The following is a 144179-nucleotide window of genomic DNA, read 5'->3' on the forward strand; positions in this document are numbered from 1 at the left end:
GAGCAGTGTTTGTTGATTCATGTTATTTTCTTGTTGCTGTTGTTGTGGTGTGATGGTGTGTGTGTGATGGTGTGTGTGTGTGTGTGTGTGTGTGTGTGTGTGTGTGATGTTTTTCCTATTTGGCTTTGCTGGTCTGATATTTCTAATTCCCTGCATTTTCTTAGTGTGGTTAACTTCTTTTGGCTGAATTTTTACTTTCTATCATCTTCTTTAGGGCTGGATTTGTGGGTAGATATTGCTTACATTTATTTTGTTTTTGTTTTTGTTTTTTGAGACAGGGTTTCCCTGTGTAGTCTTGGCTGTCCTGGCTTTACTTTGTAGATTAGACCGGCCTTGAACTCACAGAAATCAGCCTGCCTCTGTTTCCCCCAATGCTGGGATTAAAAGCATGAGCCACCATGCCTGCCTGCTTAAATTTAGTTTTAATTTTATTTGGTTTTAGTCTCATTTTCTCCATCTATGATGATTGAAACTTTTATTGGGTATAGTCGTCTGGGATGGCATCTGGGGTCTCCTTGAGTCTGCTACACATCTGTCTAGACCCTTTTGGCTTTTAAAGTCAGTATTGAGAAGTCTGGTGTTATTCTAATAGGTCTGCCAGTATATGTCACTTTGTCTTTTTCCCTTGCAGCTTTTAATACTTTAATATTCTTTTGTTGTGGCTGTTCTGTACATTTAGTGTTTTGGATATTATGTGCTAAGGGAACTTTCATTTATGTTCCAATCTGTTTGTTCTGTATGCTTCTTGTATCTTTTTAAGTTTAGGAAAATTTTCTTCTTTGATAGTGTTAAAAACGTCTTTGAAGCCAGGCATGCCTTTAATCCCAGCACTCAAGAGGCAGAGACAGGCAGATCTCTGTGAGTTTGAGGCTAGCCTGGTCTACAGAGTGAGTTCCAGGACAGGCAGGATTACACAGAAAAAAACTTGTTTTGAAAAAAAAATCTGGAAAGAAAGAAAGAAAGAAAGAATGTTTTTGATCTGGGGTTTCTTCTCCTCCCTCTATTTCTATTATTCTTAAGTTTGGATTTTTCATGGTGTCCCAAAATTAACTGGATATTTTGTGCCAAGAGTTTTTAAAATTTAACATTTTCTTTGACCAAGTTATTCATCTCTTTCATCTATTTTCTTGGTAAACCTTGCCTCTCTAAGGTTCCTGTTCAAATTACTAAATTGTTTATCTCCAGATTTTTTGCCATTGGCTTTCCTTCATTGAATCAATTTCCACTTTCATTTCCTTCCACTGTTTGTTTGTATTTTTCATAGATTTTTGTATGAGATTTATTCATTCCATTTTTTGAGCACCTCTATTGTATTCATATAGGCTATTTTAAAGTCTTTGCCCTGTGCTTCAACTATCTTAGAATATTCAAGGCCTGTTGTGGTAGAGTCGGTGAACTCAAGTAGAGACACATGGTCCTGGATGTTATTGATGGTATTTTTACGCTGGAGTCTAGACATCTGGGTTTGGAAAGATTGTAAATTTAGGAGCTGACATCTGGCTTTGTCTTTTTTGGGTGGGTGGTTTTGTTTGTTTGTTTGTTTGTTTTTGTTTTTTTTCCTTCTTGGTTTCTATTGCCCTGTCCAGTTCTTAGAAGAGTATGTTGGCTGTTATTGCCTGGTAGGAACTTCTTCTGAGACCCTGATAGGTGTGGCCACTGAGAGTGCTAGGTAAAATGTGCTTCTGTGTATTGGGAGTTGGCACTTAGGTATGGGGATGGGATAGGAGAGGGAGGCTGAGGGTGTCCAGGAGTCCTGCTGCAGAGCTGCGGATGAGACTTAGGGGTTTGACTTGGAAGAGAAGAAGGAGCCATGCAGTTTTGCAGTTAGCCTACCTGGTTCGCCAGTTAGTGTGGCCCGTAGATTCCCAGATGGTGCCTGCTGGCTGTGGAATACAAAAATTAGAGAGGGATATTAGGAGGGGTAAGTCCTGTGTGGTCCACTGGAGATGGAGGCAGGGAGAAATGGGATGCTCCAGAGCTGGGGATAAGACTGGTGGATAGGACTTGAAGGATCTGAGGAAAAGTTGAAGATCTTCGGTCATCCCACCTGCTTCCTTGCATACCACGTTTTCCTCATGTGTTCATCAGCTTGAGATTGTTGGCATTTCCTAGCTATTGTGACTAGAATGCCAATGAACATTGCTGAAGAGAATGCTGTATCCTTTGAGCATATACAGAAGGATGATACAGCTGGCTTATATGGTGTGGGGAGCCAAGACCATAGCCGGCAAGCATCTCGGACCTTGGCATAATCCATTGAGTGGACCTGGGGCAGGATGCCTTGTGACCTCTTTCCCTCCTTGCCTCAGGGTACATTCCAGAAGGCTGCCTTGCGACCTCTTCCCCTCCCTCAAGGTACTCTCCAGCTAGTCTCAGGATTCCTGGAATTACAGAGGCCTTCAGAGGATGAGCAAAACAAAGTTTGTAGATAACACCTTGTGGTTCCAGATGCCTAACAATTCCACCCAACCCTAGAACCATGGGGCCCTCACCCTGCCAAACTTTCTGACTTCCTGATATCTTGCAAAAACAGCCCACCCGGATTACCCCACTCAGCCTCCTGCTTCAGTGGTATATAATTGCCTGTGAGAAAATATAATTTTGTCATCTTGATCAGACTCCTTGACTTGCTGTCCGTTCTTCGCATCTCTTGTCCCCCATTCTCTCCTTAGGGGTCCGAGGGTCCCAGTTGATTGTCTGGCGAGTCCGGACAATACGGTACAACTAGTTTTAGTTTATCATTATTGTCTTAGATTTACTTATCTTATTTTATATGTATAGATGTTTTCCTGCGGGTATGTATGAACACCACATTCATGCCTTACACCTGAGGAGGCCCTAAGGGGGCATAATCTCCCCCGGAACTGGAGTTATGGATGGTTTTGAGGTACTGTATAGGTCTGGGAATCCAACCTGAGTCTTCTGCAAGAGTAAGAAGTGCTCTAAACCGTTGGACAATCTTTCGAGTCCTACTTGTTGCTTTTGAGAATTCTCTACCCTGATTTCCAGAGTGACTACACCAGTTTCTGTTGCCAGTAACAGTTCCCAGTATTTGCTGTCTGTCATTTTGTTGATGTTAGCCGTAGGGGCTGGGGTACGATGAAACCTCAAAACTGTTTTTATTTGTAACTCTCTAATTGTTTCAGATGGTGAACACTTTCTGAGACATTTCGGAGTCATTTTTGTTTCTTTTTTTAGAACATTCTGTTCAGACCTATAGCTCGTTTTTAAATTGTGTTGTTTGTTTTCTTGATTTTGAGTTCTTTATTCATTCTGGATATTAGGCCTCTGTAAGATGCACAGCTGGCAAAGATGCTCTCTCACTCTGTGGATTTCCTCTTTCCTTGAATGATCATTCCCTTAGCTGTACAGAAGATTTTAAGTTTAAGTTCCATTTTTCAGTGATTGACCTTAGTTCCTGGGCAACTGGAGTCCTATTCAGAAATTCCTTTTCTATACCTATATCATGTATGATACTGACTATGTTTTCTTCTAGCAGTATCAGTGTTTCAGGTTTCACATTTATATCTTTGATCCATTTGGAGTTAACTTTTGTGAAGGGTGACAGATACAGGTCTGATGTTATTCTTCTACATATGAACATCCAATTTTCTTAGCACCATTTATTAAAGATGCTGTCTTTTCTCTGATGTGTACTTTTGGAATCTTTGTTAAATGCTATAGTTGAAAGCACTCATCTTTGGTGGATTTAGGGAGATCTCTTTTATATCATACTTTCTGTTAATGGAGATCTTTTATATATCATATTTTCTGTAAATAGAGATAATTTGACTTTTTTTTTCCTATTTGAATCTCCTTAATTTTCTTTTCTTGCCTTATTCCTTCAGCTAGCACTTGCAGCAATATAATGGAAATAGGGAGGAAAGTGGATAGCCCTGTTTGTTCCTGACGTTAATAGGATTTGAGTTTTTTTCTATTTAAGATGATGCTGGCTGTGTGCTTGTCATGTATAACTTTTATTATGTTGAGGAATACTCTTCTTAATCCCATCCCACTTTCTTTTTATTATGAAGGTGTATTGAATTTTCTGTATCTATTGAGATTAGTGGTGCCCACTTATATAATTTATTATATTTGTTGGCTTATTTGTAGAATCATCCTTGCATCTTCTGAGTAAAGCCAACTCTTGGATTTTTTAAATATACACTTGTACTCAGTTCACAAATATTGTATTGAGAATTTTTCCATTTATTCCCATCAGGGATATTGGTCTATAGGTTTTTGCTGTTGTTGTTGTTGTGTCATTGCGTGGCTTGAATATAAGTTTTTATTAGCAAATGAGTAGACTGCTGATATTGTGATTCCCCCAAATGGCCCTGTTTGATTGAGATATACCCTCATAAGCCCATGTGTTTGGACACTGTCTCCACTTGTTGGTGTTTGGGAAGGTTATGGAACCTTGGAAGTGGGTCACTGGGCTTTATAGGCCCATCCCTGCTTTCTGACTCTGTGTATGATGCAATGAAGCACCTCCTACTCCAGCCTTCATACCTTCCCCAGCATTGTTTACTATGTATTACCTCAAGCTGTAGCCAATACAAAAAGGTTTTCTCTATATCTGTCACTTTTCTTTTGCTGTAATAGAATATTCTGACAAAAAGCAACTTAAGGTGAGAGAGTTTATTTTGGCTTGTGATTACAGAAGGATAGAATCCTGGTGGGAAGGGCAAAAGTCAAGGAAAGCACATTAGCAGGAGCAGGAAATGGGCTGATCACACTCTCATCTGTACACAGGAAGTAAATAAAGGGACCCGGAAGTGAGGTGAGCTTACAAACCTTCAAAAGCATCCCACAATGTGGTACTTCCTCCATCAAGGCTATGCTGGCTAATGGTAATCATGGTCATCCCCAGTAGGTTCACCAACTGGGAATCAACTGTTCAAGTACACGAAACTGGGGGACATTTTACACGTAAGTCACTATAGTTCTTTAAGTTACTTGTCACATGTTAGGTCACAGAGACAAGAGAAGTAACTAATAAAATTTTCATCATCAACATATGACTTTAAAGAAAGTAGCTCACAACTACACCCTTAAAGGCTTGGGTTGGTCTTCAAGGAAGGTACTTTTGAATGGCTGCATTGAGGTTGTCTTTCAGCTGCCTGAAAAGCTATAAAGAAATGGTCACCATTAGGGAAATAGGGCACACATATATGAAATTACTTCACAATCTCTCCTTTCATGCATTGATCTAACACTGTATGAATGGCAATGTACTTCGTAAATACTAAATAAAGTGCTGCGTTCCAACTGGCCGTCACTAAATTTTATCTGGCCCTCTCAGAGCTCTTTGTGCTGTTCTGGAAGCTGCTTTGGAAGGGCAGGAAGCCAGGAGCAGGCGGAAGTAGGAATGCAGCCTGTAGCAGCTCCTGGCTCCTTGCCCTTTTATGTCCCATAGCCTCTATGAGTCATTTAATTTGGAAGAAAAAAACTCCTTCTCTAGAGCAATCAACTCTTTCAGCATTAAGGGTAAAATAATGAGCCAAAAAAGAAATTAAGGTTTTAAGGAGGCTTATTCTTAGTGCCATTTTGATGTTTATTAAAGAAACAAGGAGACTTTATTTCATATATATATGATTTAAATTTTTAATTAATTAATTTCTGTACTTACTTCATACCCTGACTGCAGTTTACCCTTCCTCCTCTCCTCTCAATTTTCCCCCCAATCCACTGCTCTTCTCGTTCTCTTCAGAAAAAGGGATGCCTCCCGCAGATATCAAACAGGCTTGGCACATCATGTTGCAGGAAGACTAGGTACATCTTCTCCTATTGAAGTTAGACAAGGCATCCCAGTAGGTGAAAGGGTCCCAAAGGCAGATAACAGAGTCAGAGACAAACCCTGCTCCTGCTTTTAGGTATCTCACATGCAGACCTACACAACTGTTACATATGTGCAGAGGGCCTGGATCTGTCCCGGGCTTGCTCCCTGGTTGGTGGTTCAGTCGCTGTGAGCCTGTGTGGGGTCAGGTTAGTTAATTTGGTAGATTAACTACCAAATTATAGTATCGCAAGATACTTTAAAAAAAAATTCTGGTAATCTTCTGCCAATTTTTAACCAGGGGGGTAAAACAAAAGCCTATTTAGAAATAATTTTCAGTATTTTTTCTTATTTTTGAAATAGAGATTTTTTGTTTTCAAAAAGATACCAAAGAACTTAAAAAAGAAGGTCTGAGGTGGATGTGGTTGCATAGGCTGTAAGTCCCAGCAATTCTGAAATTGTGGTTTGAGGCTAAAGCTGGACATAGTAGCATAGGCTGGTAAGCCCTAGCACTTTCCACGTCCCCTGGATGGGGAGACCAGGTGGCAGTCAGAGGAAGGACAGCAGGCTACCAAGAAGAGACTTGAAACCCTATGAGCATATACAGGGGGAGGAAGTCCCCCTCATTCACAGTCATAGGGGAGGGGAGTAAAGGGAAAATGGGAGAGAGGGAGGAATGGGAGGATACAAGGGATGGGATAACCATTGAGATGTAATATGAATAAATTAATAAAATAAAAATTAAAAAAAGAAATAGAAAAAAAGAATTTTTTAGATGTAACTAATGTATTTTATTTTATTCACCTCACTCCCTGCACTTCTCCCCTCTAACTTTTCTACTTCTTCCTCCTTCTTGAGGCAGTTTTTCCTCCCATCCACCATCTCCCAGAATAATGACACATGAAACTCAAAGTATTATTTTACGAACACCTAGGCCATATAGCTAGACTCTTCCCTGACTAGCTCATAATGTAAAATAACCCATCTTACTAAGCTACATTTTGCCGTGTGGCTGGTTGCCTGTACTCAGGTATGATGCGTCTGTCCTCCTCAAATCTTGTCTCTGACTCCCATGCACCTGGCTCTGTCCCAGAATCCTTTCTGCTTGCCAGATATCCCACCTCCTATTTCCTTCTATAGGCCATCAGACTTATTACTGACAGGTGAAGTTTCCATACAGACACAAGATGTTCTCTCAACACCATCTTTCAAATTCATGCTTCCCTTTTAAACCTACTGAGTCCATTCATTGGCGCCACAACACCCCTTTTAAACCTACTGAGTCCATTCATGGGCGCCACAACATATGCACAGGAGTGGGGCTATCTGCTGTAACATGCTCAATCTACCAGCAACTACACTCTTAAGAAAGAGTGACTTTCCTTTCTCCAATAGCTATCAACTGCTGTAGCTCCCAAGCTAGGGACCTTCCCTACCAACATTGATTGGGTGTTCACTGTTTTGATCTTATACAAGTCTTATATGCATATAACCACAGTTACTGTGGGTTCATGAGTGCAATGGCCCTGTGATATCCAGGAGATAGTGAGTTGCAGCATTCTTCCATGAACTCTGACTCTTGTTTTCCGCCACCTCTTCACAAAAATCTCTGAACCTTGGGGGAATGGGATTATGTAGATGTCCACTTATGTCTGAGCACTCCACCCCCACTTATTCTCTAAGAGGTCAGGACCAGATTGAGCTACACAGCAGGACTTTGTCTAACCAAAAGGAAAGAAACTCTAAGCAGCAACTGTACCACAAAAGATGATATTTGAAGGTTTTCCTCCATCTGTAAAAACTTACTTTATGAATATGAATGGTCTGCCTCAATGCACATATGTGTAACACATACATGCTTGGTGTCCATGGAGGTCAGAAGATGGTGTCATGTCTTCTGGAACTGGAGTTATAGTCTATTATGAGCTGTTAGGTGGGTGCTGAACTTAGGTCATCTTTGCAAGAGCAACAAGCGTTTTTAACTACTGATCCATCTCCTGCCCCTAAGAAAGCATATTTAGAGGAACTTCTTGGGAGATCATCTTTTTTTTTTTTCCAAGAGACACCAAAGGCAAGCATTTATGATAAAGACTGTGTTGTCAAAGGGTACTGGGCTTAGGAGAAACCTTATCATAAAAGTTTACCAGCTACTGTAATAATTAATTTTAAGTTACATGTATATTATTTTTAATCATTTATGTTATGGATATAAATTGTATTACTTATTTTAAGAATACAAAGAAATATTTAAGGATAACAAAAACAGGATATACATCTTTATGTATCAAGGGAGATGAGTAACCCAGAAAATCATGTTCTTCGGATATTTTTATTTAAATGCATAGGTTGTGTTAACATGGGGAAGGGGTATTAAAAGTTGAACAGGGGTCCAAATAAATAGGTGAATATTGAAAGTTTATCAGAATATTCAGCTTTCTTCAAGTCTTCTACTGAAAGTCTAGGTAAGGCACTTGTTAATCATGTGTGGGGCCTTGGGTGTGATCCTCAGTGATGAAAAGGATCTTCTAATGAGGACAGAACAGTTGTGAGATGCTGAAGCCCTTGGTCTACACTGAAACTGCCCACATGTCTCCGCTGCTTTAAAGGAATGGCAAGTCTCTGTTTTTCTATTGATTGACTTGTCATTCTGAATAGATGATGTAATTGATGCAGATACAATGCTTTCAAAAGTGTCACCACATAAAGAAAAGAGAAAGTCGGAGAGAGGACTGTAGCCTGGATACTCGAGTTTCTGGCTTGAATTTCCTGGCCTTGGGTTGCGCCCATCCTAGAACTACAAAAGTGAACTTAGTTGCCTTAGAAAAGGACCTAGGGGCCGGGTGGTGGAGGTGCCCACCTTTAATCCCAGCACTTGGGAAGCAGAGGCTGGTGGATTACTATGAGCTTGAGGCTAACCTGATTTACAAATCAAGTCCAAGACAGCTAAGGCTACACACACAGAGAAACCCTGTCTCAACAAACCAATAAACAAACAAACAAACAAACAAACAAATAAATAAATAATATAAAAAAAATAAAAAAAAAAGAAAGGAAAGAAAGAAAGAAAAGGACCTAGGATGTCTCATCACTTCTCTCATAATATTCCCAAGCACTGGCAACCTTTATTACTGCTAAAGTTTTAAGTAAATGGAGAAATTAACAGAAAAAGAATGGCAGAAATGAAAACTGTGCAATCAGAATAGGGTTTTTTAAAAAATACATTTTAAAGATATTTCTTTTAGGCCTCTAATAATTTGGTTTATAGCTTTATCACATTGTTTTAATCCACCTTAGTTTGTGTTCACATATTAAATATATTTGAATTCTTCACCGGAAGGTACAAAGAAGCCTGCATTCAGAACTCAGTTTTTATAAGCCACTTGCCTTGAATCTAAATCCAGGTAAATCACTGAGTTGCTTTCAGCTTTTCTCCTGGCTGATAACAATTTCAAAAGTTAAACTAGAGAGATCCTGAAGGCTCTGCACTGACATTTTGCATTGGAGGGTCTCAATTACTGATCTTCAACACATTTTAATAAATATTAATAATATTCATTCATTTGCATACTATCTTATCACCCACAAAGCATTTTCATTTATATGATCTCTTTTAAATTTCTCTAGTGTCTGTGAGTTAGGTACACTTCACAGACGTGCCAACAAGCTCAGAGAAGTTATAACTTATCTAAGATCACAGGTTACTGAACATGGCAGAGCTGGACAGACAGGTCTTCCTGCTCCCAAGTTCATTTCATTTTTCTAGCTATTGCATACAGTTACTTCAAGGTTATGGTAATATGGAAACGGGGTTAGTTGTTATTGAATTGTAAAGTAATTCATTACCATTTTCAGAGAGCCTTTTTGATTTAGAGGTGGAGAGCCAGGTATCATTGACAGCTCTGATACTATGATGTGGGCAATTTTAAAATTTCAGAGCCTGCTTCCAGGTCTGTAAGAAGGCGGTTTGGACTATAAGGGCTTGGAATGTTTTCTTGATGGCCTTTTTCTTGTTTAAAATTCTAATTTTCTCATTAATTACTAAACTATTTTTAGGTTAATATCATGAAAGATAAATATTAACAAGAAAACATTTTATGATCTGTATGATACCGAAAACAGAGTAAAAGATTTCTATTAGTGGCTATTATTCATACTCCTTGGCCACTAACATATTAAAAATCATGAACTATGATTAGTGCCTGAATTTTGCTTTTCACCAAGTTAGTTCATTTAAGATTTCACAGGGCCAAACTGGTGGTGGTGCATGCATGTTATTCAAACTACCTAGGAGTATGAAGGTGAAGTAGGAAGGTTGGAAACCCAAGTCCTGAGTAGGGTATAGAGTGAGTTCAAGGGTAGTTTGGGAAAATATATCTCAAAATAAAAAAAATAAAGAGAAGACTGGGTTTCTTAGTTTTAGTGGACTTGTCTAGTGTGTATGATGACATGGATTCAGCGCTTCAATCTCGGCAACACACTACACACACAGGCATACTCACACAGAGTCATATACACGCACATAGGCGCACACGCAAGCACACTCACACATAAGACACACACACAGAGGCACACACATACACACACACACACACAGAGACAGAGAGAAAGAGACAGAGAGAGAGACAGAGAGAGACAGAGAGGGAGCTAGCTCACAGATTACTTTGGCTGAGTTATGTGGAAAGTCTGTGGAGCTGCATTTTCTAAAAGATCCTGAATAGAGAGAACAACTTCTTGTAACTAATGAAAGAAAATTAAGAGGCACTCACTGTGAGGACATTTTCATTTTGAATGATTTTTACCTTTCTGGTATAGGATATATGGTCACGCATGCTCATGATCCCAAAAGGTATCTCACTGATAGATATTTTATTAAGATGAAGAAAGTCACTTGAGAATAGTGGAAAGGAGGGTGGTGCTTCAAGAGGTCAGGACAAAGAGGAGTTTTGAACCTGCTGCTTCTGTGCCCGCCTCCCCACTCCCTCAGAACATTGCAACTTTTGAAACTAACATAGATGCATCATAACCAACTTGCTGAGCTGGTGACTTTTTGCACAATTAAGCCTTGTTGTGACTTTATTTTTAATAGTGCTGTTACAGTGTGGGATGCTTGTCAGCTCTGAAAAACATTCCATTTAATAACGAGGCATTAGTTCACCCACTAAATCAGGCCACCACTAACTGATAAGCATCACTCTTTTCTTTGGCTTCACTTGTGTCCCTTTCCAGAAAACAAAGCATGGACCTTGGGAAGAGAAGGTTGTGGGGAGGTCTGCCTGAGCAATGACAATTCCATTTAGTGAAGAAACAAAACTTTGCTCTGAGATTTTTCTTTCCTTAAATATGACTGTCTATTTTGCAATCAGTACTTTAAGGGACATTTAAAACAAAATTATAGGGTTCCTGATTTCAATCCCTATCACCCTACCCCAATATATACTCCAAAAGAAAAATAAACAAACAATATCACTAACTACATCTTTAAGACAGAGTAGAAATTAAAACGTATATTAGGACATGCCAAGGACATGCACCGAAAGACACAAACATGAATGTTAAAAGCAGCCATTTGCAACAAACAAATAAACAAACAAACAAACAAATAGATGGACAAAACTGCTAGCTGTCTATGAAGCACAGGTGTAACAGTACTTTATTTGCATAAGAGTAACTCAAGAAATGACTACGCTCCACAACATATTCTCACCAACCTGATGCCAAAAGAAACCATATTGAATAAAACAGATAATGGACATGATACCATCCCCTCAAGGTCAAATGATGGTAATATTGATCTCCTTGGTTAGAAGTTAGGACAGTGTTGGAAGGTGGCTTGGCAGTTTAAGGACAGCTGCTGTTCTTTTGGAGGACCCAGGTTTAATTCCTAGCATTTACATAGTGACTGACAACCATCTATGACTCCAGTTCTAGCATGCCTGATAGCTTCTCCTGACTTCCCCTGGTACCAGGAATGCATGTGCTGCAAACACATCCGTACAGGCAAATCTCTTTTAAAAAACTGAAGAAGAAAACAAAAAAGAGTCAGAATAATGGCCGGTGCTGAGTACAATGCTTCCTACATGTAATTGTGATGGATTCTTAACCATCTGGAACTCCAAGCCCAAAGAACTCTTACTCGTGTAAGTTGTTTTGGTCTTAATGTTTTATCACAGCAACAGAAAATTAAGTAATATATTTTGCGTATAAAACTAACAAGTGAACACCCTTGAAAGCACACTGAACAGTGGTAACCTACACCCAAAACCCTGTGCTCCATTTCCAACCCCACAGCTCTGTCTGAGGCCTGCTAGCACAAGGAACAAGGTAAGTTTCTGCCCTCCATATTCCCCTATAACCAAATAGTGTTAAACTGCATCCCACTCCCTTGGATTCCATTTTTCAGCCCACAACTCTACTTGCTTTCCAGGAGACCTTCTATCAGTAGATCACAATCCATGACTCTGCTGCATATAAGAAACACACCTCAGCAACAAAGATAGACATTATCTCTGAATAAAGCAAACAAACAAGCAATATGGAGGAGCTTTCCAAAATAATCAAAAGAGATGGAGAAGGACACTTCATACTCATCAAAGAAAAAAATCCACCAAGATGTTGTCTCAATTCTGAGTATTTATGTCCTAAATACAAGGGCACACATTAAAGCTTAAGTCACACGACAAACCCCACACATTAAGCGTGGGAGACTTCAACAGCCTACACTCACCAATGGACAGGTTATCTAAGCAGATAATAAACAGAGAATTAATGAAACTAACAGACATCATGAGCCAAATGGACCTAACACAGTTATACCTTCTTCTCAGCACCTCATGGAACCTTTTCTAAAACTGACCATTGACTTGGTTACAATTAAAATAAATCCCTGTATCTTATCAGACCACCATGGATTAAAGCTGGACTTCAACAACAATAGAAACAACAGAAACCCTAAAAACTCATGGAAACTGAACAACTCCCTACTCATTGACTACTGGGTCAAGGAGGAAATAAAGAAATTAAAGGTTTTCTAGAATTCAATGAAGGCACAACATACCAAACCCTCCTACATATAAACAGTAAATGGGCTGAGAAAGAAATTAGTGAACTAACATCCTTCACAATAACCACAAACAATATAACATATCTTGATGTAATTCTGATTAAGAAAGTGAATGGCCTGTATGTCAAGAACTTCAAATCTTTGAAGAAAAATATTGAGAAAGATATCAGAAGATGGAAACATCTCCCATGCTCATGGATTGTTAGGATTAACATAGTAAAAATGGCCATCTTACCATTCTACAGATTCAATGCATCATTATTCCAACACAATTCTTTACAGACCTTGAAAGAAAAGTACTCACCTTCATATGGAAAAATGAAAAGCCCACAATACCTAAAACAGGACATTCACTCAACTATGTTCATAGCAGCTTTATTCATAATAGCTAGAAACTGGAAACAATCTAGATACCTCTCAGCTGAAGAATGGATAAAGAAAATGTAGTACATTTACACAATGGAATACTACTCAGCTATTAAAAAAAAACAAAGACATTATGAAACTTGCAGGCAAATGGATGAAACTAAAAAAGATGATGCTGAGTGAAGTAACCCAGACCCAGAAAGACATGCATGGTATATACTCACTTATAAGTGGATATTAGTCATAAAGTACAGGACAAATGTGCTACAATCAACAGGCTCAAAGAATCTAAGTAACAGGAAGGTCTACATAGGGGGATACATGATTTCACTGAGTAGGGGAAATAGGTACTGGGGATAGATGGATAGATTGAAGTGGGTGGGGATGGGTGAGTAGGGGAGCATGAGGGATCTCCTGGAGGGAAGAAGAGGGAGAGAGACTGGGAGAGATGATTTCAATGGGCAGTGGGGGGTGGTGCAAGGAACCTAGGACAATGGAAACTCCCAGGAATCTATAAGGGTGACCCTAGCTATTACTCTCAGCAGCAGGGTATACAGATCCTGAAACAAGCATCTCCAGTTACCAGAAAAGACTTAACCTGGCCCAGTAGGGGCCCACAGAGACCAAATTACCAAACAGAGAGCATGAACACTACATATGCCGTCTGCACATATGTAACAACTGTGTAGCTAACACACAGGGGACTCCTAACAAACAGCAGGGTCAGGAGCTGTGTCTGATTCTGCTGCCTGCCTTTGGATCGATCCCTTTCCCCCAACTGGGCTGCCTTGCCTAGTCACAATAAGTTCCCACTGCAACTTGATATGCCAAGGCTAGTTGATATCCAAGGGAGGCCTTCCCTTTTCTGAGAAAGAAGGGAGGATTGGAAGGTGGGGGATGGGGTGAGAGGGAGAGGAAGCTGTGACTGGGATGGCCAGTAAATAAGTAAATCAATTAATTAAAAAAATTAAGAAGCATCCTTTCTATTTTGCTTCTTCCAGGGGAATCTGGAAATGAGTAATTGAACATATTGAAAGTTTCGTGTTAATAGGGCTGGAGATGTGGCTTTTTCAGGGAACCTGTTCATTTCCCAGTACCCACATCTGATAGTTCACAACTGCCTGTAAATTCAGCTCCAGGGTATCTCACCTCCTCTGATCTCCATGACACCTGAACACATGTGTGCACACATGGGACACACACACACACACACACACACACACACACACACACACAAAGAAAGAGAGAGGGAGAGGGGGGGGAAGAGATTAAAAATTAAAATCAACCTTTAAAATAAGTTTTTCATTAATCGAAACGTGTGAAAACACAAATATAATGACAACAACAGAAAGGCTCATCTGAAAAGAAATGAAATGACTAAAGCTAAGGGAGTCCCTTGACAGCATCTTCGTCAGAGGTAGCAGTCTAGGAATTGTGGATATTTAGGCGAATATGCGCCTGCAGGGAAGGTTCGTTTCTGGGGCTGAAGAATTTGTTAATTAGTTGGTGGAATGTGCCTGTAGAGAACTTAAAACATATTCCACTGCACCGGCGTAGAAACGCCTTTTGTATAATACCCGAGTTGAGTCACCAAGTCCGAAGAAATCCCAGCAGAACTACATTTCATGGAGGGCTGTCCTTGCAGGCATGAGTATCGTGAAGGTTCTGCAACCACCGCCAGGCCAGAGCAAATTAGCCATTTATAAAACCAGCACTGCTTTCCTAAGCGGCTCAAACTGCAGTTCAGCAGCTGCCACCAACACCACCACCACCGTCGCCCCACCCCCTGGCCCCGCCCTTCTCAAGGCCCCGCCCCTCCCCGCGGCCTCGGTCTTCCTTCCGGGTCGCGCTGGGCCGGTCTCTCCGCCGCGACAGCAGCGCGGGATCCTAGGAGCGGCCCCCTGCTGCCCACGCCGCGGGCTGGAGGCGAAGCCCTGCTCGCCCGGTCCCGGACCCCGCAGGGTACAGCGCTTTCTTCTTTCCTCCCTTCTCAAGGTCTTGACGCCCTCTCGGCCGTGGGCGGGGCCGGGCGCGCGCAGCTCTAGGGAGCGCGGGGCGGAGGCCCTCAGCCCACGCGTGCCCGTGGTGCTGTCCGGCTCTGCTGGCCGCAAGACGTGGGTGTTGCGACCTCTTCTCGCTGCTCTCTTGGGCCTAGCATGCTCGCGGCGAGCTGCAGACACGGGGCCTGCGGGCCGCGTAGCCTTGACTTCTTCCCTTGCTCTTGTCCACGCAAGCCAGTGCCATGAGATGCTAGGCTGCAGCCTTCTTTGCACCGCCTAGGATGGGCCTAGCCGCTTGTCACTGTTTTACTGTGGGCCTGGCTCTTCATTCCCTTGGTTTCCCAAGTGCTCTGGGACTCAGAGCTTCCAGGAATCCATCCTACCTGCAATCCACAAAGGATTAGGAAGTTAGGTGGTAGAAGCCTGGGGTCACGTGCTTGTCGCAGGCAGTAGCTCACTGGTCTGGCCTTGTTGGGAGCCACCTGCTCCCTCGGCTTCCCGTGCACACTCGGGTCTAAGTTCTGAAGACAGGCACATTGCTAATCTTGCACACACTCATCCTACACGATATTGAGTAGAGGGCACTCCCTTTTCTGGAGTAAGTTATTTGGGTCTTAACCAGTGGCGCTGAATATTAGACAAGTCTGAGTATTCTTTGAATTGCATTGTTTCCAGACTTGAATACCACTTTTTAAAACTCCCGTCTTTGATGTGAAAGTCAGATAGGTTGGCGCATAAGATGCTTCATTCTTGTACTTGGACCCTGATGCACTGTGGTCCTCTGTCCACTGCTATCTTATGCTGATGTTTTGCTTCCAAATATGCTCTTCAAGTAGACGCTTCCTGGTCTTTCGTTAACACGTCAGTCTTACTACTTAGTCCTCTCAGTGTTGGTGGAATTAATATTTGCCCTCCTCACTGATCTAACTTCGGAATCCTCTTTGGCCTTACGTAATGTGAATTGTGAAAGAAGCCACCCCTCTCTTCCTATTGGTTCGTTGACTTAATTAATTTTGATGTGAGATAAATAATACTGTATGTTTTGGATTTTTACTAGCTAAAGAATTCGTCATAATTTTTGGATTCTGGTTTTGTTTTGTTTTGTTTCTGGACAATCCTTGCATACGGTGGACACTTGTGCCTGTGTATTCTTGAGACTTTCCGAACTGTTGGCAGTGGCCAACTTCCCCTGTTAATGCCACGCTGCTCCTGTGACTCCAGCTTTACGGTGTGTGGCGATTTGAACCTTGTCTGGCATAGTAACCATTTAGTTGGGGGCAAGTTGGATTCCCTTCTCGTGTGTGTGTGTGTGTGTGTGTGTGTGTGTGTGTGTGTGTGTTGAGTTGGCGCTCACTTTGTAGCCTTATCTTGTTCTATCAGAGGTCTGGTCGCCCCTGGCTCCCGGGTGCTGGGGTTGAACGTGTGTAGCATGGTACCCAGCTGAATTCCTTTGCCTCTTGCTTCTCCCTCTAAAATGCCTTGCCAGGGTTTGAAAACAAGATTTTGTTTGCCTTGCTCTTAGTCAGTTGAATTAATGGCCGTCGTTAATCAAACCTTCTGTTGTTCACTCGGTTCACTCTGTAGAGTTAGAGTTGCTCCTCATAGAAGCTGATTCACCATCGGCACGTGTATTGACTTGGGACTTTGTCTTCCTATGTGTAGTGTGTCTGCCTTAACGGTGTGAACGTACAGCATGGAATGCCTGCTTTCAGCGCTGGCAAGCTCAGCACTCCTCTCAGGTATCCCCTTGATATTCCAACAGGGCATCCCAAATGGAATCAGTTTCCTGTGTTATATATAGTAGACATGTAAGTAATAACCACTGCTTAGTTTTCTGCTCTTGACAGATAGAAAAAGTGTGTATAAATGTGTTTCTTATAGTCTGTGGTATAGCTCTCTACGGCTCCTACTTAGTAATAATCACCGATGAGCATGTCTTTATATAGATAGACATGACATCTTACCTTTTAAAGGTCTTTTTGGTTCATTATTGTAGGAGCAACCTAACATTTAACCAATCCTCTCTTGATATTTAGGACACTACAGATTTATTTCTGTTACAAGTGAAATTACAGGGTCATTTCCTAGTGTGACTAGCCCTTTCTTGTCTCCTAGTTCTTTTTGCTTGGTTTCAGTTAGTCTTAGTTTGAAAATATTAAGTGGAAAATTCCAAGGGTAAACAGTTTGTAAGTCTTAAATCATGCACTATTCTGAGTAGTGTGATGAAACTGCATGCCTTCCTGACCTGTGAACTGTATCTTTCTAGCCCATCTACACACGATGTGCCCATTACTTATTAAGTAACAGACTTGGCCATCAGATCGTCTGTATCCAAGTAACCTTTTTAAATTTAATGTTGCCAAATTTGGAAACCCAAGTATGTCAAAGAGAAGCCAGCTGTGAAGTGCGTTCCTTATGATTATGTATGTATGGGAAGTATGTTATGTGTAGAATGAAGCATACTCTACCTAGGATTCCCTACTGTCCATGGTCCAAGGGGGGGAGGGGATCTTAAAACATCTCTTGGTGACCTAGAGAAATTACTGCATGTGTTTGCATATTTGTTTATTTTCTTGGTGCAAATGATTAAATTGCTGGGCGAAAAGGTATTTATAACTTTTCAATTTGCCAAGATTCTACCATAGTGCCCTGTAAAGCGACTGTTGATAAGGAGATGGGTCAGTGCTTGTTGTTTTTGCAGGAAACTGGGGTTTGGTTCCTAGTACCCACAAGCACCTGCGGTTTCAATTCTAGGAGATCCAATGCCTTCTGACCTCTGCAGACACCAGACATGAACATGGTGCACATATATACATGGGGTCAAAATACTTACCCACATAAAATTAAATATATAAATCTGAAAGAATAAATTGTTAAAAAGATTACTAAGACCAAACATATATAATTTATTAATGCTGCTGCATTTGTCAAGTTGTTGTCAAGAGTGGTTACGAGTCTGCTATTACGTCCTGCTTGGAAACCAAGGGCCTGTGGATAATTTTCAAGGACATGGTGCTCCTGGATCCCAGACAGAGCACTGTCAGACACTGTCAGACACTGTCGTTGTGTGCTGTCCACAGGGCGATATGACGAGGGCCACCGTGACACTAGCACTTGTAGTCAACTGTGTTAAATGGGGGAAATCCTGAGCCTTTCATAGTGAGCTGCAAGTAGACCTGCCTGTCTTTTGGCTGAAGATGGGGACATACATGAAGGTTATTTCCTGGATAGGAATAAGCCTACCTGCCCTAACTTCCTAGGGAGATTTCTTTATCAACAGGACCGTTTGCTGTAAAAACAGCACAGCCGTGTTTGAGGCATGCAGAAGCACACCTGAACCGTTAGCTCCTGCTGAGATAATAGGGTCATTTTTTAAATTTGTAGTTTAAGAATGAAAACTAGTATCTATTATTGTTTTACTATTGCATTTCTTTGCTTATGAAGAAGATTGGATATCTGAATTTGTTTACTGGTCATTTCAGTTTTTGTTATGTACCATACCCTTTGTTTATATTTTTTAGCTGCTTCTTTTACTGACCTGTTATACTATACCTCTTTATATATTGGGCCATTAAGATTTGATAAACCATTCATTAATAATTTTCCCAGTCTTGTTTCCTTCAATTTTCACTTGTCTTTATGTGCATGTCTGGGGCAAGAAGAGGATGTCCTATTCTTTCTCTGGAGCTGCAGCTATAGGCAGTTGAGAGCTACCTGGGTGGGTACTGGGAACTGGAGTCAGGTCCTTTGGATGGGCACTAAGCATCTTTACCACTGAGCCATCTCCTCTGTTCTTACTGCTTCTTTTAATGTTGGTTCTGAGAACTTTTGTTGTATTAATAGCTTGATTGTGTTTCTCTCAAAATTCATATTGTACTTTAATATAAGTTCTTATATATTTTCTTGGGATATATATTTTCTTAGAATGCAAATTATGACTCAAAGTTAATTTAAAAGAATTTCCTCATTTTAGTTAGTAGAGACATATGATATTGAACATGAATTTTTGCTAGCCAGGATATCTGTATATCTTCCAAGTTTTTTTTTTTAATGAAGTAAATGCACTCTATTTTGCTATATGAAAGTGGATAGCTAGTATTTGGTTATAGTTAGTATGGTTTTAACAATTAGGGATGCTGGGTTTTTTTTTTTCTTGTTCTTCAACCTCACATGCCTAGGATTTACTGTTTTAGTTAAACGTGTGTGTCTCTCTGTGTGTGTATGTTAAAAATTCAGGGTTCTTCTAAATCCACTGTCTTTCCAATCTACTCTTTCTTGTCTATCATGAGACAGTGAAGAAGAAGGTTAAGTGTAGATACTTAGTATCTACTTAGATACTTAGTAGTATGTGTAAGATACTTTGTGTTATGGCCGGTGGCTACAAACACCTACACTGTGCCAGACAGCATTGTGGGCAGGAAGAGGCTTTCAGTATCCATTCCTCAGAAAATCATCATTCAGTGCATCTGTCATCTCTGCTTAAAAAAACAAAACAAAACAAAACCCTGTTTTCTCTGCTTTAACTAAACTAAACAAAAGTTTGATGGTGAAATGTAGGTTAGATATGCTTGTTAAAGAAACCTAGAGAAACAGGAATGAGAGCAAATGCTGCAGAACTAACCATTATTAATTCTTCATTTTAGTTAAGTTCGAGTTCAAACTCATACATGATTCACTCCCTTCCCAAGACACTTGTTGTCGTATGGACAGCAGGCTTCTGAGGAGCATACTGTAGCCCAGACTCTTTGTATTACAACCTTACTTTTTTAAAGCTATATTTTGCAGACTGGAAGAGAGTTCCCCCATTTCTTTTAAGTTTTAATCATGTGTGTCCTCTGCCATCAGAACTGACCAGGAGTCCTTTTCTCTGTAAGTCCATTTAAAAACTCCTCCTATATATTCTATATTGGAGCCTGTGTTTATCAGGCTTTGCACTCTAACAGAATACCTGACCATCAATTTAAGAAGAGGATGGGTTTGTTTGGCATCAGAATGTTAGAGGTTCTATTCATGCTCATGTGTCCCTGTTGCTCTAGGCCATTGGTGGCACAGAACGTGATGACAGAGCATGTGGTGGAGGAGGCCTGTTGACCTCATGAAAGTTGGGAAGCCTAGGAGGAGCCACGGTCCCCATATCCTCTTTAAGACCTTATCTCCGATGACCTCTTTTCAGTAGACCTCGCCTCTTAAAGGATCAAATATCTCCTGTGGTACTTAGAGGATGACAACTAAGCCTTTGTTTAACAAATCAGCCTTGCTTGGGCAAGGGCAGGGGCCACTGAGCCAAATCATAGCAGGCCTTAGTGAAATGCTTAAAGAATATCTTTTTTCAAAACATTTGAAAAGTATTTATTCTGCGTGTGTGTGTATGTGTGTGTGTGTGTGTGTGTGTGTGTGTGTGTGTGTGTGTGTGTTTGTGTACAAAAGGGCAGTGTTCTTGGAGGCCCTAAGAGGGCGTTAGAGTCCCTGGAGCTGAGGTTTATAGGTAACTGTGAACCATCTGAGATGCTGGGTGCTGGGAACTTAATTCCAGTCCAGTGCAAAAGTGGTTTGCACTCCTAATGACTGAGTCGTCTTCACACCACTGCCCTGTACAAATAAACAAGTAACTTAATAAAATGCTTAATTTGAGCATTTACTTAAAGGAAGAGAGGCACTGAAAGGTTTAAGATACCATCTTCCTATCATTTTACTGTGCTGTTTGTTTCCATATGTTTTAAGCATGTAGGATTGGAGTGTGAATAATTGTGAGGAAAGAAGAGAGGCTTTTGCTAATTCTTGAGCTTTGGTATTGAATAGCATATCTGATTCCAGAACAGCATTAGCTGTACTTTATGATCTGACCCCTGTATTTTGCCTCTTCTCTTAGCTTAGGTCCCCTCTCTCTCCTCTGTCTCTGTCTCTGTCTCTCTCTGTCTCTCCTCTGTCTCTGTCTCTCTGTCTGTGTCTCTGTGTCTCTGTCTGTCTGTCTCTTTCTCCCATCCCTGCCCCTCTTTCTCTCTGCGAACTTTTACAGTTGTATTTTTCTAGTTCTCCATAATCAGTCCATGGCCTTAGCACAGATTTGGAGTGCTAAAGCTGTTTCCTATTTGAGAAAATAGCTGTCTTTTACTTCTCCAATCATATCTTTCATGACTCTTTCTTTAATTTCAATCAGAGTTCCTTTGTGGCCAGAGTCAAGTCTCTTTTATGTATTCAGAGCTGCTTTTGTACTAACAGAAGTTGCCTCTTTTTACATTCTCTTTGAACAGTAAAATTTCAATATGTATACTATTCCTTCTTGGACGGCTTCAGGGAAGTTCACGCGTTTGATTCTTTCCTATTGTATTTCCATTTTTATTATCCATTTTCCTCCTTTTTCTTCATATCGAGATATGGACTTTTTCCCCATATGAACCCTATCTTTAGGAAGTACTGACTTCATTTCTGTGTTTATTTTCAAGTTGTTTATTATTCTTTTGCGGTAAATCTATATAAAACAGGAAATGTTTATTGAGCTCATATCAGGCATAGTTAAAAGTAGAATACATTCTCTAAATTTGAGAAACTCATAGTCTGTTGGGAAAGAACCATGTCTTTACAGGTGAGAGATGGTGAAGGAAACATGAGTGATAGGTGCATTCTCAACCTCACCCTGGGTGAGAGGAAGGAGGCATGCCCTGCCTCACCTCACCTAAAGACTTGAAGATATCAGGCATGGATGGTTTGTTCTCTTGTGGGTGGGGCCATGGATCTGCAGGAAGACTAGAGAGTGCAGGGCTGGGGAGACTGTGGAAGAGAAAGAGAGGGGAAGACAAATGCTAAGGGGGTTGAACTTTGTTGTACCTCATACCACAAATCCTGCTAGGAACATTTTTTCCCTATATAATTGAGAAGGAGGAAGAGGAAGAACACCTAGGATGGAGGCTGCAGAGAGGAAATAGGATGTGTGTTACTGTAGAGGAGGCGGGGATGAATACTGAAAACTAAATCATAGGCAGCTAGTTGAGTAAGTGCTGTATGAACCACATTCAATTCTAATTCTACTCTCATGACCTTTTGTTTGTGTCTGGATTTCTAGATTGAACCCCAAAGTCTTTTCCTTGAATAGCATTTCTTGATAAGTTTCAGTGAGAATGGAGCAGAAGGAACTTTGAGAAGTAATGTCTAACGGTTATGATGACTGTCTGCTCGACTAAAGCTCTGCCTGGTGGCACCTGCCCTTCCTTCCCTGAAGGCCTCGCTGCCTTTGCCCACAAGGTCTTACTCTGGATATTCTAAATTTCCCAGTCTTAGAGGGTGCAAATTCCTCTCTGTTGTCTTCACTAGCTGATCTCATTATTATTCATTTTGTAGTGACTGATTTTTCCCTGGCATGCTTCTTCAGTAAGGGTTTGGTTCTTTCCTGTGTGGAAACAATCTTACAAAGATACTTCATAGTTGAGCCTACCATGTCCAAAATGCTGGCAGTTTGAAACTAGTTTTGCTTCTCCAGTTTTTTCACAGTGGTGGATGGAATTACAAACTATGAAGGTGGTGCAAATTTAGGCCGTGTGCATGGCACGTGCCTGGTTGAGCTGACAGTGTGCCTATCTGTGGGCTTCTGGAGAGTGAGCCAGTTTGATTTCCTGGTTTCATGGGCAGGATTCTTCCTGATCTGAGCTTCATTAAGATCCTTCCATACATGATCTGTCTTTGTAGACGTTAGACATTTCCTCTCTGCTTGTCTATGTGGCTGTGGTAACCATATGGCCAGTAAAGTAATCTGTGAGTCAGGTTAGTGCTGGTGCCTGTCCTCTGCTTTGGACCTTCCTGTCTCTCACAAGTGTGCATTCTCTACACTTGTTTTACACTTGACCCTTTATTATTGCATTAGTTAGAAGTTTGTACAGCAGCTCATTGTGTTTAGAGCATAATGGCATAGAGAGGCAGAAGATGCTGTTGTGTATTTTTAGTTTTTTCTGTGCTCTTTTGGTTTTGTTCCACATTACCTTTCTGTCCATATGCTGAAGCACAGAGTATGCATCAGGCCCCGTATAAGGAAATGAGCACCATTGCCTTAGTTCCCTACTTTAGAAAGAAAACTAAGTTAGAAATAAAAATGTTTCTTTAAACTCTGTCTCACCTCTCTCATTTTAATGTCTGTAGGTGAAAGCAGCATGCGTGTTTCAGATAGGTGGCTGGGTGCCAGCTCCTGCGCTCTTCATGTGTGTCACGTGACCATTCTAACTGGGGTAAGTGACTCCTAAGAATGTCTGTCAACAAATCAGATGCCAGGCAGCTGAGAACTGCCCTAAGAGATAACACAGAGGGTATAAATTAAGTACCAGCTGTTGATCTGTGTTATGTAAGGCAGTTAATTTAGTGGGTCTGAATTAACCACCATCTCAAAACTGTATTCCCTTGATGTGGAATCTGTGCATGGCAGGTTTGGGAGAGAAAATTAACTAGCAACAGGGAATCAGGACCAGGGTGTTGGCTCACCAGGTGAAGGTGTTTGCTGGGCCTAAAAATAGGGGATATTTGTTAAAATGTGAAGTTATGTCAGTGCCTAAGATGACTTGAGGTAAAAGTGGCGCTTTAGCACGTCACCCTATTTATTACATAACTTTACTTTTAAATGTGTAAGAATCTGATATTTCTTGAGTGGTGGTTATTTTATATAAAATATGGATGGCTTCAGGATTCATAGTCTTCCATTGCCTTATATCAGAAGTTTACATATGTAAATTTCTTACAAATTGCATTAAATAGATTGTTTATCCAGAGATCATATTTATAGTTGAAAAAACCTACATTTTCAGCTGTCATTTTAGGAGATGACACTGGGAATAAGGCCTCTTTCTTGCTGTACCCATGTTTTTTTTTTTATTTGCTTATTTAAATTATTTCACTTCACCACGCCATTCATTTTGTAGACCATCCTTCAGAGTTCATGCATCTCACTGAGGACTCCTGACCTTTTGAAGCTTCATAACTCAGGACTAGATGTCACCAGTCTTTCCCATGTTAACCGTTCTGACCATGTTTTATTATATGTGCCTTCGGCGCCGAGCCAGGACAGCTACAAGAGGAGATATGATGAACAGCCATAGGACTGTAGTACCCAGCAGCCGGACTTCCCCTCTCAATGCAGAGGAGGTCCAGTACGCCAAAGAAGTGGTGGACTTCAGTTCCCATTACGGCAGTGAGAACAGCATGTCCTATACCATGTGGAATTTGGCAGGTGTGCCAAATGTGTTCCCGAGTTCTGGTGACTTTACACAGACAGCTGTGTTTCGAACTTACGGAACATGGTGGGATCGGTGTCCCAGTGCTTCCCGGCCATTCAGAAGAACACCACCTAATTTTCAGAGCCAGGACTATGTGGAACTTACTTTTGAGCAGCAAGTATATCCTACAGCTGTTCACGTGCTGGAGACCTACCATCCTGGAGCAGTCATCAGAATTCTGGCTTGTTCGGCAAATCCCTACTCTCCAAACCCCCCAGCTGAAGTAAGGTAAGACGCATGATGTCCCAAGTCATAAGGATTGAAGGTTGGGTAGTGTCAGCACCAGAGCTGGTTTTTCTTTTTTCTTACTGACAGCATCCTCCTAAATCAGTGAGGTACCTTTGATTTTGAGAGCTCTTAATGTACTGATGAAGAAGAGAGGTCACTCACATGAAAATTGAATGCATGTTTTCTACATAAAATGCCACACATTATAATCATAGATTGTGTTATTTGCTTGTCAGAGAATTTACCCTAAATGAAAAGGCATAGTTTACAGTCATGGTGCAATCTGTGGTGTCTGTAGGTATCAGGACTTCTAAACTTATTTTCAGGCCAGCATCATGCTCATTGTTTTAAAATACTTTTAAGTACAAGTCAAGATAGGCCTATAGAGTGAAGCTGTAGAGAGGTCCTTAGGAGATTAGCCTTGATGTTAGGTGAATGCTTTCACAGTCAGCATGTTCATTTAAAGATGCATGCTAAGTTGTTGTTGTTACTGATTTATTAACACATTACTATATCAGACAGAATGTATCTGTTTCCAGGATGGTATTTCTGCCTATTGTTAACATATTAAGAATCTGGTCATATCTCCATTTTATAGCATCCTACATTTTTATTAAATACTTAAAAATTTTTTTACATATACATTTATATTATTACACATATATACAATAAACTACCTACATGCTGAGTTTTAAGGAGTTGCTGTGTTCCCCCTGCAAAACAGCCTCATGACTCTTGTTTCGTACATTTCCCTGCGGGTGTATGTGATATAGTTGCCTAGGCCACTTGTTTAAATGTAAAAAATGCAGCCATGCATGCATGTCCTTTCCATGTACCTGTGACCCATTCTGTCCCCCAAAGAAACCTCTTGTAAAATTTTCTTGGTAGTTTCCCTTTCTCTGTGTGGCTATAAGTGAACCAAATGTATTTTGTATTCTTCTTTGTCCGTACAATAATTAGTGCTCAAGTTGTTTTGAATCTGATTTGGTTCAGTACATTGCAGTGAAGCAGACTGCTCATTTGTTTCTTTCCTGTGCGTAATATGCTCCACTTGTGTGCCTTGCTTTTTACTACTCCTTAATTAATAGGCACTTGGCTTTAGCCAGTCTTCTTCTATTAAAAACATTAAGGCAAAGAATATAGTTGCCATATATCACTTCACTCTTTGGTAAGTCCTGCAGGATAAGCTCCCCAGAAGAATTACTTGACCAAGGACATACATATTTGTAATTTTAATGCACGGTGCCAAATTCCATATAAAGAGTCTATACCTGTTTATATTTCTACAAGAAATGTAAATATGGGCACACTTTGCCAAAAGACTCACCATGTTAATAAGTTTCATAGTTCTATAATTTATTGGGTGAAAATACTATGTTTTTATATCTTTATTAAAATTATTTCATTGTCTCTGAGGTTGAATACCTTTTTCTATATCTAAGAACCATTTATAAATCCTTTTCCTTTGCTTATCTGATCATTTTGTGTGTTATTTTACTTGCTGCTATCTTTGTTTTAGATCTTTATGTCAGTCTGAAGTTACTCATTCACCAAGCATTTTAGTGTCTGTCATGTGCTCCTTGCTATTATAAGTGTTGAGGATACATCAACAACAATGCACATAATAAAAACTTTTGCCCTTTGAGCTTATTCTAGCTGACAGTGGTTCTGGGCACTTTTCACAGGTATCAGTCAACTGTGAGAGCCCAGATGCTAGTGTAGGAGAAGTGAAGCAGAGAGCAGCTCCTAACACACACTGCTGGCTTGCATCTCTGTCCTTAGTTCCAAGGAACATGTTCCCATCCTGCCAAGAAACAAATACAGAGGTCAGCTCAATTATTTCTGGAAACATCTTTGATAATTTATCGTGTACAGTGTTGTTAATGAATTGCTAAAAACACGAACCGGGATCTTAGATACAGACTTCTTTCCTGAAAGGAAAAAAAAAAAAAAAAAAAAAAGCAGGAGTTTGGAAAAGATCTTTTCTCATGTGAAAATTATTCATAATATTCTGTCATTCTTTCTCTTTCTTATGAAGTTATGCACATTTTAAAAACTGAACAGACTTGAGATCTTCACAGCCTTTGCGTCAGTCCCAGATATTGCTGTATAGCTGATTTGATTGTGTAATTTAAAAATTTAATTTGTAGATGCCTCTGATTTGCTTTACTTAATTTTAGCTTTATTCCTCAGAAAACATCAACAAATTGTAAGAGAAAAGGACTAATATCAATATATATTCTTGCAATATAAGAAATTTTATTCTGGTTTGATCTTGGAAACAGAGTTTCATTCAAGCCCCAAGCTGGCCTGGCACTCACAGCAGTCCCCCTTCCACGGGCACTCAAGTGCTGGGATTACTTAGCTCACAAAGGCAATTTACTGATTGTGAGTGTAACAGATGCTTCATTGTCTATAAAGAAAGTGAAAAGGTACCTATAGTTCTCCTGGTCAGATTCAGTAACTTAATATTTTGGTGAGTTTCCTTAGACAGTGGGAAACATTCACTGAACATCTTTCTCTGCTGGGAACAAAAGAGAGAGCCACACAAAGATGACTTATTTTGAGTTACAGGCCATCTTGAAAGAGGGCTATGTCATTTTAGGGGACATGTACTGCCTAGGGCGAAGCTAATGTGTGTGTATGGCTCTGGGAACGGTGATCTAGTTGTTTCCTCAGGAATGAGGGTGGCTCCAGCAGGGCTAAGAACCGTGGAGAAGGATAGCACCTTCAGTGGTTAGATCCATGTCTGAAGCAGTGAAAAAAGCCCAGCTATTGGTGGTGAAGTAAGCGCTAAACTAGAGTTTTCTGGAATTTGAGGTCTTAGAGCTGTCTTGGCAGTGGCTTTCTAGAAGCTACAGGAAGACTCCTATTTTTCTACAGAAGTTCTCTGAGAGATACCAACAAGGAGAGGGGACACTCATAAGAGAAGGGTACAATTCTCTGTGATTTCCGTCTCTTATACCAGCCTGAAAGTACCTGCCAGCCTCTAGCATGCTCTGCAGGGATGGAAGGGGACAGACAAACACTGGCTGTATGCTACTCAGGAGCCCCTGATAGTTTTGTGAACAGGGCTGCAGATGAACATCCCAAGGAGCAAAGCAAGACTGTCTGGTGGATGGATACAAGAAGAGACCAGTGGCTCTGAGTGGGAGAAAAGAGTCAGCTACTGCTAACTAGACTATGTAATAACAGTCAGATCACTTATGTTGCTTAATATGCAGATATTAGAAGACAAATGAAAGAGCAATACCATTTATCATCAAATCACTACTACTTATGTCAACTTATCATGAATCTTGAATAAAGAACAGTTTTACAATAATGTGTGTATCTTTGTATGTGTATAACAAGGTCATTCCCTTTCTCTTACAATCAGGAAAGCTCTGTCTTATACTTGATGGTTGTCTCTTGTTTTAATCGAACAGTTTCGTGACATTTAGAATTTGAAATGAACTTGGTTGGAGTGTATTGGAGTAGTTCAGGAGTTGCATGTAGAAAATGAGCTTCCTGTAGTCTCAAACATTCAAAAATGTAAAAGCCCTGCTTTTCTATTTCTTGTGATTTTGTTAGCCAACAGCATAGGAAATTACAGGCAGTTCTTGAGTTTTGTATCTTTTTGACATTTTGACTACTGCCTTCTTGAGAGGAGAAGAAAAAAGGTCATACAGAGTGACCCATGGCTGAGGATCAGAAGATAGGCTAGCTCAGGGTTACAATTTGAGGAGAGAGAAAGAAGGTAGGGAACATCCCATGCAGAGTTTGCTGCCAAAGGAAGTTGCTTAAGCAGCAGTTTCATGAATTGCCAAATCCTGCTTCCCTTGTCCTTGTGGTCTAAGGACTGTGATTTTATCACTCAGTCATAATTGGCCATGCCTTTCACACAGAATGGTAGCTTGTTACTTTCCAGTTGGCCATAGACTGAACTGTTGTCTCTAAGTACATATATAAGCTCTTTTATTTTGTGGGTTTTATTTCTAATTTCAGAAGAGAATCTTCAAAAGATAACAGACAAGGGGGTGATTATTATGGTTCTAGAAACTATAAAAGTTCCTGTTCCCATTCCTTGTTTTGTGGTGTATGATCCCTTTGGGGATGAGTTAACTAGAATTCTCATGAAGTGTGCTACTTCTGAGCATATCCAATGGAAACAAAATCATCTTACCAAAAGCAGCTGTACACCTATGTCTACTGCAGCACTGTCTATTATAGCTCAGAGATAGATTCAGCCTAAATGCAATTCAACAGATGAATTTATAAAGTAAGTGTGGCATACATGCTCAGTGTATATCAGTCAACAATAAAGAAGAATACAGTTTTGTCATTTGCAGGAAAAAAGGTGGAATTGGAGGACATTATGTGTTCTTCACTTAAGTGGAGTAAGCCTGACACAGTGCCCCATGTTCTTTCTAATATATGGAAGCCAAAATAAAGTCAACCTAAAAGAAAAGTGGCTGTTAGAGATTGAGAGTACTGTTACAAAGGCCAGGGGTGGATTAGGGAGCCTAGGTTTGATCATTGTATATTGCATACATGTTTGAAATATTGCATACACATTTGAAAGAGTCCATAAATACATGCTACAGAAAAAAAAATTTAAAAAGAATTCTCATTGAACTTATGCTTTGATTCTTGAAGGTGGAAATGACCATGTTTTCCTCCTCCTCTGCTCACTCAGGGTTGGGCCGTATGTTCTTAGTTCCACTTTGGCTGACCTGGACTATCAGGGTACTTACTTATCAGTGCTTTCCTTCTCTATATTTCTTCTTGAGTCTTTTAGAGGCTTGTCTATCTCAGCTTCTATGTGCCTTACTCTAGTTCATTATATAAATAAATAGTTTATTATATAATATGGACAGTTATAATAGATTAGATAGATATATATTAAACATTTAAATATTATTAACAATCAGTGAATACACATTCTATCATAAGGATACATGGCTCACTATGACAGTAGAGATTATTATAAACAATTTGTTATCTTTCAGTGGTTATTCTTTTATACTGCCTGCCATAAGCTCTTTGGAAAGCAATTTTTAAAATGCTATATATTAAGAGTTAAAATATGCTTTTCCCTTTTATTGAAAAAGATTATTTTCTCATATATCCTGGTTTCCCCTCACTTTATGCCTCCTAGTTCCTCCCCACCTCCACTCTCATCTGAATCTACCCCCTTTCTGTCTCTCATTTGAAAAGAACAGGTTTCTAAGAGATATTAATAAACATATAACAAAATAAACTATAATAAGATATAACAAAAACTATCTCATCAAAGTTGGACAAGACAAACCAAGAGAAAGAAAAGCCCTCAATAGAAACTCCCTTGCTAGGACCCTCAAGAATCCTATAAAAACACTACACTGAAAGGCATAATATACATGCCAAGAACCTGGTGCAGACCTGTGCATGTCCTGTGTGTGCTGCCTCAGTCTCTGTGAGTTCGTATGAGCTTTGCTCATGTAAATTCGGAGAGCCTTATTTTCTTGTTATCCTACACCGCCTCTGGCTCTTGTACTCTTTCTACCTCCTCTTCCTCAGGGTCCTGAGCTCTGAAGGGAAATGTATGATAGAGAAATCCCATTTATGGATGAGTGTTCCAAGGGCAGTTGGTTGGTCAGTCTGTCTGTCTTGTCTGCCTGTCTACCTGCCTGCCGTCTCCCCCACCTGACTCCCGGGGTTTGAATAGGTATGGCCCGCATAGATTCATGCATTTGAATGCTTGGCCATAGGCAGTGACACTATCAGGAGGTGTGACTTGATTGGAGGAGGTGTTTCCTTGCTAGAAGAAGTGTGCCACTGTTGAGGTGGGGCTTTGAGGTCTTAAATGCTCAAGTTTCACCCAGTGTGAAGCACATCCTCTTCTGCTCCTTGTGTCTCAAGATGTAGAACTCTAGCTCCTTCTCCAGCACCATGTCTGCCATGCTGCCATGCTTTGCACCATGGTGACATAGACAAATCCTCTGAAACTGTAAGCCAGCCCCAGTTAAATGTTTTCCTTTATAAGAGTTGCAGTGGTCATGGTGTCTTTTTTTTTCTTTTTTTATATTTTATTAATTTATTCATATTACATCTCAATGGTTATCCCATCTCTTGTATCCTCCCATTCCTCCCTCCCATTTTCCCCTTACTCCCCTCCCCTATGACTGTGACTGAGGGGGACCTCCTCCCCCTGTATATGCTCATAGGGTATCAAGTCTCTTCTTGGTAGACTGCTATCCTTCCTCTGAGTGCCACCAGGTCTCCCCATCCAGGGTATGTGGTCAAATATGGGTCATGGTTTCTTATTACAGCAATGCAACCTAGCTCCCTCTGTAGCACGTGTCTGCCTGTAGGCCACCATGCTTCCTGCCATTCACAATGGACCAAATCTCTGAAACTGAAGGCCAGCACCAATTAAATGCTTTCCTTTGCTAAGAGTTGCCATGGGCATGGTGTCCTTTCATAGCATTAGAGAATTAACTAAGACACCACTCTTCAGTGAATACATACCCTATTTCTCTTTCTGGGTCTGGGATAACTCATTCAGGATGATTTTTTTTTCTAGTTGCATCCACTCAGTATTTCATTTCTTTTGTCTTTTTTTAAATTTCATTTTTTAATAATTGAATTTTATTACACTATGCAAATGGATCACTATTCTCGATAATTTCTTCTGCTCAGGAACATCTATGTTTCTAATTTCTAAGTATTATGAACACAGCAGCAGTGAACATGGTTGAGCAAGTGTCTCTGTAGGTAAGAGGAAACATTCTTTGGCTATATGCCCAAGAGTCATACAGCTGGGTTCTGAGGTAGATAGATTCTCATCTTCCTGAGGAACCACCACACCAATTTCCATAGCGGCTGTACAAGTTTGCATTCCCATAACCAATGGATGAGAGTTCTCCTTACTCCACATCCTTGCCAGTATGAGCTGTCACTTGGTTAATTGATGTTAGCCATTCTAACAGGTGTAGGATGATGTCTCAAAATACTTTTAACTTGCATTTCTCTGATGACTCAGGATGTTGGACATTTCTTTAAGTGTTTATCAGCTATTTGAGTTTCCTCTATTGAGCATTCTCTGTTTAGAACTGTACTTCATTTTAAAATTGGTTTCTTGATACCTAGCTTATTTTGAACTCCTTATATATTTTGGGTTTTAGTCCTCTATTGTATGTGTAGTTGGTAAATTCTCTTCCCACTTAGTAGGCTGCTACTTTGTTCAAATGATGGCATGTTTTGCCATGCAGAAGCTTCTCAAGTTTCATGACATCTCATTTATTAATTGTTAATCTTAGTGCCTGCAGTATTAGGAAGTCTTCTCCTGTGCCAGTGAGTTCAAGACTATTCCTCACTCTCTCTTTTTTCAGTTTCAGTGTATCTGGTTTTATGTTGAGGTCTGTGATCCATTTGTTGTTGATTTTTGTACATGTGATGAGTATGGATTCATTTGGATTCTTGTATATGTGACCATCCAGTTTGACCAGCACCATTTGTTGAAGATGCTAACTTTTTTTTCCAGTGTGTGTTTCTGTTTTCTTTACCTAAAATCAGGTTTCTATAAGTGTGTGGATTTATGTTTGGGACTTTAATTCAATACCATTGATTGATGTAAGTCTCTCTCTCTCTCTCTCTCTCTCTCTCTCTCTCTCTCTCTCTCTCTCTGTGTGTGTGTGTGTGTGTGTGTGTGTGTGTATGTGTGTGTGTGTGTGTTTCCTTCTTTTGACATTGCTGGCCTGGGGTTATTTATTTGATTTTGTTTTTAATGTAGTTAATCTCTTTTGCTTAGAAATTTTCTTCCAGGACGGCTTTATTTGTATTTTGATGCTGCTTAAATTTGGTTTCATCATGTAATGTTTTATTTTTTTCTGTCTATGGTGATTGAAAATTTTGCTGAGTCTGTGCTGTAAATCTTAGAGTCTGCAGGACATCTGCCCACACCCATTTTGGCTTTTCGAGTCTCCATCGGGAATTCTGGTGTGATTATGCTTTTTCCCCTGGGTATTGGGAGCTAAGACTTCAGAATGGGAATGGGCTAAGGGGAGTGGGTGATGGGTCCACATGAGGGAGAAGCAGGGTGCTCCACCAGGATCTGCTTAGTTCTTTGGGAATGGGGGCATGCAGGGAAGGGAGGCCGCAGCAAATGTTGGGTTGTAGAGCTAGGATGAGACTTGTGGGTTGGACTTGGAGGAAAGGAGGGAGATATAAAGATCTGCTGTTATCCTAATCACCTCCCTGGTCAGAATGGCCTGTGGGTTCCTAGGGAGTGGCAGCTGGGTGTGGAGGTAAGATAGGATGAGAAGGATGGAGGTCAGGTAGGATGAGATGATCTGTGTGGTCCACTGAAGATGGGGGCAGAGGGAAGGGATGTTATGGCAGGAACTCTTCTACAGAGCTGGGGCTAAGACTGGCAGATAGGACTTGGAGGATCTGAGGAAGAGGTGAAGATCTGCAGTCAGCCCACCTGCTTTCCTGGCAGGAGCCAGAGACAAAGAATATTTTTTTAATTAAATTGATATTTCTGTTAGCCAAAGGAAATGATTATATGCTTCTTATTTTCTCTGTTATATTAGATAATAATATTTAAGTATTTAATTATAACCTCTATGAAATTATTAACTATGTGGTATCATCACTGTTTATGAAGAATCTTCATGTAATTTTAGGGAATAGTTTTATAAGAAGATTTACATGGACATGCTAGAGTAATAGAAGTACATTGTACATTTCTCTGGAAAAGACATCATGAGTATAGACTCAAATTAGTTGTAAATTTACTGTGGAAAAAGGAAGGATACTTTGGCTGGAAAGTGGAAGTCCTATTGTAAGGATAGGAGAGAATGTTACTCTTTTGTTCAATGTTAGATACTTGTTAAGTATTAGGTATATAGGTGCGACTAAAATAATAAAAAAAATGGCAGTTCAGGATAAGGATATTTAAGACAATTTCCTGAATATCTGGACAAATTTCGTGACTGTATTTAAAAAAACGGGAAAGTATTGCCTGTAGGCTGGGAAGATGGCTCAGTCGGTAAGTGCTTAAGGACAGGAGTTTCATCTCCAGATCCCATGTGAAAACATCTGGGCATGTTGTGTACACTTATAAGTTCAGTGTGGGCAGAGGTGGGGCCAGTCATCAAAACCAAAACCGACAACACACCCCCCCCCCCGCCACACACACACACACAAAGAACATGGAGCTTTGAGCTTGTATGAGGCCAGTAACAAAAACAGAAATGCTAGAGAAGACACCTCAGTGAGGTGAGAGGGCCAACTTTATTCTGTGTGCATATTTTTTCTCAGGGTTATTATTCTGTATAACTGAATTTGATTCTTAAGATAGCTTAACTATTGACTCTAGTCTGTAACCAATGTGAAATCTTGGGGAAAATGCAAAGAATTTTTGGATGGCTTTTAGAATATTTTAAGTAACAATATCTTTTGGGGAGGGGTGGTGTTTTGAATTTTGTTGTTATTTGTTTTTGTCTTTTTTTTTAAATAACATTCTGGAAGTGACTTGTGTTTGATTCTGTTCCCCCTGTTCGATCCCTTTGTTTAACACTGTACTAGTTGGGTGGGGGTGGGGGCTGTACCCTAAGAGTAGCAGGTAGATTTCATTCTAAACTGTAGAGACATTTCTTTCTTTGGCAGATGGGAGATTCTTTGGTCAGAGAGACCTACGAAGGTGAATGCTTCCCAGGCTCGCCAGTTTAAACCTTGTATTAAGCAGATAAATTTTCCCACGAACCTTATACGTCTGGAAGTAAATAGTTCTCTTCTGGATTATTACACCGAATTAGATGCAGTTGTGCTACATGGTACAAAGGACAAGCCACTGCTCTCTCTCAAGACTTCACTTGTTGACATGAATGATCTAGAAGATGATGACTATGAAGAAAAGGATGGCTATGGAATGGATGATCTTAACAAAAAGTTTAGCAGTGCTGCCCTTGGGGATGGGCCAAATAATGGGTATTTTGATAAACTGCCATATGAGGTAAGTCGAAAATAGTTGCAATAGTGGATGTAGCACTACTACAGAGTTTTGGTGGTTTTTTGTTTGTTTGTTTTTGTTTTTGTTTTTAACATGAACTGAGTTTTAGTATATAAATGGTATTGTTATTTTACAATGCCAGCATCTCTAGGGTTTTTGTGTGTGTGTGTGTGTGTGTGTGTGTTAAAAAAAAAAAAGAACTCTTCTAATGAAAATATCAAACCTGTAATAGTTAGGGGAAAATGGTCAATATAAACTAGACAATCCTAACTGACAACCTTAAATAAACAATTCTAGTTTTTTGGTTGCATTTATCTGTTATGAATAATAAAGTAATATGACCCACTTTAAATTCCAAAATACAAGAGCATTTTAAATTTATAATCACATATGTTTATTCTTTAAATTTATTATAATTTATTCATATTACTTCCCTATTATTATCCCCTCGCTTGTATCTTTCCATTCCTACTCTTCCACCCTAATCCCCTCCCCTAGACCTCTGACAGAAGGAGCCCTCCTCCCCCACCATATGACCATAGCCTATCAGGTCTCATCTGGGTGGCCTGCATCCCCTTCCTCTGTGTGCCCACACACAGGCCTCCCCACCAAGGGGAAGTGATCAAATCAGGGACACCAGAGTTCATCTCAGAGTCAGTGCCTGTTCCCCCCACCATGAAGTATGAGCTGTCCAATGGCTGTATCTGAATAGGGGTCTAGGTTCAGTGTATGCATTGTCCTTGTTTGGTGCAACAGTTAGCATTGCAGAGTTCTAATGTCAGAGCTAATGCTTGCTTTGCTCTGCATCAGAAGAATAGCAGCATTGGTGAGGCATACAACATCTGATGTTTTAAAGATTTGGCATTTGGAAAAGGAAAATCTAAAGAAACATTTTAAATAATTTTGCTTTTGTTTTGCATTGACTTCAGAGACTCTGGGTAAGCTATTAGATTGTGGTCTATCAGTACTTACTAACAACCCAGTAATACAATACACCGACAATGAACTGTACCTCACGGTTCTTAATTGTTTAGTATAGTAGTATGGTAGTATGTACTTGATTTTATATCTGTTAGATTGAAGATTAATAGGTCATTTAACAGCCACAGCTTCCCTGAGGGTCAGCTTTACCAACTGGAGTCTATATTCTAACTATCAGTTTTGGTCTAGGCTGGCCCAGTGTTCCTTTTGTTAGAAATGACTGTTTGATATATAGTTTGAAACCTTGTTTTCAGTGTTTCTGTATTCTCTTGGAGTCTTCCTGTGATTATTTAGCTTACTTAGCTCCAGGCTTCAAATGCCAGGAGTATTTTGTAGTGTCCTGGAATCAGGTAGAACAGGCATTTATACCTTCCTTTGTGGTACTAGAAAACATTATGGATATTTTATCTTTCAATTAGTGCTATAAGTAGCTAAACCTGTATGGAATGATTAGACAGCCTTCAGAATGCCAAAGAGTAGTAACTATATCTGCTGGACAGTTCACAAGTAAGATGCTGTAGCACATCTATAAAGTAGCTAAAGTTGTTAAGACTAGAAGAATTTAAGGGTCCAAAGTATTCAGTCAGTATACGCAGAGCCAGGGTTTCACCCAGGCCTTTATGGACAAAGAACATCACAGATTGTGCAAGATCTTCCATACCTTAAAGGGGAAAGGGATGCTATGTGCAAAGATTAGCGTTGGGAGAGAGGGGAATGAGATGATGATAATGTCATCCCTTGGGGCTCTGAGATCTGTGTGGCAACAGTTCACCTCTAGAAAATGAGTCACCTTTCACCACTTCTGAAAACTATTAACAAAGAAATTCAGATTTAATATATTTTAAATTATTTTGAATTTTATCCAAACCTGACAAAATATCCAGCTTATAGCATTAAGTGGAGTGATGGTAGCAGAAGGAAGAGAATATCCAGAGATGAGAAGAACAGCTGTGGGATGCTGGGGGCACCAGCACTTCTGCGTGCCTGCAGCATGAGATCTGACGAGCAAAGTGCAGGCCGTGGAGATGCCACATGCCCGGCTGCAGTCACAGAGAAAACAGCTGCAGTACCACCCTTGCTTTGCTGAACAGCCTGCTCTGCTGCCCCAAAGAGCATTCTTAAGGTTTACCAAGAGCTTTGCATTTTTTGTAGTCCAGCCAGGGGTCTTCAGGGTGCAGTATTTTTTTCAAGGCTTAGTAAAATTGGTTGAGATAGGGTTAGAGATACTTCAGAATTAATAAATAATTTGCTGAAAACCTAGAGCTGATACACGATTATTACTCATGCTTTATTTTTTTATAACATTTGAATGGGAAAGAATGGTATGGAATAATAGCTAATATTCCAGAAATTGTCCATAATTTTCAGTCAGTTTTATATATGTGCCTTATTCCATAACAAAGAGCATATAAATGAGAGTCTGTGAAGGTTTATTGTAGGCGTGAGCTGCCCCAGCCATAGAGAGCAGTGGGTAGATTCTTCCTTCAGTAGAGTAGGAAGGTCTCTGTGGTATGGATTGTGAACTGTTGGCTTGTTTATATGGTGAAAGGAAAGAGCATGTAAAGAGTTTCAAATACACACAAAAGGTTTAGTCAGTTCAACACTCTAGAGAAGCCAGGATGTAGAGCAAGTGTTCTTGGAAGGATTAGGTATGATGAAAGAGGGTTTCATGTAAAGAATCAGTGCTGCAAAACAGGCTGAACAGTCTTACAGAGTAGATTGAGGTGTGAGAGCTGGTAGACCTGCTGTGGGTGGGGTCCTTCTGAACCCATCTCATCTGCTGCTCACTGTGGTCTTGTAAAGGTGTTTCATGCCAAGATGCCCCTATAAACTCTGATAGACACTAGATACTCTATTAGTAATGACTGAGAGCTGTGTCTGTTTGGTCTAAAATCTGTCATCTTTTATTCAACCAAACTCCAAAAGAGTTCTTTTTACATGTTAATGTCATAGTTTTGGTGACTTTTCACTCTTTTTATATTTCAATATTTTCTCAAAAGATTATGTTACTTATCAGAATGTCATTATATCAATATTATATGTCTTCATATAATATAAAGCTTTTATTTTTATTTATTTTTATTATGTATACAGTGTTCTGCCTGCATGTACACCTGCAGGCCAGAAGAGAGCGTCAGATCACATTATAGATGGCTGTGAGCCTCCTTGTGGTTGCTGGGAATTGAAGTCAGGACCTCTGGAAGAGCAGTCAGTGCTCTTAACCTCTGAGCCATCTCTCTAGTCCAATATTTAACTTTTAAACTGGAGACTGTAGTTTGGATTATGTCAGAAGCTGCTAGTGGTTATTTAAGTAATAAGTTAAGAAATAAGTTATTCATCTTCTGATTCACAATTATCTTTTTGCACTTACTGTTTATAAACGTTCCATGGAGCTAGCGTGGTAGTGCATACTCTAATCTCAGCACTCAGGAGATGGAGACAAGTGGATCTCTGTGAGTTCTAGGCCAGCCAGTAAGATTCTTTCTCAAAAAAAGGAAGAAAGAAAAGTAAAAGAATTCTATGAAAATAAAATTGAACATTATTACTAAAATATACTTTATGAATTCTGTAAACTTTAAGGTAACTCAGATTCCAAGGTCAAATAATTAATAGTTTCTTTCAAATATTTCACAGTCCATTCTGATTAAACTTTTATGTAGTAAAGAAAAGCTTAACTTTTATGAACTAGTATATTACTATTTAAAACTAAATAACAACAATTTCAGGCCATTTTTCTTAGTATGTATTTATTTCTATATAGATAATATGACAAATAAAATTAGCTTAAAGCAATACAAAGATCTTCAAGGATTTATTCCTGGTATTAAGCATATCTTAATGTTAGAGAGTCAAGATAACACCATAGTACTAAGTCAAAGGGGAAAAAAAACTAGCTGGCAGAGTGAGAGCTAGAGAAGTCTCTGTATTTTTACCCAGTTTTAAAAAAGTAAGTAGTTTGTTATATGCTAGTCTAGCCAATAGCTCATATAAGTATGAATGTTAGAAACACCAGGTTCTAGGTGGTAGGTAGCCTCTAGGCATAATGTACACTTGAGACACTTGAAAAATGTAGCTGAATTCAGATGTCTCCAAAGTAGTTTCCAGGCTAGCTAGGCCTACAGAATGAGACTGTGGTTTTTAAAAAACATGTTTATTAAAGTTTTGAAAGTATATATGTGCCTTATCTTCATATCTCATATTAGATAAGTTGAATTAAATTGAAGATAAAACCAACAACAAAACATTACTTAATACCACTCTGAAAGCTCTAGTTAACACTGTAGATATGAGAGAGTCATAAAAAGTGTAATTTTTGAAAAACAGGCTATAAAATCATTTGCAGACAAAATGATTACATATTAGAATATTCAGGAGAATTGGGAAGTAAAAGTTGACAGATTCCATAGTTATAGCTAAATATCTATAGCTTTAGAAACTCCTGGGACATGAAAGATTGTTCAATGTTAAGTCATACATGTTCTTGAGTAGAAAGACACAATAAGTCAAAAATGTCATGCATGTATCATACACACCTGGATCCCACAAACACAATGTCTTCTTAAAGTCACAAAGTGTAAAATGAAATCCCAATTGAAATAAAAATAAGGTTTTGTTTTGTTTTGTTTGTTTGTTTGTTTTAATTTTAAAAGTCCACCTAAGAAAAAAAGAATATAATCAAGAAAGTTCTGGAAAAATGGTCATGATTATCACTTGCATTCTAACATAAACATTTAAACTGTAGACAAGACTTGGTTCACATTGAAGGTACTGAAATGAAGGAAATAATGCATAGGTGAATGCAGCTGAGAGGAGTCCTTGGAAAGAAGAAAACATTGACAGCACCTTTTGGGTTAAAGTTTTGTAATTAACAGTACAAAATTTTAAAAAGAATATGAAGAGGGAATGGTGGAGGATGAGGAAGAAGGCTGAAGGAATAAAGACTGTTCAGTATGTTTCCTGCTTTTGTGCCTTTTAGAATGATAAAGTTTTAATATCAGTATTGTCAAGTATGTAGGTGGATGAATACTTGTATATACCATGAATATATGAATTGATGTAAACATTTAGATGGGAAACTTTTAAATGCATGTAACTTACTCTGATATATTGCCAGTTTACCAATATGAAAATGCATACATAATACATACACACAATGGTATTGTAGTATTATTTGCAATAAGAAAGAAAACAGAAGGAAATAAATCAATAAACAACATTATTGTTATTGTTTCATGTGTGTGAAATGCAATGAGGTGGGTCTGTTTGTACAGAGATAGATCTACAGGATATATCGTTAAATAGGAAAAGCAAGATGCTGAACCGTGAATATTTTCTCCTTCTTTTCGTGCATACCCAAGGAAAAAACAAAATAGAACAAAACAAAACTGTTAGTAGTGTTTATCTCTGGTGTGTGGAGGTGGTGTGTGTGTGTGGGGGGGGGAATGGGGGCTTATATTTAGAGGTTACCTCGTTTTCCATCTTTCTTCTGTATTTGCTTTTATAATTTTTACCTGCATATTTTTGCTTGTATAATATACATGTCAACAAGGTTATATGAATAATGAAAATTTGTTAATATATTTGCTTATGGTAGGGACTCTTTAATGGTACTTTTCACTTGAGGAGAGTGATTGGGCTCTTACTGAGTATGTCATGGACCTTGAGGCCAGTGAGCAGGTAGAGGAATAGGGGATGGGGGCCATTTAAGCTGACCTGAAATAATGGGGTTTGTACTTAGAGACAGGGCATCAACTGTACCTACACCGTGGAGGATGATGAGGATTCTTGCTGAATTAGTGATATAGTATTTTGTTTGTTTTGGTAAATCAACATAAGATGGGTCCAGGAGAAAGTCTAGAAAAAAAAAAATTAAGTTTTGGTCAAACAGAATCTTTTCAGCTTTTAACTAATAATTTTTTCTATATCCTTGTTTCTCTGCTTAGTACATACACATGTATATAATCATCCTCAAGTCATTTTACAGCATAGTTCAAATGCTAAAAAGAAACAGCAAGTCTACCCCAAGCCTCATTAGATACAATATGTTAATCAGCAACTGTTCATGTTTATATAAACATTTAAACTTATCTTAAAGATTATATTATTGTTCATTTAAATGTTAAGACCATTTGGTTCAAAGCAGTGAAAATCTGATCTGATGTTAATGTGGAATTTACATAAATTGGAGATCATTTATGTTAAAGGGTATAATTACTTACAAAGCAGAAAATTCAGGTAAATACTTTATGTTAAGAAACTTAATTCCTAATAAGATTGTTACCATTGAGCAAACATGCAAATTTTCATTCTGATTCTTGATTCAGTGTAGGCCACTTAAGGCATTGTTCTTTGAAAACTCACTGGAAAGCCCCAACTGGAAAGCAAATCTTAGACTAGTTCAAAGGATAATTGTAACTACAATTATCTTTTTGTTTCCACTTTGCTGCCCCATGGTTGCTGCTAGCTGCCTTTCTGTGAGATCCCTCCTTTCCCTGGAATTCTGTATTAGCTCTCTGTATACTCTTCTGTTTTGTGGAGAACCTCTGTGTTCTTTTAAGACACAAAGCTTACTGCACCACTCTAGTTTGAATCCTTTCACAGCCCTCATTCCATTGGGGATAAATCCAAGTGAAGCTCTGTGTAACCCCATCCTCACCACTAGACTCTCAGCACCTGCTTAGCCCCTCACCTATATGTGATATACTTGTATTCCTCCAATGAAACTATGTGCTTCACTTTGTCAGTATTATTAAAACATATCCTATTTACTGATTGCCCCAGAATTCAGAGATGCAAGTTCCTTTTTTAAAATCACCAGTATATGGAATGAAAAAAATGTTGTCTATAAAAACTTTTATTATTCAACAATTGCCAGTGTGTATATCTTTATAGTGTATAAAAATGAGTCGTCGACATGAGTTAAAAATTTGATCAGTTTTTTTAAATTAAAAAAAATTAAAAAAAATTTTTTGTCCTCATTTCTTTTTAAAATATATTTTATTAATTTATTCATATTACATCTCAATTGTTATCCCATCCCCTGTATCCTCCCATTCCTCCCTCACTCCCACAGTACTGTCTAACGTATGTGTACTTTGTTCCTACTTGGATAATTTTGTGAATGTTGATTCATATACTTTGTGAAGATAATTGTTCAAAGTTGTGACACTGCTCTTTATTAGACCACATTCTGTGTTTTTAAAAAGAGGCACTGCCCTTCGCTCTTGATGATGTTGGCTTTCTGTTTTATATAGCTCATTCAACTGATTTTGAATCATCTTTCACTACCAGACCTGTGTAGATTAGCACAGACTTGCAGACTGCTACACCAGCATTGCTGTGATCCTCTACAGTATATCCACCTTAATCTACAGCCGTACTGGGCAAAGCTCGACGACTCTTCTCTGGAGTTCCTACAGGCTCGCTGTGCTCTTGTCCAGTGGCTTAATCTGTCTTGGACTGGCAACAGGGGCTTCATCTCTGTGTCAGGATTTAGCAGGTTGGTACAAAACCTTGTTGCAGCTTTTTATCAAGAGACTAGACTTGTATGTAAGAACTTTCACAAAACAATTTTTAAACTATATATTTTATAAGAATAAGAAGAAATAGAGTTTGTGTTTAGAATGCTGATGTTTGTAAAAATGAATGAGTGTTAACCATCTTCAGCTAAACTTCATTAATGATGTAAGGGCCAACTGTATCCTTTACTTCTTATTTAAATCCCAAGTGACTTTCAAACGAACTGCTTTTTTTCCTTTCTCATATTTTCAGCACAGATGATTAACACATTTAAAAAACTATTTCCAAATCAAAATCTAGCTCTCTAATGTGATTTGTCAGAAATGGAAAACAATTTATTACAGAACATTTTTAATTAAATCTTAATTACATGTGCAATACATCACCCAAATTTAGAAGCTCATTTAAGCTAATTATGTTGAAAATGAAATTGCATGCTAAATAGAGGACGGCGCTTGCAGACCTGCCCAGGTGTTTCTGCTCCTTCCTATTTAAGCATTTAGTTTCCTTACTATTAAATGTCACCTGTTAAACATTTGAAAGCTTGCAAAGTGCATATTCATTTAGTAATGCCATAGTAATTTTCTTAGGATACAAACAGGTGCTTTTCTCTTAACTTTGATGATTGTTCTTGTATGTGCTATATGACCCCATCATTTTCATAAAGTCAAACAGGGAGTAGAAACTTTGGAGAAATGCTTCTTCGTCAGGTTACTGGGACTGAACCTGGGGCCTCACACATGCAAAGAAACTCCTCTTGCACTGCTATGTATCCCTGCTCTTTATGTTATCGTTGGTTACTTTGTATCTTGAGACTAGATCTTTTAAGTTACTCAGGTGGCTTTGAACTTGTTTTGTAGCTCAAGTAGATACCTGTTTCGGAATCTTCCTGCTTCCTGCTCTTAAGCAGCTGAAGCTGCAGGGCTGTGCTGCAAGGGCCAGCCACAGAGCCTCTTTATGGATTTGGGGAAGGAAAAGTTAGAATAATAGGTTTAGGCTTTGTGATTTGAATTGGGGGGAGTGGTAAATTTCTGTAACCTGACTTGGGCAAGTGGAGTGTTGCTTTCTGTGACTCAGTCTAAGTGAGAAGAGGGGAAGAGACAAGCGGGCAGGAGAAAGCCAGATAGACTTTGCTTCTGAGGCCACGTCTAAGACCTTTCATTGACCTTCCAAAGTACTTTGCAGGCCAGATTTCTGCTTTGAGGTCCTTGAATTTCAGTGGGGTCTTAGTTCAATGCTAGTTCTCTCTGCTTCAAACACATTCCACCTGCAAATATTCCTCACTACTAATAAGACCAGTAAGAACTGAAACTGAGTGTGGCTGGTTTTGAGCGTACATTGTTGATCACGATCTAAGACAAGCAACATGAGACAGAGCAAGTGCTGTCAGTAAACACTGGGGTATGTTATAATGGCCCAGTCCTTGCCTTAGTGATTTGCAATAGACAAATTAATTTCCCAATTTTAAAATTAGTTTAGGGACTGCCAAAATGGCTTAGTGGATAAGGGCTCTTGCTGCCTGTGCTGACAATTTGTGTTGGATCCCTGGGATCCGCAAGATAGAAGGGGAAAATTGTCTCCTGATCTTCACAGGCATCAGTGTGTGCATGCATCCACACGTATTGACACTTATGATATATAAGTGAAATAAAACTACTTGGAAAATAGAGACTTACTGTTTTCATCCTATGTGTGAAGGCAGATATTGTTGACCATGTAAAAAGATACTCACAACATCTAATACAGCCCTTCCTTCTACAGAGAAGAAAAAATGTGAAGATAAATATGTAAAAACATGTTCTTTGCATACTTTCATAAAAATGACAGGGTGACAGCAAGTGACTGTAAAAATTAAGGAATCTGGTGGTAAGGTACAGCCTTGGCACAGTGATGTGGATGATCATGACAACAGCGAGTGCACTGTAAAAGCTACATTAAACGAGCTTTTAAACCTCTATAGCTTAAATAAGTAAGAGGAGAAGCATCAGTTGTGAGGAGAAATCTCAGCAGCCTTGTTTATTTAGACTGGCAGTGAATAGGTCTTGTTTCGCTGCTAGAACTCCAGTCTGCTTTCTCACCAGCAGCTCAGCTTCTGGTTTTCAGTTTACCTAAATTCCTTTCTATGGGGCTGTCTGCATGACCACAGAAATACACATGTCCATTGAAGAGACCCATAGTCTTAGCCAGTCAAACCACACACTTTGCTAGCATTCCTTTCAGCGCAGCTACTGTTCACATTTAGAATTGTGTTTAATACAAAGAGAGAGCATTCTTGGTGGGGCGTGCTGGAGCCTTGTCTGCTGATTGCTTATGGCTCTTTGACTTAACTGAAGTGACAGTCATTATGACTTACAGGCAGCCTTCTCAGAATAAACAATAAATATGCATGCTTGATTATTAATGAATCATCTATGAATAAATGGTGGTCTATTTATATGCATTTCTCTGAAGATTTATTTATATAATGCTTCAAAGAAAAAAAAGCACATTTTACAGTAGAGACCGCCGGTGAGCTGTTCTGGATGAGTATTTGGGAAGAAGCTTGCTGTCAATTTTGTGGCCTAAAAAATTGATCTGCAAAAGTTAGAACTGGGTAAACTTTAAAGAACATTTTAGGAACTTTTATCATCAGGAGGACAGAAAAATTGGTTAAATTGGAATAAAGAAAATTTTTAATCAGTTATTAAAACAATTTCTAGCCCCATATTTACGAATACTCCCCATGCATATTATTACTTGTTAAAAACAATTCTATCTAATTCTCTTTTGCTTATACATTCCTGTCTCTTACGATCATGTGTATTATTCACTTGCTTCTCTGCCTGTTTGTGTTTTAAGGCCTAATCATAATATTCTGCTTAAAAGCCTGGGGTCCATTTTAGCAGTGCCGTTTTTCTTTCAGTGGGTCTCTCTGATACCCCTCCCTCCATGTAGAATTTTACCTCTGACCTCCAGATCGGTTGTAAGTCATTCATATTCATTTCGGCAGGAAACATTCTTTGGATGCTTTTAAGATTCAAGAACTTTATCAGTTATTGTCTTGATTGACTTCTTGTTGCTAAGATAAAATTCCCTTTTGGGGATGGGGTTATTTTGTTTCACAGTTCCAGAGGGGAACAACCTATCATGGTGTGAAAGGTATGACATTAGATGGGGAAGGCATTGTATCAGGAGGAGGCTGACTGTACACCCAAATCGAGGAAGCAGAGATACAAAGCCACATCCCCTTATCCCCACCCCCACCCCCACACACCAAAGGCCTGTGGCCCACTACCGCTAGGAAAACTCCATGTCCTAATGGCTCTACAACCTTCCAAAACAGTGCTACCAGCCTTTTTCATAGCAGTACACACAGTTCAGGATTATTTTTTACCTAAATGTAGATTCATAAAACCCTTAAAGAGAGAAACCTTGGAACACACAGAGAGGATATCTCCATCAAATCCCATCCCTCAGAACTCAGGGAACCCCATGGAAGAGGAGTGTAAGCCCCAGAGGGTGTTAAGGACACCAAGCAAACACAGCCCTCTAAATCAACACGAGCAAAGCTCATATAACACAGAGACTGAAGCAGCATGCACAGGGCCTGCATGGGTCTGCACCAGGTCCTCTGCACATATATTATAGCTTGCTGCTTAGTATTTTTATGGCATTCCTGCATGTGTGGATAAGTGGGTCTCTGATTTTTATGCCTTCTCTTGGGCTCATTTCCTTTTGTTGATTTGTCCAACTTCAATGTGATGGTTTTGTTTTATCTTAATATATTGTATTTTGTTATGTTTGGTTGTTACCTCTTAAGAGCCTGTTTTTTGTTTGTTTGTTTGTTTGTTTGTTTCTAGTAAGAGATAGAAATAGAGTGGATCTGGATGGGAGGGAAGGTGGAGAAGAACTTGGAGGAGTAGAGAGGGGAAACTGTGATGAGGATATATTGTATGAGAAAAGAATCTATTGTTAATAAATTTTAAAAAGAAGTTATAAAAATATAAACATAAATAAAACCCTTAATATGAAGGAATAGTAGATGAGAATTCATAATATAAGACAAACAGGCTGGAGGAAATAAGGCATTTTCCTTCCAAGGACCCATGTCATAATTGAAATTATTAACTAGTTGGTCAGTGTAAGAATAGCCACATAACTGCATTAAAATAAAACTTCTATGAAACACATTAAGAAATTGTTTATATATGGTCAGTTGAGTTTGCTACTGTTGCCTTTGTGAGATCAGTATAGTTATGTAAAGTTGGAAAGAGAGAATGTGAGCATATTGATTAGATAACCTGCTCAGAGTAAAAATATGCGTATCTGAATCTTGGAGGGAGAAATAGGAAAAGAAAAAGGACAGTATAAGAGTGGCCACTGTCTTTAGTGTGCTTTCTGATTCTATCATCCAAGTTAGCTTGAAGTTTCCTGTCTGTTAATGAGGCTTGGGTGACTATTTTGACATTCCATAAATGCTTTGGAACAAAAGTTTTTCATAATAAAAGCAAGGAAACAAAAGAAATGTTAAGCCATTCTAAGTCGAATATGAAAATAAGTAAATATACGTAGACAAACAGGGGTAAACAGATTATGCGAGAGAGCTGCATCTGGTCACCATTTAGCGTTGCTGCCTTTGAAGTGGATCCAGAACCTGACTAATACCATGTTTGTCACTACATTGTGGATTCAGGGGCCTGTCCTCTCTTCCTTAAGATTGGCTACTGTCCTGATGGTGCCCTGCTCTTACCCCTGCTCCTCTCAGTTAAATTATATAGAAACCAGTGCAGTGTTGGTTGAACAGGCATGACATCACTCCTCTGCTCAAAGCTTCTGACAATAGGGACTCCTTCTCTCCCAGAATGAACACCAGAGCCATTGTAGTGACAGGAAAATGCTGCATGTCCTCTGAAGTACTCGTTGCCCCTCGCGCTGTGCGTCCTGCATCAGTTTCTGCTCAGCCAGTACCCCTGCCCTTCTTGTAGACTGGTTTGTTTCTTCCTTGGATGCCTGCTTTGGTTACCTCCTCTTGCTTCAAGCCTTGCTCACCCGCTTGCTGAGACTTGTCTTTATGCCTCTGTTGCCTTCTTTGCCTTTATTTTCCCCTCGGCATTTTTTCACTCATTAATATAATGTTTACTTATTTCTTTGTTTCTAGTCTCATCTCACTAAAATGTAAGTTAGTTTTATGAAAGTGGGAATTATGTTTTATCCATGATGACTCCCAGTGTCCCCTGCATGTCATAGTGGAAGTTCAGGAAGTATTTACTGAGTGAATGAATGTGCTGGATGAAGATTGCAGTTAAGCAATGTAATTAGCAGAGGAAGTAGAACTGTAGGAGATCCAGGTCAGGGAGTCGCAGCAGAAGCATCAGAGTGTTAAAGAAGGGGTGAGCCGTTGGGAAACATCACAGACAATCACACTAATAAGATAGGCAGTTCGAATTTGTAGCTTAAAAGGAAAGAGTGAATAGGAAGAGCCGGAAATGATTACAGAAGATTAGCAAGTAATGGGTATTTCCTGTGTAAGTATGTGGGCTACTAGGACTTTTTTGGTATTAAAGCAAATCAGGAACAACCAAATTTTGTTGTTTAAAAGTGAGGTACAGAGACTTGTGAAGGAATAAACTTGATTACCTGTGTATGCCGGTAGTGCAGGTTAGGAGCTTTCCAAATGGTAAGATGACGGAGACACTTTTCTGGAGTTGAAGACCAGGTAGCTTAGTTTTACAATGAAGTGTAGTTGTTTAGGGGTTAAAATGTCTTTAGGTTTAGATAGATGTTTTAAGTTGATAATGACAAGACGTGATGGAGATTGATTTACATTCAGAATTTTAGACGCACCAAGATAAAAAAAAGATGTTTTCTTCAAGGCTGTCAAATACAAATAGCCAAAACACTAAGAATGTAACATTTATATAATTCCTGACTGTGTCACAGTTCTTCTTGCTATAGGTAGTTTATTGCGTATATGTGAATGTCTATGTAAAATTTTTCTTTAAATTAAAAAAAAAATAGTTTAAAAAGTGCGGTACAGACTGGTAAGATGGCTCAGTCGGATAAAAGTTCCTGGTGCACTAGCTTGATGACTGGAGGTCCGTCCTCAGAACCAGCAAAAAGGTAGAACGAGAATTGACTCACAAAGTTGCCTTCTGACTACACACACACACACACACACACACACACACACACACACACACACACACACACATTTTTCAAAGATTAAAACTTTGCTAGCCAAGGTTTACCTTATGTTTTTAATGTTTGTGAGGTGCTTTGATCTTTCCAAACTGTTTTCATATACTATTTAATGTTCAAAACCATGAGGCAATATGGTAAGTACTGTTCAAGTCTGTCTTTGGTAGTAGAGGAAATGCTGAAACACAGGTTTAAATAAAAATGCCCCCCCCCACACACACACCCAGAGACAAACATTTGAATGTTTGGTCATCAGGGAGTGGCACTACTTGACAGGGATTAGATGATGTGACCTTATTGGAGAAAGTGTGTCACTGGGAAGTGGGCTTGCTGCCTACTGATCCAGGCGAAGGATGGAACTACTTCTTTCAGCATTGTGTCTGCCTGCGTGGCCCCATGCTTCTGCCATGACAATGATGGGCTGGACTAACCCTCTGAAACTCTAAGCCAGCCCCAACTAAATGTTTTCTTTTATGAGTCACTGTAGTTGTGGTCTCTTCACAGCAACCAAGCACGGCTAAGACAATGGGTGAATGCTTTTCCCTCACCAGGTCATTGATAGAAAAGAGTAGAAAAGGACAAAAGAAAAACAATCCATATTTGATGTCTAGCCCCATGTCCTTTTAAATTTTGAGTTATCTGATTTAGTTCAATTTTATTTTCAGTGTATATTCGGTAGGTTCTTAGATGGCCTAGAAAAAAGTTATGATGGAAGAGTGCTAATTTTGTTTGAAGGATAAGCACACATATAGTTGGTGCGTTGTATGAGGGTACAGCTTACTCAGTTGATAAAGTTTCATAAAATTACATACTTTCAAATCATGCTGACTCGCAGATTATTTTCTCTGACAGCTATGAACAAACAGTTCAACCCCAATTATTATGCAGCTAAGATAAAGAATTCGATTTCTATTCTGATGAAACATTTTCTATGTTATCTTTTCTTATTTCTTAGTATTTATGGGCAACTCCTGGATATTTTATATTAATTCTTATATCAAGCAGTCCTGTTACTAAATGGCAACAGCTACAGAGAAGATAACACAACAGTACAGTTACACCAACCTAGATATTTTCTGAATTAAGAAAACAATCTGAATTGTTTCAGGGTCACTTAATTAAACCTATCATTTTGTATGCTGTACTCAAAATATATTACCCAACTCTGAATGGGCACTGCTAAGAAAGTGATATATTCTGAGAGGGTTTTATGTTTTCATTTTATAACTCAGATGCGAATTACAGGTAAGCAGAGCTATCTACTCTGCCATCTTAATTTCCACTTACTATTAGCTGAATTTGTACCATGCGATGCCATGCAAATTCATTTTTCTTCTCAGATTGATTAATTTTAGTTAGCCATAAACATTTCAGCATTCAGGAAGAACTTAGGTGACTCAAGTTATGTGTTTTCCTTAGTAGAAATGTTTTCTCCTAAGTGTATCTGTTAAGAGGTAATGTAATTTCAAAGTTTTTGCAAAAATATCATTTAATTTTGTGAAGTTTTCATGGAATATTGTTTTCACAGGTTTCTAAAAGTGTGTGGATCTGAATTACTACGCCTCGAGTTATCTTGCAGCCACTTTCTTAATGAAACTTGCTTGGAGGTTATTTCTGAAATGTGCCCAAATCTACAAGACTTAAATCTCTCGTCCTGTGATAAACTGCCACCTCAGGCTTTTGGCCATATTGCCAAGTTATGCAGCCTTAAGCGCCTCGTTCTCTATAGGACAAAAGTAGAGGTAAGAATTATGCATTTGTGTTTTTCTTAATGAGACATCCAGCTGAATATTTAGTTGCTTTCAAATAGTCATGTGACTTTTTCATTTTTAAGCAAAGATTGTCGTTACATTATATTGTATCGATTCGGCCTAAGAAGCAAATAACTAACACAGGGAGACTGAAGTGGTATACCAGTGATTTTCCCATTATAATGGACCTTTATGTGTCTTGAATGTTATGGGTCCAAGATAATCAGCCTCTTAATATTTCAGTTTCCCTCTATAAGACAAAAGTACAGATCTCATTGGGTCATTATGAGGACTAAATTTTATGTAATGTATCTAGGCACTTTGTAGAATGACATAAGCAACTAACAAAGGCTGTAGAAATATTATCACAACAGTTTTGTAGTTTAATGGCTCACTATGAAGGGAAAGGCTTCCTTTACTATACTATTAAAATACTTTTTTGGTGAATGTGTGTACTAATTTTTCCTGATCTATCATCTTTCATCAGGAGTTTAATTTAGATATTACTACATTCCATTTTACACTCTGATAAAGCTTCCCATCTGCTCATGTAAATCTTGCTTTACATCTAGAGGCACATTATAGTTTTCTTTACGTATATCCTATGTAATTCTGACTACATTTATATATTGCATTTTAAAAGTAACACTTTCAGGTGCTATTTTCCCCTTTCATTTAATTTTTATGGTTATTATTAATATATAGGGAAATTTGGGTTTTTAAATATATTCATCTCATATTTGTTCCCCTTACTGAATGCTTATAGATGTTCTAGACAGTTTTTATTTACATCTTTGGGATTTTCTTACACTTACATAATGTGGAGATTAATACATTTTAATTTTTTCTAGTGTTTGAAGTATTATTAGAATTTGGTAAATGATGCAGAATCATAGAATTTTAACAGATTTGTCAGTGTTTTTTCTAATGCAGTGGGTACAAACTAATATTTCTTTTCTTAAGTCACACATCAAATACTTGACTACCTATTCCAGGTGCTTGCAATTTGTAGTGAATTAAACAGATAACACCTCATATAGCTTATTGTTTTTATATTTTGGGGCATTACTTTTTAATAAGTTTTTAATTATCCTTATTTAATTCAAAATATTATATAAAACATATGTTAAAATTTTGGACCTCAGTTAACAGAGTTCTTCCATTGCTGGGTAATTCTTTGTGGTTTGTTGTTTATGTTTGGGAACTGAGAATTGAACCCAGGGTCTTGAATACAAAGCACACTCTCTCCCACAAAGCTGATCTCCCCACCACCTCTCTGTATTTTAAAGTTAGTGCGTAGCCAGGTTGGTTTTCTAGAATTTTGGAGGCGTATTGCTAATGATCACTTCCTAATTGTGTGCCTTGCGGTCATTGTCTCCCTGTACTTCCCTTGTATAAACTAGAGACACGCATCATTTTTGAAAGGCTGTAAGGATTAAATGATTTAGTGCCTTTACTACAGTGCCTGATTCACAGAAAATGCTACAAAATTTTATGCTTATAGTTTGTCACAAGGGTCATCTTCAGTGAGATTAGATATGACTTTTCACTCTTAGTCAGGCTTGGATTGTAGCAATTTAGTAAAGTATTCAGGAAACTATTTCTTCAATCTGAAGTAACTTGAATAAATGTGACTAATCAGAATGCACTTAAAAACATTTTTAGTAGTAGATCAAAGCAGAACCTTGGTTTTATGGGGGTTGCTGATTACAGCTTTTCCCCATAATTTATGGGAGCTTGAAGGTGTAAATAGGAGCTTTGATCAACTGCAGTTGGGAGCAGTTTGGTGCTGATTGTTGAGTTGGAAGTTAAGAAGTGATCTGGGATTATAGGAAGAAGACTTCCAGTTATGATCCGGCCAGCCACTACCTCTGTAATCTAGATTAAGTTGCTTTCCCATTCTGAGACTTTTTTTATTTGTAAGACGAAAAGACTGTCGTGAGTACCACTTTAAAGACAGCCTATGTTTCAGTACTCTGTAGAAAAGTGAGTCATCATTTGTGTGGGTGTAAAACTGTCAACATGTTTTCTTGAATAGGCTTATCCATTCTGAAATGTCACGTTTTTATTCTTACACTTACTATATATAATATGTACACACAGCTTGTTGATGTATATGTTTTATGCTGTTGTGCTTGGTAGTTATATTTCATGTGACTTTGTATAATTTGATTAATGAACTATAATTATATTAAAGAGACAAGCAAAACTATGCTATATAGTACTATATAGTCTGAGAACTTCTGAATGAGATAATGCCCCAGTTTAAAATTTTCTGATTATTTGACTTTAAGAACAAATGAAATATACTTACCTATTCAAATGTGCTTGAAAGGAAAATAAGGTAAAACCAAACTTGCATGGCATCTTATATTTTGATGATTTGTGAAAATAAATATTTGAAGTGGTATATATTCACATGGCCTGATTGTCAATGAATCATTAGTCTATCATTTTCTTAAACTCACCTAAAGAGACCGATGGATTATGACTGCATGTTTTTTAAAGTGTAACTTAAGGGATTGAGATTTCCTATCTTAAAGATAGAATAAAGACTGAGAGAATGTCCAGCCAATGCTTGGCCCAACCTGAGACCTTCTGCATGGGAGGGAGCAAATCCCTGACACCATTAAGGACACTCTGCTATGTTTACAGACAGGAACCTAACTAAACATTCTCTGAGCGGCCCCACCCATCAGCTGATCAAATCAGATGCTAAGTCTCACAGCCAAGCTTTAGGCAGAGCTCAGAGAGCCCTGTGGAAGAGTGGGAGGGAAGGATAGAAGGCCCCCCAAGGGGATAAGAATGCTGCAAGAAGACCAACAAAGTCAATTAACAAAGGCCCATGGGGGCTTACAGAGACAGAAGCACCAACCAAAGAGCATGCATGGACTGGATACAGGCCCCTACACATATGTAACTGATGAGCATATATATACATGTACTGAAGTCTAGATAGTGCCAATTCTAGCTTCCCCCACTTAAACATGGATGTAAGCCCATTCATTGTGTAGATATATTATGTAAAATTTAGATATTATCTCCTCTTCTCTCTCTCTCTCTCTCTCTCTCTCTCTCTCTCTCTCTCTGTGTGTGTGTGTGTGTGTGTGTGTGTATCATCAAAACTAAGAACAACATCCCCAGGCAGTGTTTACATGTTTCTCACATACATTTAAGCTTTATCAATGCTTTCCTCACTTGTTACCTCCTCATTTGGGATCTCCACCATTGTCCTCATGGATGCCTTGTGAAGAAGAAGAGTAGGAGTTTTGTCAGCTGGTTTCCTTTCAGTCAGTCAGCAAACAGATTCCTTCTTTCTCCTTTTTTAAATCTTTTCTCAAGTCTAATTGATATACACCCAAAGGTGTAAAAATGTAAACTCAAAATCATCTCAGCAAATAGTTATACATCTTACCAACCACCCTACTGTCATCTCTCAGATACCCTCGCCTGGTTCATTGTAATGGCCATCGAATAAATCCTTCTCCTTCTTTCCCTACCCCCATTTCATTCTCCAAACACAGAGCAGGGTGATCCATTTCACATATATAGCTGGTCATGACAGGTCATGTTGCTCCTTTGCTCAAAACTCTATAGCTCATTCTTAGTCTTTGCAAATCAGGTTCTGACTTCATCTGGTACTCCTTGCCTTTTTTTTTTTTCACCCCAACATACTGATTATTTGGGAATTTCACACAGTGTACCCCAATCCTTCTCATTTCCCAGTCCTCCCAGGTCCCTCCCCTAAGCAAAGCATTTATCCCTTCCTCCCTTCTTACCCCCACATCCTTTGAGTGGCTTAATGATGTTGGTGAATGGAAATGAACAGAGATAAAAAAAGGTGGTTAAGGTACTGGCCTCTCATAACCCTTCTACATAACCATCAGCAATATGTTTACATGCTAGGATCTGACTTCTAATGCACTTCATTACCCTGAAGCTGTGTATGAGGAAAGAAAGATTACATTGAGCTTTCTCTGAGAGGTTACTTTATTTTTAAAGGGCCATAAATAATACATGTTTAATTGCTTAAGGTAACATTTGCACTATGATGTCCAGGCTCTTCTTGAACTCCTGAGCTATTGCAGCCTTTTTGTCCCCATCTCCTGAATGCCTAGGATTGCAGATATGCCTCACTGTGCCACCTTAACCTTTACCCTAAAAAATAAAAAAATAAAAATCATTATAGAGTATTGACTCTGTTATGGAATATTGATGCTAGAGGTCAAATTAGGATTTGATAGTGATATTTTAAGTTCCAATATAATTCATATTACTAAGGATAGTATGTCTGTATAATTTTGTAAGACCTAAGTCTATGTGTATAACAAAGACTTAGAGGGATGTGATAAATTTTGTTATGTGTTCTGTTTGCTTTGACAGACACTCTGTATTGATATTTAACTCTCTGACTATTCCAGTGAGAGTAGGAGGTGTCTCCATGTCATGGATGTTGAAATTGAAGTCTTAGAAGATACAGCCCTGAATAATATTTACATATAGAATTGGGCCCAAGTCTGATAGCCATGGTGGTGTAGTTAAATTTGTAAAAGTACATAATATCTTAGAAAAAATTACTCTAAAAGCTTGGCTGCTTCTATTAAAAACAATGAAATCTCTTTACCACTTACTTACTCCTGTCCTGGTCTATGCATTAATCTTGCAGATAAGTCCTGTGCATTTCCTAGAGCAGTCTGGGTGACTCTTAACAGTTTGAGTCTGTTTACCTTTTTTTCTTTTTTTTTTAATATCTGGAGTGGGAAATGAGAATGGAATGACAGATATCTCAGTAAAGATGCCATCCTGTTGCTTAGCAGCAGGCAAGAAAACCAAGAGTGTTTTTTAAAAGTTGGACTTATAAATGGAACACCTGCATCCAGTTTTGATTGCCTCACTTCAAGAATGATAGAGCATAAATTGAAAGAATCTGAAGAAGTGAAAACACTGATTGTAGGTTTTGTGGGGGACTAGTATATGTCAGTAATCCACAAGTACAGCTCAGCAGCTGCTTACTGGCATAGTCGGCTGTGTCAACAGTTTCCAGGACACCTTTGCCTGCATCTTGATGAACTAGCATGCAATGAAAGTAGTTGATCTTCACTTCTGTTGGAGAGTAGCATGCCTATTTTCTTTTTTCATGTGCCACTTTAATCTGCAAAGTAAAACCTCACACCAGCCGATTGGTGATAGTGCCTTGATTTTTTTTTTTCCACAAAAGATAGATGAATTGTCTTCAAAGCAGTATGATTTGATTTGGTGCTATAAGTTTTCTTTCTAACATACAGACATGGTGGTCTCCTTACTGCTTTATTTTACCTGATTTAAAACATATTGTTTGCTGGCAGATACAGTACAGCTAGCAAATAGCCACACACTATAAAGCCATCTAAGGGACTGGCCTCTCACTTAGCAGAGCCAAAGCTCATGGCCAAAAATCAAGAGTTGAAATTAGTAGGGAGAAAATTTGGGCTGCCTATGTTGACAAATGCAGGCTGCCATTAGCTCTCATTTAAAATGCTGTCTTTCAGATAGGCTAATTTAGCTAGTGAAGATGAAGCAGAGGGATATTAGTAATTAGTTTGTTTTTATAAAGGATCAAGTTTAATTTATTAGCTATAACATTAGTGTAACAGTTTAAATGAGGAAACAGACCCCATAAGGTCTAGTATTTGAACGTTTGACCCCATTTGGTAGCATTCTTTGGGGAGGTTTAAGTGGTATAGCCTTGCTGGAGGAAGTAAGTCACTAGGGTTAGGGTTTGAGAACTTAAATCCTAGTCCCACCTCCAGCTTGCTCTCTATTGCTGTGATAAAAGACCATGACCAAAAGCAACCTAGGTAGGATAGGGTTTGTTTGGCATACACATGCCATTCAAAGAGGAAAGAGCTGCTTTTGGAAGAAGATAGGTTTTAGACCACAGTATCTTAGCTGAACATCATTTAGATCAGTGGTTCTCAACTAATAGGTCACAAACCCTGTGAGTTGGGGGCAGGGTCTAACAACCCTCTCACAGTCACATATCAGATATCCGTCATACCACATATTTACATTGCAATTCATAACAGTAGCAACATTACAGTTATGAAGTAACGATGAAAGAATTCTATGGTTGGGGTCACCACAACATGAGCAAGGGTTGCAGCATTAGGAAGGTTGAGAGCTACTGCTTTAGATGGATGTCAGACAACATGCATTTCAGATTCCTCTTTCAAGCTTCTGCAGTAGCCTAACCCCTTATCTGTTGGCAGAAAGGTGACTTATGTTTTTATTTTTAGTAAGGCTATTGACAAACCTAACATTGTGTAAATAGCATGTCTTTTTTTATATATATATACTGCAACTCTTTGATTTCATTCATGTGAATAGTAAAAGAAATTCATCAGTTTATTTGTCTATAAGGAAAGGTGAATTCAAGGTTTTATGGTGGGCAAGATTTACCATGGTGGAGTAAGTTCTGATTGGAGATAGTTAAGCAAGTTAGATGTGTAAGTCTGTAGTCATAGAGTGTGTTTCTTTATGCATACCGTTATTGGAATGTGGCAAGCATCTGAACTTTGTACTGAAATTGGTACTTTAGTGCTAGCATTCTAAGTGTCTGATTTAGAGTACCTATGCATGTCTGAGGTTAGGTTTAGAAAGCATTTCTTTTCCCCTCAAAGGCCTGGGTAAGCTTTATTTAAATCATTTATAAGCTTTAACTCTTTTAAGCAGAAGTCTAACTTTTCCACCACAGTATTGATTGATCTTAAAATCCAATCTGTAAAAGATAATATTTCAGGTTGTCATTATGTTACATATTTGAAGTCCATAGAGAGAATAATTTGTAGCAGATAGCGTATAGAAATTCTATCAAAAAATTTAAATATTTACTGAGCTTTGTACTCAAAGATAAAAAAGTTCAGGGAAATTCACATGGATGTGCTTTTTTAAAACTGAGTAATGGTGATCATAGGATTCCATCAAATATATCTGCATGTAAAATTATAAATTTTCATTTGCTGAATATACTTTAATAAAACTCTAAATTTATTACTAGGAGACTTTGTCCTGAAATGCTTGGAATATGTTATTATCAGTGAGATGACACATGTTTGTGATCACAGAGTATGATTAGTCCATATTTTAGGTAGTCTCTGTCTGTAATACATAAACTTATTAATACCCCTTTATCAGTATGATTTCTAGGAATCATGGTTTAGAGTAGAAAATACTGATTTGAATCCTGTCTTCCAATATTGAATCTGTAATTTGAGGTTACATTTTATTTTATTACAGATAAGTAATAATTTTTAACACTAAGATAAAACAAAGGGGGGATGCCAAGTAGTTACAACAATTATAAGCCTGTATTACCATACAAAAGGAAACTAAATGCACTGAGTACATTGGTTGTGAAATGTGCATGATATTCTTAGGTAACTCTACTAAGCCATAAATCTGGATTTTCTGAATGTAATATAAGTATAAATGTCATCACGTTATGTGTTTGTGTGTAGCACTTTAGAAGCCTAGAGAATGAGAAGTGATAAAGCTTATAGGTGGCATTTCTTTAAAAACTATCAGTGAAGATTTAAATTTATGCCTTCTTTTCCCTGTTAATAAATTTCCTTGTAACAGAAACACATTAGTAATAATTCTTTGTAACCACATGAGGCTTCGTGTCCGCTTACACCAAAATTTCAAATATACTGTCTGTTCTTTGTGCCATCAACACTTTACTTGAAGTTGTATGTTTTATAAGTAGCCATTACATCATCTGAATATTTGGGAGCCTCACTGAAAGCACTCAGTAAAACTGCTGAGGAAACAAAGAGGAGGGCAGTTGTGAACTGCGGCTGGAGAAAGAGCCTTCATACTATTGTGGTAACGGGAATATAGTATTTTGGCTTGATTCCTTCACAGTCAGGTACCTTGCTTCTATGAGCATGCGTGCTGAGGTTTCTGCCTAATTGCTTTTTGCCTTTCTCTATTCACAACCTTTTACACTGCATTACCGTTTACTCTATTACTTTGTATCTTACCAATAGTCATGTGATCTATGTGAATATTTAATTACCTATTTATTCTTATAATTTGGTAGTGGGTTACAAAGCTATGGCCGACTTGTTAATTCATTGCCAATAATAGCCATTGGGATCTGAAGCTGGTGAATAGGTTAGGTAGATTTTAAGTAGAGTGTACAAGATTTCATTTCTAAACTTAAATTCTACTAGATGACATCATTTTCATAAAGTATTTTTTTATCATTATGCACAAAACAAGGTTCCAATCACTCCGTAATGTATTCCTTCCCACACCAACTTGACTAAGGCTTAAAAAGTATGAGCTCATTTCAAAGTGAACATCCTTCACTTTCATTCTTAAAGCTACTATTTAAATTATTTTATGTTATATGCATATTTATCTACTAAGTTTTACAGAAACAACCAGTAGAATTTGTGCACATATATAAAATAAACTACCTATAGCAAGAAGAACCATGACCCAATCAGGAATTACATAAATGTTACATTCTTAGTGTTTTGACTATTTGTAGATGGCAGCCTTGAAGAAAACATCGCTCCTATCTTGGTGTGTCTAAAATTCTGAATGTAAATCAATATCTATCATACGTTATCTCTATCAACTTAAAACATCTATCTATACCTAGAAACGTATTTGATTCAATTCCATTGATCAACCAGCCTATTTCTATGCCAGGACCATGCTGTTTTTATTACTATTGCTCTACAGTATAGCTTGAGATCTGGGATGGAGATTCCTCCAGAAAATCTTTTGTATAGTATTGTTTTAGCTATTCTGTGTTTTTTGTTTTTCCATATGAAGTTGAGAATTAATCTTTCATGGTCAAGAAAGAATTGTGTGGTTATTTTGATGGGAATTACATTGACTCTGTAGATTATCTTTAGTAAGACGGCCATTTTTACTGTTGATTCTCTCAATCCACAAGCATGGGAGATCTTTCCATCTTCTGAAATCTTCAAATTCTTTCTTCAGAGATTTGAAGTTTTTTTTTTTTTCATACAAATGTTTTACTTTCTTGGTTAGAGTTACACCAAGATACTTTATATTATTTGTGGCTATTATGAAGGGTGTAGTTTCCCTAACTTCTTTCTCAGCTTGATTGTCATTTATATACAAGAGGGCTACTCCTTTTTTTAGTTGATTTTGTATGTAGCCATTTTGCTGAAGGTGTTTATCAGCTGTAGGAGTTCCTTGATCGCCAGAGCCTGCTCTGGACAATATCAACCAGTACATGGATATGGGGCATGAGGCTGAAAAAATAAAAAAGATAGAAAAGATATAGCAAATAAAATAAGAAAAAAAGACAAGTATTCAGGAGGACTATTCTCTCAGAGCTTTTATACAGTATAAACATGTGTAAACCAGAGGATTCTTGGAACAGAAACAAATGCTACCAATTACTTTAGTTATCTATATGCTTAGACTTCTTTCAAATTTTAGGTCAAAGAGTTACATCAAGTTCCATGTCCTGATCTGTAATTAATAATAAACCTTCTTAACCAACACAAGTATCTTGCCAGGTCCTCAAGGCTGTGTGAGAGTTTGCAAGCCAAGGTCGTAAGTTCTCTGGCCTGCTTCTGTTAAACACTCCAAAAAATGGCTCCTGACACTTGATAGAATTTTGGGGGTCACTTATGTATTCTATCATATCATGTGCAAAGCAATAGTTTGACTTTTTTCTTTCTGATTTGCATTCCCTTGTTCTCCTTTAGTTGTATTATTGCTTTGGCTAGGACTTAGAGTTTTATATTGAAGAGATACAGAGAGAGTAGATAGCCTTGTCTTTCTTGTCCCTGATTTCAGTGGAATTGATTTAAGTTTCTCTTCATTTAGTTCGATGTTGGCTATTGCCTTTATTATGTTAAGGTATGTGCCTGTATCCCTGCTCTCTCCAAGACTTTTAGCATGAATGGTTGTTGGATTTTGTAAAATGCTTTTTCAGCATCTAAAGAGATGGTCACGTGGTTTTTTTCTTTCAGTTTGTTGATATGATGAATTACATTGGTGGATTTCCATATACTGAACCACCCCTGCATACCTGGTATGGAGCCTACTTGGTCATGGTGAATGGTAGTTTTGATGTGTTCTTGAATTCGGTTTGCAAGTATTTTATTGAGTAATTTTGCTTCAATGTTCATACGGGAAATTGGTCTGAAATTCTCTTTTGCTGAGTGTTTCTGTGGTTTAGGTATCAAGGTGACTGTGGCCTCATAGAATGAGTTTTGTAATGTTTCTACTGGCTCTGTTTTGCAGAATAGTTTGAAGAGAATTGGGTATTAGCTCTTCTCTGAAGGTCTGGTATAATTCTGTGCTGAATCCATTTGGTCCTGGGCTTTTGTTGTTGTTGTTGTTGTTGTTGTTGTTGTTGTTGTTGTTGTTGGGAGACTTTTGATGACTGCCTCTCCTTCCTTAGGTGTTACAGAACTATCTAATGTGTTTATCTGATCTTGATTCAATTTTGGTAGTTGGTAGCCATTTCATTTAGGTTTTCAAATTTTGTGGCTTTTGAAGAAAGACCTGATGATCCTTTGGATTTCCTCTGTGTCTGTCATTTTGTCTCCCTTTTCATTTCTGATTTTGTTGATTTGAATGATCTCCTCTGCCTTTTAGTTAGTTTGGCTAAAGGCTTGCCAATCTTCTTGATTTTCTCAAAGAACCAGCTGTTGGTTTCACTTATTCTTTGGATTGTTTTCTTTGTTTCCAAGTTATTGTTTTCAGCTCTGAGTTTGATGATTTCCAGGCATCTACTCCTCTTGGGTGTGTCTGCTTCTTTTTGTTCTAGAGCTTTCAGGTATCCTGTTAACTTGCTAGTATGGGATCTCCCCAGTTTCTTTATAAAGGTACTTAGTGCTATGAACTTTCCTCTTAGCACTGCTTTCATTGTGTCCCATAAGTTTGGGTATGTTGTGCCTTCAGCTTCATTGAATTCTAGGAAATTTTAATTTCTCTTTTTATTTTGTCCCTTACCTAGATGTCACTGAGTAGGGAGTTGTTCAGTATCTATGAGTTTGTAGGCTTTCAGTTGTTTCTTTTGTTGTTGAGTTCTAGCTTTAATCCATGGTGGTCAGATAAGATGCAAGGGATTATTTCAATTTTCTTTTTTTTTTTTTTTTTTTTTTTTTTTTTTTTTTTTTTTTGAGGTTTGGTTTGTAACCAAGTATATGGTCAATTTTGGAGAAGGTTCCATGAGGTGCTGAAAAGAAGATATATTCTTTTTGTGTTTGGGTGAAATGTTCTGTAGATATCAGTTAGGTCCACTTGTTTTATGATGTCTATCAGTTTACTTGTTTCTCCATTTAGTTTCTGTCTTGATGATCTGTCTACTGTGGAGAGAAGGGTGTTGAAGTCTCCAACTATTACTGTGTGGGATTCAATGTGTGATTTAAGCTTTAGTAACATTTCTTTTGTGAATATGGATGCTCCTGCATTTGGGGCATAGATGTTCAGAATCCAGACATCATCTTGGTGTATTTTTCCTTTGAAAAGGATGAAATGATCTTCCCCATCTCTTTTGATTAGTTTTGGTTGAAAGTCTAGTTTACTAGATACTAGAACGGCTACTGTAGCTTGCTTCTTGAGTTCATTGGTTTGGAATACAGTTTTCCAACACTTCACTCTGAGGTAATGTCTATCTTTATTGCTGAGGTGTGTTTCTTGTATGCAGCAGAATGATGGATCCTTTTTGAATGACTTTTTAAAAATAGTACATTTTATGCAGTTTGATTCACCTGCTGGTATGTTGTAATTATATAGAAATGTTTCAAGAACGTACTGTTGTAGAGTGATTCTCAACCTTCCTAACGCTGAGACCCTTTTATATAGTTCCTCATGTTGTGGTGACCCCTCAAGTATAAAATTATTTTTGTTGCTACTATATAACTGTAATTTTGTGAGTTACGAATCATAATGTAAAAATATCTGTTTTCTGATGGTCTCAGGTGATTCCTGTGAAATGAGCATTTGCCCCACCCCACCCCCAATGCAAGCGCTGAGGACCCAGAAGTTGAGAACCACTGTTTTAGATCACAGTGGTTAATTGCATCACAGGCATTTAACTGCATTGCTGAAGTGGGATAACATCTATAGACAATGCTGAAATTGTTCCTGTATAACTTATTTACAAAAACAGGTAGCAAGGTTTAGTTTGCCTGTGAGTTATAGCTTGCCAACTCTTATGCTAAATTATTGAGTCTCCCAAAGTCTGACCATCTTTTATATGAAGGGTTAGTTTTTTTCTCTTTGCTTTGACATTAGCAGCAGTTCCTTCATTCTAAATGTGAGTGCATAGACAAAGACTCTCCTGTAATTATTCTGAGGAAACATGTTTACTACCTGTAGAGAGATTGGAAACTGATACCATAGATAGTCTCTTAACCTAGGTCTGGCCTATCACCACTTTGCCGTGCTAGAGAGAACCTTGAAAGTAGGGCCATTTATATTTTCTCACTTAACTGTTACATCCCAGCCTTTGTTTTATCTTGCTTTAGCTCCTTGTTAAGTCCCTTATAGCATCTCTTTCTTTGTCATTGTTCTTATCCTTCTACATTGCAGTCTCCTTTGGCCTCACATCTCTTTTTTAGCAAAGATGAAATAGGTCCTTAAACATGAAGCTTCTTTTGTTCTATGGTAGTTCCTTTTTGAAGAGAGAATAAAAATGATAGTTTTCTTTATTATTCATAACTTTTGTAATTTCTGATTTAGTGTGAAGACTGGTTAAGTTTTTATAAAATATGAAATATAAAATAAATATATTCAGACACAATTTCCTTTTCTATATTTTAAAGTTAGTTCAGACACTCAGCCCTAAAATGGAATGTCTCCATCAAATCCCATCCTTCAGAGTTGTATGATGAGGAGGTGAAACAGTGTAAGGACAGACGGAGTGGAGGACACCAAGAAAACAAGGCCCTCTAAGTCAACATGAGCAAAGCTCATATAAACCCATAGAAACTGAAGCAGCAAGCACAGGTCTGCACCAGGTCCTGTGCACTTACATCATGGTCTCCAGTTACTGTGTTTATGGGATTTCTGAGTGTGTGAATCAATGGATCTCTGATTCTTGGGCCTTCTCTTGGGTTCTTTTTCTTTTCTTGATTTGTCTTGTCTATCTTTAATATGACAGCTTTTGTTTTGTCTTATTATATTTTATTTTTTTAAATGAATGAATGCATTAAAACCTAGCCACTAGGATAAAGATTAACATCTGAACTGTCATTTATACTTGCTCTGAGAGGAAAAATTTGTTTGTTTGTTTGTTTTTCATTAAACAAACAAGCTTTTCTCTAACTCCTCTGTGAGCACAGTTCTATCTGGGCCAGTGAACTGGGGTTCAAATGCAGCCTCTCTGATTCCTAGCTCCCTCTACAGTGCCTACCCCTCCTCTATGGCCCTCCAGCTGCTGAGTATGTCAGTCAGCCAAGGACAGGCCTCATGTTCAGGAATAGGTGGCCAACATAAAGCGGATACCATAGATTTTTTTATGTGTGGTTTTATTTGGTTGCAGTTTGGTGGGGGGGGTTGGTTGGTTGGTTGGTTGTTGACTGATTTGGGTTTGTTTGTGTGTTTGTTTGTTTGATGTGGTTTTATTTTGTTTTCTTGCTATCTTTCTTGGTTTGGGGAGCTTAGTTTTGGGTTTTGTTTGTTTTTGAGAAAGAGGGAAGTGATCTGGAAGGACTTAAGGGAGGAGAAGAATATTCTCAAAATATATTTAAACTTAAAAATTGTTTTATATAATAAAAATATAATTTAAAAGGAGGGGAGTTTGTTCAGAGAAGGAATGCATCAAGATGTTTTCTAGATTGCACTCTTTTTCAGAAATTAGCTGGGCAGGATGAAGAGCTGTCATGTGGCTAAGAGCACTTACCACTCGAGCAGAGGGCATGGGATGTGATGGCTCACAAATCTCTGTAAATCTAGTTTTAGGAGATCCATTGCCTCCACAAACATCAGGCATGCTTGTAGTATTAATATGTATATACAAGTAAATACTCATACACATAAAATAAATAATAAATTGCTTTTAAATGAGTTGGGAAGATGTGCTGTTAGGCTTGTTCCCTAAAGGTACAACTTCTTTATGGAACATCACCACTAAACAAAAGGTGGGAAGATGTGAGGGTGAGAGGTTGTGAAGATGACTGTGAAGCAGCATCTTCTGGTGATGCATAACCTCTGTCTTCATTCACTCACAGTGAAGACAGTTCCTGCACAGAACCTGTACAAGAGCGAGAAAACAGTTAATCAGTACAGATGGGGAAAGGACTCAAAAGTTTGACTCCTAGCTGAGATGTTGATGGCAACTAATGGCTGCTGGGCGAGGGCCAGCTTTCTTTGAAAATTTGGCCTTGGTAGGTGGCCCATGTCCCAGTGGATGGCCTGGACACATGCAGATCATATAGGCAGCTAATATGCTTTAATGGATTAAAAGAGATAACCTAAAGTTAGGAATGAGGATGAGGTGGAGGGGGCTGAGAGAAGTAGGAAAGGAGAGTGGGGTGAGTGTGACGGAGATATACTGTGTACGGACATTAAATCTCCATAGAATAAAACATACATTTAAAAAAATATAGTCTTTAAAGTAGATGCCAAGTTATAGATAAGTCCTCTCTAAAGCACAGCCCAGACAAGTTAAAAATGGTTTTCCTTACTCTTCTTTTTAATTAGGAGCACTGGTTCATCAGGGCGTTTATCTCAAACTATGCCAAGAGAACATTACTGTCCCAGCCCGAGTTTGGGTACTCAGATCTGAGCGATGGTGGATTTCCAGCATGTTGAATGAGAGTCTTAGAGAAAGGAAGAATTTGCACCTGTGCAAAGGACCTTGCATATTCCATGCATTATGTTCAGAAGTAAACAAAGCATCCTGCTGGCTCTGCACTGTCCCCAGGACTCCTACAGACTGGAACCACTACACCTTTATTAGAAGTTCTGGTCTTAGAAAGGAGCTGTGCAAGAGACACTAAGAAATAAAGAGTAGGGGGTGGGAGTGAAGATCCAAGAAGTAAATGAAAATACCTACTACAAACAAACTAGAGCTGGGTGTGGTGGTATGCAGTCCCAGCACTCTGGAGGCAGAGACAGTCAGATCTCTTTGAGGGCAGCCAGGTCAGCAAGTTCCAGAATAGCCAGTGCTACACAGTAAAATCCTGTCTCAAACAAAACCTAGAAATTAACAGAATATAAGCAACAAAAACATGTACTTGTACAAAGGAGCTGATTTGAAGTTGAAGAGATAAATGATACATTTAGGAATTTTAAGTCAATAAGTGATGTAAATTCCGAATTGGATACAAAGAATAAATTGCTGAATTAGCACAGTTGAGGAGTTTGTTCATTTATTGACACTATAGCAGTTAGGCGCTGCTATAAATTTATTTGTTTTTAATCCTCAAAGGGTACTCTGTTCATTTAATGTTATACTCACTCTATCAATCACTGTATTATTTATCTCATTATATTTCAGTTATTCCAAAACAACCTACATTTATCAACTCATACAGTTCTATGACTGGGAAAACTGGAGTGTTCTCGGTGTTAGTTTTGGCTCTGTGGAAACCCACAGAAGGCCTCAAGGGAGATTGCAGCCTAGCTGTCAGTTGGGGTTACGTGCATCTTAAAGCTGCCTGTGACTGTCTCACTCCCTGGAAACTGGAAGAACTCTTTTTCAGACCTTGGCTGTCTCCTTTACTTGGTGGAGATGTCAGTTCTTTTGTTCTGTTCAGGTCTTAAACTGATTAGATGACATGTTAGAGAGGGCAGTCTGCTTTATTCAGTCCACCGATTTAAATGTTAATCTTGTCTAGAAACTGCCTGGTAGAGATACTTAGTGTAATATTTGATCAAATATCGAACACTGTGGTTCAGTCATATCCAGTCACCAGTCATGTCTACTGCACAGTGTGTGCTAAAAGTCAGTTTCTCTGAAGAGGAACTCCGTCCCTGGAAGGTGGGAATCTGTGATAATATGTGAGCATATTTTTAAAACCACTACAAATTCTAGTATTTGGGAGAGTCTAGTGTTCGTTGAGCAGAAGTTCCAGAAGAAAGAAAGCAGGGGTGTCAGAGAAGTAATATTGGGAGTGAAAATTATTATAGATAGTACAAGCTTGTTAAAAAGACACAGCACACTGATGAAGGCAAATGTGACATCATCGCACTCCGTTAGTTGGGTGATACAGTGAAATAATTCAGAGACCCTTAAAGTTAACTGGTTTCCATGGCCTGTCTAGTGTGCACATTCTACAAATTATATAGGATTGTCTTACAGATATTATGTTATGTCAGAAATAAGGCAAAAAAACAAGATAAACTTTTGCTTATTTTTAAAAAATATTCAACAGGTAGACTGAGGTCTAGTATTTTCTAATGCCTTTTGTAATTAGTATTTTATTTTTGCCTTAAGTGTAGGAGGTATTTCATCACCACATTCCTATTGAGAATTATCTGGGGTTTAGTCAAGCCTTCACCCCTCCTTCACTGATCTTTTTTACTTTCTGAATACATGTAAGATTTAAAAATTTGTGGGCTGGGTGTGGTGGCGCACACCTTTAATCCCAGCACGCAAGAGGCAAGGAGGCAGAGACTAGCCTGGTCTACAAAGGACAGCCAAGGCTACACAGAGAAACCCTGTCTGGAAAAAAACAAAAAAGCAAAAACAAATTGTTAATAGCTTAAATTTGTTACAAAAACAATTTAGTGTAAATGTTACAAAGAAAGGTTGTCATTCACATTTGAGTGCTTTTCTTCAATAAAAGAGAAACTAAAAAGTCTGTTTCCTTTTTTTCTTTTCTTTTTCATTTTCTTTTTCTTTTCTTTTTTTTTTTTTTTTAATAGTTCTTCATGGTAGACATGTGAGGAGATAAATTGGCACCTTAAATTTATTTTTAGGGCTGGCAATATGGCTCAGTGGCTAAGAGCACTCAATGCACAAGTATGAGGATTTAAGCTCAAACCTCTGTACCTAAGTAAAAAGCAGAGCCTGGCTGCATGTGCCAGGAAGCCCAGCACTGTGGCAGGAAAAGGAGAAGGCAGGCAGCTCCCAGGGGCTCCGTGGCCAGCCAGTCTAGCTGAAATCCTGAGCTGCCATTCAGTGACAAACCCTGTCTCAGAGAATATGGTGGAGAACAGGGACAGAGGGAGGAAGTAGACATCCTTCTGTGGCCTCAGCATGTACATTTGTAGGCACACGTGCTCACAATACACACACACACACACACACACACACACACACACATGCACACACACATGATTGGAACTATATTTTAGTTATTGTGACTATACAGCATGCTGGCATATCTTTGGATGTTTAGTGGGCAGACATTTTCATTGCAGAGGATAGATGGGATTAAATGGCAGAAACATGACTAGAAAGTGCATGTTAGATACGTTTCCGTCAGCATCTGCTACTGACAGGTGCTCAATGGTTGTTGGTATCTTTGTCAGCAAAGAGGATCCTTTGACATTAAAGTCACCAGCTCAGTCCTGATTTGGGGTGACTCTATTGGCAGTTCCATCAGACTGCAGCTGATCAGTGAATGTCAGAGCTGCTGCTGCTCTTCAGAAGTGTCACCAGCCCCCTGTGGAGTCCCCCCTCCTCGCTCTCCATCTCTCTCTCCCATTGCTCTTAATCAGACTCCAAATGCTTACCTGAGAAGTAAACTGATAGGCCATGGGGAATATAGATGTCTTTAGCCTATGTAAAACCGTACTAAGTGATGACTTACGTGGAGACTGCTAATGATTACCTTGAAACCAAGCCAGTCAATGGCGGGAGCACCTGGGGACTCATTAAATGGCATTTGTGGACTCTGTAACCTAGGTTTTCAGCTGTGTTTCAGGAAAAGCAGTGACAGCCTTTAATGTCTAATTGACCCCTTCTCTTTGTTTCACGTTCATTCCCTTTCTGCCTTTGCCTCTGATGTGGTCCCTGATGGCAGCAAACGGCACTGCTGAGCATTTTGAACTTCTGTGCAGAGCTTCAGCACCTCAGCTTGGGCAGCTGTGTGATGGTAAGCACTGGAAAATTCTTCACACTCAGTGGCTTGGTCTCTGTTCCCAAGGGTGAGGTTTGCCTGACCCAGCCCACCACATGCATACCTGCCTACTTTTTACCCCACATGCAAATGTTTTTTTTTCTTCTTAAATTAGAGAGTATGCCTTTGAAGCACTTACCTTTACCACAAAAACAGGGGAGTATAATGTGGTGGAAGGCGCACTGTCTCAGGCTGCTTACCTGTCTGTATGCTTTAGAGGAAGTATTGAGCAGTTACCACACCCAGATGTCAGTGGTTTAGAGAGATTTTCACAAAAGTTCAGTTTCAGACCCGAGATCAATTCTTAGAAATATGATAGATGATAGGTGCCTTGTTACCGTGGGGCTTTTTTTTTTTAACTCCTCATCAAGCAAAATAAAAGCACTGATGTCCTGTGTTAAGACTCAGATGTATTTTGTCTGTTCTTTTTAAAATTTTACTCATCTGAAATCCAGATGCCTGATTCTTAGATTAGAAAACTTCTCAAGGCCATTACAGTTTAAACTATATATATATATATATATATATATATATATATATATATATATATATATATACATCAGTTAAAGTATTGAGATATGTGTGTGCACACCTACATATAGAGAGAAGTGAGTCTTCCTGTATAGGTCTCCATATTATGCTCCCCAGTGCCTACAGTCAAAGTAGATGTAAGAGATTTCCAAATTTGTCCAGCTTGCAACCACTAGTAGTAAGCCCTAAATAAGTATACAGTTGGAGAAATCTGGCATCCTAGGTTTGGATCCTAATTGGACATCTTTGTAGTTTAGCAGTTACATCAAACATATCCAAAAATTTGACAATATAGCCTAGACAAACCTCTTGTGGGGATGTATGTAAAGGTAATTTCACATCACATGTTCTGTAAACCCAGTGCCTAGGTCCGATAAAGTACAAGTGTAGACCCAAACAGTCCTGGTTTCCTGGGACGATCTTGGGAACCCACTGCATTCTCCTACTTCAAGTCAAATTCTTCCCTTTGTAAGCTACTTCACAGTGTTTCTAGAGGAGCCCACTGGCCCTGGATGACAGTTTCTATGACTACAGACCAGCTGCTTGGCTCTTTACATATTGTTAGCCTGCCCCACTAAAATTGATAAGGCTCTATCTAATTTTACTCAAAATACTCTATTCTGATTGTTATTCCAGCCCCTCTCCTAAATTGGAGCATCATTCTCCGGAAAAGCAGGCCTCTAGCCACAGCTTGAATTGAACATGTGTGTGTGTGTGTGTGTGTGTGTGTGTGTGTGTGTGTGTATAAATATTTATGGCTAAAATTACATGTATTTTAATTCAGTGTTTCCCAAAATTGATCTGCGGAAAATTAGCCCTGAAGAATATTCAATTATAAAAGAATGTGCATGTGAGAGTAGAGCTGGGGATTCCTAATCAAAATTAGGAAGTAGCACTGGTGTGTTCTCCCTTTGGGGTATTACTGCACTATTATTCCTTACAAAGAAATGGTTTGCTGATGCTTAACCCTTGCTTCCCAACCTTCCAGAATACCAAACTCACTTTCCTATAAGTGTAAACCCATTACACTTATTATGCCTTTTAACACAGGGTGGGGAGTGGGGCTGTCTGTAAAGAGGCTGTTTTTAATATGGAGCATGTGATTAGCAGTGAGATGCTGCTGCACTAGTCTATCTCGCTGTCATGCCTAGGCCCTCTTCTAGTTACTAGCACTCTCTGGAACCTCGGATTTTCCCCTCTAATTGGTGAAGAGACTGAAACAATTATTTTGAATAGATGAGTGGTTCTTCAATTTAAATTTTTAGGGGCTTGTTTTGTTTTTAGAGCACAAGTCTACTTTTGTTTACTTATTTTCCAATAGTTTACATTACCAAGAAATACAGTACCACACGAACTCATGTCCAGCAGTCTTAGCAGGGAGGTTGTTTCAGAATTTGGCAGCAACTGTGCCCACTTCCAGATTACTCTGGTTTTGCTTGGTTTACCGCCATGCTTTTCTGCTCTCTTTGCTTGATATACATAAGCACACCTCTTTCCCAAGGAGAGCTCAGCTCCGCCTCAAGCACAAGCAGCATCAGCTCTAAGAAGAGTTGTATGCCACCTTTCCCTTTGGAATTGTGCTTCAGCCAGAGCCCCAGGCGAATCAGCCTTGTAGAGCCGTATTCCCAGCACACATCCAGAGGCTCTGGGACACCATCCATATTCTGCCAACTTAAAGTGTTATTATCTGTTGTAGTAGAAAACAGTGGTCATGTAGGTAATAAAGCCCTATAGTAATCTGACGCTTGCTTTAATAACTCATTTCAGTCTTTCATCTTTAAAACATTTTATCAATTTTAAAACATTTATAAGCAAGCCTGCTGATGAAAATTAAGTAAAACCTACCAATGTAAACAGTTACTACAAGATTATTTCTCTTACCTGAAAATGGAGTGTAGAGGTAAACAATCCAGGCTGATTTTCCAGCTTGACTCCTCGTTCCTCTGAGAGGTCCAGAATCTTCTCTTAAAAACTGTACATTCACTCCTTTGACCTCAAGGTTAGGACTGGAACTCCGGCCATCTCCTTCCCATGTCAAACTGTAGGGAAGAGGCACAGTACTGTCCCATAAGGAATCTTTCGAGAAGTATGATGCCTCCTCAGATTTACTTCCTACTATCCAGAACTTACTAATATGGCACACTTCATAGCATGGGGAGCTAAGGAATATAGTCTGGATTCTGAGTAGTTGTGGGAGCAAGCAAAGCTGAGAGTAAAAGCAAAAACTTCAATGAGTGGGGTTCTGACTTCACTTTCTAGCCAGTCAGTCCCGGGAAGAGGAACAGATGTGTAGGAAGAGAACATATGTGATGCCCTGAGTACTCTACTTTCATAACTAGCTTCTACTGCTGTGATGTGCGGTCTGGTGGCTGATGGCCAGTTGGAAATATACTAGTTTCAATTTTTGTATTATTTAAATACCAAATTTTGAAGACTTAGTACCAAAAGACATAAAACATTGTGATAGCTTAATATTGCTAACATGTTGAAATAGTAGTGTTATAGTAGAGAAAATATATTATTGAAGTTAATTTTGTTTCTTTTGCTATTTAAAGAGTAACTAAAACCAGTCCATGTGTTCTTTGCATTTTTTGGTGTTTCCTGAAGTAATTTAAAGTTTCCTGGAACCTGCTTACACTTCCTTAGGCTTCCTGTTAACTGTTTGCCACTAGTGAAGTTAGCTGTCTTTCTAGGTCCTTGGTTCCTAGATGCTTATCCTCTATCAGGAAGTAAGTACTGGAGATTTTAGTCCCTGACAGTGGTTAGCATATTAGAGGTTAAAGTCCTTTTTTATTGTATGTTTAGTATGTAAATACTTACTTAACTTCAAACTACTGTCCTAATTAGTACTTTCAGCATTTCCACAGAGCTTTAGAGACTACCCAGGCACACACTTTTGTCAAGGAAAGGAAAAATACCTAGCTAAATACGTTAATCATATATAAGGTAGAAGAACCTAGGCCCTGTCAACAGGTAGCTGCGACAGTGTTAAAAATGGTAAGCACAAAAGGATAACACACAGCCTTCAGCTTGCTCACGAGAGACCGAGAACTGCTTTGTATTTTAATTCAGTAACATTCTGTCCACTTCTGTTAAATGGATTTTATGTGACTTTTTTTTTCTTTGTATATGTGAGTGTGCACTTATGTGAAGATGTGCATGCCCATACATGTGTAGACCAGAGGGTCATGGTTAACCAAAGGTTAATGTGGGCATCTTCCTCAGTAGTGCTTCACTTTATTTTTTGAGACAGCGTCTCTCAGTGAAACTAGAATTCACCCACCAAGCCCCAGTTACCAGCGTGTTTCTTCTTTCTCCAATGCTGTAATTACAGCGGCATCCTACCACAACTTAGGTTTTACATGGGCTCCAGGGATCACACTCATGTTCACATGACAAGCAGTTTATCTAATGAGTCATCTGCTTGGCTCAATACTCTTGCTTTTTATGAAATCACTGGGAGATGTAGGATGGATAAGCAAATGTGTATTAACAAGGAAACGGGTGTGTTTAATTTCTGAAAGCAATAATAAGAGATGATTTAAGATGTCCCAAACAGCTTATATGTCTGCATGTGACATGTAAAAGATTGGAATTGTCTGATTTCCAGATTGAAGACTATGATGTGATAGCCAGCGTGATAGGAGCCAAGTGTAAAAGCCTCCGGACTTTGGACCTGTGGAGATGCAAGAATATTACGGAAAATGGGATAGCAGAGTTGGCTTCTGGGTGTGCTCTTCTCGAGGAACTTGACCTTGGCTGGTGCCCCAGCCTTCAGAGCAGTACTGGGTGCTTCGCCAGGCTGGCACGTCAGCTCCCAAATTTGCAGAAACTCTTTCTTACCGCTAACAGGTCTGTGTGTGACACAGACATAGAGGAACTAGCATCTAATTGTACCAGATTACAGCAACTGGACATATTAGGTAAGGGTAAAATATATAAATATTTTAAACTTGCATACAAAATGATGGTTTTTAATGGAATTTTCATACCTATATATCATTTTACTTTATTCTTACTTCTTCCTTTCTCCCCAAAGTCCTTCTATTACACCATAGCTGTACTTGGCTCTTCTGGCTTCCTGGCTCTACTTTCCCTCAGACAGTACCTGCTTTTGCTTTCATGTCAAATGTATTGCGTTATTCTCCTCAGCTCCCCCCCCCCCCCCCACGCCCTGTGCTCCCTTAATGTCTCTTCTACTCCTGTCACAGGCTCCTTTCTACTAGCATCTGAACTCCTACTTAAACATGCACACATATGTATGAATGTAAGTCAAGAGTACATATATGAGAGGGAACCTGTGGTATTTGTCTATTATAATCTGGCTTATTTTACTTAGCATATTTCATTAGAGGCATCCATTTTCATACAAATCACATACATGTGATTATTTCATTTTTCTTCATAGCTGCATAAAATTACATTGCATATACTTACCAGAATATCTTCCTGCCTTGATCCACTGCTGGACACCTAGGCCAGTTCCTGTCACTGCTGTGAATAAGGCAGAATAAACATGGAGACGATGGTTTGAGTAGTGTAGCTGGGTCATATGGCAGTTCTACTTCAGCTTCTTGAGGAGGCTCAGTGGCTGGACCAGTTCACATTCTCAGGCAAAGAGCATAAGGGTCCCTCTTTCCTCACATCCGCATTGGCTGTCATGTGTTGTCATTTGTTTTCTTGATGATAGCTCTTCTTTTGGAGTGAGGGTGGGGTTAGATAGAAGCTCAAAGCAGTTGCCATCTGCATTTCCCTGATGGTTAAAGATTTTGAACACTTTTCTCAGATGTTTAGTGGATAATTCTTCTTTTGAGACTATCTGCTTAATGCATTAGCCCACTGATTAGATGGCTTCCTCTTTTGGTGCTTTTTGTGTGTTTCTGTATATGGGTTCTAAGCTCCTTTCCAATGTACAGTTGGAAATGATTTCCCTCATTTTGTTTTCTTTGTTTTTGTGTTTTTCTCCATATTAATTTTTATTATCATTGTAATTTATTCAGATTACATCCCTATTGTTATCCTCTCACTTGTGTCTTCCCTTTCCCACCTTCCCTCCCTCATTTGCTCTTTTCCCCTCCCCTAGACCTCTGTCAGAAGGGGCCCTCTTCCTTTCAGGTCCCATCTAGATAGCCTGCTTCCCCTTCCTCTGTGTGACTCCTGGGCTCCCTAGTAGTCGAGTGGGAAGTGATCATATTGGGGGCACCAGAGTTCATGGCAGAGGCAGTCCCCACTCTCCTCACAACCATGGAGAATGAGCTGTCCATTGGCTAGATCTGACCAGGGGGTCTAGGTTTACTGCATGCATTGTGCTTGGTTGGTAAAACACTTTGTGCAGGCCCCCATGGGTCCAGATCCACCAGCCTTGATGGTCTCCTTATGGGGCTCCTAAGCCCTCTGGGTCCTTCCATCCCCCGATTCTTTCATACCACTCTCACCGGGAGTCCAGCAGCAAGTCCCAGCATATGTGCTGATTCCTTGCTGAGTGGAGACTCTCAGAGGACATCTATTTTGAGCTAATATCCACTTATAAATGAGTATAGACCATGGGTGTCTTTCTGGGTCTGGGTTACCTCATTCAGGATGATCATTTCTAGCTCCATCCATTTGCCTGCAAATTTCAAGATTTCCTTTTTTTTTTTTTTAAATAGCTGAATAGTATTCAATTGTGTAAATGTAACACAGTTTCTTTATCCATTCTTCATTTGAGGGACATATAGGTTGTTCCAATTTTGGCTATTACGAATAAGGCTACTATTCTAGTCTACTTTCATTTTCTTCAGATACATAGCTGGTCTTCCCAGAATCATTTATTGAATAGGGTTCTTTCTAATGTATATTTTTGGTATGTGTTGCAAAAAATTATGTGGATTTATTTAATAGATATTCTACCCCATTGGTTAGTGTCCTGCTTGCTTTGTGTTGTTGTGATTAAAAACTATGCCCAGAAACAACTTGGGAGGAAAGGTTTATTTCATGTTATAACTCTTAGTTTACAGTCCATTACTGAGGGAAGTCAGGACAGTAACTCAAGCAGCAACCTGCAGGCCTAAACCGGAGCAGAGACTATTGAGAGCAGAAACCACTCTTTCTTGTGGTTTTCTTTAAAACCCAGATCATCTTCCCAGAGGTACCAGAACCCACAGTGAGCTAGGCCTATCCACATCAGTCATTTTTTAATACAGAAAAAATGTCTCCATAGATTTGCCTCCATGTCAGTCTGACTGAGGCAATCCCTCAATTGACATTTCTGCCTTCCACATTTGTCTATGTTTGTGTCAAGTTGACAAAACCCAACAAGCACAGTGTGTGTGTGTGTGTGTGTGTGTGTGTGTGTGTGTGTGTGTGTGTGTGTGTACTAGTACCATGCCAATTTGCTACTGTGGTTCTGTAATGTAGCTTGAGACTAGGTATTATATCCAAAACATTGCTCTTTTCCTCAGGATTGGCTTTTTTTCCCCTTTGGTCTTTTAAAATTCTATATAAACTTTAGGATATTGTTTCTATTTATTTAAAGAATGTGACTGGAATTTGGATGAAAATTGCATTATGTTGTATTTTTGTAATATTTAGCACCTCTGATCTTAAATACAATTGTGTATTCTGCTACTTTGCAGAAAGTATTTATCAGATATAGCTAATGGAATTCTTGTGGAATCATTTGGGTCTTTTAAGGATAGGACCATGTCTGCTGTAAAAAGGTTATTTTGACTTCTTTCCTATTTGTATCCTCTTTTTTGTCTAGCTAACACTTTAAATCCTTTAGTAGCTAAGCAATGCTATATTGAATAAAGGTAGTGAGAGTGAACACCTTTGTTTCATTTCTGGTTTTGAAGAAATTCTTTTGAGTTTTTCCTCATTTACTATATTTTTGGCCTTAGGTTTGTTGTATATAGCCTTTATTATGGTGATATGTTTCTTCTGTTTATAGTTTATTTAGGACTTTGATCATGAAGGGATATTGAACTTTATCAAAGATCTATTTTATGTTTATTGTGGTGATCATGTTATTTTCTTTTCCTTTAGTCTATTTGTGTTTCAAATTTGTTGATTTGCAGAATTTGAACTAGCCTTGAATTCCTGAGATGAAACCACCCGAGACATGGTGTATAATTTTAAAAATATGTTCTTTAATATAATTTGGAAGAATTTGGGGTTGTATGTAAGGATGGATTTGTTTTGGAGGTATATGTTCTTGCATGTAGAAAACAGAAGCCATTATTAAGTAGCTTCCCCCAAGCACTTCTCTGTCTTACTTTTTGAGGCAGGATGTCAACACCTGGAGCTCAGTTGGTTTGGCTAAGCTGACTGGCCATTGAGCTCTAGGGATTTGCCTATCTCCACCCCAAAACTCAACTACCATCACTTTCCCTATTTCCTCAATCCACCTCCATCCCTGGTGTTGGAGTGACAGATAGGTACTGTTATGCCAGGCTTTGTGTGGTTATGGGAGGTCCCTTTCTGGGAAGACTTTTTCTTATTAATATTTCAATCTTCTTGTTATATATCTAAATTGCTTATATATTCTTGATTTAATTTTGATACATCATGTATGTCTAGGAATTTGTCAGTTTCTTCTGGATCTTCCTTTTCTTAAAAATTTCCTAAGCATTCTCTAGTGTTCTTGGTTTTAACTGGAATCTACTTCAACTTCCATTTTCATTGTTGATTCTAAGTATTGTTATTTTAGTTTCCATTCATTTCTATCTTGATCTCTACTATTCTTGGTACCTACCACTTTTGAGTGTATCTACTAAGGAAGGCATCAGTGTATCAATACATTATTTGCTTAAGGGATCTGTTTTAATGTGAAATATGGGATATTTAAACTTTCCTCTTAGAACTACCTGATCTGTTTTTCAAGGTCCTGGTATTTTGTGCTTTAAATTTCATTTGATGATAGAAAATATAAAAATTGTTTTCCTTGATTTATTCAGTGACTTATTTATCACTCAAAAGTCCACAAGAATTTGTATAGTTTCTCTTGCTGTTGATTCTAGTTTTTTTCCACCGTGATGAAGTGGGGAAGTATTTCAGTCCTATATATTTGTTAATACTTTCTTTGTGGCCTAGTGTGTGACTACCTCTAGATGGTTCCATGGGCTGATGAGAAGACCGTCTTCTATTGCTTCTAGTTGGAAGAGTCTGTAGTAATCAATTAAATTGATCTGTTAAAAGTCAGAAATTTTGTTGTTGAGTTTTAATTTGGCCTAACTAAAGATGAGAGGACACAACATTAGAGGAAAGTGGTTTTCCTTTGTTAGTAGGTGTCAGTTGCAAATATCTTTAGCTTAGAGGTAGGAGCTTCCCTCTCAGTGCTGGACCCCATTTGCCTTGAATCTGCGGAGGTTTTGTGCATGTGTGTGTGTGTGTGTGTGTGTGTGTGTGTGTGTGTGTGTGTGTTGCCACAGTCTGTCCCCTTCCTGTCCTACATGTTCCTCCTACCCCTGTTCCCTGCACACATCAGTGTGTATTTGCAAAGATATATTCTTCCCTCTGGTTATGCCTTTTCTTTTCTCATAAAAGCCACCCCTGCTTCTCTGGGCACACAGCCAAACATAACAGTGCCAGCCCAGCTTTCTGTGTCCTTGGGAATTGGGAATTGGTATTTATGGACAGTGAAGGCTTTGCCAAATCCCAATTCCTGGGAGAATCTGGGGCAGGTTTAACTTGGAGCCAGGTGCAAACAGGTGGCAGGAAATTCCTTATAATTACAGCACTGGACACCATGAGAGTAATGACTGGGGAAAGGAGTTACACAGAACGAGCTTTGTGTTATCTTGGTCTGGAGTGTAGATTCCTATAGAGCACTTCCTTAGTGTACACAAGCCTCCAGGTTTGATCTCTACACTACATAAACAAATTTACTCAAGTCAACATGCCTCTGTTGGTATATGTGCATGGATGTTATGATAGTGATTGTTTCCCCCAGAAAATTGTAATTAAACCAGGGTATATTTTATAAAATACCATCAAAGTATGATTTTAGTGAAAAGCTGCTTTATAAGAGTATCTCTTAGAAGTATATAATATTTGTCATTTATTAAGTGCCTGTCATATATTAGATGCTTTTCATAACTTACTAAATTTAGCTTCTAGTTGGATATCCTACTCCAAATTGAACACAGGCAGAAATCACCTTTCATCCTTTATCTGTTTTTCAGCCACCCACTATAAGATAGTTAGTTGTAATGCACATATAGGTAGATAGTGGGTGAATAGGTGGGTGGATGAATGGCAGGTGGGTGGATGAATGGCAGGTGGGTGGATGAATGGCAGGTGGGTGGATGAATGGGAGGTGGGTGGATGAATGGGAGGTGGGTGGATGAATGGGAGGTGGGTGGATGAATGGCAGGTGGGTGGATGAATGGGAGGTGGGTGGATGAATGGGAGGTGGGTGGATGAATGGGAGGTGGGTGGATGAATGGCAGGTGGGTGGATGAATGGCAGGTGGGTGGATGAATGGCAGGTGGGTGGATGAATGGCAGGTGGGTGGATGAATGGCAGGTGGGTGGATGAATGGGAGGTGGGTGGATGAATGGCAGGTGGGTGGATGAATGGCAGGTGGGTGGATGAATGGGCAGGTGGGTGGATGAATGGCAGGTGGGTGGATGAATGGGAGGTGGGTGGATGAATGGGAGGTGGGTGGATGAATGGGCAGGTGGGTGGATGAATGGGAGGTGGGTGGATGAATGGGCAGGTGGGTGGATGAATGGGAGGTGGGTGGATGAATGGGAGGTGGGTGGATGAATGGGAGGTGGGTGGATGAATGGGCAGGTGGGTGGATGAATGGGCAGGTGGGTGGATGAATGGGCAGGTGGGTGGATGAATGGGAGGTGGGTGGATGAATGGGCAGGTGGGTGGATGAATGGGAGGTGGGTGGATGAATGGGCAGGTGGGTGGATGAATGGGCAGGTGGGTGGATGAATGGGAGGTGGGTGGATGAATGGGCAGGTGGCTGGATGAATGGGCAGATGGGTGGATGAATGGGCAGATGGGTGGATGAATGGGCAGGTGGGTGGATGAATGGGCAGGTGGGTGGATGAATGGGAGGTGGGTGGATGAATGGGCAGGTGGCTGGATGAATGGGCAGGTGGGTGGATGAATGGGCAGGTGGGTGGATGAATGGGCAGGTGGGTGGATGAATGGGAGGTGGGTGGATGAATGGGCAGGTGGGTGGATGAATGGGAGGTGGGTGGATGAATGGGCAGGTGGCTGGATGAATGGGCAGGTGGCTGGATGAATGGGCAGGTGGCTGGATGAACTGTAGACGATGGACAACAGGTAGAATCCAGTATATATTCTGAAGTAGAAAAAACTAGTAAGTGAAGATATGAAAAAAAAAGATAGTGAGTTGTGTTGTGTTGTGTTGTTTATTTTATGTCCGGTGAGTAGCTCCCTAAGGCAGATGGGTCACACTCATCTTTCCATTCCCAGACCTAAAACAGATGCTCAAGACTGTTAGGATAGTTGCTAAGTTGTAATTGGAGGGTGAATTATCAGCATGGCTGCCTAATGGGCACTACATGAGTTGCCCGTGAGTTAAATAAGGTTAGTAAGGTGAGATGTGGATTGCCTTTTGCACTGGGGTGATGAAGTACTAAGTGAGGGGACAATCAGAAGGTGTGAAAGTAGCAATGGAAGTGATAGATAGAAGAGAATTGGCAAGGCTCCGATGCTCATTGCCAAATTGTCTGAGAATAATCAGTTTTTCTATTGTTAAGCAAAACCATTTAATATATAAAGAATTTTGTCTTAAAAATGCTTTGTTTTAAAAGTTTGTTTACTTTACATACACTTAAAATGATTTAAATAAAGGAACTCGATATTAGGTTGTTTTTATAGATGCTTTTTTTTTTTTAAACAGGAACAAGAATGGTGAGCCCAGCATCCTTGAGAAAACTCCTGGAATCCTGCAAAGATCTTTCACTACTTGATGTGTCCTTCTGTTCCCAGATTGATAACAGGGCCGTGTTAGAACTCAATGCCAGCTTTCCAAAAGTATTCATAAAAAAGAGCTTTACTCAGTGAACTACGTGTCCTGTCATTACAATCATGCTTTGATGGGTTTATTTGGGAGATGGCTTTGTTTAGTTTAGTTTTTATACTAGTAAGAATTAAGACATTTGTAGAATTTAAAGGAAAATGTAAAATTACCCACTAAATCATGTAAAAATGTAAAGAAAATTCTTTAAAATATCACAGGGACTTTTCTTTAGGAATGTGTGAATCATGAATGTTACTCCCCATTATGTTGATCAGTGGTATGCTTTAATCCGTAATTGTATGTTAAAGGAATAATATGGAAATATTACAATTTATTTTAAGAGAGTACATTGAACAATAAAATAGTCATAATATTTATGAAAAAATAAAGTTGGTTTTGTGCATCTTTCTTTGTAATGAATCTTTATTAAGCCATATAAGCTGGCAAGTTCTTTTGTTTGGTGTATACAAAATTGGGAGAGGCAGTTGGGAGTGCAGACACTGAGGATATAGTCCAGATTCACGGTGCTTACCTAGCACCAGCACACCAAATGAGTAAGTGAAAAATCGATTGTAGAGACTTGTTTTGCCCAAGACTACTATTTTTTAATGTAATCTGGGTTTTGTTGTCATTCTTTAGTTATTTATTTGAGACAAGGCTTTGTATGTAGCCCAGGCTAGCCTTGAATTCAACATCATCAGGCTACTTAAACTCCCAAAGGAGATTTTTTAAAGCTTATATATTAATTGTTCAGCTGGAAAATTATTAGTTTTTGCACTTCTGTCTGCATTTTTCTTTGACTGCTGGATATGTGAAAGCACAGACATATTCAAGTACCAGAGTTAAACTAGCTCAAGTAGTTTTCCAACTGCTGAGGAGAAGCCTGACATACTCACCATGCAGGCTTCAGGCCTCTCAGTTGTGTGTATAACAACGTATATGTGGGTTTCATTTATATTTTTTTCTGACTCAAAACTTAAGTAATTAGAATTCAGCTGCAGTTCAGGGTCAGGAGGAGGAGAGGGAAAATTTGCTACATAATGAATTGATTGAATTCTCCTCTTTAGAAAGTAGACAGAAATGCTTTGTGGCATTCGGGGGCTCTATTAACCCTGTAGTATAACAGAGTTTTTCTACCCAACACAGAAATATGATATTCTAACATCGATGGTCCTTGCAGTAATCCCGTAGGTCTGTGTTGTTTGAGTATCTGCTTAATTGCACTTTCATTTAAAATGCTGTTTCTGTGTTTTCACTGCCTGCTTCTCAGTTGCTCGTGAGTTGAATGAGGCAGACACTACGTTGGACAATGTGGATGTAGAAAATTCTCATACTTGCAGGAAGCTTTTTGGATAGCAATAATTGGAAGTTTCTCATAGCATAAATTCATTTACAAAAAACCACATTAGCAGATAGTATCTCCAGGCAATTTTTAAGATACTCTCACTAGTACATACATTATTTTTTGTTCAAAGGTGTTAGTAAATTCATACATGAGCAAATGGCAGGCATTCACCATATGTTTATTTAACAAGGAATGTATATATTTTGAGTTGTCACATTTTAAAAGTGTGAATATCATACATTACTACTACACTGTTTTTCCTATTTAGACTATAAAGAATGTAATAGTAAACTTAAAGCAAAATATTATCACACTCTATATTGAAAAGAGAGACATGAGAATGACCATCCTGTGTGAGCTGCAGTGTGCTCTGCCTGGTCTTCTGTTTGATCAAAGTAAGGAATGGTGGGGAACGGCTTGATTAACTTCCACTTTCATGCTCCAGGACTTCATTTTCTCATACATGTCTGCATGGATGTAAACATTTCTAGTGTTTTTTCCAATGAGGAGGAACTGTATGATTTATTACAAACTTTTATCTTGAACTAGAAGATTACCTTCACTAAATACTTACTTACCTTGTGCCAGTGACTGTACCAAGTTTGCATTTGCTAACTCACTTCATCCTTACTCTAACCCAATCAAATTGATGGCATCACTTACCTATATCTACAAGTGCGAAAACTGCAGCAGAGCAACTTTGATGAATTCTGGTGACAAAGCCATCATGAAAACCCCAATCATACACTTGATACCCTATGAGCATATACAGGGGGAGGAAGTCCCCTCAGTCACAGTCATAGGGGAGGGGAGTAAGGGGAAAATGGAGGCAGGGAGGAATGGAAGGATACAAGGGATGGGATAACAATTTAGATGTAATATGAATAAATTAATAAAATATATTTTTAAGAAGGGAACAAAGAGCAGAGAACCTACAGAAGAAAAAAAAAAAGAAAGAAAAGAAAACCCTGATTATTTAATCTGTGCTTTTTTTGTCAGTGATCCACGTGGCTTCTGTCCTAGAACTGAGGCCTGGGAACCTGTTGAAGGGCTACCCAGTGACTGGGAGGCTTTGATAGCTAAGAAGCAAAATTGAAAACCTTTTTGCAACCAGGCTCTACTAATGACAGCTTAAATACATTATGGGGAGATTTCACTTAACTGAGATTCAGAGTGTCCTAACATCCAATTTAATTACAGGGACTAAGGATGGTAGTTCAGTGGTAAAGAACTTGCCTGACGTGCGAGTTCTGATGTTCAGCCCCCAGCACATATACACCACCTAGACACACACAAACTCCATAAGAGTTTATCTCGTCTATAATAAGAACTGGTCTATAATAAGAATTTGCATATAAATTTGCCTATGTTTGCAAATAGAGGTTGCCAAATATCTACACATTTAAGTGGGAAAAAAACTGTTTTTATGAAGCGCATTCATTACCTGGAATGAAGGCACTGATGAATTCTGGTTAGTTTTTGTTTTTCCCTCTTATGTTTCTTTTAGACTAATCACTTCCAGCTGAAGGTGGGGTAGAAGCCTCTATCACACGCTTAAGCAGATTTTCAAATTGGAAGTTGCCTTTGCGCTTGTATGAAGGCTCCTAACATGTTGATCAAACTAATCTAAACTACTTTAAACTGCTTTATGTGAGAGTACAGTTGATAGCACATGAAGCTATGAAGACCATTAGATGTCTAAGTATGTACCACATATAATACCCTATAGTTTTTGGTCAAATTCATGACAAAATACTATCAGATCTGTAGCAAAGGCTAAAATTTAAAAAAAGACAAAACTGTTCAGTATGATACTGAATGCCTCACTCATTCTTATAGTAGTTGAGGACGTATCAGCCTTGAGTTTAAAACAAACTGTCATAAAATTAGTAGTAAGCCAATTAACTGCTCTGTGGGAGGGTAAATAGGTTATTCATTGGTTAAACCTGAGAGAGCAGATACAAGTCCCGGCTCCCGGGTCCAGGAGCATGAGACTGGAGTGGGATATATTCCGAAAAGTAGCTGGTGATGAGTGACACTGGCAAACAAGCACAGGTTGTAAACGCCTTATATTTCATAAAGTTTAATCAACACTTTTTGTGCTGCCGTATCTCCAATGACAGCTGTTCACAGCTTCCACTGCAGGCTGAGTGGAATCCTTGTGTCTTAGAAAATATTCTTTCCTGCTCAATTGCTCCATATAAAAATTCAGAGACCACCCCTCTAGCCATTCGTTCCTGGCACTAATTCCTCAAATACAATATATTCCTTCATTCATCAATACCAAAGGGAAACAATTTCCCTTGTTTTTAATTACTATTACAGACTATTTGTATGCCTTAGTGTTCTCCATTCTTCAACTGTTCCTGCCAAAGTTAATTTAATAGTTAAGCAAGTCTATTCTGCACACATTTCATCTGATAAAATAAAAACGAAGTAGGTTACCACTGGCAACAGGCTTTTGTTGCTTTACTAATATTTAAGTCAGTTGGGTTGAAGTTTTCACCTTTTTATTATTGTATAGTCTGTTGTAATGATTACCATGTTTAAATTTTTCCTAACCACTAAAACCTGTGGATTAAAAATATACTGACGAAGCTGAGCATGGTGGAGTATGCCTTTAATCTGAGCTTGGGAGGCAGAGGCAGAGGCAGGCAGATCTCTGCTTGAGCCCAGCCTGTCCTACAAATCAAGTCTGGGACAGAGAAACCCTGTCTCTAAAAACCAAAATAGATAAAGGAACAAATTAATTATTAAATTATAAATAAATATCCCAAGGAGCGTTTTTTAAAGAAACAGTGCTACCTTATTAAAATACTGAGTTTATTTCACATGAATATTTTTGTCTCCCTACCATCTCCACATCTGACCACCACTATTACTATGTCCTATCATAACATTCCTTACATACTTAAAACCAAGTAAAGGGTGGAGGTCCATCCTTAAAAACTAAACAGGCGTTTTAGACAACACATTCTTGGCAACTGAACCTGGACAACATTTATCAAACACAGTAGGGAAAGTTCTCACTTTGCATTATAAAAAGGACAGCCACATATTAACTGTTACAGGAATGAAGCCAGAATATTTCAAACTGTTTAAACCATTTTCTTAAAGAGACTTCCTCCACTGTCAGAGATCTTGAATGGCCTCTTGGTCATCCAGAAGCAATTCTTCACCTAATTAATGAACTTGGCTTCCACTTTGGGAAGAAAGCCACCTTTTTCTATGCTTGCTTGCATTTTTGCCTTAATGTCTTCTACAGAGCTGGGTCCTTTCGGTGTTTTAGTCTTTTGATCATTTTTTGAAGGACTCTTGACCCTTTGATCTTGGTGTTGATGGTTTAAAATCTTTTCCATTTTGGTTTGATTTCTGTGCATTTTTTGCTACTTATCTCATGCAGATTTCTTTACTGGAACTTTTTCTTCAGTTTCCTCATAAAAATCATCCTCATTTTCTTCATCATCCTCATCTTCTTCATCATCATCATCAAGTTTGACTTTTTTCTGTGGGACCTTGTTACCACCTCCAGGGGCAGTTCAGGCATACTTAAGAGTTTTATATCTTCCTCATGTTCATCCTCAGACTCTGCATCTTCCTCTACAGCTACTAGGTGTTGTCCACTAATGTGCACAGGTCCTGAACCACACTTCAATCTTAAGACCACAGGTGGTGTAATTTCAAAGCCCCCAAGGGAAACCATTGGTTGTACAGACATTTTCAATGTTGCCAGTGTTACTTTAATTGGACTGCCTTCATAGTGCATTGCTTCTGCCTCTACGATGTGTAATTCATCGTTTGCCCCTTCCCATAAACTGACCTTTCTTAACGAGAACTGGTTTTTCATCATTTTCATCATTATCCACTTTAAAGTGATACTCTTTGTCAGTGTTTAGTTCACAACTGAAGAGGTAGTTCTAAGGCCTAAGAGGGCTCATGTCCATGTCCATTGAGTCTTCCATGAGGTGGAGGCGAGCACTTTGGTGTGAGTGAAGTAGGACAGAGAAAACTACCTACTGCTCCTTAGAACAGACACGCAGGACAGAATCATGCCAAGGACCCAAGGAACGTTTTTAAATTCTAACACAGCCATTGTTTCATTGCATGTTAAATGCTGAGCTTTACCATCTAATTTTATAACAAGATAATCTTTATTTTTCTATGCCTTAAACACATGGCACTTCAAGTTTACTGATTTTAAAAATTTGACATTATGGATACTAGTGCTGAAAGTGAAAAAACATTGTGCTCTGATGATCTGGGAGGAAGTCACAGTGCTGCAGATTGCAACTTGGTCATTGCAGCTTATAGTGTGCCAAGCAGCTGGGCAAAGGGGTCAAGAGCAGCACTGAAGTCTCCTTGACATCCCCTCACCTGTATCATTTGAATTTGAAAGCAGTGTTGAGCAACATGTAGGTGAGGGGTGTGATGGAGGTACAATAAACTTTTATTTGCAGCTAGAAAAACTAGAATTTCATAGTTTTCGTGTGTTACAGATTAGAAGAAGTTTTAATTTTATAGGTTTGTAGTTATTTAACTTGTGAATCAGTATTCCCTAGGATAATCTTGGCTTTTGTTTTTGTTTTATTTAGGACAAGGTCTCATTGTATAGTCTAGGCTAGCTTTACACAAGTAATCTGCCTTAGCTTCTTCTGTGTCAAGATTAAATATGGTAACCACCGTGCCTTACCTTTTCCTAGGATAGTGTTTTCACAATTTTTTACATTTCTCACAGTGTTAGAAAAAAATTAACATATTTACCATAATAAATAATTTTTTGTAGTTTTTAGTCATTAAAATTTGAAGACAAATGACTACTCAGCTTTTATGTACCTGCCAGTTTCGTAGTATTATTAGTGTTTAAACTAGAAAAGGAAAATTGATTAGGAAAGTATTTTATTTCTTTAGTGTTTGCCACCAATAAATTGAAGACTTAAAACTTGTATTTGCTGGTCCTTGATGTAGTTCCCGTCAAAACTGGGTAGGAGTATTGGCTTTCTCTCTCCTATGAAAGCTTGCATGGTGTCCTCTGATACCAGGAAAGCTAGTCCTTAGGAAAAAGACATTCAGGTTACTTCCAGCTCAAGTGTCTCTGGGCCCTGCATCTAAAGTACATGGTGTCTTCAGCCATGGGGACTTGATTTCCACCTTTGGGGCTCAACCAAGGGCAATAAGCAGTAGGCTTTATGTTTGGGAAGTCTCTTGGACAGTCCTGACCAACAATTCAAAGGAGGGCTTCTCTTGTCTGGTACTAGAGTTTTTTGTTATTCACTGTATAACCCTAAGGGTGTAGTAGTGGCACACATACTTTTATCCAACAGCTCTCTAAGTAAACTTAAGACCCATTCAACAGGGGGGAAATCATCCCTGATCCTGGAAACTAGCTAACTACCGTTTGCTAGTGAAGTCATGGATATTGGAGGAAAATCTACAACTATGTTACTAAACATATTCCCTAACAACAATCACAACGTTTGTCAGCTGGGCATGGTGGCGCACACCTGTAATCGCAGCACTCTGGGAGGCAGAGGCAGGCAGATCACTGTGACTTTGAGGTCATCCTGGTGTACAAAGTGAGTTCAGGACATTCAAGTCTACACAGAGAAAACCTGTCCTGTAAAACCAAAAAACCAACCAACCAACCAAACAAACAAACAAAAAAATAAAACCAAACCAAAACAAAAACCCATCCTTCTATCTGTAGATAAGCGTGGACTACCTCAGCGCTCAGCAAGGAAATTTGTCTTTACAACAGAAAGAGACTAAAACAAAAAAACCACAACCAATCAAAATGGAGAGTTGTGGAGCCCAGTCCCATATATAAAACCCACCCACTCCAAGGGTCCAGGGAACATCAAAGAAGAGGGGATAGAAAGATAGTAAGAGCCAGATCAGAGAGTTTGCTGTGAGATTGTGTCTCCTAGAAATGTCAGAAGCCACACCCATAAAGTCTCACCACCATGATTGTCTAAATATGAGCTGAGTAAAGATGATACCGATGCTCAAATGGATGGGAAAAAGCCACAAGATCACAACCCTACACAAAGTACAGACAACCAAGGAATGCTGAGAGCAGGAGAAATCATCTTCTGAAGGGAAGAGGATATCAATTGTCCAGTACCAAATGGTAAACCCTTAAAACATACATAAAAGTAACATTATACAGACTGAGAAAGATATCTAAGAATACATAGGTTGTGTATATACATATATATATATGTATATATACATATGTAATTATATATATATGCATGTAATAAAATTTAATGGGAAAAAAAGAGGTCATGAATTTGAAAGAACAAATAAGGGAAGGAAAGGAAAAGGAGAAATTTAATTATAATTTCAAAAAAATTTAAAAGCCTGTGTTTGTAAGTAAATGAACCAAACTAAGGAGAGTTATTACAATTACACATATCTCTTGGTAATGAATGTTTGGAGTTTAGTTTTACTTGAAGTTATAGAGAGTGTTAATGTTAGCAGACTTTTTAAAAATTTAAGCCAGTTATCAGCATTATATTTAGTTTCTTTTAGCACATGTGATGTGGTAGGTATAACTTGGCGACCACTCTGAAACTCTTGTCAGTGATACTTAAATACCAATTGCTGCCTTATTTGCATGCTAACTGTATATTGCTGTATTCCTAGGTGTCACTTGTCACACTGTTAGGAGAGCTAGCCTTCTGTCAAAGGTCATTACTTTAATCACAAATCATCATAGTTATATATTTTATATAAGCATTGGTAGGGTCCAAGGTTTTCCTTGACACCACAGACAGTACATTTGAGATACTTGATTATAAATGTGAATTTTGGATTTAAGGTTTTTGTATTTGACAGTTTTTGAAACGGAAAGGGTGTTTCTGTCAGAACTGACAATTTGACAGGGAGTTTTTCAATGTGTTTTGTAAAGTGATGTAAAAAGTGGCAACATCACTATAGAAACAATTGAGAATTGTTACAGCAACATCATCTTATGATGTGAAAACTTATAGTATATACAAATACACACTTCAGATGGAGGTAAGGCTCTGGGCAGATTTTATTTGTATAAAAATGCTCCTTCCTAATGGTTCCCATTGTGATGTGTATTTTGGAACAATGTGTCTCAGTCTCTCACTGCCTCACTTTTGACGCTGAATCCAGGACACTTCTGAATATAATGGAAATGTGTATCTCAGCCCTAATGGGTAAGACCCCAGCTTTTTGAACTGTGGGTCATGATATGTAACTGAGTGGAAGGTAGCACAATTTGACTACTGTGAAAAGTTTCCAAATGTGCAAACACCGATATTAATTCAAAATCAAGCGTGGTTTGAATCTTCAGTGCTTGTAGCACTGTTTCACCACGCTGCCTTGTGTAGTCCCTGCTGATTTAGCTCTGAACACACATGTGCACTTTGCCATACTAACCAGTGCCAACAAAAACTTCCTGGAACACCGTGGCTCAGATTCCAGACTGTTGTATATTGTGAGTCACAGTGTTTCATTTTGTTTTGTTTTTAGCTGTGCATAGGCATTTTCTGCTTATATAGAAAAAATGGCATAATTATGGACAATAAGTATTTTCAATTTTCTGTCATTTCTTAATATATAAGTACCAACCTAGTACAAGTTCCAGGACAGAGACAGAGAAACCCTATCTTGCAAAACTATAAATAAATAAATAAATAAATAAATATTTTAAAATAATCGGCTTTTAGTAATGTGGAAGATGATGCAGTATCAAATATTTGGCTCGGTTCTAATTCTTCATGTAAAAATAAGCATTCACATTCATCTTACTGGTATGTGACATTTGCTTTGTGACAAGTGTGAGATGTGTCAGCTCCTTTTAGTAAATAATAAAGTTGCTTACAGAGTAATTTTAAAATAAACTTATGATTTATTATCAATAAGGGTTTGACTTGTATACCTACTTTATATACCACTATGTGTGTGTGTGTGTGTGCGTGTGTGTGTGTGTGTGTGTGTGTGTGTGTGTGTGTGTGTATTATATACTTAGACTCATATAGAAATTTATGAAGTGCCAAGGAGTGACTATTGGAAAACTTTTTAGAAATGTTGATCTAGATGAGGGTAGCCACAGACTATGGAATGGCATTACTTGCATATGTGTGTTTTAAACTCTCTTTATGTTTGTCTGTCATAACGTAAACTTCACACTAGTTTTCAATGGGAAATTCCTTACACCTTGTTAGTGATTAAAACCTTCTGTAATTTGTGACCTTACCCAAAGGTTAAGGTTTCATGCAGTTGTCCTCTCTTTTTCCTGTTAGGGCTTGGAGATATAGCTTAGTTGTTAAGAGTGCTTACTGCTTCTGCAGAGGACTTGAGTTCAGATCCCAGCAACCACCTAACATCTCACAAACAGCTGTAACTCCAGTTCAGGAGAATATGACATCTTCTTCTGGCCTCCATGAGCACCAGGCAAGGGTGAACATACACACGTGTAGACAAACACTTACAGACGTTGCTGAGCAGCATTAAATGGTATAAATATTTAGGTATTCACTATTGTAACTTTTAAACAAATCTCTCAAAGACTATGCCTTGTTATTTTTTTAAAATAAAAATATTTTATGTATCAGTTAAGGTTTAAAAGTTGATTAAAATGTTAGAGATAATATCATTCTTAAAATATTAATCTTAGTTTGAGGCCAGCCTAGGCTACAGAGCAAGTTCCAAGACAGCCAGGGCTACACAGAGAAACCCTGTCTAGAAAACAAAACAAAACAGAAAACCCCTGGGTCGATGCCTGGGTCCAATACTAAGCAGAGCAAAAACAAACAAAAGAAAATAATATGACATTTCTCACCGACTCAGTAGCTAAGTTTGATTTTTATTCACATTTTTTTTTTTTTTTTTTTAGAGTTTAAGCCAAATCACAGCCTGAGAGTTGGGAGTGTCTAAGGGGGCCTCTGTCCCATCTGATAAATTTTACATCTCCATGTAGGATTTAGCTGTCAAGTTGCTTCAATTAGTAATTATGTCTTGTGTCCGACCATAGCTAATTCAATTGTCAATCAGTTGCCTGCTACTAGAAAAAGAAAAACACGATAAAGGTTGATTTTTTTGATTGATGACAGTTTTTAATGTTGAATGTGTAACATGACTTTTAAAGTACTGCAAAAAGAACCAAAATTTGTTTTTCTAAAGTTGAGGATCAAAGGAGAAGGACGATTCTTCTGAGAATAGTTTTTTTCCCCCAAAACAGACATACTTACGTGTGGTCACAAATGCTTATACATGTACAACTAATTCAGTATCCCCAGTAAGCATGCGTTTATTTTGTTAGGTCTTTTTGCATGGCAGGTTGTTTCTGCAGTGCTTTCTCTGGAATACTTAAGTGTTCCTGATCAGTCTATAGTAACGGCCAGAGACTGGTTAGCTCTGGCACAGCCTTCTTATTCGAGACATTTCAGCCTGCAGATACTGTAAGTAAAGTTCATGTTTTGTGAAATTCTGGTAACTTTCAAAAGTTATAAAATTAATTCTACCTAGTCAAGCCCCAAATAAATATTCCTAAGTCCTTATAATTGACAAAACTGAAAAGCTTTACAGCGTATAAGCGCAGCATGTATTCTTGGTGTCTGTAGTATTTGTATGGCCGCATGCAACTGCTCAACAAAGAGAAACCATGTTAGGATCCTGGAGGAATGCTATCTTTCTTTCGAATATGAACATCTTTCGGAATTCCACCTACACACAGCTTTCCAATGTCAAGGCCCTTGTTCCCTCTTCGGGGGTGCCTCAGTTTTCTCAGACCTGGACTCTGTGTAGGAGCTCTGGCACCTCACCGGACTGCATTACTCGGTGCCTTAAGTTCTTCCATGTTTTTTACAACCACTAGCATTAGTTGTCAATCCTCGGCCTGAAATCCCCTTTATAAACCAAGTTTGGCTGTTTTAAAAAACATTTTAAAACATTTAAATACCAAATGCTAAAGAAGCTGTGATGGTTGGGCTTGCTTGTCAAACACAGCTGGATCTGGGATCAACTGAGAGCTGCACCTCTCACTGGGTCGGTGAGGGTTTTCTTGGTAAAGGAGAAGGTCCTGCTGGCACCAGATATAAAGGGGTCAGAGAAAAAGGCGGTGCAGTGGCTGCTGGCACTGCCATCCTGTTCGCTGACATCAGAGCTGGCTACCACAGATCCCTATGCCTTCTGTTGGGAGCACAAAGGTCCTTGCTCCCACAGATCACAGGAAGCCAGGAATGTCAAGCATGAGGAGTTAGTTGTCTTTTTATAGAAAAGATGTGTAACCTGATCTTCTACCCGGAAGGCTGGGAATTGGAAGTAATTAATAGCCTGGTCATTTACTTTATCTGAAGGGCCAAGCCATATCAAACTCCTAGAACCAGAGTCAGAGATACTTAATAGTCTAGATGCCCTTAAATGATCTGTATAGCCAGGGGCTCCCCCAAGCTTCCACAACCAGGACTGGAAGTGGCTGATAGCCCAAATGACCGCTATGCTATCTGTATGACCAAAACCATGCCAGATCCTTCCCGAGGCTATTAAGCTAATACATGTAGCTTATCTCTAAACTAATCTTCTTGGTAGAAATGCCATGCACATTGAATGTTAATGTAATTATGCCTTCTTGTTTACTGGGGACTGTAATAGACCTGGAAACGTTCTCCCCCCCCCCCCCAAACTGTACTGTTTAAATATGCTTACAATAAGCCACCTGGTATCAGACTCCAGAAGGTTGATTGATACAGCCTGTCTAAGTTGGGAAGAACTGAGTTTTCTTTCTTGCCTCTGTGCTGATCACTTGGCTGCACACTGATAGCTTCAGGGACAGCCTTCATCACCAGATTGGAAATGCTCAGGCATTGTAGCCTCATGAACCGAGCAGATACCAGGTTCTCCGTCTCTCCAGCATTGAGATAGCCATTATTGGAACACCCAGTCTACATCCTGTTACTTAACCTAACAAATTCCCTTTTGTAATATTCCCTTTGTAACCATTGTATTTGTTCTGTTTTCCTCGAGAACCATGACTACGAATATTCTTTGTGGTATCAGACCTGGAGCCAGTGCCATACGTCTCACTATGTGGTTTTTAGGCCTTTGGTTTGTGGTAGAGTGCAGCTGTGAGCTACAAACACTAGAGACTTTCAAGCAGAGCTTGATGGACCATCCTGTGGGAACTTGGAAGACAGGGATGCTGAAAGAAACACGCACGTGGGAAGCAGAGGCACATGGGTCTTCATGAGTTTGAGGCAAGTGTGGCTCTATTTAAAAAGAAAAAAGGAAGGAAGAAAGGAAGGAAGGAAGGAAGGAAAATAAAACAAAGAAAAGAAAATGAGTAAATTGCAAACATTCATCACTCTCTGCTTCCTGGCTGGAAGTAATATGACCACTTCCTCACATTCATTTCAGCATGACAGCCCCACTATGCTCAACTGTACCTTCAAAGCATAAGCCAAAACAAACCCTTCTTTTCTTTAACTGCTCTTGTCTGTAACTAATACAGACTAAATTTCTGAAGCCTAATGTTCACCAATAAATGTGAACCAGCACATTATAGGAAAAAAGAAGCCCCAATGTGTAAGCTTGCCAGTTTTCGCTATGCGAGCACTCTCATGGCTGATTGGAAGCCATCTTTGATGAAGCCACCTAATGTTGAGGCATGATGAGATCACAACCGTTGCTCTTCTGAGTTGATATTAACTGGCTCCAGGTCACCACTGCCAATGAAATTCTTAAACATTCATCTCATAATTTCTGGGAAGAGCCATAAGAAGACAGGTGGCTTTGGGCAAGTGGTGGCATCATTGGTACTCAAGTGGCCCTTCAAAATTTCTGTAATCATTTGCCATTACCTATATTTGAAGAAAAAGAAAAAGAAAAATATTCTTAAACATGTTCAATAATTGTCTGAAGCAAATGAAGACTCTGAAGAGATGCTTTGAAAACTGTATGGGGAAACAAATCATTTTTGCTGAAATCTAACATAAATCATGAAAACTGACAGATCATTGTATGTTTGTGGGCTTGTAATTTTTTGTAAAAGCTCCTATATTTCCATTGTTTGAAAATTTTCATTGACTTTGAAAATTGTTTCCCTAGATAAATTGTGACATTTTCTTTCTACGTCTTGGTACAATTTTACATTATGGAATTGTCAGATAGATTCATTACTTCTGTTTCTAAACACAGAAGACCGTAATTCAAATATGTATCATGTACCAGGTTCTAAGCTACATAACAACACTCTATCACCAATGCATTTGGGGGGCACATTGATAATTGTACATTTTTATAACGATTTATTTATTTTATTATACAAGTGCTCTTGCTTTCATCCACATCATGTAAATATCTAATATGCAGGATATCTGATATAGGACCCCAAAGGAGTCACAACCCACAGGTTGAGAACCACAGTGGTTACTAAGTCTGCGTTGTGTTGGCTGAAGATCATGTGGCCAAACAGATCATTAGATTATCAGCTTCTTTTCTTGTAGGGAGTCAATATAAATGGCACATGAAGGCTTTGAGAGCCTGTACTTCTGAGCAAGAACAAGCCAGGTAGCACAGTGCACTGTGAGTGCTCCAGCTCACTCTAAGTAATCACAATATGTCAAGAACAAAGGAAATAACATTTTGATTTTTTAAATGTCTTTAATTGAGATTATAATATATTACATTATTGCCTTCTTTTCCCCCTTCCTTCAAGCTTTCCCATATACTCATCCTTGGTTTGCTTTCTTTCAAATTCATGGCCTTGTTTTTCTTTTCTTTATATTTTTTTATCATTAATTTATTTATCTATTCACTTTGCATTGCAATCACAGCCCTGCCTCCTCTACCCCAGTCTCACCCTGAGACTTCCTCCTCCCATCCACACCTCCCGTTCTCTTGGCTCCCCCATGAATACCAAATGGCCCTGGCACATCAAGTCTCAGCAGCTTATTAAGAGCATCCTCTTCCACTGATATGGCTTCTTTTTTCATTAATCGTCTCTCTCTGTGCTTATTCCTAAATACATAAATGCAGCCTATATGATATTACTTGTACGTATTTTTTTAGGGCTCACCATTTGGTATTGAATAATCAATTGTTGTGCTCTTCAAAGAAATGAACCACTAATTACCTTGATACAAACTAAAACTGTTTTAAGGACCCTTTTATGTTGTAGGAAGAAGACACATCTCCCCCAATATGATCATCACCAAATTCTGAGGGACACGAGAAATCAGGCAAAGCAATAGACGTGTTGCTGGGTCATTATGATGCAGCAATGGCACAGTGGGGGAGGAGGTGGCACACCACCGCTTAACTTGCAGCCACAGTTTCTTCCTCTGTTTAATAAGGAAGTTGCCCCCAAGATTACCTACGCCACTGCCAATGTAAAGCTCTCGTTCTAAAGCTGATTTGTTGACATCTCGTTAACAATGAATGTTCTTCTCCAATTTTTATTATTTTTTTTATTATTTTTCTTAGAATTGTGGCAGATCCATGGAATTTTAATGTTTCTTTATTCAAATGCCACCTCATTAAAATGGATGGGGGATTAAGTAATAGTGTGATGTTCCCCTTGTTTTCAATTTTAATATTCAATTCAGTCTAACTAGCTCTAAAATATGCAAATTACTAAAATACTGTAGTTATAGGGGAGGGTTGTTTGCATCATTATTTATAAGAAAAACCCTAAAGAGTGTCTAAAAGGTAAATTTCTCGTCCACAAACACTTTGAATCTGGTGGCAGATAGAAACCACATGCTCCAGCTGATTTGGGAGGTACTGATTTTCTTTGTAGCATATATTAACTGTTTGAACCAGTATGTTTTGTTGAGGCAGTGCAATACAGGCACACAACATGCTTCTCTCACATTCATTTTCAATACATTGTTTGGTCCCACTCTCTCAAATCTCTAATCCCTTGCTCTCACCTCAGAGCTATCTTCTACTTTTTTTTTTTTTTTTGTCTTCTTTTTATCAAGATTCTGTATGTGAAAGAATGTAGGAAAAAGGTATCTTTCTGAATCTGTCTGTTGTTTGGCTTCGTATGCCACAGTTTCAGCATTTTCGTAAATTGTGGGATCTTATTATTCCTTATGGCGCAGTCCTCTACTGTATATATGGCACCACATCTCTTACTGGGCACTTATCCTGACTCTCTAATTTGGCTAGTGTGAAAAGTGCAGAGGCAAATGTGGACGGGACATGTGGGTGAATCATTTTCCATGCTGACACAAAGAGTCTTTCTCGTCCACACCCAGGGACCTAGATCATATGGTATTCAGTTCTGTAGGGAACCTAAGCAGTGATTAAGTGGTCTAATTGTATTTCTACCCATCATGAATATGAATTATTTTCCCACCCATGTACAGTCATGCATTTGTTGGTTTTAATTTTTAATTTTCTTAATGATAACCATTCTGATAGAGGAGCTAGAATCTTAATGTAGGTTTGACATACATTTCCCTGACGTCTGGAACACTGAAAATTTTCTGTACTTATTAGCCATTTATACTTCTCTTAAGAAATACATATTCTGTTAATTAACTTATTTATTGCTTTGATTATTTGGCTGTTCTGTATTTAATTTTTTGAGTTATATATTTTGGACTTGTACATATATGTTGATGCTTTCACATTAATTCGTTTTGTTTTACATTTTTATTATGTTTATTCATCGTACATGGAAATAGGTTTTTGTGTGTGTGTGTGCTTATATGTGTTGAGTATATGCACATGGTAAATTCATGTGAAAGCCAAAGGGCAACCTTGAGAGTTGTCTATAAAGCTCTGTCTACCTTATTTTTTGAGACAGTCTGTCATTTAACTTGGAACTCGGTGGTTAAGCCAGATTGATGACAAACATCCTCTTCTTTCTGCCTTTCCAGTTTTGAGATTATAGTATGTATAATCACACTTGTGTTTATGAGAGTGTGTACAGACATGTGCGCCAGGCTGCCTATGCGTGTGCATGATGGTCACAGGAGCCCTGATATCTTACTCGATCACTCTCCGCTATTTCTTTGAGACATGGTTTCTCCTTGAACCTGGAGCTAGGGTGGTGGCCAATAAGATCCCAGCAGTCCTTCTGTGTTTTTGTCTTGACCCCGATGGGACTGCAGTTACAGGTGTGCCCATGGCCATATCCAGATTTTATGTGGATGTTGGGATCCAAACTCTTTGAGATAGCTCTGCAGCCATCCTCTCTCGGCAGTGCTGTGGAGTGGACCAATGGTCCAATGCATGTAGGCAAGCCCTCTACCACTGAGGTGTAATCCCATCCCTCACTTTTTCAGGTTATTCTAATAAAGATGCCTATTACTCCCTCTGGTGCTCTGGGTGCGATTATCTTCCCTAGAAAGGTCTGTTTCTTACAGAAAACAGAGAGATGTGTCCTGTTTCCCAATCTGATCTGCCAGTTTATGTTTTAAAATATATTTATATATTATAATTTACTCACATTACATTGATTGTTATTTGCTCACTCTTATCTTCCAGTTCCCACGCTCCCTCCCTCTTCCACCCTCTTCCCCTCTCCTAGACCTCTGACAGGAGGAGGCCTCCTCCCCCACCATCTGTATGTCTATCAGGTCTCATCAGGGTAGCCTGCTTCCTCTTCCTCTGTGTGCCCACAAGGCTGCCCCACCAAGGGGCAGTGATTAAATCACAGGCATTCATTCTCGGAAAGGTTCTTTCTTTGTCATTTGTGAAGAGTAGGTTTTGTCTGTGCTGTGGTTTGACTTGGCATAGAGCAGAATGCACCACTCTGTGCCATCCTGAAATTGATATTTCCATCATGACTTTTCCTCCTGCTGCAATGGGTTTGCCTTTATATGCGAATTGGTACTTCTGCCTTGGAGTTGCATTCTTTCTTTTGATCTGTGTAATTGGTATTTTAGCTATTTCAAACCTGAGCTCTCCCCCCCCCCCTTTATTTGACATTATAAATACCTTCTGTATCTCAATGCCTCTCTTTTCCTAGATTTATCTTTTCTTGTATTTTTTGTTACAGTCATTTTGTAGTTATTTTATGCTCATGATTCTTAAGTTTGGTCTTTTGGTGTTTGTTGCATCTCATGTGTTCTGCTCATATTTTATTATTTTCTCTTTCCTAACGTCTGAATGTTCCAATTCATCTACCTTATTTTCAAATCCTAACATTCTGTGTTGCATTTGATCCATTCTGTTAGTGTTAGCTTTCCACTGAGTATTTTATGTGATTTGTTGGGCTTTTCATTTCTAGAATTTCAACATAACTTTTTCAGTATTTTTATCTCCTCATTAAATTGATTTTTTTTGTTGTTTCCTGTATTGATTTCCCTATTCCATTCAGCTGTTTATTTCTTTTTTCATAAATTCAGAAGCATATGTCCTCTTTGATTTCCTTAATTGTTACAATATTTAAAAGTCATTTTTCTAAGATTTCAATCAATTCTCTCATATTGGGGATTAACTGGCAAGTTTTGGAAGAGTCATGATGGACTTTTATGTGTCTTATGTTTCTGAATTGGGTTGTGTGTATCTGAGGTTAGATCACTATTTGATAGTTTTTTAAACGCCATTTTTTCCAATTGAAGCATTTAATGTGTTGTATATTGAGAGGAGAATAAAGAAAGCACACACACACACACACACACACACACACACACACACACACACGTGTTGTATATTCAGTTAGAACAGATTGGACCAGGATGCTGTCTGGATAAATGTCTGAGCAGGTGTCAGCATGTTAGGGTCAGAGGGGTTAGTGCCTCCTCTTCAGGAGTTCTTGGCCGCAGGGCCCCATCTTGGTTTCCACAAGGCTGGTAGTCACACCTTCCCTTGGTGGCTTTCAAGTTTGTGGCCACACCCATTCGTGGATGTTTTGTCTTAAATGCTTGTCTTAACGGTGCTCTGGTTTTGTTCGTCAACGTTTGCAGACTTAAGCTTGAGTTTGACTCACTAGGTCTCCATTCTGGTCATCTGGTGTGTGATGCTGTGGTTCTCTGTATCTTGTGCTGTCTATAAGAAGTGAGGTGGGAGGTTTTTTACTTTTTGGACTCAGTTGTGCCAACTTGTTACCCCTCCTGGGAATTTGCTAGCTGCCTCTTACAGCTTGTGGGGCTGTTTTGCAAGATTTTATTTCAGTTGACTTTGTTTCTTTTTTTTTTTCCTATTAATTTATTTACTCGTCTACTTTACATACTTTGCATACAGCTTCAGCTCCTCTCCCTCCTCTCCTCCCAGTCCCGCTCTCCTACCTCTTTCCCCTTACTCCCCGCTTTCTCCTCAGAGAAGGGGAAGTCGCCCCGCCCAGTAGGTACCAACCCTGGCACATCAAGTTGCAGCAGCATTAAGTGCATCCTCCTCCACTAAGGCAAGATAAGGCAGCCCAGGTAGGGAAAAGGGATCCAAAGGTGGGCAACAGAGACAGAGATAGATGGCCCCCTCGCCCCCATGCTCCAATTGTTAGGGAACCCACATGGTGACCAAGCTGTACATCTGCTATGTATGTGTAGGGGGCCTAGGTCCAGGCCATGTGTGGTCTTTGTTTGGTGGTTCACTCTCTGTAAGCCCCCATGGGACCAGGTTAGTTTAGTCTGTGGCAAATCTTGTAGTGCCCTTGACCCCTCTGGCTCCCTCAGTTTCCCCCTCCACTCTTGTACAAGACTCCCCTGCATATTATTTGGCTGTGAGGCTCTGCATCTGTTTCCATCAGTTGCTGGATCAAGTCTCTCAGAAGGCAATTATGCTAGGTTCGTGTCTGCAAGCCTAGCAGAGTATCATTAAGAGTGTCAGAGGTTAGCTTTCTCTCATAGGGCGGGTCTCAAGTTGGGCCAGTCATTGGTCAACTATTTTCTCAATCTCAGCTTCATCTTTATCGCTGCACATCTTGAAGGAAGGAAAAATTTTGAGTCAAAGATTTTGTGGCTGCCTGGCTATAGGAGATGACAACTTGAGGATCCATATCCCCTGCTACTAAGAGTCTCAGCTGTGTCACTCCAATAGACTCCGGGGAGCCTCTCCTATTCGAGATCTCTGGCTCATAGCAGAGATGCCCCCCACCAATTTCCATTCTTTCTCCCAGCCCTCTCCCCCTCCTCTCTTCACATCTAATCCCCACTTTCTGTTCCCCTCCCCACCCCCTGTCCCACCCAGTTCTCCCCCTACATGGCATGTCTATTTTATTTATTTGTCCTTCTGAGTGAGATTCAAGCATCCTCTCTTGGGCTCTTCTTGTTACTTAGCTTCTTTGGGTCTGTGGATTGTAGCATGATTATTCTGTACTTTATGGCTAATATCTACTTATAAGTGAGTGCATATCATGCATGTCTTTCTGGCTCTGATTTACCTCACTCCAGGGTGATATTTTCAAGTTCCATACATTTGCCTGCAATTTTTATGATTTCCTTGTTTTTAATAGATAAGTAATATTCCATTGTGTAAATTTGTTGGTTTTTAAAAATCCATTGGTTTCTAAGGATTTTTATTCTTGTTTTTGTTAGCCAAAAGGGAAGGAGGGACATTCTTTCTCTTTGCTGCTATTTTGGTTCATGCTTTGGGTTGAGACTGCTCCTTCTTTTGTAAACCTAGAACTTAGTATTTCTGTATTTTATCTAATTTCACAGTCTGTTGACTAGTTCTTTCCTCTATTCACTGTCCGTGTCTCACTTTTTTTGGAGAAATGGGGCACAGGTCAGTATTGTTTATTCCTAATCTCTCATGCTCTAAATTTTTTTTTTCAGTTTAGATGTGGTTTCACAATATCGTCCAGACTGGCCTCAAACCTATTGCCGTGTTCCTACTTCAGCCCCACAAATGCTAGTAATGTAGGCGTGAACCACAGTCCCAGCTAAATCTCCAGACAAAGAGGTAGGTAGCACAATTTTCTCCTATTCTGTGTTTTCACTCTGGTGATTGTTTCCTTTGCTATGAAGAAGACTTTTAGTTATTTTTATTTTATTTATTCATTTATTTTGCTTTATGTATGTGTTTTGCCTGCATTTATATATGTGCGATGCATGTGTGCCTGGTCCAGGTAAAGTTCAGAAGAGGCTGTTGAATCCCCTGGAAATGGAGTTACAGATCATCATAAGCTGCCATGTGGGTGCTGGGAATTGAACCCGTGAACCCAGGACCTCTGCAAGAACAAGTGCTCATAAGTGCTAAGCCATCTCTTCAGTCCCTAAAGAAGCTTGTTAATATCATACAATCCTGTGTGTCAGCTTTGCAATTGTTTCTTGAACTGTTGGAGCACTCCTTAAAAGAGGAAGTAAATGGCCAATATCTTGTAGTGTATCCTCTGTTTCCTTTGAGCAATTTCAATGTTTAAGACCTTTAACATTGCAGGTTCCATGCCCATCATGCTAAATTCCAGTCCTTATTCTGTTTTTTAGGTCTATAACCTTGGGCAAATATTCAGCTTCTTTGTATCTGTAAAATAGAGTGGAGAGCATATAATGTAATGTGTGAGGTACTTAAAGCAATGCTTATCCATGGTATACAGATTAGGAATTTTTAAGTCTTACTTTGGTTTTAGTGCATTTTTTTTTCTTCTGAGGAAGGATGTTTCTGTGTAGTTCAAGCTGGCCTCAAACGTGTCATCCTCTTGGCTCAGCCTCTAGAATACAGGCATCTCAGGTGTGCACAACCACACCCTATTAGATTTTCAGTGTGTTTATTTTTAGAAATGATTGCTAAATTCTATCAGTCTTTTTAATTGTAACTTTATGGGCCACATCGCTTGTTTTGTAATTTATTTTGTTGGTAAGTTTTGAAGTAATTGAAATTTAGAATGTACCTCAAATAAAATATATTTGTTCATAAAAACATGTGATCCATTTTGAACTGTTTTTGCACAGGGTAAGAGATATGGATCTAGTTTCATTTGCTGACATATAGCTATCAAGCTTTCCCAGAACCCTTGTTTGAAGAGTCTGCCATTCCTCCCACATATGGTATTGGCACCCTTATCAGAAGTCATATGACTACAGCTGTATGTAGCTGACTTTCTGGGTTATTTTTCTCGGCCTTTTATTCTGTTGGGCTATACTTCTGTTTTTGTTCCAGTACCATGATGACCTTGTTAATATAAGTCTGTATGTAATTTGAAACAAGTGTTGAAGTATGTGTGATATTGCCCTTTTTATTGAGAATTGTTTTGGGACACTGGGGTCTTTGAGAATGTATATGTGTTTCTGAACTTTTCTCTCTATTTCTATAAAGAGCATTACTGGAATTTTGATGGTAATTAAATTCAATCTATAGATGTATTTTGGTGAGATTATTATGTTTACAATATTAATCTTTCCAGCCCATGAGCTTGGGAAGTCTTTACATTGACTAGTGTCTCGTTCAGTTTCTCCCTGCTTGTATTTTAAAGTTTTCATTGTAGAGGTGCTTCGCTTCTTTGGTTCAGTTTATTTCTGCATATTTTTGTTAATTTTGAGCCCGTTGTGAGTGACGTTATCTTCCTGATTTGTTTCTCAGCAAGTTTGTTATTGGTACATTTAAAAAAAAGCACTCTTGAGGTTATAGAAGTCAGAGGGGTCAAGCACACCACATACAAAAACAAAAACAAAACAAAACAAAAAACCAAAATCAACTATCCTGGGCTCATAGGGGCTCACAGAGACCGAACCACCAATCCACATGGGACTGACCTAGGCTCTGTGCATATATTACAGTTGTGTAGCCTAGTATTCTTGTGCAATTCCTAACAGTGGGAGCTGGGGGCATTCTCTGACTCTGTTGCTTGCTTTTGGGACCCTTTCCTTCTACTGCATTGCCTAGTCTCTCATTAATAGGAGAGGTGGTGGCTAGTCTAGCTGCAACTTGATATGCCATGGCTGGTTGGTATGCAGGGGATGCCTGCCCTTTTCTGAAGGAGGAAGAGTGGATCATAGTGGGGAGAGGGGAGGTGGGGGGACTGGGAGGAGATGAGGGAGGGGAAACTACGGTCAAATTAAAAAATTAAATAAATAAATAACCTGCCCTTTATTCAAAAATTTTTAAAAAGCTCTTAAATTCATATGTTTATTTGGCATCCTACAATTTTACTGAAGATGTTAATTGTATGACAAGATATGATAGGTACTGGTTTATATTTATAGTTGTAGGCTCACAAAGATAGGAAAAATGTTTTCTTCAAGGTTGCCAAATACAAATAGCCAAAACACCATGAATGTAACATTTATATAATTCTTGATTATATCGTGGTTCTTGTTTATTGTATATATGTGTAATAATATAAATGTATATGTTAAAAATTAAAAAAAGAAATTTTTGATGGAGTTTTTAAGGTCATATACAGATATCCTATATTTAAAATTACCTGCAAATAAAACTACTGCACCATATAAGGATGATACTTGCAGTAAACATTGAACCCCTTCTCAGATCTAGCCAATGGACAAGACGTTCTCCAGAATTGAGTGGAGAACAAGGACTGACTCAGATGTGAACTCTGGTGCCCCATATTTGACCACTTCCCCATGGTGGGGAGGCCTGGTGGCACTCAGAGAAAGAATAAGCAAGCTACCAAGATGAGACTTGATAGCCTATGACCATATAGTGGGAGAGGAGGTCCACTTCAGTCACAGTCATAGGGGAGGGGAATAGCATGAAAGTGGGAGGGAGGAAGAAATGGGAGGATACAAGGGATGGGATAACAATTGAGATGTAATATGAATAAATTAATAAAATATACTAAAAATAAATAAATTTATTCAGATTACATCTCAGTTGTTATCCCATCCCTTGTATCCTCCCGTTCCTCCCTCCCTCCCATTAATAAATTTATTAAATAAAAAAATTACCCTCAAATAGAGCCCTACTTGTCTCCTTGCTTAAATGTTTGTATCCATATTTTTTTCTTGTCTATTGCTGTGGCTAAGAATTAAAACACCATATTCTTTAAGTCACTTCTATTTTTTGAGATTATAATGTAATCACTACTTTCCCCCCACTTTCCTCCTTCCAACCCCTCCCATATACCCTTCCTTGCTTTCTTTCAAATTGGTGGCCTGTTTTTTCATTAACTGTTGTTACATACATAAATGTATAACTATTCTTAAATATAACCAGTTCAGTCTGTATAATGTTACTTGTATGTATTTTTTCAGGGTTTGCTGTTTGATATTGTATAATCGATTAGTGTGCTCTTCTTTGCATAAGAATAGTTTCTCTCTGAGTGTGTGTCCCTTAGTTGCCTGTAGTTCTTTGGGTAGGGTTGAGGCATGTCTATTGCTGTTCTTGTTCAGCTCATGTTTAGGCAGTAATGTTGGTGAGACTTTATGGGTGTAGATTCTGACACTCCTAGAGACACAGTCTTACAACAAGGCTTCTGTTCTTCTGGCTACAGCTCCCTCCCTGCCCTCTTCTTCAATGATCCCTGAGCCTTAGCTGCAGAGCTGTGCTGTGGATGTATCCACTGAGACTGGTTCTTCACAACTCTGCATTTTGATTGGCTGTGGCTTTATGTAATGGTCTTTCTGTGTTGCAAAGGAAGGCTTTCTTGCTGAAAGGTGAAGACTACAATTACTTATAATGTAGTCAGGAATGATGTTGGTTAAGTTGTTTAGCCGTTGTAGATTCTCCTCCAAGATCCATGACATCATTAGCCCTGGATACTTTCCTAGGTTTCCAGTACCAGGCACACTTTCCCTTGTTGAGCAGGTTTGAAGTTCAATTAGAAACCTGTTGGTTACCACCAACATATGCGTGCCACTACTGCACCCTTAAGATTATCACGTCTTGCTGGCAATTGTCTTTCACAGGAGTCATAGCTGTGTAAGACTGTTGATTGTGTCCCTCATTTGGGAGCTTGCATGGTGACTTCAGGTACCATGAAAGTTTGTTTTCAGGGAGGCAACATTTAGATCAGCTCAAGCTCAGGGACCTCTGGGCCCTGTGTCTGGAATGCATGGTGTCTTCAGCAATAAGGACTTACTTCCACCTCTGGGACAGCAACAAATGGCAATAGCATTAGGCAATAGTATTTGGGAAGAATCTCTTGAATAGCTCTGATCAACAACTCAAAAGACAGCTTCTCATAGCTGGTGTTGAGGTCTTTGTTAGGTGAGTTTTGGCTTTTGGTGGGAGTGACCATTGTCATCCCACATAGGAAAATGTCATTTAAACTATTTATGAACACTTTTACACACCAAGTTACATATATTATTGGTATTTGTAGGTAAGTAGGTAAATAGCTAATGACTTTTCCAGACATCTTTACTGGTATTTTACCCACCTCTTCTTCTGTATTTATCTCCTCTCTACCTAATTAGAGGATCACATTGCCCCATCAGATCACGTGTGCCTTGCTATTCCCTTCTCTTGCTTTCCCACCCACCCCCACAATGGGCCATATTTACTTTCCTGGTTTCTACAGTTCCTTCAGGATACCCATTCACATCATAAAATTTGGAGCCAGGAGCCTCCAATGAGAGAGAACATGTAATTATTATTAGCATCGTTCCAGTTGTCTCATAGTAGACAGGCCTGTGGTGCATTTCCTTGATTGATGATTGATGTGGGAGGGCCCAGATCACTGTGGGCTGTGCCACTCCTGAGAACGTGGTCCTGGGTGCTGATTGGAAGCAGGCTGAGTAAGCTGTGAGAGCAAGCCAGGAAGCAGCACCCCTCCATGGCCTCTGCATTAGTTCCTGCCTCTATGACTTCTTGTCTTGATTTCCCTGGATGGTAGACTACAAGCTGTGAAATGAAATAAATTCTTTCTCGAGTTGCTTTTGGTCATGGTGTTTTATCCTAGAAATAAAAATCCTAATTAAGACACTGAGCCTGTAAAATATTTCAGGAGTTAAGAGGACGAACTGCCTTTCCATAGGTCAGAGGTTTAATTCTCAGCACCCATATGGAGGATCACAACTGTCTGTAATGCTGGTACAGGAGATCTGACATTCTTATCTGGTATTTGCTGATGGAGTGACACCCTTATTGATACACCTACATATTTGCCATCAAAATACCCCAAAATATAGAATAATAAAAATTTTAATATAATATTGATGCATATAATCCTATTTTACATTAATCATGGAAAACACAAGCACAGATCAGTCTATTTTGTCAATCGCTAGTGTTTAGTATTTAGAAGCTGCTTCATTTTATTTGTAATATTTATAATATTTGGCACATTAGATATTCACTATATCCATTGCTTTATATTTTTAGGCTATGTAAGCACAAAGATTATTTTGTATATTACTATATTGCCATGGCTTGAAATAGCTACCTGGCACACAGCAGATACTCAACAAATATTTATTGAACAAATATTGGAAATTATCTAGATCTTGGCCTGTCTCCAGAATAGTGCACCATGCGTAAGGTCCAAGTTTTATAGATTGGGCAATTTTTTCAAAGGTAGCTTTATTTCTTTTTAATTTCCCATCCATTTTGAAATTCATTTTATTACTTTTAGATTTATCATCCTGTTTACAAACTTTATTCTTTCCATCTTTTCCTAGTCAATCTTTTAATTACATACGCCACTTTATTTTGAATTATGGCAATTAAAAGTTGATATTTCATTTCAACAAGTTTTAATTACCTAATTGAGACATGAAACTCCAGCTATGAGTGCTTTGCTAGTGTAAAACACCAGATTTACGTTCCCATTAAACTGATACTTACCCTCCTGGGCCATACATCTGGGATAGATGCACAAACAAGCATTCATTCTGGATTTCCTCTGAAAACCAGGAATCTTTTTTTATTAAGTAAACTAAGAGTGCAATTTGCTTCTCAGTACCCTCTGAAGCCTTTTGTAGTGGCAGAGATTTTTATGCCTTAAAAATATATCTGTCTTGAACATAATTGAGGTTCCACGGTATCTAAAGCATTTAAAAAACTGAAGAAAGGAAAGTAGGCCTTTAAATGTGCAAATTTCCTTTAGTGACAAGAGAGATTTAAGCCACTTTAAAGCCATTCACTTACTTAGGCATTTCCCCTTGCTGACCTGAACTTCTCTGCTAATTGCTTACTGCTTTCTCTACTGCCTAAATGTGCCCTGTGTGCTAGCACACTGTGATGACCAACAGATCTATATGGATTAACACCTGTCCTGAGAACTTAAGATCAACACCAAGCACTAAGCCCAGAACAGTCTCCTAATGATGTACAGCTTATTGGCCCATCTTACTGAATCTATTTTTAACATATAGAAAAGACAACTCTTCCCATATCTAATTAACTTATGTCACTTTATAGCCAGTAGGCATAACTTAATTCATCATGTAAACACCAGCTACTGTGCTACCATGCTGGGTAACTGGTTGATCACAATGGATGACTTCCACCAGTGGGAAGAGGCTGCATTTTGTTCATTTTGGAATATGAAATTGCTTTCCCTGCATGTAACGCTTTTGCCAAACCTGTCTCTGTAGTTATAGAATGCCTTATCCACTACCATACTGTTTTTTATACCTTGAGGACCTACCTTTTAGAAAAATGGGGTCAGAGTCACAGAATTTGCTATTAACACATTCCTTTATCATCCTGACACGGGGGCCATGAGCCAGGCATGGTGCACTGGGGAGGCAGACACAGGTCAATCTCTGTAAGTTCAAGGACAGTCTGGTCTACATTTCAGTGAGTTTCAGGCCAAGTGATGCTTTTCCAAAAAAAAAAAAAAAAGATAGATAGGATGGCCCTTTTGAAAGCTTGGATGCAGCAAGATGACTATACTATGTATGAGTATATATGGCTCGGGTAAGATTCTCTAAGAGGCTATGCACATTTCTAATCAGTGTCCAATATATGAAATTACGGTGAGGACTCACAGGTCAAGAAAGTAAGGGGTAGCAATGACAGCAGCATTACATTACTGCTTATTAATTATCCTTATCTTTAGTGATATCCTACACAGTGTTTTCTTTCTGTTCAGGAAACTTGACAATGGTGACCTGGTGATGGTAGATTGTATTTGTCAGTGTTGTGAAACCACAGGGTGTGAGGATGTTTGGGTAAATAATATCCTGGCTACTTCTGTTGGGATATGCTTCATCCAGGTCAACATTTAATCAAAGCCTTGCATGGTGATATACACACGGAATTTCACTTACTCAGGAGGTGGATAATGGTAGACCACTTGAGTCTGGAGTTGTCTGCCAACCTGGGCAACATTGCAAGACTAGGATTTTGTTTTTTAAGTAAAGCATTGCTTTTCACAATGTCATCAGTTTTCATCCAATCATTTGAAGGTCTTCAGAGAATAAAAGAGTAGCTATGAACCATTTCTCCAACAGACTGCTTCTGAACTTCATTGCCAGCGTTGACTTTTTTTTCTAGTTTTATAGGAGACAGCTTCGGGACTCAGGTTGGAACCATATAGCCTGCTAGACTTCTGTGGCTGCACAACACTGGTTCTTCTGGATCTAAGCTTACCAAACTACTCGGTAAATGTGGGGCCCATCAGCCTCCATAGTCATGGAAGTCAATACCTTATAATAAATCTTGATTTACTGTATACCTATATGGGCTCTCTTATCACATCTTTACAAAGGTATTATCAATCATGCCACTGTATGTTTGTGTGTGTAGGTCAGTGGATGACTTTTGGAAACTGGTCCTTTTCTTCTGCTGTGGGATCTAGGGAGCAAATGATGGTTATTGGGCTTGTAAGACAAGGATTTTTACTCAATCAGCCATCTTGCTAGCTCTGGTTCATTCTATAGAGAACTCTAGCAAAGCCACCGAAAGCCTGTGGTGGATTCAGTCTTTCACATGTACAATGTCTTAGCTATACAACCATGCAAAGGTAGCAGGAATGTGCGTTCCATAATTGCTGATCTTTGAGATGTAGCCATCGCTTTCTCCCATCTCCACCTCCTGAGCCACTGGAGGTGCATGCGGCACTTCATTTCAAGAATAATCTTACTTAAAATATACAGCTTTCTATGAACTTGTCTTTGTTATACAATTTTTCAATAAGCATTTCTTTTTCTAGTATTATTTTTATTAATAAAATAATAAGAGACCTAGAATACTTAAATATTTTACTGTTGCAGTTATTTTAATTCCATATGGTAACATAGTCCTGGCATACATTGAGATTTGTTTTCAATTTTTATCTAATACAATGAAAATATTACTTCTTGTTGTTTATGGTGCTTCCTGATATCTGTAGAAAGAATCAGATCCGGGAAGAAAAAATAAAAAATCAAATCTAAATGTCCCGACTATGTTAATTTGTTAAATCAGAGATATTTGAAACACAAGAAAGCAATATGGGATGGTGTGATGCATTTCCGGAGACATTTCTGGAACTTTTGTGGGATATTGAAGATCTGTACAGCGGTTTACAAAATGAAAGGAATTATCAGTTGGCTTCCTAGAAGAAACAAAGTAATTTTTGAAGTTCCTTCAAGGACAAAAGATAATGGATGTTTTTATAGTTTGCATCTGGACTAACTCTATTAGTATCATTAGTGGTAATGTATTCCAGAAGTCATTTAATGTAATTACGCAGATAATATTTTTTCATTAAGAATGTTGTGGAATTTCAAATAAGTACATTTTTAATTTAAAATCTTTTAATCTTCTAATAGTAGTTTTAAAAGAAGGTATGTTGCCTCTGTAGTAAGAAATAGAATCCTGTAGCTTGGGAGAATGGTGATCATCTTGACTTCTGTAGTTCATAAAGGTAAAACTTGCCTTGTTAGGTTGCTAAGCCAGGATAGAAGTCTCTTTTACTTTCAGGTATATGCATTATCATGCATAAAAGTTCATCAGTGATAGTGGGCTTTTTCTTTTTAATTTTTATTTTTTCCAAACTCAGCCCCATCTTAATCCTTTCCAATTTATCAGTCTGACTTTCTCGAGGGAAATACTCCTGTCAGACTCCCAAGATATATGGCTTGTAGTAGGACTCTGAGTTTTAGGGATTTCCCTCTGAACAGACTGGCCTGTCGGAGTCCTTCCACAGCACCTCTGGGAATCCACATACAGTGATTAAAATGTGGCAATAAGATTAATTCTGGGTCCCAAGCGGACCTCTTCATGCTGTGGCTGCTGGTAGGTACAGATTATAAGGCTCTGAAACACTGAACGTTGTGATCAGCACAGTGGACTTACCTGCCAGGACTCAGTCCTGCTGTTTTGATTGTCCCCTAGACCAGATAATTTCTGAGCCTTGTTTCATTTTTTGTTTTTTGTTTTTGTTTGTGTTTTTTACTGAGGACACACCTCAGGTAGCAGAACACCTACTCTGCACACACGAGGCTCTGAGTTCACACGCAGCATATCTGCGCATTTATGTATTTTACAATCCAGTGAATTACTTTACTCTGCCAAGCCTATTTGATTTGGTCATAACTGTTTGCAAATAAAAGCATCCTAATAGTCATATACTACATATTTTTAATATAGCTGATGTTGGCTTTAAAATCTAGATCTTCTCACCCCTCCATCTTGATTTTTGATGTGCTCATATATTATTATTTTAACTCTCCCCCAATCTTGTTTGTTATAATGGATGCATTTCTGTTGTCTTTTCCAACTCTTTTTTGCATAAAGGGCTATCACATTTCCTTCTGCCTTCATTATTTTATCAGATAATGCTGGACTATTTTCATATATTACTCGTGCTTGGGTCAAATTTTCTTTCAATTAAGAACATTAATCAAATTAACACATACCATTCATCTAGTTATGTTTTTCTGGAAATGATAAAGTATCTGTGTTTACAGATTATAGGTTCTTATGGGAATTACACATAATTTTGCTAATCAGCGGAGTTCAGGGTTTATCAGACATTTGTCAATAGATGTCAAACATTGTCATTTGGTGTGTGAAAATCTCCTGCCATGCAAAGCCATTCATTCACATTTGATATACCTACGTGGTCTGAGCTGGGTAAGGTACCTGTACGTGGCGAGTTTTACTATGACATAGTTTTGGTAAAACCCTCCTTTATGTGAAACTTTTTCTTATGAACTTTGTCTGTGAGGAAATTATGCAAGATCTACAAGACAGACTCACTCATACGATATCTCCAGTTACTGCTTCCTTGGATCTACCTCAAATGTGTGCCTTAAAGTAGTAATGTTTGATTACTATTCTTATCAGGAGCTTTTGGCTTGGGGAAATTCTTCTCTTCTTGCTCCAGTGGCTGTATGCGGATGGCCTTAGGAGAAGTTGAATTGTTGCCTTGGACACCTCAATTCCCTCTTGTCTTGGTGTATCCAATAATAGAAAAACAAAGTTTGGAGATCTCTTAAAATTTAGGGGTATAAGCTGCATAGAGTCATTTTCAAGGTTTTATCAAAATCAGGACCAGCCTTGCTTATTAGGTGCTACTGACGAGAATAACCCTACCACTTAACGACAGGGGTGGAAAACTTATCACGGGAAGCCTGTGGGGCAGAGTTATCACTCTGACAAACTTTGGAAGCAGCCTGCCACATTGTTGGTATTGTTTATGATGGACAAAGTAAAGGTGCGGTTTTGATTTTCAATGTCCCCTTGGCATTTACAACATAAGCAAGAAGTCAAGCATCTTTTAATACCCATAAAATCCTCATAGCGAAAAATGGAATTCTTGAGCTGGAAAGATGGCTCAGCAGTTAAGAGTGCTGGCTGCTGTTTGAGAGAACCTGGGTTGAACTCCCAGCACCCACAAAGAAGCTCACAACTGTCTGTAGTTCCAAGAGGATCTGGCACCTTCAAACATACATGCAGGCAAAACACCAATGCACAATAAATAAATAAATAAATAAATAAATAAATATTTTAAAAAGAGAAAAGAAAATGGAATTATTTTTATCAGTAAGTATTTCTGAAAGGACAACTACTAGAAAATACCATTAGGGCTAGAGAGACAGGTTGGCAATGAAAAGCACTTATCCTATTTTTAAAGAACGCAGGATTAATTCCTAGCACCTACGTGGGAGTGCACAACCATCCATAACGTCAGTTCCAGGATACCTGATGTATTCTTCTGTCCTTCACAGTTATCAGTTATATACAAGATATCACCTATACATACAAAACAAAAATAAATTTAAAATATTTTTTTAAAACATGAAATTAACAACAACTAATGAAAGAAGAGGCCATGGGTTTGAAAGAGAGTAGGGAGGGTATATTAAGCTGTGTTGGTCATGGTACTTTATCACAGCAGTAGAAAAGTTAGAAAGGCAAATGCTATTTTATTCAACTTACTTATAAAATTAATTTGATTAAATTGAAAAATATAGGCTTTCCTCTGGAGGATATAGCTTGGTGGCAGAGCACTTGTCCACCACATCTGAGACCCTGTCTATACCTAATCCCCAGCATAGTAAAGAAAAAAAGCAAAACATGAACCTTGCTATTACTACTTTATAATCTCACTGTTCCTTGTGCTTTACTCTGGAATGTTTTAAGTTTGAATACATAACTGGTTGTGAAGACATATACGGCCTTGTGAACTGAAGTATCTCATTATGTGAGTCTGGAAAGTGTTGTTGGTCTTTCTTTTTAACTATTTTATTGGGGATTTTTGTGCCTCTCCTTTTCTAACTTTCTTTCACTCCTACCTGGTGTTGGGGTGTTAGAAGAGACTAGGGTGGGAAGGGAAGAAAGGGATATAGGAACCCAACAAAAATGGATTTAAAAATACACATGCCTACAGGAAAGTGTGATAGTATCATATACAAAATATCTGTCTTTGGCACTTGAGATTATTTCTAATGAAATGTTCTTTATTTAAAAGTGTTATACCTTTTAGACAGTTTTAAAATATGACAAACTCTTGAGAATACAGAAGTATGTGTAAAAATGTGAGAGGTGTGGGAATTGTAAGTAAAATCTTCAGCAGATTACCTCTGGTGGGGAGGAGAGGAGACAGTAACTGGGAGTCACAGCTAGAAATAGCACATCGCCAAGGCTTTACTTCTTCAACTGTGTGCCGGGCGTGCAAGCATTTTCATAATTGTGTTTAGTCACCTTTTAAATTAAGATGCAGCAAGATCAGAGAAGATGCTAGAGTTATTATTTGATTAAGATGTCATCCAAATATATGCCACATGAAGCCCTCTCGCAAGTAAAACTTCTTTACTGGTTTCCAAAATACTGCCTTCCTAAGTGGTACCAAGTTGTAATACAGGACTCTTAATTTTTAAAAAAACAATCTCTTCATTTTGAGGTATTATAGCATATAACTGTATTGTTCTCCCTTCCAACCTCACCATGTACCTTTCTCTCCTCTTGCTTCTCATTAAATTCATGACCCCTATTTCTTTAATTGTTGCTACACACATGCTCCCTCTATATCAGGTCTCTCTTCGGATCATAGAACTCTTTTGACTTTTACATATATGTATGTAACTATATATTCCTACATATGTAACTACATCCTGCTCAGTCGAGGTGAAGTTATTTGCATGTATGTGATTTAAGGACTGACCACCTGGTGTAGGATGGTCAGTTCGTTGATCTTCCCTGGAGATGACCAGGTGTCCTGCTCTCAGCGTCAGCAGTCCTTAGCTGCCTGTAGGGTGGGGGACCTATAGGATGTATACCTTTCCTGTTAGCATGTATATTGGTGTTGTCGCTGTTCATGCCTTTTTGTGTTTGGTTGTTGCTTGGTTTTGGTTTTCCAAGGCAGCCTTGACTGTCCTGGAACTTGCATTGTAGACCCAGCTAGTTTCAAACTCACAGAGATCCACCTGTCTCTGGCTGTCAAGTGTTGGGATTAAATGCCTGTACCACCATGCCCAGCTAGGTCAGATCTTATTTAGACAGCCATATTGATTTTTTTTTTCTCCAAATGAAGAAATTTTGAAAACCAGACATAACCCGCTACTCCTCCAACATGGACATAACCATATAACTCAGGTTCAGTTGTCTCCCCAGGCCAAGGAGTTTACACCTACAATTTATTTTCCTCATTGTACATTTTGAAAAATATGAAGGAACACTGTCTACTTCTGAAACAAGTGTCTGTATAATGGTTCCAAAAAGTTTAATTTTGTTAACAATTTAAAGCAAAATTTTATTCTGACAAATTTGTGCAAAATAGTCCTTAGTTTTTGCCCAAGATTTTAAAATATTACTTTCAATTAATTTAAACTTATTTAATAATTTATTTAATTAAATTTACTTAGTTAATAGAAAGTAATTTCTAATAAATATGTTTGGGTGGAAACTTCTTTCCTAAAAATTACTTAAGGGTCTCCCAAAGGAAAAAGCTAAGGCCCTCTGGTTATTTTTATTTTAAAGAGGATGTAGAAAATAGAACCATCATAGCTTCACCAGCTGTGGCATAAGGAACAGGAGAGAAGTGTAAGAATGTGTCCTGTCTTTATTCCCATTCTTCCACCAAGCTGCACTAAAATATAATTAGTAATGAAAGTGGTTTATTTTTTTTTAACAGAATACAAAACTGTTATGACATAGGCACATACAGAGAAATGGTTAAGTCAAACTAACATTATCTTGTAAAATATCTATTTTATACTGTACACAATCTATCTTTTCATTAGAAAAATCTCTTAGCAACCTTCAGGTCGATGAGACAGTGTCACCAACTGTAGCCACCGAGCTATCCAGATTTATCTCTGCCCATCTAACTGGGAATGAGTACCTTTTAGTCAGCTTCTTTCCATTTCCCAAGCCTTGGCAACTAACATTCTGCCCCTGTCCTAGGGGGTGAAACTTTTTCTTGACTGTAGCATAGACCGTGTAGTATTTATCTTCTTTACCTGGGTTATTTCCATTACTTACTATATCTCAGGCTTATCTGTGTTGAATGTGAATGGCACATGCTGTTACAAACACACCTGCTACTTAGAAGACTGAATAGTATTTCATTTTTAGATGAGACTGGGCTCACTTGGGTACTGTTTTGTTTTATGTGCATGCCATTCACCCATTGATTGACACATAACCTTATTCTGTATCATTCCTACTCTCAACTAATGCTGCACCATATATGAAGGACAGACATGTATACAACATATCAATTGCATTCCCTTTGAACATAAATCTAAAAAATGAGTTTGTCGGGTTATATGTAGGTTTATTTTTAATCTTTTGAGGAATTTGCATGCTGTTTTACAGAATGGCTGAATTAACGTACTTTTCCTCTACTGATATGTAATGTTTCTCTTTTTCACTTCCACACTTTTCCAACACCTATTATCTTTTGTGTTTTAAGTAATAACATGTTATGAGGCAACATATAGCACAGTTTGTATTTTCTTGGCAAGCTATGATTGAACTTTTTTTTATACACTTGCTTGCCAGTTATATATTGTCTTCTATTGGGTCCTTTGCCTATTTAAAAAAAAAAATCAAGCTATCTACTATTTCCTTACTACTGGGCGAGTTTGTTACATATTTTAAATATTAACCCTTTAGCAGATTTATGTTTTATATACTTTCCTCTTATTCAAAAGATTGTCTTCTGGCTGGGCAGTGGTGGTGGACACCTTTAGTCCCAGCACTTGGGAGGCAGAGGCAGGTGGGTCTCTGAGTTTGATGGCAGCCTGGTCTACAGAGTGAGTTTCAGGATGGTCAGGACTACACAGAAAAACACTGTGTCAAAGCAACAACAAAGTCAACTAACCTAGGCCCACGGAGGTTCACAGAAACTGAACCACCAACCAACGAGCACGAACGGAGTGGGCCTAGGCTCTCTGCACATATGTAGTGGATTCCCAGCTTCATCTTCCCATGGATTCCCCAACAACTGGAGCAGGAGCCCTGTCTGACTCTGATGCCTTCCGTTGGATCTGCTCCCTTAACTAGGCTGCCTTGTCTGGCCTCAGTGGGAGAGGATGCACCTAGTTCTACAGAGACTTAATGTGTCATGGCGTGTTGGCTGTGGGGGGAGCTATTCGAGGTGTTGTACTGGGAGAAAAGGAGGAGGGACTGCACTCAGGATGTAAAGTGAATAAATAAGTAAGTTACAAACAAGCAAACAAACAAACCCACCACCCAAATAAAAGATTGTCTTCTCAACAAAAGAATTATTCCTTTTGTTGTGGGAGGACCTTTTCCTTTAATGTAATGCTATTCTTGCTTTTGTTGACTGCTATTGGTTTATGTATCTAAATATCATCCAGAAGAAACATCAAGGGCCTCGAAAGATGGCTTAGAGGTTAAGGGCACTGACTGCTCTTCCAGAGGTCCTGAGTTCAATTCCCAGCAAACACATGGCGGCTCACACCCATCTATAATGTGATCTGATGCTCTCTCCGGCCTGTAGCTGTACTGTCTACATAATATATAAATAAGTAAATATTTAAAAAAATAAAAGAAGAATATCAAGAAGCTTGTTCCCATGCTTTCATGTTTTCTTTTAGTAATTTTAACTGCTTCAGATTTTATAATTAACTCTTTAATCCCAGCATGGGATGTGGTTCAGCAGGAGTTACCTAGCTTGTATAAACCTTTGAGTTCTCATGCCCCCCAAATGAGGTATATCATCAATTCTGAGTGAAGCTTTGTCTACAGATTGAGATGTGGATTCAGTTTCATTCCTCTGCATGTGGAGATCCAATTGTCTAGACATTATTTATTGAAAATGTTTTCCCCAGTGTGTTTCTGATAATTTTGTCAAAGATTAGTTGGTTATAAACATGTTTATTTTGAGATTGCCCATCTTATTTTATTAGTGTACATACCTGTTTTTATGCCAATGCCTTCTTATTTTGAATACCATAGTTTGGGAACTTATTCTGAAACCAGATAGTATGATATACCATACCATACTTTGTTTTGTTTTGTTTTGTTTTTTTGTTTTTTGTTTTTGTCTTTCCTCAAAATTGCTATGGCTGTTTAGGATCTTTTATGGTTCCATTTTTTTTTCTGTTCAAGTGTCATTGGAATTGTTAATGTGTATATTGCTTTGGATAATGTCATCACTTCAACTACGTCAGTTCCTCATAATGTGAATAAGGATTGTATTTTCATTTGCTTATGATTTCTTCATTTTGAAAAACCAGTGGCATAATTTTTGTGTAAGATCTTTCATCTTCTCAGTTAATTTGTTTATTTCTAATTTATTTATTTATTCCTAACTCCTAAATAGTTTATGTCATTGTAAGTGGAATTATTTTCCTTTTTTTCTTCTTTCTTTTCTTTTCTTTTTTTTTTCTTTCTTTTGTTTTGTTATGTTTTTTAAAGACAGGGCTTCTCTTTTAGCTCTGACTGTCCTGGAACTCACTCTGTAGACCAGTCTGCCTTTAAACTGAGAGATGCACTTGCTTCTGCCTCCCAAGTTCTGGGATTAAAGGTCTATATGCCACTACCACCCACTTGGAATTGTTTTTTTAGTTTCACTTATCTTTTGACCATTTTTGCTTAGTGTATAGAAATATGACTTTGTTTTGTATATTAATCTTGTATCATGCAACTTTACTGATGTCAATTTCCAGCTCTAATGGCTTTGCAGTGCAGTCTAGCTTTTGCTGTATAAGATCATGTCATTTGAAGACAATTTAGCTTCTTCATTCCTAATTTAAATGGTGGTTTGTTGTTATTGGGTTTTTTGCCTAATTGTTCTAAGTTAGAAGTTACCATATTATGCTGATTAGCAGTGGTAAGAGTGGATATTCTTATCTTGTTTATCATTTTAGAAAAAAATCAATTTTTTCACACTCTTCATTTAAAACCAGGTAGTATCGTTTATCTTACTTCATATTCAAGAGAATATTGGTACACTTATATTCAGCTAGCCTCTGCTGAATTTCTTTCCCTTTTCCTAATTCAAAACAATCCAGTAGGCCATTCTTCTCAGGAAGCAGAAAATTTGGGGGGAGGGGAATCTTTGTGCTTTAATTGAGAAATAGTAGTAAATAAAAACAAACAAATTCTCAAATCGAACTCTTATAGTTTTAGTTGGAAATATTTTTAGAAGAAAACCTTATGGTGTATCCAATTAAAAAAAAATAGACTTTAATGCTTTCAAGATGAGGGATATGGGAAGAGAATCTTCTCATATTGTCCAGGTTGCTGTCAGCTCTTGGTCTCAAAAAGTTTGGACTATACGATTATGCCTATCTAACTCCTTTCTTGGTCTTTGTTTGTTCGTTTGTTTATGTTTGGTTTGGTTTTTGAGGCAGGGTTTTTCTGTGTAGCCTTGGCTGTCCTGGACTTGCTTTGTAGACCAGGTTGCCCTCGAACTTACAGTGATCCACCTGTCTCTGCCTCCCGAGTACTACAATTACAGGCATGTACCACCATGCCCGGCTTGCCCAGCTGACTCTTTAAAAATAACTGGAAACAGAAAATATATTAAAGTAAAATGATAGTCATCAAGCTGACTACATAGGAAATCATTAGAAGGCTGGTTGAAGTCCTTTTATGAAGGCTTTTTGATATTGTGGGTTGTGAAAGCCTTATGGCCTCTGATAATTTTTGTTTTTCCTTTCCTTTAAGTTTCTTAGTCACATGGACACTGCTTAAGATTACAGCCAGCATAGTAGGTATGCAATAAGATATACTTGAATTGAAATTACTTCTATTATTGTCAGGTTTTGAGTGGCTTCAAGTGATATATGTTAGTAAAACCATACTGTGCTAATGGCTTCCAGTTGTGTGTGTAGGTAAGTGGGCAGTGTGGGGAGAAGAAGATGGAGTAGGGAAGAGGAAAGGAAGGTGGGAGGTATGGGGGTGGGGAGAAAGAGAGAGAGAGAGAGAGTGGGTCTTACATTCAAAACTAAACAGACTTTTTCCCATTCCTTTTGTGGTCATCTTTGTCATCTTCTTCTTCCTCCTCCTCCTTCTCTCCGTTTGATTGATCTAAATGAGGACGTAGTTTCTCTATTCCATTTTCCTTGTTTTCAGACCTCACAGCTATTGGAACAACATTATTCCCCACCCACCTTCTTCTGTCAGACTTTCTTGACTGACCACAAGAATCTAGCGTGCCCTGCCTACCTCTTCTCCAGCTAATTGGGCTTCTCTGACTTTTAGACCCCATAACCACCTGTCTCATGCACTATGCAAGCTCTTTTTCTCCCCCAAAGCATTATTTTCATAGAATCTTCCCTCTGTAACAACTCCTAATTACCTTTTAAATCTAATCAAAACTCCCTCAAGCCCTCAGCAGCTAACTCTGGGCAGTCTCCCCTGGCAGCCTTAGAGTGGGGTTCCTGATCTGTGGTTCAAAGTAACAAACCTCCTTACCCGTTGCCTTCTGCTTTTCCGCCTCACAATGAGCAGCTACCTCTATCTAAAGTACATATGCAATATCTCTCTGCCAAAGCCCTCTTTCTCCTGTTTTGTTTGATCATTTAAACTATGTTTATCATTACCTGCTTCTAGCTTTCATCACTCCAACTAAGAATCCTAAGCTATTTAGGAGATGCATGATGGTGTGTGTGTGTGTGTGTGTGTGTGTGTGTGTGTGTGTGTGTGTGTGTATCACCTATGTCTTAGTGGAGATATCCATTTTGTTAGTTAAGAGGTTCTAATACACACTTGGTGTTAATTCCTGCTCTCCTTGGTGATCTGATGTTTCTCATACAAATTCACACTGTCTCTAGTGAGAAGACTGGAGATGCTGGCTCTATGTACTTCCAGAACTCTTGGCTCCTGCCTCTACTAACCTCCATCTGCAGAAGATGTGTTGCTATCAGGGCCTTAGGTACCCTAGACACCCCTCTCCTCAGACCCCTCATTTAGTGAGAGAGGATTGAGGAACATTGGCTGTGGTGTGGGCAAAGGTTATTGCATAGCAGGACTTAATAGGACATAGATCCCTTCCTGCCAGGGCTGCTTCTGGCTCTCGTCCAAGTGTTTTGGCTCACCCAAGAGTGCTAGATGGTGGTGGCTCAGGGTTGGCGTGGCAGGGTCCCCTGCTATCAGCTTTCCAGATCAGCAGAGAAGTCTTATCTGGCACAGAAAAGCTACCATGTGCACGTTGAGGACCTGCCAAACGTCTAGCAGGAAGGAATCTTTGACTCCACTTATGCTAGAGGGCTGGCATAGGAACCTGAACACACTCCTCTTGGCCACCCACAACCATCCCAAGGACCCATATATGGCCTTGCTCAATACTACTTTGGCCACTTTTAAACGGCATAGAAACCTCTTGGCTCCCGGGATCAGGGAAGCTGGAGACCACTGCCAGGTCTCAGATCATTGTTTCTCTTCCCAGGTGGCACCAGGGAGTTCTCTCCTTTGCTCCATGGAAGGGTTCCTGGGGAGAGTGGCAGGGTTCCTGAGCAGAACTGAGAATACTGAGGGCTCCTGTGTGGTGCAAACCTTGGATATTTCTAAACCCAGAGAATGAAATGTGCCCTATGATTTGTTGCCAGTGCCTACCTAGTCTGTTGTTGCCCTCAGTGCTGCTGCTAGGACTGGGTTGGTTTTGAGTGTGTGAACCCAGTGTCCTTTTTGAGACTGATGCGGGCGTCAATGAAAGATACCCAGAGAAGGATGCTGTAAACGTTGAAAAGTTGGCTGGCATTAAAGAAATGAAATGCTTTACAGAGTACTAAGCTAGCCTTCCTTGGTATAAAAGAGTACCCACATTCCTTGCAATTACTAGAGTGTAGTGCTGGTGGTTCTAATAATGGTGTTAAGTGTAACCTCAGGCCTGGGCATTCTAGGTACACGTCTAATGAATGTCAGTGCAACTAGCCAGACTCCGTAGGGCAACCCTGCATAAGGCAGTCTCTACATTTCCTTCTCTTGCGCCAGAAGACAAAAAGGTGTGCATCCTTATTTCTAGGTTGAAAGGATTTCTTGCTGGACCCCCACAACAGACACCTCCACTAGGGTTCACAGGGACTACTCTGCATATCAGACTTCCTCTTTATTTAGTGCTTTCATGTGCATTGTATAAACGATACTGGAAAACTTTAAGAAGCGGTATTATGCACAATTTGCACATGAAGAAACAGATTTGGAAATACCACCGGGTTTTGCCGGCTCTGACTACCACAATTGGGTAGTGGTACACTTCCTGTGTAGGCCTTTCACTTTTGTCCTGACCTGGGGTAGAGGCAGAGGAAGGAGACAGACCGTGGTGAAAATGGCGCCCAGCAGGAGAAGTGCTAATTTACTGGGCTCCACGAGAAACAAAGGCTAGCTTCCCAGATGAATTGAGAGCTCTAATAAGAATTGGAAAAGTGAAAAGATTTTACCTCGTCTAAGAAAAAATTTTCAACAAGTATGTTTCTGTTCAAGCAACTCCCTTAAATAAAATCACATCTGAACTCGAAACTGAAACGGCCTTCTAGATAAAAAGATATCAGAGGTCAAATCTTGACTGGGTTAAAATGGGGTATTCTGGGACCTCCTTGCCATCAACTGTGGCTTCCAAGTTGATATTCTGGTCTTGACTCCTGTGTGAAGCAGATACTTGTGTGACTCATGAGATACTTTATTATTACAGCTAAGTTTGTAGGAACTAAAAATCAGAGTACAGTCTTTTATTCGTGCCTTTATTGGGGCAAGTTTTTGTATAAAAAGTGCTGTTCTCTGGTGAAATTTCAAGCCTCTACTAAGGAATCCAGACTGGACATTTAGAAAGCTTTGTATTGGTCATGTGGATAGCGTCACCTTCATAGCTTTCTAAACAGAGGAAGGAAGCAAAGAATGCAGAGTCGGAGAGAAGCTGCGAAGGCCAAGCCCATCTGAAACTCAACTTTTCAACTGATGAGACTGTAAAATCAAGAGTAGTTGTAAGCTGATGCCACGGTGGGGCGCCAAAGTTCCACTCCGCTCAAGCTTGCAGTCTTCTGGGGTGAGAGCAGATGCACTGGGCCGGGTGGGGGTTGGGTGGGGAGGGGAGGGTGTCCTTTATTCTCCTGTTAAACTAGCTTGGGAGACTTTGTTACATAACTAGTCTCTGAGTGGTGCAAGAAGACTTTGTTAGGGAGCAGAAGAACGGTGTTAGTGGGGGGTAAACTCTTACAACTGAGGAAAATCTCCGGACAACTGAACTGACTTGGGAGCTCAAACAGCCCTCTTTGCTTCAGAAATTCTTTGGCTTCTCAGACGGAGGCCCACGATCTCTTTTAAAAGAGGCTTAGATTTGGGTAGGGTCTTCCCCGCCCATTCCCACCCCACCCCCATTCTAGGCCACCGCGCATCCTACGCCCCCATCCCCACCCCCACACGTCCCTCGGTGCCTTCTCCGACGTCTGGGGTCGTTGCTTCCACGAAGCTGGCCTCTCTCTTCTCCTCAGGGACGCCGCGGGGTCGCAGGTCTGCTCCTGCAGACCCCGAGGACTCCTCATCCAGGATAAAGGGCTCCCTCCCTCCCTCCTGCAAGAGTCTTGGATGCTCAGCCGCCAGCTGCCAGGAGGCGCTGATTTCATTCCCGCGCGGCTGTGGCTGCTGGAAAGGGGCGGGGGTGGGGGCTGAGGCCCAAGGGCGGGCCGGGCGGAGGCGGCAGCCTTGGCCAGCCTAAGCTGAGCTACCGCCCGCCAGGGTTTATTACATCTCAGCCACCCGCAAAGGTTAGGAACGCGCATTTAGAGACCCGGTAATCCGAGTTTAAATATTAAAAGCAAAATCAGAACCAGTGGAGTATTTACCTAGAGACCGAGCAGTTCTCCTTTTGCCAGTGGAGAGGACTCCGAGGAGACAGCTGGCAGTCACCAGCACTTCTCTGCCCCAGTGGCACTGTCAGGGCAACTTGGACTGCTTACCCGGCTGTGGTGAGAGGGGAGAGCCTCAGACCCCCTCGCTCTCCCGAGAAAGAAGATCGTAGCCTTTTGAGCTCGGTCCAAATCTTTTGCCTTGTCAGATTCTCCTTTTTAAGGGCTTCCCGAACTAACACAAAAGGTGGCGAAAAGTGCATTGGATCAATAGCAAAGATTGTTATTTAGATAACGAATTAATCTCCCTGTTATAATACTTTTTATAGTGAACTTTGCTCCCCTTTCCTAAGAAAAAGGAATTTAAAGGGAAAAAAGTCTCAAACAGGATTAAGGTTTTAATTACAACACCCTATCGAAATCGTATGTTTGATGAGCTGATCTTATCAATTAATAGTAACGTTAAGGCTACAGAAGCAGATTCACAGAAAATATGCTTTAGGGAGTCTTTTAAAATAATCGCGCCTAGGAAAATAGAGGCCCAGCAAGTCAGAGATGCTGTAGCCAAGAAGGTTTAGGATCTTCTCTTCCTACTGGTCCCTGACTGGATGCGCATCTGGGGCAGGGGACTGGGGCTGGCGCTGGGCTAACTGCGCTGCTAGGAGGAAAACAACAAATAGAGGAAGCCTCTTTCAAGAGGAGGCCGACATCAAAGTTGGGGCCCCATAAGGGCGGTGCAGTTCACTGAGTTTGGGTCAGCGTTATATTCGAGGGGCAAATAAAGTAATTTGAACATGCATCAATAGTTTTCCATAAAATACGAGTTAAAAGAAGTAATAGAAGTAATCGCTGTCTCCTCAAATCAAGTAGAAAACATTTCAATGCACTAATTAGAGTAATTAGAATAATAAGCCTCTGCCTATATGTGGTAAGACAATGTGTACAAACAACTTTATTTAATGTATACTGGTAATCAGCGATGCGTGCCTGCTTGAATGCTTAGCGCAATAAAACTACCCTCCGTCCGCCCAAACAATCAAATACAAATTAGTTTAATGATTGTGCCTGCTGAATGTCTTAGAAATCCACAGGCAGAGGCGAGTAAATAGAAGCATCCCTGTTTGTGTGCGACCCTGCCCTGGCTGGCCGCAGGGCCTTGGGAATGACTGCAAGCAGAGGTAGCAGAATCAAGCTGGACACCCAAGCACCAAGGGCTGAGCTAGGCCAGGCGCCCGGCACAGACCTGCACTCGGCCAGAGTCCCTGCTAGCCCGGTCGGTCGCCTTCCCACAGTAGTCAGCTAGCTCCGGTCAAACAGCTTTGGGTACTCTTAGCGCTCCAGCCCCGCCCCACCCCCAACCCCCACCCTCATCCTCGGGTGCCCGAAGCTGCTTCCCCTCCCTGAGGCAAGCGGCCCAGTGGAAGCCCCAACTCTTTTCTGCTAGGCTTTTTGTGAGTTTCTTCCCACGTGAAAAGTGCTCCGGAGGATGGGGAAAGGTTAGGGGCTGGAAGCACCCACCCCGCCTAAGAGTGAGCGGCCCGCCGGGGAGACTGAAGTCAGGCCTCCCGTCCTGGGGGCGCGGCTGGAGCTTCTGGAGGCTCCCCTCTGCCTGGGACGCACCAGGTACCCCGGGGGTTCTTTCTGGTACTTATCTCTAAGGAAGTGACTTTGGACTTTGCGCTCACCAGTGAGTGGTCGGTTTCTGGAAGTTAGGGAACCCTTTCCTTCCTTGGGTTAGAACAGAAGGTTCCTCTCCACGGGAGGCTGACTGCTGAGATCAGAAACTACCACAAGTTTGCTCAGTGGGAGCCGGAGGCGCACACGTTTAGAACTTTGTTTCCCAACTTTCGGTGGTTGCCCTTCAATGCACAGCCTCCATAAAGCTAGGAGTCAGCTAAGTGACTTCCCGGGGAGCCGTTTGTCCTGCCTCCACTTGCCCTGCTGTTGAGCCCAACTCCTTCTTTTACTCTGGGTCACCTGTCTCTCATAATTGCTTCTCTCGGGCAGATGTCCTGGGACGTTGAGGAGTCTAAGAACCGCAGGCAGAAAATTGGGGGGGACCCACTCTTCGCTGTAAATCTCCAGCCATCTTTGTACCCCGGACACGGCTGTCCTTGCCACCCGCTGTCTGTCCAGAGGGTCTGTCTATTCTGTCGCCTGCATTTCTCTGCCCACCTGCGACCGCCATACACCCTACACATCAGTACACAACGCAGCACTCCTAGCATCAGGCCTTGAAAGGCTAGGCTGATCCTTCAGTCGTCCCAGAAGACGCCTACCCTTGCGGACCTCCCTTGAGAAGAGACTTGGGATTCCACCTCGATGATCGCCCTTCCCACGGAGGTCAGGGCTTCGGTGCCCTTGGAGACTAGAAAAACGCCTGATTTGCCGCATTTCTCAGCCAGGCCTGGGAGTGTAGGCAATGACCAGCTCCTGCCACATCCCTTCCTTCGGTAGTCAGGCTGGGTGCCAGGGTCCCCTAAGTGGGGGCGCAGCGAAGGCCGCCACAGCAGATGCCTGGCAGGCAGCACCCTTTCCAGTCTTGTCCAGAAAGCTGCAAGAACTTTGAAGGAATATTTGTTAGGGGAAACAACATCAACAGAAGTTATTAATGTCAAATAATTCTCTCCAGAATCATGTGCTGTGGAACATAAAAGGTCACATAAAAATTCCTCTGACAGAATGAGATTTCTTATCAGGAGGGAGGGAAGGGGCTCTCACATTTTGCCCATGGGTTCGCCTGAACCTTAGTGCTGGTAGTTTACAATGGCAAATTTGTGTTGCAAACGCATAAGTAACTTTCTTTCCTCCACTCTGCTGCCAAATTCTGTGGCCTTGTATTTTAATTTGTGGAGCTTAAAAAAAAATCCTCCTCTTCCCTTTTAAACAACAAAAGCAGATGAAACACGGGTGGGAGGAAAAAATATATGATCCCAATTTTTAAGAAGATCTTAAGTTCTACTTTACTTCAAACAGAAGTTACCTACTAATGCAAGTGGCAAACGGAGAGTTAATTCAAATTCATGACAATCAAAATCCCCTCCAGCTTTCTCAGACAGGGTCCTAACACTCCCTGTCTTTCCAAAATCTTTGAGACATGTTTTTTGTTTTGTTTTGTTTTTTTGTAGGAGTCTTTATTTTGCCCCTTTCCCCCAGGACAACTTTCCCTTCTTAAACAGGAGAGATATTTGTGGACAACTATAGACCCTTCCAGAGCCAAGCTCTTCAGGCACAAACCACTTATGGAAGCTCCCCTGCCCCTCCCCATTTCAGACAAAGAGCTATAAAAATTCAAAAAGACGGGAAGAATGGACTTTAAGATATAGACGCACTTTTACTGGTGTATTAAATAACATAGTAGACATTTAGAAAAATACATCTAAATGTTACCAAGAACCAGAATCCTAGGAACAATAAGAGCCTAGACTGTTTTGATGGGATATGATATTGTTTCTAGTAACCTCTAACAGCTAAGTAGAGTAGCAGTGTCACTGAGGTCCAGGAAAGGTACGCAATAAAGTTGATTAACTTCTTCAAAGAAGGAAATAAATGTTGTGGTTGCCCCTCACACACACACACCAATACCAGAACAACGTGAAAACATTCTGATTGTTCGTCTCCACACCTAAGCAAAGCCTCGAAGCAGCTGAAAGCCATTTCTTCTACTCCAGCACGTGTCTCTAGATAATCGGGCATTAAAAAAACAAAACAAAACAAACAAACAAACAAACAAAAAAAGGTAGGCCCAAGTTCTGGAAGTGTGGGCCAATTGATTACATGAATTTGTGAGCTGGGGGGCAGACCCCTGCTACTTTTGTGGGGTTTTTTGGTTGATGTTTGTTTTTTGGCTTTTGTTGTTGTTGTGTTTTGTTTTGTCTCCCCACCCTGAATCAAGTTGTGGAAATAGCTGTGAGTAGCCTCAGTGGTTTCCTATTGCCATTTGAACCTCATTCAGAGACTAAGTATCATTTTTAAAAAGTAAACTTTCCTAAAGAGAATAGATTTATCTAAAACCCATTTCATGGTTACATTTGTCAAGATTCTAGTACTTCCTGATGCAGGGCCCCCTCTCATCTGAAATAAACATGCCTTTGCTGTACCACTGAAATATACAAGGAGAACCAAAGACACCCTCACTTCGTCAACCTTTTTTTTTTTCCTGGCAGAAACACCATTCTCCATCCCATTGCTTAATTTGTATAGAAATTCAACAGAATCTAGAACACAGTTCCACGAGTTGATTAAAAAAAAAATCATAGACAAAAAAAGAAGAGTAAGAGTGATTTCATTATGCTCCCCAACACTATCCAAGCTTTCATAAAGAAACTAAAGGGCGAGTGAAGACACATAGCTGGGACCAGTGCATGCAAGAGCTATCTCACCATTGCTGTTGCATCATTTTATTAAGTTGTTTTTGAAGGAATAAGAATATAGAAAGATGAGCGCCTTCATCAAAACTATTTCACTAGAAAATTCTGACAATCAGTGTGTGGCCTCTGTAAGAGCAGGAGGGAGGTTGCTTTTGCTGCTGCTATCTGAAACGTAAAGGACATTTCTTCAGAGGAAACAAGAATGTCTAAGAAAATACCAAGCATAATATTATTTGTGGCCATTCCTTCCCTATGACCTTCATATGATCATTTCTTCATATATATATATATATATATATATATATATATATATATATATATATATATATATATATATATATATAGAGAGAGAGAGAGAGAGAGAGAGAGAGAATATGTATATATTCTAAAATATGACATGCTCTCAGCAAACACAAATACTGCATTTTTGTCTCTAGGACAGGAATGGCTTGTTAGGATCTTAGAATTGCCACAAAGTGGCTCTGAGTGGTTTTTATTTGTTTGTTTGTAAGTAGTGGGCACTACAGTCTAGACTGGCATGGAAGCTACTAGAGCAGCTTTAGGACCTGAATGGCCACCATGAGGCAGGAACATACTGTGTCTGTTTAATATATGATGTTTACTAGTCTGTTCTTAGCTCCTGTGGCTAAGAACAAAATTCCTTTTCAAGGTCCACCGAAATGCCCTGCAGAGGGCAGATGCTGCTTGCTTTCTGCCTTCTACAGAGGGATATTGACCCAGAACTCAAATCTATACCTAGCTTAAACATTTTACCCATCAGCATGTCTGCGGTCACAAAACACTTCTTCTTTCTGTCACTTCTTGTTCAGACTATTGATAAGATCATTTGGCAGAATCTGTTTGGGACCCATGTAATATTGACTAGGAATTAGAAAAGATGATCAGATGTAATAAGCCCAGAAACTACTTTCCCAAATGGGCATTTATATTTTAAGTCAGTGTTCCAGGGAGGATTTTAAATACATCAAGAAACTTATAAACTAATCCAACACTGTTTTAATACCTCACTAACATTAAAAGCGATCGTTTTGTTTGTTTGCTTGTTGTTGCTTAAGTGGAGTGCTCTAACACTTTCTGAAACATGGTTTGAATCCCACCAATACACTCTTTCCTTCCTCTTTTAAAGTAGAGCCTGTTGTTGCTTGCTTGCCTGATGAGAAAGAGACACTGTTGTAAAAAACCTTTGTAAAAAGTATCTTTCCCTGTAAATCTAAAAGGAATAATGAGTGGCATCTGCTCTTAATCCTTTGATAAACACATATATGGCATATTGTCAGGACTTTTGTTGTTGAAAGAATTTGTTAATTGTGAAGAATAACTCATAGCTAGGCTTTACTTTTCTCAGGATCCCAAATTATTTAGAGACATGTGGGTAGAGGCTAAGGTCCATCTAATTCCACTGATACTTTCCCAAACAACCCACTGGAGAAGGGGCAGCTAAGTTGGAAGTAAGGTGTAGGGACTTGGGCAGGGCATGTATTTACAAGGCAAGTATAGTTTTTTGTTTTTTTGTTTTGTTTTGTTTTGTTTTGGAACAGGAAATGGCAAACAAATTGAAACTGAAATCCAATGACTGCTTTGATTTAATGCTACAAGGCAGTGAAGAAAAGATTTTGGACCCAGGATAGTTTCTGCAAAGAAAAGTCTGAACAGTAGTCTTCATTTAAAAAAGGGGGTGGGGGGAAGGGGAATACCTTTGGAAGTTATAAACATGAAAGCTGGCAATATATGCATAAAATTTATTCCAAAACTTTATGAAGTATAAAGGAAGGGAAGTATTTTTATACACAACTCAGCTCAGTCAGTATAAGGTCTAGGTAGGGCTTCTTCACCTCTTAGAACTTGGCACTATCTTTAAAAATAAAATAAAGATATTTCAATAATTAGAACAAACTATGAAGGTATTGTGCATTTCTGTTTTATGTAATAATAAAATATTACTTTAACATAAATATATAAGGATCTCTGCACTTTTATTTTCCCCACAAGCACAACCAAATGTACCAAAACAAAGCATATTTTAAAGAAATTGAACAAAAAAAATGACATCCCATATAGATCTTGCTACCTACCCATTTAAAGCTACAGAAAACCAGTTTTCAGAACCTTTTTGCTCCAAAGAAATAAATATACATTGAGGCAGGCCACGTAAAACAATATGAAAATATTTCCCTGGGTAGCATTAAAAAATGAAAAAAGAAAAATAGACAAAGAAACATTTAAACTATTTCTGCATTTCAAAAGACAGATATTAAACATATATACATATGGTAAGGTTCAGTGGTAACTTTCATTTTTGTAAGCCTATAACAGCAAGAGAAGATGTATATACATCCCCAGAACCCTAGCTTCTGACCTTACCTACTTGGTAATAAGTATCTGCAAATTCATTTCCTCCTTTTACCATTGGCTATTTTCACTCCTCTGGATTGCTTCACTGAAGGCCAGTGCCCACACATCAGGAACAAGCAGTGTGATAGAACCTGAAATAGCTCTGTACCATCTCCTGTGACAGTCACTGGGGGAAATGAAATACAGGCAAATAAATATGCCCATTATAAGTCATCATTTATCTTGCAAAAACATTGAAAATGAAACAATTGCCGGTGTTTGAGAAGACAATACCAGATAAAGCATGTTTCCTAGAACCTTAACTGGGGAGTGCAATGCTAATCTGATGCTGAACCATAATTTTATGGTAGTGAGAATTTAATTTTTTAAAATAGTCATTTATCTAATACCTAACACAAAAATAAAATCCTAAACATTTAAGGTTAATTTTAAAAAAAGTGTTTTTCCCTTTTAGTGCCCTTTTGTGCTGATAATGACTTAATTTTTAAAAATTCATCACAGTTTAATGGTGTTAATTTTAATATAGTTATACGGGGTTTTTGTTTGTTTTGTTTTCATTTTCTTACCTTCCAAAATATTCTATTGTGTTGGGAGAAAACCATTTCCCATCGAGAAAAGGTTTAAAATGCACTAAAATATTATTAACAAAGGAGGAGAAAAGAAATATTGAAACTGTCTCCTTACCCTTCATTTGTCTTTTTTAATGAAAAATGGGGGAGAACTCTGTTCAAGCTGAACTGATATTTTTCTGTAATAAATTATGGGGCAAGATAGTGTAAGACCCAAAATATGACTTAATAAACAAATAAACTGTTGAAGACAAAACCTGTCTATCTACTATATATGCATGTATGGTGTGTGCATTCGTGTGCTAAGAAACACAGTCTATGCATATGTTATCCAGTTTCTGGGTTATTTTCTTTACGTTAAAAAAAAAAAAAAGGAAGACCTAGTAGAGGAACACGGTTTAACTACTGCTGTCATCACTACTAATCCCTTATAATTAAGTTATTAAACTCAAAGGCCGAGAATTACACAGTATCTTTCCCAGTTCTCGTCAGAGTTCCCAGTTTCCTTCTGTTGGACAACTCTAGCAAGATATTTAACCTCCCATTTCTTCTGAGCTCTTCCACAATAGCCCTGCCTGAAAAAATGAAATGACTGGTCACTCAGTATCGATTTTTTGTTTTTCCTTCCCTACCTAGAAACACTGCCTGAGGATGAAGTTTAGTTTGTGGTTTACAAAAACCAATGCTCAACTCGTATGTCTATATTCCAAACAGTATTCCTGCCTTGCATAAAGCGGGCAAACCATACACGTTTCCTGAATGCAAACATTTATTTATTTTGTATGAAGCCAATCATTTCGCTTTGGTGAAAAAAAGCCAATAAATGTTACACCGGGTCTGGGAAATCTGAAGAAAACAAAGTTCACAAGCAATAAGAACAAGGGTCATCAGAACACTAGAAATGGCGGGTGGCCAAGAGCTGGCTTCTGTTCTTTCTGCTGGATAAGGCAAAACAAAACAACTCAAAAGGACAGTTTCAAAATTAACACTGGGTATTAAGAGGAAAAAAAAAGTTTAACTTGTTAATGTAAACTTCAATTTTCTTGCAGTGCAAATTTGTGTGGTTAAAATTTGCCTATATATATATATTTAAAAAGTGTATTTTTCCCTCTTTCCTGATGGGGACCCACACTAAATAAACACAGCAGCACGTGTCAACTTTGAGTGTTGGGAAGCTGCAGGTTTGTGTTTTGTAGGGTTTGGTGGATTTTTTTTTTCTTTTTGGTACTGTATTTAGTTTTGCAGGATCTCTCTCTCTCTCTCTCTCTCTCTCTCTCTCTCTCTCTCTCTCTCTCTCTCTCTCTCTCTCTCTCTCTCTCTCTCTCCCTACACACACACCTTCTCAAGAGGAGACATTCTACTTCATTGCCTGGGTACTCGCCTACAAAGGTCAAAACCCATCATTTCACCTGCTACCTGTTATAGGATAGTCCAGTGTTTTAGTTCCTTTCCTTTTTCCTTATTTTCTCTATTTTTCTCCTTTTTGTTTTTTTTTTTAAGGGACCGGGAAAATAACAATAATAAAAAAAAAAAATCAGAAGTTAGAGGGGGAACAGAGGTCCCAGGAAGGACCATGGACCGAAGGGGAGGGGAGCCCCACTCTCTGCCCCTCCCCCGCTTGAGTTCACTGGACGGGAGTCTGCACCCCGTGGTGTGGTGGCGTGTCCCTACTACCCCCGTACACATCCTCGGCGCCGGGCAGAGTCCCTCCGGGAGGGGTCATTCTTTTCTCTTTCTGTCTCCTGTTACAAAACCAAACTCTCACCACCTCCTTCTCCAGCTGTAAGCTGTCCGCGAGGGAGGTGATCTCCTGGGCCGAGGGCTTAGGGCATTTGAGGAAATGGCTCTCCAGAGCCCCCTTGACGCTCACCTCGATGGAGGTCCGCTTTTTCCGCTTGCGCCCTTGCGCTGCGATCTTGTCTATGCTGGTGGGGCTGCCCGAGGATGAGTCTGCCTCTTCCAACCACTTGTTCAACAAAGGCTTCAGCTTGCACATGTTCTTGAAGCTCAGCTGCAGGGCCTCAAACCTGCAGATGGTGGTCTGAGAGAACACGTTGCCGTACAGGGTGCCCAGAGCCAGCCCCACGTCTGCTTGAGTAAATCCTAGTTTGATCCGCCTCTGCTTGAACTGCTTGGCGAACTGCTCCAGGTCGTCTGAGGTCGGCGTGTCCTCGTCCGAGTGCGGGTCGTGGTGCGCGCCTGGGTGGCCCGGTGGACCTTGTGGGGGAGGTGGCGGGGGCGGTTGCTGGTGCGGGTGAGAGTGCTGATGCGGGTGGTGGTCTGCATGATGCGGCTCGTCGTGGGCATCCCGCAGGCCGTGGTGGTGCAGCCCAGCCGGCTGCCCTCCTGCGCCCAGCATGCCGTTTACCGTGAAGCTGGGCTGCGAATAGAGCAAACCACCGTTGGAAGCTCCCATGGAGGGAGGGAGGTGAGCTGCAGCCGCCGCACTCCGCCATGCCCCGGGCCCGGGATGGTGGTTTGCAGCGTGGTGCACCAGATGTGGCGGTCGCTGTTGTTGTTGTTGTTGCTGCTGCTGCTGCTGCTGTTGCTGCTGTTGCTGCTGCTGCTGCTGCTGGTGCTGCTGCTGCAGCGCTCCTGGCCCGTGTAGCTCGTCACCTCGGCCACCCTGCTGTACCACGACCGAGGGCTTGATGTCCGGCTGGCCTAGGGGGCTGGTGGACCACGGGGAGCCGTCGCCACCTCCCCCGCCGCCGCCCCCGCCTCCTCCACCGCCGCCGCCGCCGCCCCCGCCGCCGCCGTGGGACAGCGCGGTGATCCACTGGTGAGCGTGGCTAAGCGGGTGCCCGTTGCTCTGCAGCGCGCCGTAGTCGCCTTGCACCAGGCTCTGCGCCTCGCGGTAGCCCCCTGCGCCCTGCTGCATGCCGCCGGGCGGCTCGGCGTGCACGATGGAGGCGCTGGAGGTGAGCAGGCTGTAGTGGTTAGACGCTGCGGTCGCCATGACTCTCGGAGCCGGACTGGGCGCTCTGGTTAAAGGAGCCGCGCATTTGACAGTTACTTTTCTGCCTCAGGCTCTCTCTCCTTTCTTGCCGCTTCTCTCACTCTCACTCTCCCCTAGCGGGCAGCTCCGACGCCCGCTCCGACGCCTTCTGTTGCTGCTCCTGCTATTACTGCTGCTGCCGGGCTGCCTCCTGCCAGCCCTCCCTCGCTCTTTCTCCTCCACTCTCTCTCCTCTAGCTCTCGCTCACTCTCTGACTCGCTGGGCGCTCCCCCCCCTCTCCCCGCGCACAGAAGCTCTCTCCCGCTCTCTTGGCAGAGCCCGCTCGCGGCGGCACGCGCCTGGGCCCCGCCCCCTCCACCCCCTCCCATTGGCTCTGCGCCCTTTGATTTACGTGGATACCGCTAGCAACCTCCCAGGCCGGAGCCACTGATTGGTGCAGAGCTGTACCCCCCTCCTCTTCCCGCGGGCGCCCAGTCTTCTCAACCCTTCCTCTAGTACCCCCACCCCCAGCCCGGCGATTCAGAGTCTCTTAGTTCTCACCCCCTTCTCCTCTTCTGTCCCCCGCTTCCACCACCCTTCCGTAGGGGCCCCGCCCCCCATCTGTCTACCCGGCTGAGAAGCCCCGCTGTGGGGAGGTCCCGGAGCTCTAGTGAACTACAGCCCCTAGGAAGTCTTGCATGGAGGGGGTGGGGCCTACTTTCTCTTCCCAATAGGTCTTTTGAGGGGGTGGCGTGGATGGTGTAAAAGAAAGACTGGGTTGCACCGAGTCAGCAGGAGTATGATTTTCATTCTCTTAGGAGATCTCTCTCTCTCTCTCTCTCTCTCTCTCTCTCTCTCTCTCTCTCTCTCTCTCTCTCTCTCTCTCTCTCTCTCTCTCTCTCTCTCTCTCTCTCACGCGCACCAAAGTCGTTTAAACCTAGAGCGAGAGGCAATGACAGACTAAAGATCTCTAAGATCTCCCAGTGAAGCCTTCCTCTCTACTACGGTTAGAAGTAAGGCGCACAGGTGTCTGGTGCTCTTGGGTGTGTGGATACTTTTGTCGTTAAATAAACACCCTTCCCTTCATCCCAATATCAAAGATACCTTAAGCTCCCTGTCAAATTTATCCTAGTATCTTTTTCAAAAGACTCAAGGAGAGGTAGGCTCAACTCATGCCCTGGCTTTTGAGCAACTCCAGTAGCACAGAGTTTCCTACTCTAAGAGCTCAGCGCTCGGAACTGAGAACAAAACTGGAAGTTTGTGCCACACTGAGACTGCAGCGCGCACAGAGGTTTTGGTTCGGAGAACTGGGAACTTTCGTGGGCAGAACTTCGCTGCAGAGTGAGTGACCTCCGACTGGTTCACTGCCTAGTGCTGCTCTAGAAAGGCATTCAGCTGGAGCCCTGCGCGTTTTCATCCGGTCCCTCTGCCTGTCAATGCAACTTTTCGCGTTAGTCGGGGCAAAAGAGAGGAAGATCGGTAGTGAGCGGGCTGATGCTAGGGAGTCCCTTCTAAGCAGCAACTTTAGCGGCCGCCAGCGGCGGGAGTTGGTGCTACCCAGTTAAGCCTTCTGCTCTCTTTTTTATTCATAAACTCTGGAGTGAGATCCAGGGTCAGTGCACTCTCAGCACAGATCTGCCCAGCGACAGAGCGTCGCGCCTCTAATTCCTAAGGAGCTGGATGGTTATTGCCAGTATCTGCTTCTGCGAGCAGGGTAGCAGCGATCCAAGCTCAGACACTGGCTGGGACGGCGAGACCAACTGGCACAGTCGGTAGTGCATCGCGAATCAAAAGTTATTGCGGGTAAAGGAAAGACACAGGGGCACTGGTAGAACACGTGTTGGCTCTTTCGGTCAAATCGTTGCTCAGAGGGAGCATTTCGGGCTTCGGAGCACCTTAACTTAGACTCAGAAAGGAGCGAGCCAGAAATAGTCATCACGACTAACCAGAAGCGGTGCTCTTCCGGGAGTGGTTGGATTGTTTATAAATCAAGTGGTTGAGCACCGGCCTGGGCCAGGATCCTTGGCTGCGAATCGCCACGTGTTCCGTGTTTATGAACATGTGTGTGTGTGGGGGGGGCAGAAACAGCCAGGGGAGGGGAGAGCCCACCCACTGCTAGCAGGACGGACCTCCACCTGAGCTCGCGCAGCCTCTTGGCTAGGACCAACACTGCTAAGAGTCCCAGTGTAAAGGTTCAGCCACTTTGGCCGCTCACCTGGGGCCTGTTAGAAATTTAGTAACTTTGCGGGGCCAGAAAGACACTGGAAAGTTCCAGCTTTCTCAGTGCGCAGACTCAGCTTCCAGGGCGAGGATGTTTTTTAGTTTGCGCTCTTGGCGAGGGTCAGCAGGAGAGGCAACTTGCTTAGGTCTTCTGGCGCGTGTCCTTGGCGCCTAGTAAGATATTGACGGGTTTGAGAAGTGTACTGGCCTCTCCCCAGCAGTCTTCCTCCTTGACTTTGTTTTCTTGCTTCCCAGGAGTTCAAAGCTCCAACCCGCGGAATAATTCAGCTGCCTGGGCGATTTATGGCAGTGTGCGGAGAGCGTCTGCCTTCTCTGCGCGCAAAGACAGGTGTCCTCCTGTTCCTATTTAATTTCTCATTTTTTTTTAGACCATCCATTGCAGCCCATAAGATGATTCACTCAAGGGAAGAATTAAGTTTCCAGATAATGTTTCCTAGTGATTTGTGGCTGCACAGATCTCTATGAGAACCCCTCCTCCCGAATCCGCCCCCAACAAGGGGTACCGCGGGTATAGGGCGCTAAGTGCACTGAGCGGTGGTGGTGAGGAGGCGGAAATTGGCGGCACGTGAACACCAGAACTTACTGTGATGGGACTCCACTGTCCGTTAATGCTAGCAGATCCTCCCTGCTTTGACGTCCCAGATCTGCACTCCACCCCCCAGCCCCGCCTCTTTCGCTGGCGGGCAAACGGACTGACCAGAACGCTTCCCAACTGGTATACCTGGGAGAGTTGTATAAGGCTTCGAATTCTCCTTGAACCTTCGGAGTATACTAAATGGTGTAGTGCCAAGGGGCCTCAGCCTCTATTTTCACCCCCGCCTCGGGTGCTGGGCCAGTCGAGAGGAGGGCCGGGCCTGGAGCTGAGCTCCACTTGGAGCACCGCCCCTCTCCATCCCTCAAAGAACCAAGGCTGCCTCCGCCTGTCTCTACGCGCCTGGTTGGCTCGAACGCCGGTTCAGAGTAACTGGGAGTCCTGTACCCTGCTCAGCGCCTTCTCGACTTGCAGCGGCTTGGAGATTTCAGAAACCTTGGCTTTCTTCTCTGGAGGTTTTATCTCCAGATGGGGTGGGGGTGGGGGGCTCTCTCTCTGCTCCCACGGTCACTGGCGCAGCTCTTCATACTGACCCAGTCTGGGAGGAGACTGCCTGTTTGCCTACCAGACTCCGCCCGAAACACAGCGTGGAAGGTGTCTCGGATTTTGATTCAGCTTGTTCTTTTTCACTGTTCAAAGCAGTTGTTCAAATGCTGAGGCTTTTTACGATGACGTGGAGAGGATTTCAAACAACCCTAAAATGCTTTGAACTGACAAGGTGCCTTGATATCTGCCTTGCTCCAGCACAGCTCCTCCAGAGCACTTGCTAGGACAATGGCTGGAGCAAGCACTTGGTATTCTCCTCTCTGCCTGGAGCGAGAGTTGCCCAACCCCCCAGAGACCCTACTGCAGGAGTAAGCTGTGGTCACAATGGAGAGCTCAAGTCTTAGGCTGCGCCTCTGGTTCTCTCAGATTTTGGAAGGGCGTTTTCTTCAGCGGCGCTGTGGCTGCACTGATCTTAAGTGGTGTGGACTCCCTGAGCAGAGGGAAGCAACCTGGATATTCTCACAACGCTGCCCCCACCCTCCACACACGATATATATATATATATATATATATATATATATATATATATATATATATATATATATATATGAGAGAGAGAGAGAGAGAGAGAGAGAGAGAGAGAGAGAGAGAGAGAGAGAGAGAGAGTGTCCCGCTGGCATCCATGCTCATTGAGATACTGTGTAGGGGCAAAGAGCACCTTGACTCAAGTATCCCCAAGTCACCTTAGTAGCATTTAGGAGAGCAGTCCATGCTCTGTAACTTGAACTCTAGCTTGTTAACTTGTATCTCATGTGCTACATAAAATGTCGTTTATGTATTGCTTTAAGCTAGGAGTTGACTGAAGGTGCACATAACCCTTCCCCTACGCTGAACTGAAAACACGAGGTTATTAAAACAAGGATAGATGGCATTTATTTGATAGATTAAACTTTTTCTTCATTACTCAATTTCAGCAAAATAGAAATAAGGTAACAATAGAAAACAAAAAGAATTTTCTTAGGTGGCTATTGGAAGAGTAGAAGTGGCAACTGGTTTAAAATTATGTAAAAGTGATCATTGGTTTTTTGTTTTTGTTTTTGTTTTAAATATGTCCATCCACCTTGGGTGGGATTTCCTGTCTCCTCTTCCTCTTTCTTTCTGCTCTACTTCTAGCTCCAGCAGCTGCTTGATGGAGACCTCTTCTTCCCATATCTGAATGGAACTTTTTTGATCAGGGTCTACAGAATGTCAAAACTGACCTCAGAACTGCAACTTTAAGGACTATTCCACACAAAGAGGCAGCTGGTTGCTTTAATGAAAACTGCCTTTAAGTGTCAAGAACTAAAGCCTTAGGGAATGCATTTCAAAGGGCAGAGGAAATGCATTTCCAAGTTGGATGTTCTTGGGAAACACAAAATAAAATTTACCTGAAATATATATATGAATATATGAAGTCAATCTTAATTATGTAGCTTTACATTGTCTCTTGAATGAAAAATCTCCCATTTGGAATTTTATGTTCCATCTATAAACACATTTTTAAAAAAATTCCTAAATATTCATCTGTCCCAGTGTGAATGGAAAACAAAACAAAACAAAAACAAACAAACAAAAAAACCAAACTTGAAAAAGCTTTAGGTTTCTGAAAGTTGAAGCACCTTAACTCATACACTTGCAAGCTTGTTTGTTGATCCCTTGTGTGTCCACAGTTCTGTTTATTTTAAACTATCAAGTAGTCCATTGAAATGACATGAAATTGTTTGGATTCATGGATGATAATATCTTTTCCCTTCTTCAAACTATGGATCTCATCATTAAAAATAACCCACTCTTTGTAGTCCAAAGTGAATATTTTATAAACAGGCATGGTGTGAACACTTCTAACATCACCGAGGCACTGCAGCTATTTAAGAAATTACTTGGAGTAATATCTCAAAGGAAGCCTGCTAAGTTTTGAGCATGGAATGAGAGGCGGGAGGAAGGAGTAGGTATAAAGAAAACATTTCAGTAACATGCTAGACAGATCCTGTGTGGAAGAGCTGCAGTCTCAGGAACAGAACATGAGGGTATTTGTGGCTTTTAGCTCATGTCCTTGAATTTTCACTGTCAACGTACCAAAGGTTAAATAAATTCCTAACAATGAAACCTAAAGGTGTGTATTTTTCTTCTCTTTACCCTAAGGCAGGTGGATGGATAGCCACCAGGAAGGGATGGCAAGGCTTTGGTAAATTAAAGGGATTGGTCAGAAACCCTCTAAGCTCTAAAGCATTTGGAAAGTTCTGAGATGAAGCTCTTTACATCTTTTCATGCTCTGGAACAGACTGAGAAGAGGAAGGCAAGCCAGGTCAGCAGCACACCTACTCCCAGGACAGGAGAGCTATCATATATTCACTGAAGCCAAGGACTGGGTTTGGTTCTTTGTCCCTGAAAGAAACAGGCTGTTTTCAGTGGAAGTTAGATTTCTGTTTTCTTATTCTGGCAGCACAAAGCATGAATGCAAATCCCTTCCAAAGTGTACAAGTACACTTAGCAATTGTGTCACCAGTACTGGGGACTTCGGCCAGCAGGAGAGGGGTGGTGTCTGGGAGCGATGTTTTCTTGAGAGCAGTTAGCCACAGTGGTAGTAAATGCTTGCCAAGATCTCACCCCATTCCATGCCCCTCTGGATATAATAAAGTTAAAGACAGCATTATTTCGAAGGAAAGAATTTTCAGAATGTGGTTTCTTCGTCTGTAAAGTGTTCAGCGTTGCCTGGAAAAGACCCAGTGAAAGGAAACCTTAGGTAGAGAGCTCCTTGCTTTGCTTGCCTTTTCTGAGAATTTTCTATGGTAATCTAGGGCAGCTTTGGCTCTAGCATTGCATGCAAAATAAAGAAAGAGTACGGTGCAGAGTCACAGGCCGGATCATTTTAATGCCTTAGGTCAAAAGGAGAGAATAATGAATAGGCGTGGAGCTTAGTTCTTGGAAGGGAACTTAATTAACCTTGGAAGAGTGAAAGAAAGTGGGGGATCACGCCTAGTATCCGAGGTAGGGTGATTGTATTTACGTGTGTGTTCGCGCGTGCGCGCGCCCTGCCATACAGGTGAAGTCTACTTTATGGATTACCCCAATTAATTTTTAATGCTGAATAGACTTTGTATTTCTGTTCCACAGGATCATCACCACCTGCGCCCCACCCCCCAAATTTGACTGAGAAGCTCGCTGTAGGATCTCGGGACCTCGGAGGGGGCGGGCGGGGAGGGGTGTCCTATAGTCCTGACCACCTCCTGCAGGCGTGATCAGCAGGGTTGTGAGGAAGGGGCTCCAGCCGGAGTCCCGACCTCCGGAGGGACTGCTAAGGAAGGCGTAGAAGAGGGGGGTCCTGAGTTGACGATCACTGAGTCAGGTCCTGGCTGCTTTCCGGGTAGGAAGACAAGGGCGAGAAGCGGGAGGCCGGGCCATTGTCCAGGGAGGGCGCATTTTTGTCCTGACGCTGCTGGTTGCTATAGCGAGCAGGGAAATCCAAACAGAAGGGCTCAGTTAGCTCCCCTTGGGCCTGGGAGCAGGGCTCCCTCTTCTCAGCCAAAATAAAAGTGCCGCCCAGGGCCTGGCACTTTTACCAGGGAGCTGACTGCAGACTGCAGAAGACTCCCCCCCGCCCCAGGACCTTAGCTTTGGAGCGTGGGGAGGGGTTCCATTGGCTAGGAACAGCCACAATGGTTCAGACAGAATGCCACGCACACCCCTCTTTTCCTGCCTTATTTTGTTTGGGGAAAAAAAATCCTACAACTTTCTCATGCTCCTAACACTTTCTCTGTGGTTGAAGACCCTCCCCACAAGAACTGACGGCAGCGAATGGATCTGCAAGTGCCTCAGAAAGGACTAGAGTGCTCAAAAACCTACCAAGAAGCAACGGCAATACCTGGGCCATACTGCACTGTTATGAGAGTTTTAGAGTCATTCGAAGAAAAGTTTGCTCAAAAGTAAAGGCGATGACCATACAAAACTTTCACATTAGAAAGACTCTTATTTTGCAATAGGAAAAAAAAATACAAAAAAAAAAAAAAACAAAAAAAAACCCCAAAACCAAAAACAAGGAAACAAGCCTTGCTATTCAGCTTTGAAGACATCGTAAGGGACACTGCAGTGACGTTTTGTTGTTGTTGTTTGTACTCCCGCGTGTATCATTTCTCCAACAGTACAGTTCAGGATAGAAAGGGGAATAACAATGTTTATTTAGTAATAAACTGTTAGCTTCAGAAAATTCTGAACTTTGCTTTTTAGAGCAAGACCCACAGTTAGTGATAGGGCAGATAAGCAGTTAAGATCTTATTCCCGAGGCTAGCTTTGTACACCCAAAGGATGGGGTACCGGGACTTTAACAGGAGTCTTGCTCTACAGTAACTTGTAAAACTTGACATCTTTCCCCTCCTTCCTCCCCTTTCCCTTTCTTCTCTTTGTCCCAGCTCTAGACGTTTCACTAAAGGCTAGATAAGAAACTTTTATTTGACCCTAGGAAAACATTTAAAGTCAAATAAATGTATATACTTCCACCACTTAAAACACGCCATTTCTCTCCTAATGACAAGTTCCTTTAAATAAAAAGTTCCTGTAACTTTGGAAGAAGTCCTTTAATTCATAATGATATTCACATTTTAAAAATGCTTGAAAGAAATCATGTTAATGAAGAGAACATTTGCAGTAATTTGGTGATAATTATCAGAATCACCACATATTCGCAGAGGCTTGAACAATACGTGTTCAGAGAAAAGCAAAACACATTATTTTAATAGTCTGATATGCAAACTATAGACTGTTCAATTATGTAGCTTAATAATGCATACATGATGTGATCTTGTTATTGGGATAGGAAGGTTTGCAGTGAGTCACTCCTGATACCAGAGTGCTCTCACATCCAGTGAAATCCTTCGCTGTGGATCAGAGGCCCCTGCCAAACTGCATTTAAGAGAATAAAAATTAATGACTGAGAATTTGAGCGTTAAATTAACATTAATTATATGACCCGCATGCTAGAAAGATTAAATTTCTTACACCCTAATTAGATAACATCTCCTCATACATCAAACGATTTCTATTTTCATTTCCAGGTTTCAGAAGTACAGTGGCAAGTGCACAGAGTTTCCCTAACTGAGGTCAGTTTTCCTCTCAGGCGTTCACTGGCAGAGTATCAAGACTGGAGGTCACAGGAAAGAGAGCTTTAAATTCATTCTGACTTTGCATTGATGACGGTAGTCGGAGGGCAGGGAGTTTGGTGCGTGGACTTGGAGCACTAGAGGGACCTTTTGGCACAGAAAAAACAAAACAAAACAGAACTAGAGTGGGCCACCAGCCTTTCTCTCATGTCAGCAAAAGTGAATGGCAAAAGTCCTGAAATTCCAGCCAACAAGCACCACGGACCCTTCTTTAAAAATAGAAGTCTCTTAGCTTAAAGTGAAAGGTTGCGAGTTGGTTCAAAATGTATGTGAAAACAGTAAACAATGCACCCAGTCTTCCTATTGGGTAAGGGGAGGGGCAACCAAATGCCAATTGAGACCAGTTTCTTTTGGAGAGTCTTAGAAAAGGTTTGTGATGCACTGACGTTTCTTAACTAGTACCTATGCTGACCACAAGCACTCTAGGCGTGCAGGCCAAGTCAGCCTTCTGCTTGACCTGGCCTCGGCCTCGGTGACTGCTCCGGAGTAGGAGTGAGATGAGAGAGCGAGCACTCCCCAGCAGGGGAAAAACCAGTTGCAGATAGGGAGGAAGCAGAAAAAAAGGCCAGATTTTTTTGGGGGGGGGGGAACCCCATCCCCGCGCCCCCGGCAGATGGTTAGTGATGGCCAGTTCATTCCCTTGGTTTCTAAATCGGGACTTGACGGTCTCAGGCCTCAGAAGAAAAGCTGTCGTGCGAATCTGGTTTGGAAACAATACACAAGGAGTTAAATTCCTTTAGGTTGTGGAGTTTTCTCCTAGAAACAGTGTATAGTCCGGGTTGCTAAAGTCCCAGTGCGCCTCCCAACGCCCTCACCTTCCGCTAGGGTTGCGGAGACTATTAGAGACTGCGCAGACCATTAGGACAGCTGCTCTTACGGCTGGGCGGGACCAGAGGGGCAAGATTAAAACCTCAAGGCGGCCAATTCTAAATCACTCAGAATAGAGTTTTCACGTGTCAGTGTTTCCATTCAGCCATCTTCAGGCTTCTAGGGGTAAAGGGCACGCTAGCGAGAGCGCGCTTCTAGGCGGCCCAGTGAATAGGGGAAGAGGCCACCGAAGAAAGTGAGCGGTCGGGGAGGAGATTTGCCGGCGGTCCCAGGCCCCACCTTGTGGGACTGTCCGGAGAGTCGAAGCGAGCTTGAGAGAGGCTAGAGCCGGCGGCGACCTCTGCCACCAGTAGCACAGCCCATCGCACGCTCCGACTTAGCAGTGGCTGGTCGAACACCCAGCCTGGGATGGAGTACCCTTTCAGGGTGGCAGTGGGCCTGAAAGTTAGCTCCCCTGGTGTCGGCGGCGCCCAGGCACGAGAGAGTGGGGGGTGGGGACTGTCAAATCTTAGCCGGGATTCCCTACAGCTTGAGGTGGGGCGGGGTCTACCGGGGTCCGCGCGGCTTTAGTGACCTAGGGCTCAGTGGAGCTACGAGTTTACAATCCTAAAGAAAACCTACTTCCTAGGATCTTTGAATATTCACGAAATCTCCCCTAAGTAGACTTTGGCAGAGAGAAGCCTCTTCTCCGAGGCCTGCAGACTCCCACTGCCACAGCTGCAGTGGCTCGAACTTTCCAGCTCCTCTGCACTCCGGGATAAACCGCGGCTTCCCGGCTGCACCGGTTTCCTGATCTCGGAGCAGGCGGTCTGAGAGGTGCTCTCCTCACCAAACCGCCTCCTTCGCTCCTGCGCCCTAGAGCCGTGCCTATGTTACTCTAGAAATTGCAGAATCAATACTAGTACAGCATCTTCCGGGAGAGGACGCACTGTAGAAAGTCAATGGGAGGAGTCTGCAATGGCTCAGGGCCCTACGTGCGTCGGAACCTTTAGAATTTACATGGAAATGCAAAATGAGTGACTCCTAAGTGCGACCCTCAAAAGACAGAGTGGAAGGCCAAGTATCAGTCTGGAAACACACCTCTTATTTGCTTTTTGTCTCTACTGGGCGCTCAAACGAACTGATGGATGCTCGTACCGTGTTTACCCTTCTTGTTTCCTTAAACGAGTTTTCGATGTCAGTTTTGGGGACCGTTTGCAGCAGAGAGTAACTTTCTATGCTTGCTGCAGACCGCCTTTAAAGTTCTAGTTTAAAGAGCATTATGTAAGCCACCCTATTTACATAAGAGCTTTAACTCAAACCGCCCAGAAAACCTTTTATCACCGAAGGAAACCATCCAGCAAGAAGCATAACTGACCAAGTCTTTAGGACCCATTGAAAAAACAGCAGCAGCTTATTCTTTGGGGGCGGGGGGGGGGGGGATAAAAAAGAATGTAATAAAAAACATCGGAATTAAAAGAAGTACTCGGGTTGGTTTATATCATTTGAACATTATTCGTAAGCTTAATTCAGGCAGTGGAGACTTTTAGAGTTTCTTCTTCTTTTTCTTCTTCTTCTTCTTCTTCTTCTTCTTCTTCTTCTTCTTCTTTTCTTTTCTTTTCTTTTCTTTTCGGTTAGCATCTAACTGGGCCACAGAGATGGTTTCCCCCTCCCACGCCGTTACTTCTAAATATAAGGACAAATGTTAGCAAAATCAATTCGACATTTTACCAAGTCCCAGAGTTTTAAAAATATTCACGAATATATGATACTGTAAGCAAAGGCAACAGTAATACAATACACAGAATGAAAAGTTTAAAAAGTGTTTTTAACTGCATAATTTTACCTTTCCCATATACAGTTTTTAGCTTAAGTAGGTTTCTTCCCTTCCCTCTTTTCTTTCTACTCTTTTCTTAGTCATCTGTTTGCTAAACTTTGAGGAAGATTTTTATTGCTGTATGACATTATAATTCCTACTTAGAAAATTTGATTCTATTGAGTTCAAAACTAGGTTAGTATAAAGAAAGACAGTATAAAGAAAGACCAATTCCTGGGCCCATATCACATGAAAGCTAGCCATAGGGTTTTATTCTATCTCTTTTGCAGAATTAAACATTGTCCCTTCCATGTCTTCAGAACAGATCAACAAGTGCCCTACAGACTTGGCTGTTTAATTATTGTCGGTAGAAGATGGAAACATGAGTTCTTAGAGACTGATATTGTTCCTGGTGATCATTATTCGATATGCCCTCACCTTATAGACAAGGACAGATGCCACTGGACAGCCATGTCTCCAACAAGGGACTTGTGTTGCTGGGAAATGTGGCTAGATTCTTGAGCCCCTTCTCACAGACTAGCCCTTCAAAGATGAACTAAGGTGGTGACATTGGTGGTATTTATTATTACCAATGAAGCAGAAGAACTGTGTTCAAAATGCTCTGCACACACCACTTTCTCCTTATTTTTTGCCTGCTATGTTGGACACAAATTTCAGGCCTTCCTTTTGTGATATTTTCAAGCATTGAAACATATTCCTATGAGAGACAGCTCATAGTTGCCTTCCTTACCATCAATCTGATAAAATAATCAATATAAAGGTGTTAAAAGCTGAGAAATGCTAAAAAGGTATTTTCCTATATTTCCAATGAAGCTTGAAGGGTCCACATTAAGGCCCCATACAACAATCTCTGTAGTGCAGTTGGAGTTTCAGACTGTAGTTGGCAGATGGAAAAGATATTTTAGGCAGAAAGAGTTTGCAGCTTTCTTAAAATATAACCACATGGCCATGAGTCACCTGCTTTGTCCTCTCTTTTAAGACCAGCTCTATACCTCTGCAAGCTACTAAGATATGACATTTCTACTGCAAAAATAGTGCCATTGAATTTGTTATTGATAACTGTGTGGCACTGGAACATTTTTACTGAGACGGTTGGTGTATTGATGAATTTATTCTAATTCTCCCAAGTACGGTTTTCAATGGAACTGACCCTAGCCTACAGAGAATGTTCCATGGTTTGCCAATGAAATTGTTAAACCTTGATGTGATTGCTTTGGTGGATGAAGTTGGCTTAAAAAGATCAATCTAGCCAAAGGAGCATTAGCTTTGTAATGATAGCCAGAATAAGAAGCTAAAGTGAAAAGTTT

The 144179-nt window shown here is 40.0% G+C and overlaps 2 protein-coding genes and 1 pseudogene across 3 annotated transcripts; 1 reads left to right on the forward strand and 2 right to left on the reverse strand.

Moving 5' to 3' along the window:
• The first annotated feature begins 15010 nt into the window (after window positions 1–15010).
• On the forward strand, window positions 15011–80069 carry FBXL4 (F-box and leucine rich repeat protein 4). The gene is made up of 9 exons (XM_084765337.1): window positions 15011–15167; window positions 23333–23418; window positions 24103–24684; window positions 34321–34666; window positions 41899–42143; window positions 49869–50082; window positions 68052–68123; window positions 72289–72601; window positions 79543–80069. Exons 3-9 carry the CDS (start codon window positions 24173–24175, stop codon window positions 79704–79706), a joined length of 1866 nt encoding a protein of 621 aa, XP_084621463.1. The 5' UTR covers window positions 15011–15167; window positions 23333–23418; window positions 24103–24172; the 3' UTR covers window positions 79707–80069.
• Window positions 80070–83831: 3762 nt separating this feature from the next.
• LOC311591992 (nucleophosmin-like) lies at window positions 83832–85060 on the reverse strand (annotated as a pseudogene). The gene has a single exon. The product of its transcript is annotated as a nucleophosmin-like (transcript).
• Window positions 85061–127577: 42517 nt separating this feature from the next.
• Window positions 127578–132009, reverse strand: POU3F2 (POU class 3 homeobox 2). Its single transcript, XM_084795405.1, has one exon. The coding sequence runs from the start codon at window positions 131736–131738 to the stop codon at window positions 130404–130406; it is 1335 nt and encodes a 444-aa protein (XP_084651531.1). The 5' UTR covers window positions 131739–132009; the 3' UTR covers window positions 127578–130403.
• Window positions 132010–144179: the final 12170 nt, after the last annotated feature.

The sequence above is a fragment of the Acomys minous genome, assembly GCF_964271855.1.
Source record: "Acomys minous genome assembly, chromosome: 1".
Taxonomy (NCBI): domain Eukaryota; kingdom Metazoa; phylum Chordata; class Mammalia; order Rodentia; family Muridae; genus Acomys; species Acomys minous.

Bases quoted from the DNA above. Each gene is read 5' to 3' on its own strand.
- FBXL4 (XM_084765337.1), top strand. From the start codon at position 24,173: ATGTCACCAGTCTTTCCCATGTTAACCGTTCTGACCATGTTTTATTAT. The intron at 24,685-34,320 runs GTAAGACGCATG...TTTCTTTGGCAG, and splicing joins AACCCCCCAGCTGAAGTAAG to ATGGGAGATTCTTTGGTCAG. The intron at 42,144-49,868 runs GTTGGTACAAAA...TTGTTTTCACAG, and splicing joins TCTGTGTCAGGATTTAGCAG to GTTTCTAAAAGTGTGTGGAT.
- POU3F2 (XM_084795405.1), bottom strand. From the start codon at position 131,738: ATGGCGACCGCAGCGTCTAACCACTACAGCCTGCTCACCTCCAGCGCC.